This window comes from Gymnodraco acuticeps, unplaced genomic scaffold, assembly GCF_902827175.1.
Source record: "Gymnodraco acuticeps unplaced genomic scaffold, fGymAcu1.1, whole genome shotgun sequence".
In the NCBI taxonomy this organism is placed as follows: domain Eukaryota; kingdom Metazoa; phylum Chordata; class Actinopteri; order Perciformes; family Bathydraconidae; genus Gymnodraco; species Gymnodraco acuticeps.
In genome coordinates this window covers 2,252,591-2,396,769 of record NW_022989982.1, presented here as the reverse complement: position 1 = coordinate 2,396,769, position 144,179 = coordinate 2,252,591, and the positions used below count along the sequence as shown (strand labels likewise).

The window sequence follows — 144,179 nt, the reverse complement described above, 5'->3', positions numbered from 1 at the left end:
AATACGGAGCAAACCTCTGTATAAGCCAACCAAAAATAAATAACAAATCTTGTTTATGATTTATTTGGAAATTTGTACAAGGCTCAAACTTTGCAACGTGAAATGAAAATGGAATCTGGGTGCTGATATGAGGTTTCAATGACTTTTGTCTTGGCTAGGGGACAAAGGAATCACACATTGATACATTATCTCGTTTGGAAGCAGGAAAATAAAAAGGACGAGGCAAAAACATACCCGACCTTGTTCTTTATTTTGTTCAGTTTAAAAGAGTCGCTCCTTTCATTTATTATTTCAAAGGTTGTGCTTTGTCTAGGCTTTTTTAATGGCACTTTGCATCCAGAAGTAAATATTCCTGAAAGATTAATAACAATCAGCTAAACTTGGCTATTGTCGGTCAAAACAAGCGCGCTCATTTAATCTTCAGAGCGAAGGATAATAAAATAGGAGTCAACCAAATCATCTCCTGTAACCTTGAGGAGAAGCCAACTCTGGTTATTGGCAGCTCTATTCTGAGATACGTGAATTTAGAGACCGAAGCTTCCACAGCCACATGCATTCTGGGGGCCAGAGCGGGCGACGTTGAGGCGCATCTTAAACTGCTGGCTAAGAATAAACGTAAATACAGTAGGATTGTTATTCACGTCGGTGGTAATGATGTTCGTTTACGCCAATCAGAATGCACCAAAGTTAATGTGGCGTCGGTGTCTAGTTATGCTAAAACAATGTCGGACACCGTAATTTTCTCTGGTCCCCTACCCAATCTGATCAATGACGACATGTATAGCCGCATGTCATCATTTCAGCGCTGGTTGTCTTGGTGGTGCCCAGCAAATTATGTGGGCTTCGTAAATAATTGGACAGCCTTCTGGTCTGATTAAGAGAGACGGCATTCATCCTACTTTGGAAGGTGCAGATCTTATTTCGGCAAACATTTCAGGGCTTTGTGGACTTAATCCATGACAAACTGGAGTTGAGACCAGGAGGCGGAGTCGCAGTCTTACACACTTCTCTGCGCTCTCTCCTAGGCACTAGGCAGTCATCCATAGGAATCCCGAACCCAATAAAATACCCAATATTAGCGGTGTGTGTGTCTGCCCAAGGACAATTTAAGGTAAAACCTAATAGAGGTGTCATACATAATAACCTAATAAAAGTAAATGTAACAACTACTACAGTGCAACAAAACAGGAATATTAAATGTGGTCTCTTAAACATAAGATCTCTAGCATCTAAAGCAATATTGGTAAATAATTTAATATCAGATTATAATATTGATATATGCTGTCTCACTGAAACTTGGTTGAGACATGAAGAATATGTCAGCATAAATGAGGCCACTCCACCCAGCCATATCAATACTCATATTGCCCGAGGCACGGGCCGAGGAGGTGGAGTTGCAGCAATCTTTGACTCAAGTTTACTTATCAATACTAAACCGAATTTAAATTATACCTCCTTTGAAAGCCTTGTTTTTAGTCTTACGCATCCGACCTGGAAAACTATGCAGCCAATCTTATTTATTACAGTGTACCGTGCACCAGGTCCTTATTACAATTTTGTTTTGATCAACTTTGGTTCTTAAAACAGATAAAGTAATGTACACCACCCCAAATTGATCATGTTGTTGATAGTGCTACAGATGCCCTGCGAACAAAATTAGACTCTGTTGCTCCTTTGAAAAAGAAGAAAATAAAACAACATAGATTAGCTCCATGGCATAATGCCGAAACCCGCAAAATAAAGCAAAAGTCGAGACAACTTGAAAGGATATGGCGTTCCACTAAACTTGAAGAATCTCGTTTAATTTGGCATATTACTCTCAATGAATATAAGAAAGCACTGCGTAAAGCGAGAGCAGCTTACTATTGTAGAGTTATATTTGTATTTATTCATGTTAGCAAACTATGGATAAGCTTAAAATGGGAATAATTTGGGTAAAACTGTGAGCTGGATATGGGGCCTGTTGATATGTGTTTTTGAGGACAAAGGAAGATGGGGGAAGGTGAGAGCATGTCCTGATTTGCATTCAACTTAGAACGAGCTACAGTGGTTGTGATATTAAGAGAGGTCCCTTGGGTTTCTCTGGTGGTTATCAACAGTAGCAGTTAAGTGAATACTGTTCAAACAATACCTGTGTTTGTGTTTTATATTGATTTCTCTGTTTTATCCTTTCATAAATGTAAGGACTACAAATGGCTATAAACATTCTGGGCTGGTTGGAGTAAACAGGGTTTTATTGCTCTGTGGGGGAGGTGTAGGTATGCAGGCCTTGAGACCTTTTGTTGTAAAGTGAGCCTGTTTGGTTTCCTGCTGGCCAGCGTTGCGTCTCCCAATGAGATGACCTGAAAAGATGACCAGCTGACCTAAACCCTAACCCCTCCTTCTTACTCTGGTATATATCCGGTGGATCCCTGGCGTTCGGTCGCTCTTCACATGCTGCCTCGAGCGAAAGGACCTCCGCAGCACGCGAACCAGGGCAGGAGTAAGCCGGCATTACTCCTTAAGCATTACAATATAACTGTAATATATCATGTATTGTAATGATTGTATTGCATTGTCATATTGCCATTAAAGTAGATTATTGTTAACGGTTACTTTGTAGATATGGATTCCTTCCTGTATTATAACCAGCTTCATAGGAACGCGCGGAGATTTGAAAAGCGGACCAGTTATCCCTCCACATCTCCAACACTACTCTTCATTAATAGATGAGAATAAGAATAATGCAAGATTTCTTTTCAGCACTGTAGCCAGGCTGACAGAAAGCCACAGCTCGATTGAGCCTTCTATTCCCATAGCACTCAGTAGTAATGATTTTATGTGCTTTTTTAATGATAAAATTGTTACTCTTAGAAACAAAATTAATGACCTCTTGCCTTTGACCAGTATAGTGTTATCAACAGCTCTCGGAAACGTAAGTTCTAATATTACACTAGATATTAAATTATAATGCTTTTCAGCCATAAACCTTGAACAATTGAATTAAATTATTCTTTCATCTAAACCATCAACGTGTATGTTAGACCCAATTCCAACTAAGCTGTTAGAGGTTTTAGCCAACTATAGACCTATTTCTAATCTTCCGTTCCTCTCAAAAATTATTGAGAAACCAGTCGCAAAACAGCTGTGTGATTAATTAAAAAACAATGATTTATTTGAAGATTTTCAGTCTGGCTTTAGAACACATCATAGCACAGAGACAGCTCTGGTTAAAGTCACAAATGACCTTCTCATAGCCTCAGACAAAGGACTTGTCTCTATTCTTGTCTTGCTCGATCTCAGTGCTGCATTTTATACTATCGACCATGATATCCTATTGCAAAGACTAGAGCACTTAGTTGGCATGAAGGGAACTGCTTTAGGCTGGTTTAGGTCCTATATCTGAACGCTCTCAGTTTGTATGTGTCAACGATGAATCTTCCACGCAAACCAAAGTTAGCCATGGAGTGCCACAGGGCTCAGTGCTCGGACCTATTTTGTTCACACAATATATGCTTCCGTTAGGCAATATTATAAGGAATCATTCTGTACATTTTAATTGTTATGCAGATGATACTCAACTATATTTATCCTTCAAGCCTGATGAAACCAATCATCTAAATAAAATTCAAGACTGCCTCAAGGACTTAAAAACGGGGATGACCTTACATTTTTTTATGTTAAACACGGCCAAAACTGAAGTTATTGTACTTGGCCCGAAGAATCTACGAAACAAACTATCTAAAGATATATTAACTATGGATGGCATTAATTTGGCCTCCAGTGAGACTGTAAGGAATCTTGGTGTTATATTTGACGCCCACATAAAATCAATCACAAGGACCGCCTTCTTTCATCTCCGTAACATAGCAAAAATCAGGCATATCTTGCCTCAAAACAATGCAGAGAAACTAGTCCATGCATTTGTTACTTCAAGGCTGGATTATTGTAACTCTTTATTATCAGGGTGTACCAAAAAGTCAGTTAAATCGCCTCAGCTAATTAAAAATGCTGCAGCACGTGTACTGCAGAGTTAGGAAAAGGGACCACATTTCTCCTGTTCTGGCTGCCTTACACTGGCTCCCTATAGAACACAGGATAGAATTTAAAATTCTTCTTCTCGCCTACAAAGCCCTTAATGGGCAGGCACCATCTTACCTTAAAGAACTCATTATACCCTACTGTCCTACTAGGCCCTAGGGCATTGCGTTCCAAGAATGCACGATTGTTGGTTGTTCCTAGAGTCTCTAAGTACAATGGGAGCCAGAGCCTTTTCTTATCAAGCTCCACATTTGTGGAATGAGCTTCCAGTTTGTGTTCGGGCGGCAGACAGCCTATCCGTTTTTAAGAGTATGCTTAAGACCTTCCTTTTTGATAAAGCTTATAGTTGATAAAATAATCGAATAAGAGTGCATTGACGTAGATACGTTGTGCCTCTTCACCTATACATTTTAGTTCTTACTCTTTTTCCTTACTGATGGTATGTAATTTGGTTGTGTGTGTAGACCAGGGGTGCCCAACCAGTCGATCGCGGGGAGATTCCCAGTCGATCGCGAGATGTGTCTAAACATACAACAACAATATTCAGTTTTATCGTTAATGTCCTATAACATAATCTTCCTGTGCCAGAATAATACACTTGAACGCATCAAAGCTTTGTGATTGGCCGGCGTGACTCCATGTGTCGAGGCGTGGCTAGTGGGCAGTGCACTAATTCGCTAACGTTGTCCGTGTCAACAGGAGTGACAGTCCGCACACAAACAAGACCGCAATTATGGCAGAAGCAAAACATATATAATTTTAACTCCGAGTGGGAGGATGACTATTTTTGTATTTATTCCAATTCAAAGTCCATTTGTCTCATCTGCAATGCGAGCGTGGCTTTATCGAAGAAGGGTAATTTAGGAGCGGCATTTCAAAACAGTGCACAAACGCTACGAGACGGAATTCCCTCCTAATTCTGCCCTACGCTCCAAAAGGGGAGGGGCCTGAAAGCACAGCTAAATGCACAGCAGTCCATTTTCACCAGGCCCAACAACAAGAGCAAGGCTGCTACCAGAGCATCTTATCGTGGCAGTCACGTTCTTGAGAAACACATGAAGTCTTTCAAAGACGGCGAAGTTGTGAAAGAAGCTTTCCTGGAGGCTGCGACGCGCTTTTTGGGGACAGTAAAAAAACAGTAGCATTTCAACAGGTTTTTGATCAAAACTCAAGTTAGATACCGTTATTAATCAGCTGTAAGTTTTAGTTTGTTTGAACTTATTCATTATAATTATTGTACAACATGGTATAATAATGCAAACTTAAATTGATTATAGTCTATTATCAATTCAGGTTAAGAAACTAGTGTTGCTTGCATCCTATTTTAAAGGCATTTATTTTTATAATCTACTAAAATGCAACACATTTTTTTTTGATTTTATTAATTTGGTCTTTTTTATTGCACGTTGGCAGCAGATTCCTGAGTAGCTTCAGATCTGAGTTGTCTTATTAGTAAGCCTAATTTATACTTTTGTAGCAACACTATTTTATATAATGGCAAAGAAAGGGTTCAGAGTCTTTTCTTTTTTTCCTGTGTCACATGTGGCAGCACTGTTCAATGTTTCTTGAAAACATTACCCACTGTGTGACGTGTGAATAAACTCCAACTCTGTATCAACAACACTGTTGTGTAACTTCAGTTAAATACTTGTATGTGTGTAGATTAGAAAGAGGTAAGATAAAGGATCTGCAGTATTTTATGAAGTATTAATCGTACAAAGGTCAGTTTTATACAAGTAGAAGTGTGTATTTACCTGGTAGCAGGCTGTCAGTAATGGCTACGCCTCTCTATTTGGACTGGTAGATCTCGGCAGACTGGCAACTTTGAAAGTAGCTCTCGGTTCAAAAAAGGTTGGGCACCCCTGGTGTAGACGGTGGAAGCAGGGAGAGGCATATACGTGCCTTGATCCCTGCCGAGCCGACGCACAACTGTTGATTGGTGTCAGTGCCAAAACACTTTTTAGGAGCAATGCGCTCATGGTATAGATGTCGCGCATACATCTTAGTTCCTACTCTTTTCCCTCACCCTATCCTAAGGGAGTGCATGCACGTAGACACGTTGTGCCTCTCTACCTCTGTTCCTTACTTGCTACCCTTTTCCCTCAACCTATCCTAAGGGAGTGCATGTACGTATAGACACGTTGTGCCTCTCCACCTCTGTTCCTTACTTGCTACCCTTTTCCCTCAACCTATCCTAAGGGAGTGCATGTACGTATAGACACGTTGTGCCTCTCCACCTCTGTTCCTTACTTGCTACCCTTTTCCCTCAACCTATCCTAAGGGAGTGCATGTACGTATAGACAGACACGTTGTGCCTCTCCACCTCTGTTCCTTACTTCTTACTTGCTACCCCGTTCCCTCAACCTATCCTAAGGGAGTGCATGTGTGACCGGAGGTCTTCTCCCTCTGTGCCGCTGCTTGGCACCGGGCCAGTGCACTAATTGTGCGCACCGGCTATTTAAGCTGATGTGCCAAACTGGGTCCCTCCCATTTCCGCTTCTCCTGTGTTGGCTGCAGCTTGGCGTAGTAACGCAGATGGTTTGGCGTGGCAGCATTCATGTCCTACTCTCTACCAGACAGGTAAAGCACTGTGCAGTCTGTCATGTATTCATGGTTACAAGATGCACACGGCTGACACTTTCCCATTTTAGCGCAGCTGACGTCCGGGGCGTTAGAGGAGGCATTTGCTCCGTGATAGCGGCGTTGCACACTGTTGGTGAGTGCCGTTGTCTGCTCTCTTTAAATCTGCTGCGTAGTTCCCCTGCTTTATCAATTATTTATGTCACAGCGGGATTTGGCCGTGGGATTTGCGGGTCTCATTCCCTCCCTTGTCGGCTCGCTGCGCCTGGCTGCACGGGGTGGTACGTATGAGCCCCTCCCCCATATTATAAATTAAACCGTCACTTTCATACAGATTTTATAGTAATTCCAATCCCCTTTCCAGGGGTGTTATAACTATTCTCGCTCCCCACCTTTGGTCATCATTCCCGTCCCGTGCTGCTGTTTTGGCTCTGTGAGTTTTGGGCTCTCTGTGAGCTTCGCTCCTCGCTGTGGACAGGCCCAGACTGCTTGCTCTGGCCTGTTGCTGGAGACGTTCTTGGCGTTAGGGAATGGTCCTAATACACGACTATAAGGACATTTATTATTTAATTTGTGTATTCCTTGCTGTCCTTTACATTTACTTTGATTTAATTTGTGTATTCCTTGCTGTCCTTTACATTTACTTTAATTTGATTTAATTTGTTTATTCCTTGCAGTCCTTTTTAATTTTTTATTCAATTGTTTACATTCATTCAGATTTGGTGCATTTTGTTGTTTTTGTTTGTTTATCCTTTTGTCAGAATTATAACCTTTTATCCTGTGCCGGACAGGTGCTGTGGGCCTGAGGCGGCAGACTGGTGGCAGTGGTTTTCTTCACATATCTGTTTTGAGTGGTGTGCAGTGTCACGGGTGATTTATTTTGGACCCCTTTCTCCCCTTTTTGTTAACTGCCGCCGTGGTAAGCCAAGCCCTGTCCGTTTCCCCAAAGGGGGTATTTTATTCAAATATATCGTGTGTGGTGTTTTTAGATATTTTGTATGTTATAAATAAAACTGTATTCTGACCCTTAAAACTGTCTCTGCCCGTGGTGTAAAACGAACCTGATTGTCCTTAGCAGTATTAGACCTAGTCTTTATAATTTCCTGGGAGCGAAACTCCCCCAGGTGGCGTTGTCCGCAACCGACTTTAAACACCTACCCTCACCACCCCGCCACACATGTTCATAGATACATTAGTTTAGCTGCTATAGGCTTAGACTGTTGAGGGACACCTTACTTCTTCCTTCTGTCTGTCTGTACCTGTGTACTCTCCTGTTCCGAATAACCTAGCTTCCCCCAAATTTCTTTTTGTTGTCTATATCTACGCCGGGATCCTGAGTTGTGGCTGATCCTGTTGCTGTGGTCCTGTGTCCTGGATCCTCTATCCTGAGTTCTGGATTTGAGTCCTGGACTTCGAGTTGTGGCTGAACCTGTCTCTGCGGTCCTGCCTGACTCATCATACTACTTCCCTGATGGCTCCCACAGGATTGGTGACATCCTCGTGGATTCATCTTCTTATTATACACACATGCATTTCCAAACATTTGGACTACCTATGTTGCAAATGTATTATCTTTTCAATTTACACACGGCATCTATTGCACGTCTGTCCGTCCTGGGAGAGGGATGCCTCCTCTGTTGCTCTCCCTGAGGTTTCTCCCATTTTCCCTTTAAACTGTGGGTTTTCTCTGGAAGTTTTTCCTTGTACGATGTGAGGGTCTAAGGACAGAGGGTGTCGTACTGATACTCTGTACACACTGTGAAGTCCACTGAGACAAATGGACGTACTTTCAAGGCCAGAATCAACTTCTATGTGCCCTCTGAGACACAATGCATCATTCCCTAAGGCCTTGAGTCATTAGATCATTAAGGATCTTTTCATGCCCATAAACTTCTGTAAAGAAAAAGTGTCACCGCCAAGGTCGCGTTATATACATCCTCATGTATTATTCGCGAAACAAATTCAGACTCTTGAAAATAAACATGCATACATCACCACGGAACGAGGATTAACATAATGCTAAAAAACAGAAGAAAATAAACAATGCATTTTAAATGCAACTGCCTTGATCATTGTTGTTCTAGTCATATGGTGAATTTGACAGAATTGTCAATTTTGGTGAATCATCACTAATATTTCCTTTCATGATTTCATTATGTAAAGCTCTTGAGGGACGCCGAAGAAACTGCTTTTTAGCCTTATGTGTTAAACGTTCATGAGAAACTCCCTTTGGCATGGGCATTGGGATCTTAGCTTTTGCAGATAATTTACATGCACAAAAGCCTGAATAACAAACTGGAGGAAAGGGACAACCCCAAAAAAGCATTAAGAGGCTCCTTTATTAACACAGTGTTATCATGTTGAAAACATTTCCAGGCAGTTCATCTATTAATAGTTAGGAGAATGTAAGCAATATAATATGATAATTTGTTCTGTTTTGCCATTCAACCTGTGCCCCTCTTTCAGCAGCTGATAATAGCCTTGCTCCATTACAAGGCCTTTCAAGACAGTCACATTAAAGGGACACAACTTTTAGTCAGGGTGACATGATAATGATCTACTACAGCGGCTGACAGCGCTGTTAGGTCATAACTCCAATGGTAGGCAGTTGTCCAGTCTTTTCTCAAGGCTTCCACACTCAATATAAAAGATAGAAAGAAAGAGAAAGTGTTTCACAAGACAAAAGTTATAATCCGATTTGGATCATACCGTGGCACTTAAGCTCTTACAGAAGTGGCTGTGGATGCCTTTCATAAAACGAATATCACATTAGGGCTTTGGGGAAATGACGGGTGGGATTTCCCAATACAATTAGAATGTATCAATGAAACTTTAGTCTCTTTGTCGATGTGTTAGCCAAGTTAGAATGTGCGCATCGTGACGTGAACGTAATTCGTTCCGGCAGGTGCTTCCAGCTTTCTTTCTTTGACTTCAAGGAAATACAAAACCACAAAAGAGCAACACAAATTCACTTTGCAGCTTCTAAAGGGTACTGCAATATCTAGGGGCCCCTAGCAATCACATTTGAGCAGATGAGACAGACAAACAAAGTAATGCAGAAAAGTTAGTTTGAGCGGAAGCACTTCAAGTAAAATATGTACTGGGAAGTCAAGGTAGAAGTTTTAAAGGTACGCTGGTGTTTGGACCTAAACCTGGATGAGGTGAATTTGAAATCAATTATGAGCTCAGTAGGATTATTGACAGATACCACTACTCATTATAGCATGGGAACAAAATGCATTTTCCTCAGAACTTCAATTAATTTAGCAGAAATGGAACAGTGTGCTGCAGCCCTGCAAAGCCCCCCCCTGGATCAATGGGAAGGAACCACAGAACAACCCCATTGATCCCTCTGCTAAAGTACAGCAGAAGCCACTGTTATGGTACAGAGAATGTTTGATTGGATTCCACAAAGCCTTCAAAAAACTGTGTCGACAGAGAACACAGGTAATGCACACATTAATGCACTACTGGCATTTCTAGAACATCTAATTTATTGTGGACATATAGTATGTTTCAGGACATTTTGATATTTGTGCTGCAGGTGTTTTTTTCCGGTTTTACAGTGCACAACTAAACTAAGAAACAAAGCTGCAAAAACTAGACTACCTACCTGGTCCTCCGTACTTTTAAGAAACAAGGCAAATCGAGGAAAATATAAAGTGCAAAATGAGGGCAATCCAAAGCCAACCGAGGACTGCTCAGACAGGCTGCGAACAAGAGAAAGACACCTTTTCCTCCTTATGAGGGCAGACAAGGGCAGATCGGAACACCTGTTCAAAGGCGGTCTGAGATCAATCAATCAATCAATCAATGTTTATTTATATAGCCCAATATCACAAATGTTACATTTGTCTCAGTGGTCTTCACAGTTTGTACAGAGTATCAGTATGACAATACGACACCCTCTGTCCTTAGACCCTCACATCGTACAAGGAAACACTTCCGGAGAAAACCCACAGTTTAAAGGGGAACATGGGAGAAATCTCAGGGAGAGCAACAGAGGAGGGATCCCTCTCCCAGGACGGACAGACGTGCAATAGATGCCGTGTGGAAATTGAAAAGATAATACATTTACAACATAGGTAGTCCAAATGTTTGGAAATGCATGTGAGATCTGATCAGCATCACCTGAGCAAGAGCACAGGACAGGAAAGATAACCCAATAAGGGGTGAACACGGAAAACAATGTCCAATCAGAGGAAGACTCCATTCATCTTTGGCTTCAAATGATCTTCCTAGAACACACTTAGAAATACATGTGCCATTTCTTTGTATTAAAAAAAAGAGTGAACACCTATCACTGTTGTTTCTGTGTTTAAAGGTTTCTTGGCACTGCATTTTTCAGCTCTGGACTCTGAGAGAATCTGAATGAGCCCAATCAAAAACACATAACAGGTGAGGCCAATAGCCTAAAGCCACTTCACGTCTGATAGAGTCTGATATATTCTGATATAGCAACCACTGGAGCGTATCCAGCCTGTTCTGTGTATCTTGCGACAGTTTCTGAGCACAGATAAAGATGTGACTGTGGTCAAACATATAGATTTTGATCCGATTCTCCTATCTCTATGAGAAAGTGCCCAGCAAACCGAACAGCCAGTTCAGATGCAGTGTACAGGGGAGGAAGCAAGGAGGTAGAGTGGGAAGATCAATGCTAATCAGGCTCTCTGCTAAAGCCATTTAATAAAGATTTCCTGATGGGAAGGTTTTTTGTTGTTGGCGGTGCAGGTTGATACAGGGATGCATTTTACTGAGGGACACATGTAGCCTCAATCGCAAAATGGGGAATGAATAAATGAAGAAGAACATGTTAAAAACCCAATCACATAGTCAGGGGGTACTGTTAACCCACAGAAACAAAGAGGTCGTGCAGAGGAAGAAAAATATTCATTCTCAAACCAAACCAAAATATTATAAAGCTACTATGGTGATACATTCCCTTAAGTCTTTACACATTGATTTGAATCTCTTTTCTAATTAGTTCACTCGCTGCCTTTATTAATAAAAATCTATTTGTCTATATGAATTAAAGGCAGTTGTATTGATGAAAGTAACAGAATACAACCCATCGCAAAACAGTGTGTCAGTGTTTGTTCATGAGTGTGCATTCAAATGTACCTCAGGTGTGTTTTACTACATATACGTGACCGGGTTTACCCATAAAAAAATAAACACCACACTGTGGAGGGAAATTATAGTGATAGGTGTAACCTCAGTGGTTCATTGCCACTTCACGATTGAAATGTCAAAGGATGATCTCAATGCCACATGTTGAGGCTGTGGCTCAGTGGTTGGTGTGCTGGACTTCGAATCAGGGGATAGCAAGTTCGAGTCCCACTGCAGTCAGCATGTCGTTGTGTTCCAGGGCAAGGCACTTCACCCCAAATTGCTCCTGTGGAGACTGCCCACAGTACTGAATGTACAGTATGTAAGTCGCTTTGGATAAAAGCGTCTAACAAGTGACATGTAATGTAATGTTCACAGCAAAAAAGAGGTTCCGTCTTCAGCGTCATCAGTTACTCATCTGTACTAATCTTTGTCAAAATATGTAAAAAAAGATGAGTAGGAAACATGTCTTTTATAATTGGAATTCCTGATTGGAATGGGCTAATATCCTATAAATTGTTTAAGATCATGGCAACCAAAACCATTTGAATGAAATGTACAACATTTTTATTTTGAATGAAAATGCACAGATAGCCTCTATGGTTTTCTTTTATAAAAAATACAAATACTTTTCTTCCACAGATACATACATAACAGCAATATTTGACAGGCCCATCTTTAAAAGAACGGCTATTGTACATTATAATCAGCCACCTCAACATGGTAGCAAATATGCAGAAGAGATTGACTTAAAGGTTTAAATACTTTTAAATAGACTTTTTTTTTTTAAATAGACAAAAATGCAAACACTGTAAGCAAAACAGATTTGCAACAAAAACACAGCTATATCATAGGAAATCACTGCAGATCAATTTTTGGACATTCATGCAAAAGCTTTTGAGAGTTTTCAGCAGGCAGACCCAACACACACTGAATAATGCCTCATTCACTATGTGTTGGGTCTGCCAGCTGGATCAGCAGCAATGGAAACGTGTAAGCATTGGTTATAAGGTATCAAGTGATTGGTGTCCATGCTCAATTCAGCCAAAAGTCCAGAGCCACACATTAGAAGTGTTCACTTGGTGGCAAGGTAAGATACCATAGTCCATTTTTAGACAAAATAATACATGTAGGTCCTTGTATCACCAATGACGGTGCTTAAGTTGGAAAAGTGATACTTTAAGAGTCGTCATCAGTTTTTATGACATGAAAGAGAGTGACATTAAATATTACCTGGTGTCCGTTATTCCAGGCATACAGTGCTCTCTCTTTGGCGTTGTAGTCAAGCATGGAGATATGAAAGTACTGGTTGTGGAAAGGAATGTCTATGTATTCGTAGGTTGAAGTCTTGGTAGAGTAAGCGTAGTAAACCTTTGCTCCCGACAGGTGAGAGTTAGTGATATAGAGCGTCCCACAGATCATGAACGTCTCACCCGCGTTCCTCTTGGAGTATTCAGTGTTCCAAGTCTTCAGGACATGCAGGGTGTCGGGGTCGATCTGGGACACGACGACATTTCCAGCGTTTTTATTGGTTGCGTACACAACCCACATTCCCAGTTCATCAGCCATGACGTCGATGTCGGAGAACCCACCCCATGTATATGGGTACATGTTGTGGAAGCCGGCGAACTCCAGAGCTCTCTGGGCCAGAACGCTGCCCGTCTCAAAGCTGTACTTCACGATGATGTTGCTCTGGTACTTGTTGTAGTAGAGCGATCCATTGTAGACCATATGATTGGTTCCCTCCCATTTAAATGGGAGGCTGTATGTTCGAGAAACCACCCCCGCTACAAAGTCGTCCATTGTCTTGTACTCACGCACAATCTTGCTGTTGGTGTAACTGTCCATATACCAAACCTACAGCAGAGAGGATGAACAGGAAGGGTAATGAGAAGCAGCTGACCCCTGATAGATAAACATGTGAAACTGTCTGTTTCTGAGCTCATTTTTATATCATCATCTTTAAATAATTTATGTGGTTTTTTGAAGAAATGCAGTTCAGAGAAGATCACTACTATGGAGTCAGATTTGGGTCAATATTCTAGCGTGTAAAACAAGCTACTCACGAGCGTAAAATGTGCTTTTACACGTGCATGAAATGACCCTCGCGCGCAGATTAAACCCCCGCGAGCGGCTATGCGCTCGCTCGCGAGAGAGACAGCCCCCTTGCTCGCTCGCGGGAGTGTCAGCCTCACTCACTCGCGGAGTCTGTCTATATATATATCTGTCTATATTAGCTGTACACTTTACGAATATAATAGTTTTTTATGGACAACTTTACCATTCAATCTCGTCCAACTGATCTTGCAGCTGTCACTCCTTGGCTCTTGGTAGTTCAGGCATTTATCAAACCTGGCAACTCCGGGCTTCCTGGCAGCTGTCAATCAAAGTCCAGTTGCTCCGCCCCAAAGTGTCAGAAACTTTTCACGCGCGCGTAGACAAACTCCGCGAGTGAGTGAGGCTGACACTCCCGCGAGCGAGCAAGAGGGCTGTCTCTCTTGGGGGTTTAATCTGCGCGTGAGGGTCATTTCATGCGCGTGTAAAAGCACATTTTCCGCTCGTGAGTAGCTTGTTTTACGCGCTAGAATATTGACCCAAATCTGACTCCATAACTACTATAATGTTTATTTAATCCTCAAAATACCCTTCATGCAAACAGTCAGGCCCATCTTGTTGTGATATTTAGCTACTCTAAAAACACAGATATTGTACTGTACACACAACCATTTAGAAAGCAGAGCCCTGCTTTAATAACTCACCCTGTTGTTTCTGGTGGATGCCAGAGGGTCAGTCATCCATGCCCCAAACCGGGTTCCAGATGTCTTTATTGTAACAGGTCCAGTGATTTTCATTAATTTCCCACACGCTGTTAATAAAGAAATGCAGCGATAAGATGTGCTGTGGTGGTTTTCGTCTCTAACTAGATTTCTCAAGCCAATTTCATGCCTGTGCCACCAGAGAGTGTGCGCTCTGTGCATACTAAGATAGCATTGGCAGTGAGCTGCTTTATTTAACTGAAGGCTTAATGGTGCTTCTGCTGTTTGTATAGCTTGATTGTTTAAGACATTTCTCTTCCTTTTTTTCCTGCTTTATTTCATAGTGAGATAGCTTATGGAGAGACAGCAACGATTGCATGGCCATTCAAATATTGTTTTTAAAGGAAACACATAAGACCAACACAACAACAAAAACATTACGTTAAGTATACAACAAGGATACATACTCTTTCTATGACAGTGGATGTTATATAGCGAATAGCAAATCCAATTGTAATGCCAGTTGTGCAAGTACTATTTGTTCACTTGTACCACTGTTAGAACTATTCCTAATAACACTAAAGAAAAGTCTTGAACATGCAGTGTTTACTCACTTAGCTTGCCCATGCAGCTGCGCAGCCTGTTGTCCAGACGCAGGACTCGCTGATAGAGCTCGTCATAGTCGAAGGCCCCGAGCTCCTCCTGGATGCTCGTCAGCACTGCAGAGAGGTTCTTGATTTCATCTTTGAACAGGGAAATGACTGCAGCATCCATCTTGTACTGCTCCAGCACGGGGATCAGCGGCTTTAGCTCGTCCATCTTGTCGTTAAGCTCCTGCAGAAGTGACAGTAAAACAAAGAGGTGGAACATTGTTGGTAGGTAGGATGGTCATGGACAAACACATCTACAGTTTGTTGACAGAGAAGCAAGCCCTGCTTCAGGCAACGTTGACTTCTTGTTATCTGAACCACGGAAATATCTGAAATGATATACACATCCTTTGTTGTTTCAGAGCTCCATGCTAATATAATAGGATTATAGTCTCAAGTGACTTGCATTTTTTATCATTATTAAATATACTGATATTATGTTTACTGTAGGAGGCACCTAATGGAGCTATAAGCCAACAAGCCTTGATCCATTTATCATTCCATACATGTTCCTTTTCAGCTTGTTGGAAACCATACATTAATACACAGTAACAGATCAACGTGAGTTTGGAACTCTGATTTTCAGTCTTTCTGTATCGTCTTTCTTGAAGAACTCTAAAGAATACTAAGATGAAATAGGATTTAAAACCTGTATACAACCATCCCGGATGCACAAGAGCATCCGTGAATTGAATGCCACATTTAACATTTCAGTTCAGATTTGATTAAATGAAGCAGTGATTAAGCGATGGGGAAGACTACCTGAAAGTTTCTGGCTATGATGGATTTTCTGTCGTCCTCGATCTGTCTGAACTTGGTCCTCAGGCCCTTCATCTGGTTTTCCATCTTCATGACATATTGGAAATCCCTCTGGGTCCTGAGGTTCAGAACCTCAATGGACTGAGACATGTTATGCACCTGGAATGAAACAGTGATAAATAATCACCCCTAAAGTGTAACCACTCCCAAATTGGAAATGTAGCGGTGTAGTATAACATTTTATGATTAACTCAGCAGGTGACTTAAGGATGCCTTCCGGTTGCTGCTTCTTTCTTTTCACGGCGAATAATTGAAAAGCACTTTGATGGGTTTTCCCAGGTGAGCCTGCATGTGTACCTGAATGTGTGACAGGGTTATTTTGAAAAAGAACAAAGGTGGTAAAGCCTAGCAGCAGCGAACCTGTGTTTAATAAAACATATAAACTTGTTATTTCCTAATTCCCATATTAAACAGGAGAGTGTATCTGCCTGTGTCAGGGTGCTAAATACACCCTCTGCTCACCTTCTCCAGCAGTTGGCGGAGCTGTCTGCTCTTGGCATCTCTGGAGCACAGGTTCTGTTCAGGAGCCACCACGGTGCAGATACAGCGGCCATCAGCATCCTGAGCCGAGCTGTACACCTGCCAGCCCTCCTTTGGGCCGATAGTCTGCGAGCAAACAAATGTACATATCAAGATATCTAAGGAGCATATTGAATAAAATATGGTAATATAAAAAATAAAAATAAAAGGTTAAGAGCATAAAAGGTTTAAAATAAAATAAATAAAGTAAAGGACAGTCAGTAAAATGCGGTGCGGAACAGGTGGGTCTTCAGGCATTTCCTAAAAACTGAGAGTGATGCCGAGGTCCGTATGTTCTCTGGAAGCTGATTCCACAGACGTGGATCCAGGGAGGAGAAAGCACGGTCTCCCATGGTGACCAGTTTTGTCCGCTGAACAGCCAGGAGATTGGAGCTGACCTGAGTGTGCGTGAGGTATGGGAATGTTTTCTGGTTAGCAGTTCCTGTAGGTAGGTGGGGCCAGTGTAGGGCTGCTCGATTATGGCAAAAATCATAATCTCGATTATTTGGGTCAATAATTGATATCACGATTATTAAAAACGATTATCCATTTACTTTGAAAACATCCATTTATTGAAAAAAAATGTAACAGTGTGTTTTTAACAGTTGATTACCCTGAACTTTAAGTATAATTCAACTATTAACAATTAATTAATAAAAAAAGAAAATTATAGTAAAAAAAAAAGAAATCGTTTTTTTTTGGTTACGTTGTTTTCGTAATCGTTGCAAGCCAAAATCGTAATTGGGATTAAAATACGATTAATTGAGCAGCCCTAGGCCAGTGTGGTTGATGGCGTTGAAGACCATTATGAGGACTTTGTAGCTGATCCGGTGAGTTACAGGGAGCCAGTGGAGGATGGGGGTGATGTGCTCTGATTTGCGTGTTTTTGTGAGTATCCGGGTGGCACAGTTTTTTATCTTGCCATTCAGAATTGTTAATATTTTGTATTGCCATTACACATTGCACTCTAACCCAAAATAATTGTTGTCGAACTACAGCCTTTGAGTACTTACATTCATTTAATTTTCCAGCAAATGGAGAGATATGCTTCAATCAAGCAAAAACAGACAAACAAGCCTGAAGATTCTTTCGTATTCATATAAATATTTATGTACTTTGCCACAAAGGACTCTGCCTGTAAACCCTGTCATCCACTTTAATCCGGGTTACATATCTGAGCGAAAAGGAGGTACAATTGGAAGGAGAGGGGTTTATGAACAAACATAAGAACGGAAGAGATGTTTATGTAAGAAAACAATTCGTGAAAAAAACAATGAAAAGAGGACAATGCTGACAAAGAAATACAAAGACGACGACTGTCAATTAGGCAGGAAGAGATAGAGAAGGAGACTAGGTATTCCGGCACATATAGCAATTCAGAGAAAAACAAAGACAGCAAGTATAATATGATGAGGTGAGGGATACACAGGGAGGACACCGGCGTGCTCTGAGGAAACAATAAGGGAAGACAGAAAGAGAAGCAAAATAGAAATAGGCAGATTTACAGATATGTCTATATAGGCTGCATGGTATGTTCGAATACATATACCCAGTAGGATAGAAATGTGGTATTGCACTGCCTTCTCTATCAACTATTTCATAGTGTGGTATGTGAAAAAAACGAAAAGGCACACAAGGACTTGCCGTATGCAGTTTAATAGCATTGTGTTTTACTCCTAAAAAAGTGCTATTGATTAAGCGAAGGCTAACTTTCAATATTTGTTATCTCTCGCTACGTTATATAGCAGGCGAGCAGACTCCAAGGCCACAATGGTTTCACAGAGCTGCGCGACAAACTCCAGTCATTAATCATCCTCACAAAACAGCATCAAGCAGCTCAAAGTTTCCCCCAGACGTCCTGCAGCAGTGTGCACCACACACACACACACACAACACCACACCACACACCACACACACAACACACACACACACACACCACACACACCCATAACACACACACACACACACACACACACACACACACAACACACACACCACACACACACACACACACACACACACACACACCACACACAACACACACACACACACACACACACCCACCCACACACCCACCCACACACAGACAGACAGACAGACAGACAGACAGACAGACAGACAGACAGACAGACAGACAGACAGACAGACAGACAGACAGACAGACAGACAGACAGACAGACACACAACACACACACACATGGTGGTTATATACATGCATGTTACCGCGCACACAAACACATTACTAGTGGCAAAGGCACGGTCCATGCTCCCTCTGTAGTTTTCTTTTTTGATCTACTAGTTTGCAATGGCCAGGGTTTGACTTAAGCCTTTTGAAGGCTGCTATGCTCCAGCCATCAATACTTTTGGAGCCTAGTTGCCAACAGACAATATTGTGTGGGAGTATTCAACCGTAAAACAACAGCAAAAATGTATCACTTGGGTGCTACAAAAATCCACACTAACCCTCTCTAAACTTCTGACCAGTTTAATTATGTCAATCAAGAGTTTTCATTTAAATTAAAGTTATAAAACAGCATCACATATGGCATGTACAATTACCATATAATTGCCTCTGCATATTTGTGACTGTCTCACCAAATGAGATACAATCTGAACACAGGTCGCAGAGAAACAAGGCTTATCTTGTATTTACACATTTGTTCCCAACAGGCCTTATTATTAAATGAACCAAGGACAGTCCAGTTATCACTCAAATAAATGAACATGACTTTATATGTTTAGTGCTGAAGATGTATTATCCTGAGAGGTGCAATATTTAATACCTCCAAAGTAATGGGGGTCAGCATTTCACGTCTACTACTGTGTCCATATAATCTAAAAATCAACAGTCACATTTGTAAAATAATAAAAAGGCAACTTCTTACTAACAGCAGGACAAGAATGTGCAAAAGTGGACCAAACTCAGACTGGCAGTAAAAAAACAAAACATTGCTATTTTATAATCTTGACCTGCGGCGGAAGTAACACATAAGTGGCTCGCTCCAGGCATCTGTTTCAAAAAGCTGCAAGAAGCAAGGAGCTCTGCACTGGCAACTTCCTTAAGTGCCATGTTGATTTAAATATCCCACATGTACCAGATACACCAGCATCAGCTACAGTATGGGTCAAAAAAGATTTCAGATTCATGCCAATTTTCTGGCCTGTATCCAAAATAACCTGTTCTGTGCCCCAATAGGCTGCTACCAATTGTAGAAAATGTTGCTGCAATTGACAGCCAGGATAAAGAACTAACACTGGAGAAAGAAATCCTAGAATACCGAGAGAATGTAATATTAGCTGGATCTGACAGACACTGCAACAAAACCTTTGATTTAACCTACATTTATTTTATTTAGCCTTTATTTATACAGGTGTAGATCTCATTGAGACACAAGGTCTCATTTTCAAGAGAGACCTGTCAGTGGTAACACTACCACACAAAGTTACAGACAGACAGGACACTAAACACAGAGGCAACACTAAAATACAACATCGTAAATAATCCTACAATTGGCTGCATATGAAATACAAGACCTATAACACTGACCATCTACTGGTGGCCCGCCAAAGCTTCCTATCTCGTCCACAAAACATTAACGAATTCATACAATATAAATAGGATTGTTATCTACTGTTAAGCCAGTATACAACAGCTGATTTAATCCATATCACAGTGTGTTTCCAGAGACCACAAGAATCAATAACAGTTTATCGAACACTTATAGAAAGGGGTCAGGAGGATATAATGTAGGAATAGAACAATGTGATCCCCAATCAGTATAAATTCAACTAATTGCATATTGTCGAATGCAGCAACAACGTACGTTTGAAAGTCAATGCGTCATAATGTCTAGTGTCTCTGTACTTGGTTTAGCTGTGTCACACTTTTAACCTTATGATCCAGAACTTATTGTGCAAACTACAAATGATTGCCACCGTTGGTTTCATGGTTACACTGCAATGTACTGTGACCTTTATGTTGCTAAGACTCTGCACCTGAGCCCATTAAATAAACTGAAAACATGACATTCACATACTTCAAAGCACACATCAGCACCAGCTGCGCCAGACTCTGAACTACCTTTGTATCTGAATGTGCAAAAGATTAACAGCTCCATCTTGGGCATCTCCGGACAGAAACATGGCTCTAATTACTGCCTGGTGGATTCTATTCTTCTTAAAGGCCTCCTGTAATGTAGAGGATGCATTAAAGTTCATTTGAAGTGAAACAAAAAGCTTTTCTTTTCTGTGTCAGTTGCATGTTTGGCAGCTGGTATTCTATACAGCACACCCTTATCTGTTTGTTATTCTGCCATCAATATGTTTTTTACTTTGACAACATTATCTTTGTCCTCATCAACCTTTATATGTGATTGAGGGAAAGACGTAGGGGGCTGATGAGGGGATTGAAAGTGAATGGATGAGGTAATGCGGGTTAGATGTTTCAGATTGAAGATGGGAGGCATGACCGTGAGCAATTTAACATTACAGTTTTGAAAACAGTTTGGAAAGGGGAGGAATTTTGGGTTGTGCTCTCTGCTTTACTTTTTGTGCACAATGTTCAGTTTCAAATATATTTATGTTTTGGATATCTTTCACTCCAGTAAATGAAATGTCTGTGTTAACAGCACTTATCATTTAATAGCAGATCATGTGTTGCTCCTTGAAGCCCTGCATGCAACACTAGTTGGACTCTCGCAGAGGAGCGACTCTGTCTAGTGCTAAGTGAATCTGTTTTAGCCACTGCCAAGATTCACAGCAAGTCCATACTGTAACCGACTGTCTGCACCCTCAACTAATCTCCACACTGCTGAGTATAGCCTTGCAGTCTTGATCTAATTCCTGTTGCCAGTCTCATGATGGCTGATTTCATTTGTTATATGAGTCTGGCATTGTGAGGAACTCCCCAGAGGGATAGCACAGGTGAGAAAGTGAGGGTGAAACATGAAATGATTGTTGGTGGCAGTGGCAGAAATCAATTCGTTATAAACACAGTCTAGAGAGACAGCGGGAGCTAGCCAACTCCCTCTACCGCCTCAGCTGGAGCTGCAGAGAGGAACACAATTGACACTAATGTATTTCTAAGGAGCCATTATCATTGTTTTGTCACTGGAGGGTAACATATGGAAGGGGACTATATAGCTTACTCTCAGCTCCCATAAGTCACACATGCCTTTACATCTTAACTCATTATCTCTACTGATGCCACAAGTACAGATTTAGTAGAAAGATGTAGTACAGAAACACGTAACTCTGGATTTGTTTTAATGTTTGAGGTGCAATAAACAACACAGCAGCTTTTTGGCATGTTAAAACTATTATTTTCTGCCTCAATCATGAGAGTAACAGCCGGCGAAATTACAGCCTCGCCTACTGATTTTAATTGAACCATATATCGAGCCCGATTCTCGATTTCAAATGTGTGCTCTAAAATGATATTTATAAACGACTATTATCATTATTATAAGCAAGACAATAAATGGCAAAGATATGTAGAAAATAAAGGTATTTAAGATACGTTCATAACAAACGTAACGTGGGAGAAAATACGTTTCTAGCTAAACGTAATTGAGAATGCAGTTTAGTTCTGTGGGAATGTCATTTTTAGGACACAGGGTTGGACGATATACACACACAGATTGGCAATTCATTTATTGTCACTGCACTGATGTGGCACTTGGATAAAATATTCAGTTAACAGACATGTGTAAGGAAATGTTCTGTATCGACTTTGCTTTGCATGCTGTTACCAACCTTTAGAGGGCATATTTGACTCATTCTCAGTTTCATATTTGTACTTTGTGCCTCTGCTGTGACTTGCATTAATGTTGAAAAAGGTCTTACCTCTTTTCACCCTCTGTCTGAAACCAGAGCCCAGTCTGCTCTGATTGGTTAGCTTCAAGGCTCTGTTGTGATTTTCCAACTGCCTAGAGATGTCCCGCTCCATATCACGTACAATGTGTAGGAGCGCTAGTAGCATGAGTGTTACGTAATGATGTCACTACGTTACAGTAGTAAGCAAAGGAGTTCATTGGAGGAGTTTCATGCAACCTTACAGAAAAGGGAAAACCCCAAAAACACAATAGGGCACCTTTAAAATTAGTATTGTGTGGTATTAAAAAAAAATCCTTGTAACTACAGTAAATGTAGAAACAAATCGTGCATGCAGTGATGCCAATAAAACTAAATCTCATATCACAGTTCTGCTGCCTTCCTGTCTGCCACACGACAAAGACCTTAACAGATGCTATCTATTCAGTCATCTATCAACATGTCCAAACAAAATGCCGCCAGAGCATTGGAGGCAAGTCAAGTGGAATGTGCATGTCAGTACTATAACTGATGATCATACTGCCTAAATGAGTTAACATTTTAGGCTCTAATGGCAGAAGAAGATGAATTTGCACGTGCAGCCAGCTCGGAAGCAGCCTGATGCAGACATCTACAGACAGCTGTGACGAACGGTAACACCCCTAAACACAGCAGCAACAGCAATCCTGGCAACTATAATCCTGAGGCGGAGAACAAGTAAGTTACTGACAAAGGGAGGATGCATTCTAGGGAGGGTAAGGGAATTGAAAAAGACACAGCCCAAGAAAAGAAGATATTTGTCCTCAGATGTGACTTCGATGAAAGCCGTGCAAGGAGATTCATTTCCTAGAGGTGTGCCACCTTCTTGCCCATTTTGAACCCAAGGAAGATGCAAAGTAAAGATGGAATAGATCATTCTGCCCTAGACGGTCTCTGAATGAGCCGGAGCATTATCTTGTTCACCCTCATGCCTCCTCTCTGGGGTGTGCTTCAGTGAGTCTTCTGGCTGAACAAGTCATGTCAGTCATAAGCAAAACGGAGAGTGATAAGGAGACAGTCCTCAAACAATATCGGTGGAGGGAAGCAGGCAAACATCTCCGAGTGGCACATGTACACAGGCAGAATACCAAGCAGCTGTGACAGTGCTCTAACATAACATTTCATTTTCATTATGCTGAAATAACGTCAGGTTAAAGATTGAAATTACGATGGGTAGAATATATAGATAGTTAAGACTGGTGTATTTCATAAAAACGTAAACACCCTCATCTTAAGCCATGTAATTGGACTTTTACTTATGTAACGGAGGTGATCTCTGGGGCCATAGATCTTGGCCTCCGTTACGGATTGTGTAGCTTTGTTGGTGGCGAAATGTAGGTAGTGTGTGCATCTGTATGTGTTTTAGTTTGTCTGTCTCTGTTTCCTGGTTTCATGTTAAATGTGTTCCCTTTCCCCACGTCTGTGGCTGTTGATTGTGTGCACCTGGTGCCCTGTGTTGTCTCCTCCCCCCTCACCTGTGTCCTGTTGGTTTGATTAGTGTGTGTATTTAGGCTCTGTTGCCCTGTCTGTTTTGAGGCTGGTAGTGTGGGTGAGATCCTTGTGGCTGCTGACTGTGTTCAGGGGAACAGCAATTGAGGCTGTGAATCATGTGCTTATGATTTGAATAAATGCCCACACCAGGTTGTATTTTTGGACGTTCTGCCTCTGTCTCCTTGCTTGGTCGGGCCGCTCAATTGTCAGCTTCACAACGTATCATATTCTAGTTCTACACATATGCCGTGATACGAACCCTTTCTGAATTGATGCCCTGTGTCATCAACATGCACTCGTATTGTCCGCTTCTCAAAGTGTTTTTAAAGTAAGAGTATGCTCATTAGTCTCGAGACTCAGTTATCTTTGAGAAGGACATTCCTGCCAGATTCTGCAGGCTTTTGCAGCAAAGTTAGTCCACCTGATTATTCCTTGCTCTTTAACAACCTTTGAGTCTTCCCCTAATTATGCTCCACAGTGGCACCACTGTGTTGGTATTGAAGACTTCGGCCTACATTCTGATGTAGAAGCAGTGTGCAGAAGAAGATTATGCATCACTTAAGGATGTATGTGTTCACGCTGGTTAGGTATCAGCGGGATAATATGCAATAATTGCAATTTTGGATCTACAAGGATAAAACCATTTGAATACTGCTTTAATCTTTTAGATTACATTGATGTAGTATGTTCAGTGCACTCCAGGAAGTCCTTTGAACTGATACTGCAATATTTAAGCTGTAACGGCCCGTCCACACAGCGGCGTGCGTTGACGCTTGCCGGCGGGCGTGTCTGACACTCGACCAACAACCAATCACATGAATCTCCCGCCCCAGACACACAAGCACGCGGTTTGATTGGCTAGAGCTTGTACTGGCATATGATTCGATTGGATGACGCCTCCGTCGAGGCGTCAAAAGTTGAACATTGCTCAACTTTTGAAGCGAGCAACGCCAGCAACGCCAGCAACGCCAGCAACGCCAGCAACGCCAGCAACGCCAGCAACGCCAGCAACGCCAGCAACGCCAGCAACGCCAGCAACGCCAGCAACGCCAGCAACGCCAGCAACGCCAGCAACGCCAGCAACGCCAGCAACGCCAGCAACGCCAGCAACGCCAGCAACGCCAGCAACGCTCCACGTCGCTTCCCAAAATGCAGTTCGGCTAAAAGTGACGTCACCCCATTCAAAGTGAATGGGCAGAAGCGTTGGAAGCTTCAACGCACGCCGCTGTGTGGACGGGCCGTAAGTGTTTCCGTTTCTTAGAATGCTTTGTAGCAACTTTAAGAGACTGTGTCTAAACATGTTGCTCAAATTAAAGCAGCATGTATGAACGTGCACTGTACATTCACAGATGTAGGATTTGTTGTAGGATCTCCTCTTGTATATTGAAGAAAAGAGCGCATGTGCAATATTGTGACATAAGAATGAAGTGCTTTTCCTAATGTAGAATAATTAACATGAAAACTCATGTTTAGGTATTAGCAAGCTCCACGGCTAACCAGAGACTAACAAGCTGGAATTTGTAGTTTCTCTCTTACCATAAACTACATGACAGTTTTGTTAAAAGGCGCCGCTGGATGCAGGAAGTACATCAGATTTTGCAGCAGAAGACTCAACTTACTTTGGTTAACACTGAGAAATGTATATATTTTTTTACATGTTACTTGTTCGACGCTTTTATCCAAACTTACATACTCAATACAGTGGGCAATCCCCACAGGAGTGGTGAAGTGTCTTGCCCAGGGACACAACGACATGCTGACTGCAGTGGGGTTTGAACCTGTGACCATCTGATCCCCAGACCAAGCTCTATCCACTGCGCCACACGCCTCCATGTATTGCTTCAATTGATTTTATTTAACATCAACGCTGATCGGACATCCACACAACATTTCTCTTTTAGGTTTTAGGCCATGGAAATCTAATTAAACTCTGCTCTCGTGCCTGAAAATCAGTCCAGATTTTTGCCTTTGATTAGAGCTACTTAACGTTATTTTATCTTCACTAGTAAGAAATGAACAGGCATAGCCCATAATCATCTCTCTGGTTGACCACAATTGCCTTCCCTTCCTCTCAGGTCCAGCTCTCATTCAGTGATACGCATGTGATATGGAGCTCGGGCTGTAATTATAGTAATCACAGGGGCCCGAGGGTCCCTAACTATGCCTCTGGTAGTTTCAACATCATGTCCCAACTCCTGTAATTACGGCTCAGACTTTTATTAAGGGAAATGCATTTACGCAAAGGAGTGAAATAGTTAATCCAAGGGAGAGTCAATTTACAGACTGATTATCATAAAAGAGAGTGATTTTAAGCATTTCATTATAGATAATAGTAGTACCTATGTTGATAGAATAGTATGGACTAAAAGACAGAGGAGGGAATGGCACATTGCTTATATGTCACTGTCAGTAGTAGATGTTATATTACTAATCAAAAAGGTGAATTAGCATGTCTGACATAAACTCAATCCAATTATCCACAAAATGTCTCTGCCCCACATTCCTAACAACTGACACATCATTACAACCGCACACAAACATCTTTCTAAGTCCGAGCAGAAAGTGCCATATATTTTCCCTTCTGTTGGTATAAATATTTAAAATCTATCACAAGCAGGCTTCCTTTATTTCCAGTCCATCAGCTCCGAAGACCCCCTCCCTGCTTCAAACACGAAACACGCAGCGTCACAACTAATGACTTTGCTGGCAGTCTGGTGGCTGGCTGCTTGTTTGTGTAGACACAGACTGTTGATATTCAGAGGTCGTCAGCTTTGATTTGGTGAGAAAAATAAAATGGCTGTGTGCATTTGTAGGTGTGTGTCCACAGTCTCATTTTTTAATATGACTTTTGTGCCAGACAAATGTTTGTACAGAACATGTATAACTGCTGATTCTAAAGGATTTGAAAAGCTTCAAACAATTGCATGTTGTTACTATATTTCAAGTGTAGCTTGAATGAGCACTGTGTAACACAACAAATGAAAGTAGAAAAGAACAAAAACAGTTGAATGAAATATAATGTTGTAAAAACATGAAACATATGACATGAAACCAATTATTTTGAAATTCAAATCTCAAATTTGATTCCGAGCCATTAGGTGAAGGAAGATATGTTGTGTGCGTTTTAAGTGATCAATACATTTGGTCTGACATCAGACTCATGGACTCTATTAACTCTCTTTCTCTTTTAATCAATATGTCCCCCAGGTGCAGGATATAATGTGTAATCATAAAACACAAATCCCAGCCATTATTTTGATGCTGATGAGACTTACAAAGTGCCGTTAGCATTCACTGTGTAATTACCCGGCTGGCACAGACCATAAGGGAAAACAAACTATGCAAATATTTCCGTTACTCGCAAAGGCTCCTTGGGGACCCGTTGTGTACACTGCAGAGGTAATATCTGCCAAACCAAGAGAAAGGGGAATACATACCACTACCCCTAGCTTTAGTTTAAAGTCCTGGTTCTCAATAGGTTATTTCAAAGTGGCTAAACTGAACCGATGAGGAAACAAAACCCAGCCCTAACACATGAACGTGAAGGCCAGGAGGTAGAGGCTTCCGCCCCTTACTATAATGAATAAAGCCTTGTGTAAAATGTCTGACAGCCTGTGAGTGACAGCTTAATCATTTCCAGTGTAGTGTAATACCATAAAAGGTTTGCCTTTCAAACACTGAAGCAGAGAGGCCTTTTGGGCCGTGCAGCAATTTGCATGCAGCTCTTGCACCAGCAATATCTCATATTCTTCGATGGCAGCAGTGTATTCATCGATTTAATCAAATAGATGAAGGATAAGAACTGAGCTGAATGATGGTCATCCGAGGGAACCAGGGGCAGCACTGCACAAATATATTTCTAAACTAGAAAGAGAATGACAGAGTAGATAATATCTCAAGCTTTTTGTTAACGCAATAACAAAAACCTCCAGACCAGGGGTGCACAGGGCGGTGACGGTTATTTTAATAAATCAATTAATGTTTCATGGAATTGCTTAAAGGTCCCATGTCATGGCCATTTCTACTGATCATAATTCCATTGTTGAGGTAGAATATATATTGTGCAATTTTCCAAACTCACATTGGTTTCTCATCCAGCATCTCTGTATAGTATGTGTATTCACTCTCTGTCCTAAACGGCTTGTTGGAGCTCCTGCCCCCCCCTCGCTTTGAGCCCAGTGGCCGTCTGCGAGACAGCGAGACACGGCGAGACCCAGCCCGAACACACACACCCGCAGCCTGGCTGGGAGTCTGTGTGTGTGCTCACACACCGACTCACAGCCTCGCCACGTCCCGCCGTTTCAGGGAGGAGAAATCGGCGGAGCTGCAGCTGAGAAAAGATTGAGTGTGTGTGTATGAGGAAGTCAGCGGATTGGTCCATTTGGACCGATCCACGGACTTAACGTAACGGCTCCACAGACTTAACGTAACGGCTCCACGGATTGGTCCATTTGGACCAATGGGTCCATTTGGGTAACGGGCACGTCACTGTACCCAGGAAGAAAAAGAGAAATCTCCAACGAGGCGTTCTGGGGCATAGACAGGTATTTTCTGTGTTAGAGTTGTACTCGCTACAGGGTGTACTTTGAGGGTTTGTGACTTTGCAGACCGTTTACATGCAGAAAAAGCTATAACACACAAGGGGACGGGTAATAACCGGAAAAGCATGACTTGGGGCCTTTAACATATGAAAGCATCAAAGGCTGTTTCTGTATAACTACCACTCAAAGATAGGCATTTGAAATAAAAACTGGCGACAATGGAAGAGATTTAACTTGGAGATATTTGGTATTTCTACCTGATGACAATAAACGGATCAATTACATTTCTCTATGGACTATTTGATTAATCACCTCAATGTTTTAGGACTAGGAGAGGATCAAAGATCTCACTCCTTGTATAAAGCAGTATCTGCTCAAAAAGGTTTGGACAGCTGCATTTGGAATGATGGATAACGTTTCCTTTCCTCTGTGGGTTGCTGCACAGAAAGCGTGTGCGGTGAAGTTTCAGCACCAAAGGGTGGACAGCTCCCCACCCTCATCACCTGAAGACCCCGAGCAACATATAGATTTTTCAATTCATCATAAGGGACTTTGAGCAGCCTGGTCCACTGTACTCACTGTTATTCCAGCCTTCCCTTTGTAAACATCTACGGATCCTACATGCATGTGATTCCATTTCCCTGAGACATCTGTTCCTATCTGTATACATCACAGATGGAAGCATCTTTAGGTCTCGCTCAATGCACTTTCTCTCGTAACTGCATTATAAGCTAATCCATTAGTCTTACAAATAAGAAGATGCTCATTAGTTTAAAATGGGTGAATACTAATGAGTGTCACAAAGGGAACTGTGTTCCACAATAAACCAGATTTTTCCTTAGAAATAGGGTGTGCAAAACTGCATGTAAATGAGTCAGTTGTTCCGATAAAACAGCACCAACTAAATATACAAAAAAGGGTTAATTTGCTAATCCGTCACAGGTACAATACTTTATTACCCGTACTGGCTCTATATATTCTCAAAAGTTTTAGAATTGATTCATATGATGTGTTTAAGCCCATCTTTGTGCACGGGCGCTGCAGGCATACCGATTAGGCATAGTTATTATTTGTATGATAATTAGGGGGGAAAAGTCCACGTAGGCTTATAGGTGAAATCAACACACACCAAAGAGTGCTGCCTGCTGTGGATTTGTGACACTTAATGAGCAATGCCTTCAAATGTTAATATAAATGATGGAAAATAAAGGAACATTGCATTTTAGGACTTTTGAGTGAAGTTTGGCATTACAGCCTCCATCAAAGAAACTGCACGTATCGGGGCGAGGGTTGCTGTCCTCGTGCCCTGTTATAATATCACCGGTAAACAGTACTGCGCTGTGTCAGAAATAAGTGGCAACAAGTCATAAGAAATCAAATGAAAAAAGGCACTCACCATAGAGGGATATAATCCGAAGATGGTGAGGGAGAGCACGGGGTACAGGACGCTCAACAAGACCCTCATGGTGACGGGCTCCGGGCGGCCACTTGCCTCCAAGGCGCAGTCCTACAACATAGAGCCCGTGTCCGCTCCGTTACCTCAGCGCCTCTCTACTGCTGTGGATCCACACACAGCGCTCCGACGGCGGCACAGGGTCCACTCGTTCTCCGGCATCACACTCACCGCTCCCGGTGCTCCGACTGAAGGTAGTGCGGAGGGAAAAAGTTTTGAGCGAGTGGGAAATATTCAAATATCTCAGATCTAGCCAACTGCAGAGGGGGCGCGACGAGGATGTGACATCACTGAAGGGTTTTAAGGGGTTATGTCTATCTATCTATCTATCTATCTATCTATCTATCTATCTATCTATCTATCTATCTATCTATCTATCTATCTATCTATCTATCTATCTATCTATCTATCTATCTATCTATCTATCTATCTATCTATATATCTATCTATCTATCTATCTATCTATCTATCTATCTATCTATCTATCTATCTATCTATCTATCTATCTATGATTACAAAGATCGTGTGACCTTTATATTTAGTTCATTTGACTTAAATGAAAATGCTTTGCTCTTGTTGATTTCAGTGCCTGGCTCTTTGATTTTCCTAAACACAACATACCTAAGAGTGAGTGTGACGTGTGTGTGTGTGTGTGTGTGTGTGTGTGTGTGTGTGTGTGTGAGTGTGTTTGGGTGTGAACTGACTCCCTTTGCAATTAGTTAAGACTCAATTGCTATATGGATGATAATACCAGTAACATAAAAGAGGAATAAAGTGGATTGATTAAAACTGTCAATATGTAACAATGGGCATACATAACTGAATAAAATGATCGCTTTTTCATCGCGTAATATAACATTCTGTGTAAAACAAGGTACAAAGAAAAGTTCTAAAAATGTATGTATCGATGTGCAAATTAATTTCACAAGAAACTCACCTTTGGCATGTCATGGCTTTACAAAGAATTGTCAAGGTCATCAGCAACGAAAATATATTAAGAGCTACAGCACATTTCCATCACTGAAAAGACACCACGGTGCCTCAGATTTTTTTTTTAGAAGAGCGTAGCAACCTAGGGTGCCTGGTTCTTTATGACTCTCATTCAGAGCCAGTGCTGAAAGGCTTTTATTTACAGGGCCTGCGGGTGGGTTCTGCACATACCTGAATACAGTTTGTTTCATGAATATCTCATGCCAGACATATTCATGGAACTATTCATCAGTGGAGCGGCAGTGGGGAGATGAGATGCCGGCGCAGTGTGAAGATGCTGCTCCTGGAGAAGCAGCCGTATGGGGCCATGATCTGCTGTGCTGCCTGCAGTGGTAGACAGTTGAAGTCTCGATGATTTGGTCATCAGCAGGGTGACACTGGTGGAATTTGCTCTTCTGATCTTTTGTAATGAAAAACAATATCTCAAAGGCAACACCCTCCTTTTCTTGGACTTTGTAAAGGCTTTAAATGGTCTGCAACTCCTTTTTGTGTGGTTGCCAATCTTTAAAAACGTAGAGAAAATAAAATAAAATATAGCTTTATTTATACTATAGTAACGGAAACATTGAAGATTGTTATTGGTCACCCGGATCATCCGTCTTTTTAACTTGAATACTGTGAGAAATGTGGAGGGAGACAATTGTGAGATAATGATGAAAACAATTCTGCAATTTTTTGCTGGTCGAAGGGCTCTGGTGATTACGCCTTATCCTTCTTCTTAAGCCACCAGAAGGATGAGATGTTTAGGTTGTTATAAAATATAGTAGTAGTAGTAAAAAATCAGTCTTCTTTCTTTTAACTCAACTCAAGAACACAAATCAAAAAGGTTTGTTTTATTTGCCTAACATGATGCATCCGTGTACTGTAGAGGGGCAGAATAAGGATATAAAAAAAGTGCAATAATCGTAGTTACACGGAAGCACTCTACTGGAGATGTGTTGGAGGTCTTGTTGCTGTAGAAATACAGCAAAAGGTCAACTTGTGTAAAGGCAGTCTGATGTGGTAACAAAGCCTTCTTTCACTGAACACTAAACTTATAACCTTCATAACTTTGGTAAATCCTTAACATCGGAAAGATCCTCCTAACCGTCACATTTCCCATGCAGTAGGTTGTGGAAAATATTGTATCTAAATACTGGAATTATCGAGAATACATTGTGCATTTTCTGCTGCCCCCATGCAGTTCGTCTGGGATGTTTCTCCTTATTTAGGTGGCGTGCTGTGCTCAGACTGCAACACAGTGTTCCCTCTGTGGCATATAGAAAAATTCTCCTGTCATAGTATAAAGCAACAGGGAATGAAACCGCTTTTCATTACACCACTTAAAGCACTGCTTACCAATGAGCTGCACAGAGCCATCCGCAGCCCCATTTGTTTGAAGAGGAAACTTTGACACTGGATAAGAAAATAGGCTTACATCTGTGTTTGCATGATAATTAGCCAAGTGTGACCTCTGGTTTTTGAGTGATGTGATAAAATGATTCAATCCAATTTATAAAGTAGATTAGGGAAAAATAACAATCCAAGCTTAATGCAATGCCTGTTCACGCTCGTATAATTGCGTCTTCATAAAGCAGGTTTTAATAGAGCATGGTTCACACAGTTAAATTGGAGTAATTACAATTAAACAGACCTTATGCCGGAGGAGACCAACAGGCTTTTGGGGTGAATTCTCATTGTGAATTGCACGTTCTGCTGTTTGTTAAGTGTAATTCAGATTTATCTACATATATATTGTTAATTCCTCTGGACTTGTACAACTCCATTAGTGGCCATTTATTGGATGATGCTATTTATTCTACTAATTAAAAGCCATCTCATATCATCCTGCCTCTGAACAGGTCTCTTATTCCTTCTCATCTATTTATTTGTGTGTGTCCTTGAGAGCCATCCGTTTCTTTTGATGTATCAAAGAATGTGTGTAAAATACGAGCAGAAGTGCATGTAACACCAGATCCTGGGCACACATGTGAAAAATGTTAGCACGTGTGTGTCTAAATGTTGTATGTGCATGTCTATCTGCATTTATTTGTCCAGTCTAATGAACGGTCTGGGGAGCACTGTTGTCTTCAAATGACTTCGGTTCAAATTGTATTACTCTAGCTAACATGAAAAGCTGATGAACACACAAAGCTGTGAGCATGAGCAGCAGTCCAGATACTCTTGTATATCATCATAACCTTTGCCTCTCCTTCCTCCCCTACACTTACAAAAGTTTACACTCCAGGACTTGCCACTTATGTTGATGAGCTGATTGACACTTTAAAGCATATTTACAAATCCCTTGAGATAGCCAGTACGCGTGAAGAGACTTTAAATATAAATGTCCCCGCTGTGGGACGAATAAAGCCTTTCTGATTCTGATTCCGATCAAGCAGAAAAAGACAACATCCAATAAAGAAATGCCTTTTGTTCGCTGGTTTTTAATGGGTTTCACCAGAGGCACTAGCTTCAGATTTGATTAAAAGGAAAAACAAGGCACTGAAAAGTAACTTAAGCCATATAAACTGGGGTATTGACATACAGTATTGGTTCCTCCAAAAAAGATATCTAAAATGAACTTGTTATATCTATTGATTTAGATTTTCGGGGATGTATAACATATATAAATATGACCTAGTATACCACATGCTACAGTGAAGGCTGTGTGTGTTACACTGCCGCCTTGTCTGCAAAACCAAAACATGACAATCCAGAGGACAAGAGGAAGTGTTCACTTTTTAAATGTTGTTTTATCATTTTCTTCATTCAAAAATGCATAAATCTCAAGGAACACATACAAAACATCTTTGAGCTTTACCAAACTGTACTGCCACATCCTCAACAAAGCCAGGGAAGGAGGAAGAACTAAAACTCCAATTTCACGATCAAATCTCTTTTTTTATCCACACATTATGAAAATACAGCTCACAGTCACCAACAGGAAACCAGAACACTGCAGAAAACATTCTAACATATTAACTTAGCATCAAGTCTATATAAGGTAATGAGATGTCAGGGATGTTAACATTATGATATGTTTGAATGTGTATAATTGTTTATGAGGTGTTTATGTCAATCAACAAACAAACCTAATACACAGACAATAACATGAATGAAGCATGAGTTCAGAGTCCCATAGGATGCCTCTTCAGATGAGTAGGAGTCTCATGTGCCCCCCCCACCCCCCGCAGCACGGTAGCCTGGCAATTTGCCTGGTAGCAATTTGAGGCAACCAAAGAAGCACCTGGGGGGCACTTGGACTTTGTTTTTAGTATTGCACTGGAATGGGCCTAGTGCAGCTCTGCAGTGACATGAAGCATTGGCAATATTCCACTGGGGAACATACCCTGGTAAAATGAATGCTTTTGCATTTCAGCACTTAGAGCATAAAGTACCTCGGATTGCCGCAGCCAAAAAAGAGATACGTTCTAATGTTGTATGCAGAAGATTATTTCCATTTAGCAAAAGGTAAAGCGGATAACACTCTGCATCTCACAGTCCTTATACACCATTAGATAGTACCAAATAAAGCAATACAACTGGTGCACAGACTCCGGTTTAAACATGCAGTTATTACACCCATCACAATCGCAGCTGGGTCACAATACACCAGTATCAAGCACGAGCACTGGATAGCATCGAGGCAACAATGAACAATCATCCCTGCAGAAAAGCCTGAAAGAAGGACAATGACTGAATGACCACACACACACACACAATATATGTACTACTATTATAACATAAATAATACCTTATATAATTGTGTTTGTGAACACATGCATTGATTGTTAAATAGTTGTCTTGATATCTCACACACAGGTACAGTACATTGGGCCCCTATCTTCTTTTTCCTCTACCACAAAAGAAAAAGTCACAGTAAAAAACACCCTACAGTATGCACGTGTTCGCATTTTTCGTGTCAGAACATGACAAAATCAACAAACCAATATCCAATTTGTATCAAAAGTGTTCCATTACAGCTTACTCTACTTTCCCGTCCCCCTATCCTCTGTTCCAGAATTACTTTCATGCCCTTTCGCTCAATTCATCTAAAGAAACCCTATATGCTATTGCTGTATCGTCCTTCCTCTGTCATTCCCTCTGCTGTGTTATTCCTTTTTCATTCTCCCCTTGCTCTTTTCTGGCATTAGTTGCTCAGCAACATCAAGTGCTATTTGGTGGTGGAGAGAAATAGAGGGGAAAGAAACAGCACATTCAATGTGAGGGGTCTTTTGTCATTCTGCAGTAGATGGTGGGTCTAAAGAGCTTTGATGTTTGAGTCGACCTAAGGCTGTCATTTACTGATTAAACAATTGAGCAATAATTATAAAAAACACATTATATTTTCAAATGTAGCCAATTAATGGTCCCCTTTAGTCTTTTTGACCACACGTGGTGTTGTAGTGCTTATTTCTTTATTATTCTTATTCTATTGTGTAAGTACTTACACAAACCCTATGAGCACAGTTCTACATACTGTATGTACAGCTCGGGGCAGCAATAATTGATGTTGCTAGACACTAAGTAAAAAGAACAACAGTACATTTCTACCTCAAACCTTATTACACTGTCTCCGTCAACACTTGAAAGCTGTTGCAAGATCACACAGCATCTCTACCTGCAGATTCAACATCATCCTGAAATACCACTTGCTATTCACTTCTTATTGTCAGTCACAATCGCAGGGCCAAATGGAGGCTATGAAAAAAGCACCATTTGTTTTGCGTCCGTTTCAGGGTCTTCATATTTTGCATGCTGATAATAGTGAATCCTTCATTTTTCAATTCATTATTTCAATCCTATGTCGGGGGGGGTTAAGCAATGTTGAATACAAATTGTCTACTGAAAGATACGCATCATTAAAAAAAATAAGAAGTGTAGCTCTTCACCTTATATTTCGCAGGACCTTCACTTTCAGCAGACTTGCCTTTTTCACAGACGTTCCTTGCCAGAGGAAGGATTACTGGTATGATCACTTTAGGATATAATAAAGTGTCCTTGACGTGATGTTGCTTCTTCAAATGAAGCACAGCTAGTTGCATTGTACACAGCACCAATTAGCTCTTATATAATTGCCTCTTGAATTCTAGAAGTTGAGTGGTCTCTGGTGTATGACTCCTTCTTTGTTTGGACCAAATATAGATCTCTTTATTGTACACAACAACACTATATGCCTTTGCTTATTAGTCCCATTTGATATCCAAGAAAGTACTGCCCAAGTTCTGATCTGATTAAGGAGTCTAATGCACCCCGCACCCTTTGCAAGATTATGTTAATTTCGCCAATGGGTTATAGAGCAATTAACTGAAAACCAAACAATCTTTTCTCCTATCTATATTCGAGGAAATGCAAGAATCTCCCGGAGGATATCCTAGAAATAAAGCTGTGTAGTGCAATACAATGCACATGTTTAGCTATATGAAAATATATAGCCTACTGTACCTTGCACAATTAGAGTTAATCCGTTGTTCATTAAACCAGTTCATTCAGTTTGGTTTATTCGCTATTGAAAGATCTCAGGGCATCTGTTGAATCTCAACTGCATGGATAATTATATCATATTACAAGAAAATGACAGTAAAAGGATGGTTTTAAGGTGAAAAGAAAAGCACAAGGAACATTGCTGATAAACCTGTTCATCAATGTACTTTCTATTGGTGTAGAGTCCCAACCAGTCGATCGCGATTGATCGCGGGGAGATTCCCAGTCGATCGCGAGATGTGTCTAAAAATAGAACAACAATATTCTGTTTTATCGTTAATGTCCTATAACATAATCTTCCCGTGCCAGAATAATGCACTTGAACGCATCAAAGCTTTGTGACTGGCCGGCGTGACCCCATGTGTTGGGGCGTGGCTGGTGGGCAGTGGCACTATTTCGCTGACGTTGTCCGTAGAGGCTTCTCAATACTCAAATTTCCCCTCCTCTCTCCTCGGTTCCCTTCCTCGGTCCTCCGCTCGCTTCTCCTGTGGGCGGGTCTAAGTCTCGAGGAGGGGAGTCGAGGAGGGGAAATTTGAGTATTGAGAAGCCTCTCGTGTCAACAGGAGTGACAGTCCGCACACAGCCACAAACACAAGACCGCAATTATGGCAGAAGCAAAAAAGCCCAAAATATATAATTTTCACTCCGAGTGGGAGGATGATTATTTTTGTATCTACTCCAATTCAAAGTCCATCTGTCTCATCTGCAATGCGAGCGTGGCTTTATCGAAGAAGGGTAATTTAGGAGCGGCATTTCAAAACAGTGCACAAACGCTACGAGACGGAATTCCCTCCTAATTCTGCCCTACGCTCCCAAAAGGGGAGGGGCCTGAAAGGACAGCTAAATGCACAGCAGTCCATTTTCACCCGGCCCAACAACAAGAGCAAGGCTGTTACCAGAGCATCTTATCGTGGCAGTCACGTTCTTGAGAAACACATGAAGTCTTTCAAAGACGGCGAAGTTGTGAAAGAAGCATTCCTGGAGGCTGCCGACGCGCTTTTGGGGGACAGTAACAGGTTTTTGATATAATAAAAACTCAAGTTAGATACCGTTATTAATCAGCTGTAAGTTTTAGTTTGTTTGAACTTATTCATTATAATTATTGTACAAAATGGTATAAGAATGCAAACATTAAGATCTGTTCTGTTAATTGATTATAGTCTATTATCAATTCAGGTTAAGAAACTAGTTTTGCTTGCATCCTATTTTAAAGGCATTTCTTTTTATACTCTACTAAAATGCAACAAAAAAAGGGTTTGATTCTATTAATTTTGTCTTTTTTATTGCACGTTGGCAGCAGATTCCTGAGTAGCTTCAGATCTGAGTTGTCTTATTATTAAGCCTAATTTATACTTTTGTAGCAACACTATTTTTATATAATGTCAAAGAAAGGGTTCAGAGTCTTTTCTTTTTTCCCTGTGTCATATGTGGCAGCACTTCAATGTTTCTTGAAAACATTACCCACTGTAGTATGTGACGTGTGAATAAACTCCAACTCTGTATCAACAACACTGTTGTGTAACTTCAGTTAAATACTTGTATGTGTGTAGATTAGAAAGAGGTAAGATAAAGGATCTGCAGTATTTTATGAAGTATTAATCGTACAAAGGTCAGTTTTATACAAGTACAGTGTGTATTTACCTGTAGGCTGCCTCTCTATTTGGACTGGTAGATCTCGGCAGACTGGCAACTTTAAAAGTAGCTCTCGGTTCAAAAAAAGTTGGGCACCCCTGGTGTAGACCCATGCCTGGCTCTGCAATCTGCTGTCTAATGTTTCCTGCCGACCACTCACTAACATAATGCCTTACAGAAGAACACACTGACTACTGATGAGGATTTTCTCACTGATTGGCTCAACAGTAGTGCTGAATGAGTAATTATATACTGAATGCTTGCAGCAAATGTACACTTGTCTTCCTTCAATCTCACTCACTTCTACTCATGACACTTATCCCTCCATGATACTGTTTTGCTCCTGCGTTGGACATGATAGCTGTTATTCTGCAGAGCTGGGGGAAAACAATCTTTCTGCTTTCTTGCACGAGTACAAAGACTTGGGGAAATGTCAGCTTGCCCATGCTGAACCACGGCGGGACCACACTGCTCGTGCATGATCAGGTTCAGCAAAAGTTCATTTCTTTGGTCATTTTTTAATTGAAGCTACTTTTATCCATCTAAGACACTTCATGATGAATAACGGACTCACACACAACACTTAATGGTCTAATATTGGCGCTATACATTACTCTAAGTTTATTGAGCATCCAGTTCTCACCTCATATAACAAATCTCAAAGGCAGAGATAAGGATTGCTTGTTCCAAACCCAAAACATACTCATTTACTATTACCGCGACCTACACTCTGCTCTCTCCACCTACACTCTTCTATTGGGATTGTTGAGAGTCCTTTGGGAGACCAGTGGAAGTAATTAACTAAAGGAGATATGAAGTGGGTTCAACAGAGGGGGAAATTACAACATTTCATCACCTCTCCTGCTTTAGGGGAGATTGGGGTAAGTTGAGCCATTTTTTAGTTATGCTGTCCTCTAAGCAAGGAGAAATGACACATAGTAAAAATGAAAACACACACCTATAATTCAGGATGTCTCCTATCAATGGCAGTGATAATAATTAATGTTTGATCAAGGGCAGTGAAAATATTACTTCTAAAAAAGTATGGCTCAACTTGCCCCAGTGTAGGAGTAAGTTGATCCAGGTCAGGGGGTAAATTGAACCACTGTTCAAACCTGGGCATACAGTACCTGTTCAAACCTGGGCATACCTACAACAAATCTTAAAGGTAACTTTAAACAATAAATAAACCAAATACAAGCTTAGTTTTTCAAATATGTTTTATATCAATTTCGATTGAATTGATTGATTTTTTTTTAACATGTTAAAAGGAAAAGTAATCATACAGGTGATACAATTTCATAAATCTTACCAATACATCTTACCACAGGGTAAATTCAACTTTAAATGTAGCCTACAATGAGCTCTTATTATCAACTTGGCCTACTTTCATTAATTTCTCCATTGAAAAACTGGCTCAACTTATCCCAAGGCCCGTGGTTCACTTTACCCCATAGCCACCATTTTAGAAAAAATAGCCTAGCATTAAAATTCAGAGTCATCTTTAGCTTAATGATTCACATGGTTTAATACGCTGCCAACAATCAACATATACAATATATGTGTTTAAACCTGGATACTTTTTTTTGGACATGACAGCCGATATAGCTGACATCTAGAAAATGTACTTTGACAAGCAAAAAACGTTTTTTTGTAAAAATGTTTACTTACCAGACCACAATGAGTATCTCTCTTTCACAGGCAATGATAAATGGGTGGAGCTTGCATAATTTCTGGTCACTTGATTACAACTATCAGGCGTTGCCTGGTTACAGGGTGTGGTTCAATTTACCCACTGGCTCAATTTACCCCCTTCTCCCCTATATTGATTATCACATGCTGATCAAATCTCAACGCCTAAGGTTATTCGAGGGCCAGCTACTGGTTTCCATTAAGACTCAAGCATATTGATATTAGGGAATATATTAAAAGTGCTGTGGGAGCGGTTAACAAAGACAGCAAGCTGTTTCTCCAAGTTGAATCCAGTGATTTCAGTCTTCTCAAAACATACCCAAACTTTAGAAAACGTTCATATTCTTGGCAAGGAATAAAAGCCTCTGAAGAATTAGGGCATAACCCACTCACATTTTTAAATATTAGAAATGGAATCAAGTAAACAGTAACAAATATTAATGAGTTTATATTGTAGTCATGATTTTTCCGCACAGATGATAGAGGCAAAACCACAAATCCACTGAGCAAAAGCTGATACAGTATCCTATTATATCAGAGTTTATTGTGCTAATGTTAGCGCATAGCTTTATGTAGCCTGCTGCTATCATCAACTGGTGAGGATGCTGACTTTGTGCGTGTTCTGACGCAATGGCATGCAACAGATTTGCCATCGAACGCATATTTAGGACTACTTCTTGGTAAATTATTTAAACCAGCTCATGACGCTAACGCTAGTTTAATTCAGGGTTGCCAACTTTGGGTACCTGGCTGGAGTGAGATTTTGATATCATGGGTTTAATTACACATATGCGCACAAAATGACTGCTATCGTGTCAGTAGCGGGACCTTAGCATATATACAGGATATATATACAATATATACAAATACACAATCTTGGACACAGACTATAAAGGACACACAGTTTCATTCACTATTGAAAGTCAAACACATGTTTGTTTCCACTGTTTTATTGTGTGCCTGTCGCGATAAGCAATTAATTGACTTATCGTACGATAAATAAAAATGAACTCGATAAATTGCCATTTACATGAGGATGTGACTAGCAGTTTGAAAGGATGTACTTTATTATTATATATTATCATTATGTCAGTGTTCTAAAATGGTCATACAACGGTGCCGACAATAATTTCCGGGAAAATGTATCCAACAAAATTAATTGTCGTGAGAGGCCTATACATGAAGGACACACACAAACAAATCTACAGACTTACTCCAAACTGCCAAATATATTAATTAACACACTCTCACTCTCATATACTCTTTGATCTATTTTGGCCTGGAACAATAAGCAGCAGACTTTTACTTTTTTATAATTTCTACTAGATCTTAGATCTGCGCATGCGCAATACGGGGTAGGCAGTTGCGGCACAAGAGTATTTGTGTTGGGTAATCTATGGTAGGGCCCATACAGTGGTGGGGCTCAAGTCAGTATTTGCAATGTAATTACACGCTCCCCTTGACAGTGAAACGCCACGCGTGAGGGTTAGATTATTTCCCTGTCTCAATCCAAATTGAACTGTATGAAATAAAAAGGCACATTTGTCTTGTAGTAATTAAAAAGGGCGACCTGGAGCCAATCCTGCAATTTACCCACAGGTGAAAGAGTTAACATGCTGAAAACCCAACCCCTGCAGGGGGGTCTGGGGGGATTCGCCCCCAGGAGATTTTTTGAAATACTAACATAAAATACACATTCTGGTACTCTCTTGAGAAGAAAAATAAATAAATCTATTACTACCCGACATATTTAAAAAAAATGAATGCCATTTTAATTTTGTGTTACTTTGTTCTGAAAGCTGAACCTGCTGCTCCTCACAGAGAGAAGAGGGAAGAGGCTGTGTGAATTACTTTACATTGTGGATAAGGGTAGTGATGTTACGTATTGCGCCGAGGCTTCGGAGCGTGTGTCGAGTAATCCCCGAAGCTTTTTGTGAAGCATGTATCGAGGCTTGTATCGTTTTGGGCCAGTGACGTCATCGATGACAAACGAAGCCTCGCTGCCTGTCGATGCCACGTGACTGCTTCACGAAGCGATTCAGATCGGTTGAACCGTTGAACCACAACGCATGGATGTATAATAAGAACGATGTTACCCTTCCTGTACCTGGGCCCGGTGACACGATGGAATCAAGAGAGCTCAGACCCTCACTCATATAGAGGTCGGAACATGTCAGAAGTATACATAGATACAAGCATAAATAAATGTAGGAATAAAAACATGAATAAATAAATGAATAAATACAGGAATACATATGTTGCAGTGTTTTCAGGAAGCTTTAGCGTGTGTGCTGTGGCTCAGCTGGAAAGCAGTTGACTCATGATCGCAGGGTCCCTGGTTCAACGACTGAACAATACGTATTTTTTGTTGTTTATAAAAGCTACAGCTAAATGAGATAATGTAGTTAATAATGTATTCTTTGATATGGTTTAGCCTTTCTCAGGCTACAACATGGTTAAGTTTATGAATATTATTAAGGAATACAAATCCCTCTTTGCAATGTTTACCAGCCTCCTTAGGCTTTTCAATCACAATCATTAAACTGGAATAAATACAATATTGTTAACATGAAAATATGATTTTATGTTCGTTGTTTAGAGTTATTCTAAGGCTTTACTCAATGGGAACTCGGTATGAGATAAAGCAGTGGTTCCCAAACTTTTTGTGCCCAAGGCACACCAAAGGACAAGTAAAAATCTCAAGGCACACCTATTGTGCAAAATAGCCTTATAATACGTGTTATCACTCATATCATGTAAAATATCTGTAAATGTGCATAATTATTTACTAATGCCAAATAAAATGTGACAAAGACAACTATATTACTCATGAAATATTTATTAACGAAATATTTCAGAAATTCATTTGAAACTTTATCAAATTAGGCTTCATCAAAGCAGCAACACACTCATTTAAACCAGACAGGTCACAACATTAAAAATGAGGCAAAGGAAACTCAGCAGAAATTCAGCACAGAGAACTGTCAATGCAAGGAAGCTGCATTGTCCATGGTCCTGAACTACAAATTATACATGTAACATTTCAGCAATCAGCATTGAAACATGTGCTATTGGAAATATCTTGCCGATTTACAAATTAGTGAGATACATGTTCCCGTCGGGGCGCGCAGATTTTTTAAATCCTTGGTGGCACTGAGGAGAGGGCCACTCGCAAATCCTGTTCAGAGAGCCGTGACCTCCTGTTGTTCTTCATATAATAGAAGAGTTATGACATCTCCGTTCACTCCAATGGACCACTTTTTTACAGCAATGGCGGATCGTGGAGCCTCTCAATCGTTCCCCGGAAGTTAGCGCCAAGGCTAGCAGAGCTGTGGAGTTGCAGCATAATAGACCGTTCGTGACGGACTTTTAAAGGTAAGAAGAAGTTTAAAGATTTATATTGCGGATATTATCATTACATCTGATTCAAATTAACATGTGTATTAAAGGATGTCAGTGGATTATCCCTAAATCAGTAGATTTAGGGAACGTTTACAGATAACAGATCAAGCTAGGATACCGAAGCAAGTTAGCAACACACGTTGAACAGCCTTTTAATTGTAAATTCCGTTCTCTTAATGTCTATTTGGTCCAACGTTGTTGAATTAGAGAAGAGGGGCTTCTAAACGGGATTGTATGCGGGGGTGGAGGGAGTTAAATATTAGATAAATATAACTTTGGTGCGTGTAAGAGTGAGTGTTTTTAGCAGAGCCATATTGTGTCCTTGTGATTATGTTGATTATTACCTGTGTGTATAATGTTGCAGCTCAGCTGATTTTGGATTGATGGCAAAGGGAGAGGAACTTAAGTGAGAGTGAAAACACAAGGTAAGTTTAATACTACTGTTTTATATAAGTAAGCATACTAAACATGTATTATATCACTGTATTATATAAGTAATCTTGTTAGTAACCTACTGTATGGCAGGTGGAGGGGCAGTGATGTTACAGGTGGAGGAGCAAAACTGCAAGACTGCAAACTCACAAGACAGAGAAATCAAAGTTTGTTCTCCAGAGAAGAGGTTGATTTCACTTCAATTTTTTCATATTTTCTAAAGATGTGGAAATGGCACAAAAAAAAACTTGAGAGCTGTAACCAAGACAACTGTAACAACATGAGTAGACAGCCACCAAGGTTTTTCAAGTCCCTCTCTTACTCCATTTTGCCAACCCAAACTTCCAGGTACATGACGGGACACCTTGCTTGTTTTTGTTGTTTGCGCTCCTCTGGCAGGTGGAGGGCAGTGATCCCTTCCCTTCTTCCCTCAATCTTTGAGACTAATGTAAGTAGAAGACATGGCACTGTAAATGTTCGAACATTTAAAATATTATACCACTTAAAAATAAGAAATATTACTTTTGTTACTAAGAGTTCATACTTATTATACCTGTGTCACCGTTCACACTATCGCTGTGATCATGAGCTATGGGCTTTGTAGATACAGGTCCCGGGGTGAATCGTGGTGCAGGGGCCCTTCTCTTTTTGACCACAGGGCGATGCACGAAGATGGTGGGTAGAGCCTCTGCTCTCAGCCTAGTCTTGCCCTTTTTTGTCTTGACAAACTGGTCTGCATCAAAATGTGCCTGCGGAGTGACTTGAGGTTACTTCACACACAGAACAACTGTGTCTGAATCTTGTCTGCCCACATACATATTCCATAGTGGTTGAATACACAGTATTAGGAAACACTTTATACTTACTGGACATGTTATACTCATTACATACTGTATATACAATATGACCAAGAATGTGAGACAACTTTATAGAAATTCATATCACATCTGTTACTGATGCCATTTGTCATACTTTGTTAAACTCACAAATAATAAAGTTCCATAACTTCAGTTGGGAACAAAGACCACACCTTATCTCCCCAAGGCAATTTCCCATCCAATAGGTGTGCTATATAGGTGTGTATAACCCTTTACTTTAGCTTCAAAGCTTCATAAGGCTTCATCTCGCCATCACTAGATAAGGGTGGATAGCCCCCATTGTTCTGTGTGCCAAAATGAAAGACAGCGAACACACTTATCAATCACCAAACCGTGGGGTCTTATTTCATTACGTGTTGATTTCTATCAACACATAATGTGTATCGATGTATATATAGAGATGTACTACAGCAAAAGTATTCTCCGTCGGGACTTCCTGCAACAACACCACGCCGTTATCTTGATTCTGATTGGCCAGAAGACATTATCAAAGATGTTCTATTGAGAAGACGATCACTACGTGACAAAAGTTTTCAAAACCGTTTCTAGTCTTCGGTATTCTTGTTTTTGGCGTGAGAATAGTTTGGGCAGAGTGAGAGCGTGAGATTGAGAGTCAAAGCGTGTGTCACACGCCAGATGCGTGAGAGTTGGCAACCCTGGTTTAATTAGCTATAGCGATTCATTTGGGGACAGTTGTCAATTGTACCGACAACCTCTCCAGTTGCTAGTGAGAAATGAGAATTCTGAAAAAAATAGAATTATTTTTTATTTCTACTGTGTGAAAATGGAAAGTTTGCCAGGAAAAAGCAGCAGTAACTAAAAGGGATGGGAGTAGCAAACGGTCAATTGCATGTCTAATGCAGCAGAGGGAACATTGAATGAAACTCTTAGAGAATGTTTTGTATGTAGTCAGGGTCCGCTGGCCCGATTTCAGCCTTCACTGCAGCTTAATACTGCTCACTGACTCATCATCCTCCCTGTGTTTAACCCCCATGTCTCCCCTTTCTATCAGCCCAGCATGCATAGGATTTGGTTCTGAATGCAGCCATCTCTTCATTATCTCGTCGCTCTAAGCACACACATTCTCTCTGAGTCTGCGTGTCTGTATGATTAAGGTGAGGGTCAGTTCATTCTCTCAAAAGCCCCGCGAAGAGAAGTGCCGTAAATCCTCCTTCAACGTAGCCACACAGACGTAAAGTGACCCCTGAAACGTGTCATTAAAATGTCAGTCTGCCTGGCTCATGGTCAAATACTCAAAGTCAATTAACCCCTCTGCAGCTGAAGCTCTCAGCTAACCACCATCCCTGAGCATTTTCATTTCTGATGCGAAATTGCCTCTCTAATTTTTTTAATTGAAATGCAGGAATAGTCCTTGCTCCTCTCTTCATGTAAATAATGCAAATAAGTACAGTTACATTCAGAAATAAAAGCTTGTCTTTAATCAACATGCTCTGAAGTGATTAGGTCGTTATTAGAATCCAGAAAGCACCACGGCTTTCATTTTGAACTTTGAATATAAAGTGTGGTGGGATTTTTCAATCCCTTGAAGGCAGGAACAGAAATGATTCTATATTCCATAACATCATTAATTTCCTCTTAACTAAATATGACTTGTTATGGAGGTAGTGAGGCTGAATGGGCATAATAGCTTAGATCACATTATGTCATTTACTTAGGCAATGTGAGAATTTCAAATCGAGAAAAAACTTTTAAATCTCAGGGGGAAAAGGAGTTTTCCCGCAGACTGCATACACATGTCATAACACACATACATTAGGGCAGAATGTACAGGCAGATAGTGGTGCACTGCCTGGGAGGGCTGCTTCACCTCAAAGGATTAGACCACTGATGTGTGACATCATCGAATTTCAGCTCAAATAGGGTTTAGCTCACATAAATATTCAAGTGCACAACAATGGCCTGGCCCTTTAACTATGTCTGATGCCAGTGTTTTTTGGAAAATGAATGAATTGTATCCAATGAGTTAAAGCTTTTTGATGCTGCATGTAAAAAAGTATTTTGTATATATAGTGTATTTCAGAGTTTTATGCTAAGGTCATAAATTCTGCAAATCAACACAATTTCAATGAAAAGAAAAAAACAGTAATAGGAACCAGAAATGGTAATAATTTTCGGCTGAAGTGAAACATATCAATCAACAGCACTTTGGCGGGTGTACTGTATAGTTCCTTTCCAAATGAAAATGCCAATCTCCCAGGTAGAATATTTCCCCCTCCCCGAGTGTGACAAGACTTCAAATATCCGTGATGTGAATAAGGCTGTATAGGAGATGTGGGCTAAATATCAAATCCATCAGAGGCAGGTCGATAGGTGTGACCTTGTATGGAACATTCTTTCTAACTTGTGTCGGAGTGAACACACTTGACAATAGAAGAGCGTCCTTTGAGGAAGAAACAGTGAATGGGACATATTTCTGTTTCTTATTCTTTCTGTCAGCTATCCAGTGGAATCAAGAGATCAATACTTGAGTTAAAGCACCAATACTTCACTGCAAGAAATACTAAAATACAGGCATTATAACTGCACAAAACTGGGTTTGATAAAGTGAGATAGTCAAGTACAACCCTGAAGGTCACACGCTTTTATGCAAGTTGTCACAAGCCACAACATGGATCTTTTGATATTTGTTCTATGTAGCTTACTAACTGATTCGTGAATAGCAACTAACCCTGTCAAATAAAACACAAGTACCCCACATTGTACCCAAGAACAGTATGTGAGTTTCACAGAAAAGCGACAAAATATCAATTTACTTTCATGAAGTTAAATAAAACTACTTTTATGGAAATATAAAGACGACAAATGTTATACCGCAGCGAAGCGTTACCACTTTTTATGTCAACATTGAAAACTGCGGTATGATAATGTGATGGAAGAAAACATGTGATGGAAGAAAGTTGAAACAGATAACGTCATGCGTACAGTATGACAATGTCTAGCCCCAGTCAGGTTTTAAACAGTGGTGTTAAATGAGGTATAGAGTAGGAGAATGAGTAGCTGTGATATTAAATGTAGACCTTATTAATTAAATATGAACATAGAGATCCATCCCCTCCTTGACTTTCATTTTCTTGAGATCTACTCTTTCCCTTTCAAGTAGAAGAATGTCTTTTTGGAAAGTCTACCTATTAAATGTTTTAACAGGTGCTGCCAAGATCTATTGTACGCTGTCTTCCCTCGCCCCGTGAGATTTGCCTCCCTTGTCCTTGGCTGGTAAACACAATCTTCAAGCTTGTCCCATACCTGCTATTTAAGAGCTCGCCGGCTCACTACCTCCCGGGAGAAGCTCTAGAATGTATTGGCAGGGAGGTCAGAGCGCCTGCTGTCCTGCTCGGGATTCATTGCCATGCACGGATACAATTCCTCGTGTGCAGGATGGCAGAGTGCTCATCTGAACTTATTCAAATGAGAGGGTGTCTTTGAAGCGTTTCACGGGGTTGAGCTTTGTTATGTGTCCCAGTGGATCGGCTGTTGACAGTCTCTCAGGTTTTATAACGAGGGGAGCCTTGGCACCCGCCGAAGGGCTTGTTCACAACCACTTGCTGTGTCTCTCTGATCACTCCCCCCACTTCTATATCTCCTCTTTTAAATATGGCCTTGAAGACGTGAGGATTTTGAAAGGCAAACAGAACAAGAGCGTATTCAACCCAGGTACCGGTTCAGCTCTACAACAGGAGCGCCATTTAGTTCACTGAATCATTGATGGCAGTCCGAGGCTTTCCTGGGGTCCAGGCTCAAGGGCGTATGGCACTCTCAACTCTTTCCAGGACATGTCGGGGCCCTGCCTGCCAGTAGCTTTGCCGATATCTGTGTTGATAGGTAATAGATTAAGAGCGGTGAATCATCTTAGAAACAGGAAGCGCTCAAACGTTTGTGTGAGTTTATCTAATTTAGCAGTGATTCCATGTCAGCCACAGCTTGTTACAAAAAACATGACTGATAGTGTGTTTAACAAACTTAAACTAGCTTTATTAAATGTCAGGTCTTTGGCAGGAAAAACATTTTTAATCAATGATTTTATCACTGAGCACAATCTCGATTTTATGTTTTTAACAGAAACTTGGATTGAACAAAATCACAGTGCAGCTGTTCTTATCGAATCAACCCCTCCCAACTTTAGTTTTATGAGTCAGGAAAGAATGCATAAGAAAGGGGGTGGAGTTGCTATTCTGTTCAATGATTCCCTTCAATGCAGGAAGACATCTTATGGAAACTTTGATTCTTTTGAATATGTGGCCCTTCAGCTGAAATGCTCCTCTCGAGCTCTGTTCCTAAATATCTATAGACCACCCAAATACTGTGCAAGCTTTTTTGATGACTTTACTGAACTGCTGTCTATAGTGTGTATTGACTTTGACCGTCTAGTCATTGTTGGTGATTTTAACATCCATGTTGACAACCCCCAGGACAGAGGGGCTAAAGAACGGTTTTGTGTTCTTGATAGCTATGGACTGACTCAGCATGTGACGGAGCCCACGCACAATAAGGGGCACACTCTGGACTTAATTATCTCAAAGGGTGTGAATATCTCTAAGGTTATGGTGACTGATGTTGCACTCTCTGACCATTCCTGTGTTTTCTTTGAGAGCTCTATTTCTGTTCACAAAAATGTTCAAAAAGAGGTAACCACAAAGCGATATTTAACTGAAAATACTAGGGAAATGTTTACTCAGAATTTTTCTTCCACACTTGCCCCTGCTAACATCTCAGTAAATGAGCTAGTAGATCATTTTAATTCAAAAATTAAAAATGTTATAGATGCCATTGCTCCAACTAAGGTAAAGGAAGTGTCTGGCAAGAAAATATCTCCATGGAGAAAGGCCATGAGCGTGAAAACAGAAAAAAGAGAATGTCGAAAAGCTGAACGCAGGTGGCGAAAAACAAAACTCCAGGTTCACTTTGAAATCTATAAAGAGAGACTTGGCCTTTATAATTTGGAATTGAAAAACGCACGACAATCGTTCTTCTCTGACATCATTACCAAAAACAAAAACAACGCACGTGCCTTGTTTGCTATCGTCGACAGACTAACTAACCCCCCAGTGTCAGTAGCCTCTGAATTTCTATCCACCAAGGCGTGCAATGATTTTGCCTCCTTCTTCACTGACAACATTCAGAAAATCAGACAAGCAGTCAGTGCCTCTGCATCAGGAACAGCAAATGTGTTGTCCCTATCTCCACCTAATATCAATTCAAACACCATGACACAATTCCATCAGATTAATGATAAAAACCTAGAGGACATTATTCAACTTCTGAAATCCTCCTCCTGCTGCCTTGATATTATTCCAACAGGATTTTTTTAAGATGTTTTGCCTTGCATGGCCTCAGATCTACTTCACATAGTAAACAAGTCTCTTCACTCAGGTGTTTTTCCACAGGCCCTGAAAACTGCAGTCATTAAACCGCTCTTAAAAAAGAATAATCTAGATGCTTCAGTAATGAACAATTACAGGCCCATATCAAACCTCCCATTTCTAGGTAAAATCATTGAAAAAGTTGTTTTTCAACAGTTGAGTAATTTCTTGCATTTAAATAACTGTTTCGATGTGTTCCAGTCAGGCTTTCGTCCAAACCACAGCACTGAGACTGCTCTTGTAAAGGTCTTTAATTACATCCACTTAAACACAGATAGTGGCAGAACTTCAGTGTTAGTATTATTAGATCTCAGTGCTGCGTTTGACACTGTTGACCACAGCATATTACTAGACCGACTGGAAAACTGGGTGGGACTTTTGGAAACAGTTCTAAATTGGTTTGAATCCTACTTAAAGGACATAAACAACTTTGTTTCTACTGTATAGGTAAATACACATCTGAGTTGACAAATATGACATGTGGGGTTCCTCAAGGCTCCATCTTGGGGCCTCTTCTCTTTAACATCTACATGCTACCACTGGCTCAGATAATGAAAAACAACAAAATAAGTTACCATAGCTATGCAGATGACACACACATTTACGTAACAATTTCATCAGGAGACTATGCTCCAATTCAAACACTGAGTAAGTGCATTGAACAAATCAATGACTGGATGTGTCAGAACTTTCTCCAATTAAACAAAGATAAAACTGAGGTAATGGTTTTTGGAGCCAAGGCAGAACGTATGAAAGTTAGCGCTGAGCTTCAGTGTGCAATGTTCAAAACAACAGATAAAGCCAGAAATCTAGGTGTAGTCATGGACTCTGACCTGAGTTTCAACAGTCACATTAAAACAGTTACTAAATCAGCCTACTATAACCTAAAGAATATTTCTAGGATTAAAAGACTAATGTCACAGCAGGATTTGGAAAAACTTGTCCATGCTTTTATCTTCAGTAGACTCGACTACTGCAATAGTGTCTTCACAGGTCTCACTAAAAAATCTATTAGAAAGCTGAAGCTAATTCAGACCGCCGCTGCTCGAGTCCTCACTAACACTAAGAAAGTGGATCACATCACTCCTGTTCTGAAGTCTTTACACTGGCTTCCTGTGTGTCAAAGAATAGATTTCAAAATATTGCTACTGGTTTATAAAGCACTGAATGGTTTAGGCCCAAAATACATTTCTGACCTCCTGCTAAATTATGAACCATCCAGATCTCTCAGGTCTTCAGGGACTGGTCAGCTTTCTGTCCCCAGAGTCAGAACTAAACATGGTAAAGCAGCGTTCAGTTATTATGCTCCAAATATCTGGAACAAACTCCCAGAAACCTGCAGGTCCGCTACAACTCTGAATACTTTTAAATCCAGGTTGAAGACTTTTCTTTTTGTCGCTGCTTTTAATTGAACTATTCATATCTTAAACTGCACTGTAACTTTTCTCCATGTATTTTTTCTTTTAATGTTTATTTTATTAGCTTTTCTTTTTAATGACTGATTTTAAATGCCCTTTTCTTAATGTCTTTTATTTTGTGTAAAGCACTTTGAATTGCCTTGTGTTGAAAAGTGCTATATAAATAAACTTGCCTTGCCTTACAAGGATGTTCTGGGAGTGACTGATGCCTGGAGTCAACTCACACTGAAACAATGGATTCAGAAACTCATACATGTCTCTCCGCTGACACTCCCTATCTATTACAACCACTGCAGGGTCTGGGATAGTAGTATTACTCTTCATGACGTACTGCAGGAAGAGAGGATACCAGTGATCAACAAACAGGGAACCATTATTGTCAGTGTAATGGAAAACTTGTTTGCTTTCACTCCAGGAGTTAGAAGAGAAGATTGATACCACCCTGTCACCAGTTGTTTGTCCATTAAACACAAAGCTACGTAGGCGATTACATTTATGACTTCACTTCCTCATGGATAAAGATGGATAATCTGTCTTTAGCTGAAGCCTCATGTTGCTTTAGATCACAAGAATCCATTTAAAGCAAAAGCTGAGGTGGCTGATTTACCGAGAGGGAAATGGTTTGAGCAAAACGACTTTAATCCAAGAAATGCACCTTCTTGTTTGAGAGGCTTTCCCACACAATTTGCAGATGATGCCTCCAGAATGAGAAGGCTATTGTGAAATAATTGATGTCTTATAAACATCAACCTCACATATTTTCTCCAGGAGTTAAAAACTTCGTAAGGTCATAACGTAATTGTTGTCATTTTTTCTTAATTGCTCCTGACAGTGGTTAATCGTGCCTTTCATGTGCTCTGTAGAGAACACAGTAACATCAGGACACTGGAGTTGTAATGAACTTAGAGCATGTTACATCCATTCATTTCACTAAGAATGGATGTGATGGGAACAGAGTGGTAGGAGTCAAGAAGTAAGATCATTCCTCCCAGCCAGTCTGTGTAATGAGCACATTTCCCAGGATGCTTTCTGAGGACTGTGACGAGCTGAGAGCCATTGCCACTCGTTCCCTATCTGTGCTGACCGAGCACTCTGCCTGCATGTTTAATGCACTGCTTCGGGCTAGTGAGTAATATAGGAAAAATACAAATGAAGTGCACATGAGGCGATAACCCATCTGTCAAGTGGAGGTGCTATAAATGTTCTGCAGTAAATGAAAAGAAGAGGGAGGGGCATACTGAACATCAGCAGTTTTGAGACAGGAGAACATTAGGGGTCTATTAGAGAAGTTAAAATCCCACTCCCACACATGGCTTCTCTCTCTCCCCTCTCCCCCACAGGCCCACATTTACCATGCTGCTTTAAGTTTATTTTAATGACTTTTTGTTATGCACCTTAAACACACTTACACCACTGGTTATACAGACATTACATCCGAACCCCAGACTGAATTATCCTAAATTAGCACTTTATTTTACTTAATTTGTTGCTATTTGGTTAAGAATTTGTTTCTGTTTGTTGTTGCCACAGAAGTGGTTATCCTCCATCAGGGCTAGATCACTTAGTGTACATATTGTTAGGGTTAGGTTCAAGCTGCATTTTCTTGTGTTTGCACATATAATCTTCCAAAATGAACGACGAAAGGATTTACGAGTACATTGGTTCGTGGTGGATTCTTGTATTTCATAACAATTTGCCCCTGAGGAATTATAAATATTGCCTCAGCTTACTTTACCTTGGAAATAAACATTGTTTTGTATCAACAATTCCCCTATTTCCAAGACATGTATGCTGTGGTCAGCAGTATTAACCATTACGCATTGATCATGATTGCCTCTAGAGAATTTATTTTACATTAAAGTTGGAAAGCTTCCACTGAGCTGGTTTACCTCGTGTGACCCAGAGGAGCCGAGCAGAGCCCCCAGTGTGACTGTGACAACTCCTGCTCTTCGTAATATATTCAATTATAAGCCCTTTTAACTAAATTACATTTATTTGCGGAACATCAAAAAGCAAATGTTCTTGTTCTACGTCAAAATAAAGTTCTGATAATTGAGTAATACAACATTTAATTAGTGTTTTCAATATATTTGTTCTGGTGGGACTCAGAAAGCTATCAGCTCCAGGCTGGGTGTATTTGCCGCTGACATTAAGACGTTTTCCGCCCCTCTTTTTCACTAATTGCAAATATTAGAAGACAAAACATGTTGAGCTATGGTAGAAAGGCATTTTTTCAACAATCAGATAGTGATCTTAAGGAACCGTGGCTACAAATGTGAAATCTGAGAAAAGCCAACATTTACCTCTTGCTGCAGAATGTGAATTATTAGGTATTCAACACCAAAAACACAGACATTGCTCAAGAAAGACATTTTTGTCACCTCCGTCCCTCCATTTCTCTAGAGGCAGGTAAAATAACTACATCTGCACCATTATGTCAGTAACTAACACAACATATTATTCTTTGAATTTCTCACAAGTAGTTTTTGGCTATAGCTAGCACCATTGTTGGCAATGACAGCCAAAACTCATGAGATTTTGTACAGACGGTTGAATAATTGTTATCTTGGTTAGGATAAGTGGTTCAAGGATAAGAGATCTCCACTCAGTCAAGCTCCCCAAAGACTGTCTCCAAGTGGCTTTAGTGATCCCCTAACCTTTGCTATAGCACCACCAGCAGGTTGTCACGTTCTGTCTCTAATATATGATATTTACCCAACTTTTCAACTAGCGCCATTAACCAGTCAGAACTTAGATCTTTCCAATACTTTTTTTTTACCAAATACCCGCAGACATTTTCATCAGCATTACTTTGTGTGCAGTGCTGATTGGTATTGTTAGCACACATATATGCCAAACTTCACATGGTAAGCGTTACATCGATTTCCTGTTTGCATGCCAGGCACAATTTGCCCCACATCTGCTTTGACCTGAGACACTTCCTGTGAAAGAGTGCTCACGCTGTGTCTCAGGGTGGGGTGAGTTAGATTGTTCCCTGATGGGTCTTGATGTAGAATTGCTGCTCTTGTCTCAGATGAGTATCTCAGCTTCGCTTAAAGTGCACTGTCACCGTGCTCCCTCAGGCTGTGTAGTTTTTTCACATCCCCAGATCCGGTAAATGCTGCAATTTGGAGAGTCGCTAAAAGTTGGGGTAACTGGGAAGGTTGCTGAGGAAAAATTGGTCCCCAAGGGTAATGTCCTTTAATTATAGGCAAAGTGAACACTCACAAACAGGTTACAATTAATATAACAGAGCCTGAATATGTCAGTGTTTAATCATGGCTACTTCTTTCTCTTCTTCCTTCACAGAATGCCTCCTTAAGGGGGAAAAACGTCCAAAAAAGTGACATATGGTAATGAAGGAGAATAATACTGTGATCTTCCACAACAACTCAAAGAAGTTTGATAGCTTAATTTAAATAAATGTTACGTCCTGAATATGTAAAAGTATCGGTTGGGGATGCAAGTAATCTCCGGAGACAAACAAGCTGAAAGTAACATAAGTGTGGAGTGAATCCTCTTCTGAAGCCATTCGGAGGGTTTCTTTGTGTGTGTGCTGTTCCACATGAGTATTCTCTTTGGTCGTTTCTCCACAAAGACCCACATAAGATAAAAAGAAAATACAAAGTCCATTTATTTTGCTGCTCAGCACAGACTTGTTTGTTATTATGTGGATTTCGTTTGCACTCTTCAAGGAGAGCAGTGGCCAATCCTTTGAAGTGACACAGGCCACAGCTAACATTTGTTCAAGGAGTCTCAGGCAGACTGAATACTAATGAGGCCTGTTTTTTCCCCTCTGTGGTTAGTAATAGAATCATAATTAGAAATAGGCTACCCATAGACACTCGTGATACATTCAAGTGTTTTCAACACAAGGGGCAGAGAGATGAAAACGCAATAGTGTGACGTATTCAGAAATTAGCTTTCTTACTTTTTTGTAAAGAATAACATCTAAGGTTGATAGCACGTGTCCGTACAGTAAATATAAATATAAGACTTTGTTTGGCAAAAAGCATTATGATTCCATGTTCATTTTCCTTTGCTTCACTCCAAACTCTTTATCCCACCGTGCAATACCAAATTGAGGAAGAACATTTTCTCACTCAGACGTCAGACATGCAGTTCCTATTTGTATTCACAATCAAAGCACTCACAGGTAATTCCATTATGAGAAAAAACTATATCACATAGCTCGCAAAGTCCACATTGACATTCATAATCTGTATAAAGGGTTTTTGTCAGGGAAAATGATTTGCATTTGTCCCACATATGCTGAGATTACTGTGCTAAAAAACCCTCCCCACTCTATTGGAGCTTTCAAATCCTTTGTGTAAGATATGCCTTGATATTTCCCATCTGAATGATCAAAAAACTCTTCTCCTGTGAAGTGAAATGGCCGAATGTGTGTGCTTCTTGAATAGCCACTTATTACGCTGAGATACAAAGGGAAATCCATAGCTATTGCTTCCCGGTGACCATGAAAAAAGAAGCAAATATACAAAACTGTAAATTAGATTGAAGTTTAAAATATTGCCATGACAAACAAAATGAGACATTTTATGTACTCAGAATGAAAGGAACTTATTGTAAGATGTCTTTATTGGTTTCAAGAGAGATGGAATTGCACCAGCCCAGTCTTAGTTGAATTATCATTGATTTAAAGCATGTACAGTAGGTAGATCTTACACAAACCATTGAGACATTCAGTTCACTGTTGTTTAGAATCCAGTTTTTAATATTTAAATGAACTATAAAAAGCACATTAAAACATTTTCTCATTTTAGTTACAAAAATGGGTCACCTAAAGGGCTTCTCATTGCATTCACAGAAGGATTTGAACAGTGGATGTCTAACAGTTAAAGTATTTCTCTCTTAAAAAAAATCCCCACCCAAAATATATAAACTTAATTGCTTAACCAAGGTATATACAGGGCATATCATCCTTGCATCTTACAGGTTATCAAGAAAGTTTGAGGTATACAACCAAAATAAAAAGCCTGTCAGAAAACAAAACAGAAAAAAAACAACAAATGGAATTAAATAAAGGAAAAATGAATGCCATGATTGCTTCCTACAAGCACAGGATCACAACATTAGTGGGAGATGGTGTGATCCTGCCAGTTGTTTCACCTACGGTCACAAGGGCAAAATAGCGAATAACCTCAAGCTTTGGACTGTCAATATATACAAAGGGAATACAGTCAAATTTAGCGATAGAGAATTGTTTGAATGCTCAATTTATTTGCTTCATGACAAATACACAGTATGTGTTGAACAAAAAAATATCAGAATTATAAATGTATTCGATTGAATGATGTCTTTAACTTACACTGTATAACTTTGAACCAACATTGAAATCAAAGAGCCGGAAGCAGAATCAGATACACATGCAAGTTTTGAAAGTGGATTCAGAAATAACAGTATTGTACAAAATAATAATTACAGTTTTTTTTAATTATTATCAAAATACACCTTCTTTCTTAGCACCTCTTTATATTTTTTGTGTGTTTGAACAAGCACCATTGAAGTCGTTTTCATACAGCACCTGGAGAACCAGAGAGGAGGTCTGTGTCCCCCCCCATGTCTCCTGACCCCTCTGATGGTTACCTCCAATTCCCCCTCCTCTGCCACGCGTTCAAATGTCCTTCACCTTTGCTCCATAACGTGGTTAAGTCATGTGGTTCGAGCCCTACAAGGGCAACAAGTATTTTCCTGGGTTACAGGTACATACATGGAAAGACATGTTTGCTACACCATCTCTTATTCAAAACTTGCATGTGGCATAGAAAATGGTGGGGGGCTGGAAATGGGGTTTGGTGGTACCCAAAACGTCTCAACTTGACTTTCTTTGCTGGCCCCATCAAGTCCTTTTTTTTCTCTTTGTTTTTATTTAGCCAAGGAAGCAGACGGGCCCAACTTCAAACCCAAACTTCTGGTTGGCGTCCCCAAAGTCAGTCAACATGACATCGATGATTGGAACCTGATCGATTTTGGGAGTATTAATCTCCATCACAGTCTTTCCATAGCCCTTCCTCGTCTGCAACAGGAGAGACACACAAAACACAGAGAAAGCCATTAGACAAGCAGAAAGATACACACACATTGGGTTACATGTTCCTAACTGCACAAAACGTTTTACTGTGTGTTCAGGCTCATCATCAGGTCTCCAGACTTGAGCTACTAGGAAAACGTTGCTAATGTGTGTCTGAAAAGAGTTTCACAGTTATTAAATTGACATCAGCTCCAATGCTAGCCTTCCATTCTTCTTGTTTCACCGCTGATGTGATTTCATTTCAGGAATACATTAGTGCCAAATGCCAGAGACAGTGGACAGGGCTTACCGCACATCCGTCTGAGAGGGCCGTGATGTAAGGGTTGTTGTCGTAGGACATCTCCTCATCGTTGGCGCCCAGGAAGCGCAGCGACTTGTCGTAGCTGTCGCTGCTGGCCTCGTGCCACGCCACAGACTGGTGGCAGCTGTAGGTGAAGTTCTGCCTGGCAGAGGCTGTCAGTAGTCTGAGGAAGGTCATCTGGACCATGTTGATTGAGTTTCCATCTGCGTCAACGTAAGAAAGCTAATGGTGGAAAAACAGAGAGAGAAACACAGGTTGAAGGTAAGAACAATGACGAGTCTACACCGTCAGATGTATTATTCATCAACATTCAGCATTCACATCAGCATTTTCCATCATTCTGAATTTAAAAGCAATATGAATTTTCCTAAGAGTGAATAACTAACATTTATAAAACCCTAACCCTACCCCCAATAATACATACATACTATTATTGGACAGGGTTTTGATAAACATGAACCATTTCTGCCTCTCTTAACCCATTTAAAACCCAAAACAGCTTTGACAATAGTTGCATGGTAACATTAACCCTAGTTGCTTTCCTACTTTTAACATTACTAACTAGTACTTTCATCAAAAAACATCTCCTTAAGAGAGTGAATATGGCCACTAGAAGACATGTTACATTTTGCTCAGACAGACAGATGGATTCAGGCTTCTCGTCCCCCAACCCAAAAGAAAAACTACTTCACTGACTGACGATTTCTACACTCAAGCGTCAGTTATTATGGTGCTTAGATTGTAACATAAGCAACATTATCACATTACTTTATCAAAGCTGGAGGTTTCATTAGTTGGTTCATTTGCAGTGGAATATTTGGTCCCTTTCTAAATGGAGTAGGATAACAGGGTTTCCAAAAAGGCTGTGAGAGATGCATCAGTGTGTTCTATTGTGTGTGTGTAATGAAATGCATTAACAGTTTTTCTTTTAGTAGTATAAATGGTAGTTTAAAAGCACATGCTTGTTTGTCAGCAAAGGAAAATAAGTTAGTCTCACTTTATTACATTTCAACTTATTTCGACTTGACTTTTTGTCTCTCCAACCAAGTTTGAATCTAAATATCTTCAGGACACACGTGACCCTGACTGAGTCTTTCACTTTGTGTGAACCTTGTCTGAATATGTGCATTAAAAGCACCCCCGATACGTTACCAGGAGATGTACGGTTCTGTACAATGCTCTGTCAACGTCAGACTGTTAAAGTCTGTTTTATGTGGAAATACATCAGCTTGACAATGGTTTGATGGAACAGGACAAACTTGTTTCTCTCATTTCTGACTAGTTAATGTTTACTGTTCAAGGACAAAGTGGGGACTCCTGGAATAATAAAATACTGAGGCATAGAATCCTCTGTAATGATGTATTGATGCTCGTTCTATATTCAAATTGTTTTTTTCTTCATGATTATCTGGTTTTGCCTAAAGTATGAATTTACCTAAACCACTTCATATTTAGTTGTTTCTTTTTGGCGAGCATCTTTGGCTCTCTGCCTCACAATTTCAAGAGTAGTGCTGCTATTTGAATATATATGCAGCTCCTTGTCATTTGCAGTGTCCCTGCACAGGTACAAAGGGGAATGCAGGGGGAATAGGAGATGGAGCAATCCATTCAGTATAGCACTAAGTGAATGAGGCTGTGTTGTGCAGTAAACTGAAGGGGGGGATGAAAGAAGAGGAAAAAAGACTTACTATTTGACCACGCTTAAATTCACTGAACCATGTCCCAGGAAGTTCTTTGGGCCATGAAGATATTTTGACCTGTGAAAAGCAAATCACATTAATACCAGACAGTGTCATGGGTATAACACTTAGTGATGAGATCATGAACATGAGGCGAAACGTCTTGTTGAATGAAGTAAAGCATGAACGTTTATAATCCAGGAGCAGAAAATAAAAAGTTTACTATTTTAACATTTTTGGAATAGTGTTTTCAGAAACTTCCTAGAGTAAAGTCATTCTACAGTATTATAGTCACTTACTCCATCAGACTTCTTATCAGGATAGATGCAGCTTTCGCCTCCGGCGGTGAAGTTACAGTAGACTTTGAAGGAATCCCCGGAGCAGCCTTGGTTTGGATCAATCCAGTACTCGCCTGAGGAGAACCAGGCACACTCAAACATCCTGTTTCACTTGTGTCCACAGAAAATGGCTTAATGCTCCTTTTCAAATGAAGGCATGCTAGAAATCCTTAATTCGATGTAAAGTTCTGTTATCCAGTAATTTAATTATCTTTGTCATGGCTTATAAACTGCTCGATAATAAGATGCTTTTATAGGGATCAGGTCTACATTTTGAGCAGCAATTTTCTAAATATTCTCCTCAATTATGTAAACTGAGGGCTCAGAGGTAAAATTGCTTCAATAGAGTACAATTGGGACATATTTTTAAAGTTAGACGAACCAAAAGTAAAAAACTAAAATGTTCTAACATTGCTGAGCCCAATCTTCTCAGGGCAGTGTTTTCCATCTCTGTTTACAACAGAGTTGAACTTTGATTTTCTTTCACTTGAGTATAAGTTTGACAGATGAACAGGTGTATTGATGAAGAACAACATTTGAGAGAATCTCTACAGTCTCAACTACATTGGATTGAAAGAAGCTCTTCTCTGCTGCAGCCTGTCTTTGTGAAGTTGTTTTGTTGTTATATAAAATCTCTAGGAGCATTTATTTTCTCTTAACTCACACACTCCTGCTTTGGTTGAGCTTACCATCGGGGAACTCAGGTTGGCTGAGCTGCAGGTCCTTGCATGTCCTGGCAGGATTGTTCTGTGTGCCCATGGGGTATTTCATGCGCTCAATGTCTTGTTTGAGGTTGTTGAGTGAGCCGAAGATGTCCTCCATGCCCTCGCCGTAGTCCATGATGTTAGCAGCTGCGTCTGACTGCATGTCAATGGAGCGCTTGCTTCTCTTTGGAGACCGGATAGGCAGGGGCTGGATAACTTCACCAGGAGGGCCCTGTAGATAAGATTTAATGAAAGAAAACGGACCTTAATGGTTGAACAATTTTACAGTAGAGACACAATATTACATAATGGGAAAAGAGACAACAGTAGTAGTCTTAACTACTTACAGGAGCACCAGGAGGACCAATTGTACCGGTGTCTCCCTTTGTACCAGCCGGACCCTGAGAGAAAAGAAACATTTTATCCACGATAAATGAAATGTACTACTATGATTATTTATATAGCACATTTAAACACAAAAGGAGCTGCCTAAAAATGCTTTATAGTCTCGGCAGATGGGTTACCACATGTTTAAATACGGGTTTGAAAAACAATATGGGGGAGTCTCATACTGTGACGCACAGTGACAGTATGTCTTTCAAAACACAATTGTACTCACAGATGAACCCTTGGATCCCTTGGGACCTTGAGGACCCTGCACAACACAGGACATAAGCACAGCAATTTAAGAAATGCATTCCATCATCAGTGTAGATTCTTAATGAATGACTGAATCAGTAAAATACTTACAGGCAGACCAGGGGGACCTGGAGGACCAAGAGGACCAGAAGCTCCACTGATACCCTGGGAAAAGAAGAAAAGTCAGATATATGTTAAACAAACAAAAGGAATTATTGTGAGGCTTCAATAATGAGTGCAATACAAATATATAATATTGGCACATGATTTGGAAGTGAGATTTAGTTTGTGAGCTGAATAAAAGCAGCATATTAACCCATAGAGAATACATCTTTATTTCAGCCATCCGGCCAATCACTGCACTTGTAAGATTGTGTTTCTTTGAACCCAGCCAATCACAATCTTAAAGCTCAATTTTGTCAGGAAATAAAGCCAAACATTATGAGGCCTATTTTTTTTTGTTTAAAATATAAATGGTAAACTGAGTTAAAACTTTTCTGAAGCCTGTGTGCTCTGACAAAGGGGTCATTATGATTTCATTAGGCTTAATCTCCAGATACTTCATCCAACCCATCATCTTAAATCACTAAGCTAGGGCAGTCCAAGGGCCACAGCGGGACAGAATAGCATATTCAGTCATGCTGCAATGTTTATTTAAAAATGGATGAAGGCTGCAATCAGTCCTTTATCCAGACTGAGCCTTAACCTTCTTTCAGGACTGCTGCCTGTTTTTATGGAGGGCTCAGTGGCTGACCAAATTAATGGTGACTTTAATGCTTTAGTTCAGAAGGAAACTTTTTCAGTGTTTTCCACCATGCAGTTATATTATCAGAGCAGGCATCGCATACACACAAGTGATTACAATCCAAGCAAAAAACTGTTTTGCGTTTGCAGTGTTGAAGATGCTCATTGGTAAACAGTGGGAAATTAGGAAGAATAGCTGAATTCCTTCTAACATAGATAATTAACAAAGTGCTATCCTCCCCAAACATCTATTTGTTTACACATTCTTTGTAATCAAATCTGCCAAAAGCTAAAACCAACAGAATGTTTGCCCATTGTGGATATTGAGAGTAAAGGGATGCAGTGCATGCTGGGAAGCTGAGCCCGGGACTGCAATGTGTTTTAGTCAACAGAAAGGGGCTGTGGAAAGACCCATAAGCCACAGTGGAAAGACCCATGAGCCACAGTGGAAAGACCCATGAGCCACAGTGGAAAGACCCATGAGGTGAAGGGCAAATGGCTCGAGGACCATGTGGGAATGGAGTCATTATTACTTACACCGTCACCCTTGCCACCGGAAGAACCTTGGGGTCCGGGCAAACCTCGGTCTCCCTTCTCTCCTTGCTCACCAGGGGGTCCGATCAGACCAATCAAACCTGGATGACCCTGTAGGACGAACACAAATGTGAAAACACAAATAACAGTCAAGTATAACAGCAATGTCCCTTTGTGTCCTCAAACTTCAAAGTCTTTGCATTCATTTCTGACATGGGCAAAACTGTAATACCTCTCTTTCACAAAACTAAAACGCACATGGGAGGCTGTGAAGGGTGAAGTACCATTACCATACAAATCCTCAGGCATTATAATTGAAATGTCTCTCCAGCAAAAGACCCACGAAAAACACTCACAAAAAACACAAACAATCCACAACAAAGAGGATGACTTTGAAGTAGGCAAGCTCTAACCAGGCCCAATGATTTGACAGCATTATAAACGCACAACACGGTGCCACTTTTGTGTGCTTTAAACTGCCATCATGTCATTGTGTGGGAGGCAATAGATGTGTAGAGTAATGTGTGTTGTCTGAATGTCCTTTGCAGTTATATTTCACCAGCAAATATGACGGCGGTAGCGAAGAAAAATAGTGACGAAAAGATTAGACGGATTAGAGTGATACATCACATTCAGCTGCATATTTAATCCTGTTAAGAGTTTTTCTCTTAAAGTAAGGTAAAAACTCATTTTGTTTCCATAATGTTAACATAATAGCTATTATCAACGTTGCTTTGTAATACTAAAAGATATCTTGCATTGATCAATTGCAAATATTTGGAAGCTGTGTACAGCTGTGAATATAAATCTGAACCTAGATCACGGTCCTGCAGAGTCCTGTCACTGTTTCTGTGTTTATTGTCCAGCCTATTTGGAACCTGGGAACTCTAATCAGCTTGCAACCAGTGACAAGAAAATGGGGGTATGCTCACCTTTTCACCCTTAGACCCAGGGTCTCCTTTCAAACCAGGAAGGCCAGGAGGACCCTAAACAACAAAAGCAGAAGTAAAAACTCAATTTCACAGAGAAAGACGGAAAAGAGAGAGGATAGAATAAGTACTACTAGCTAAGACAGAACATTTCTGAAAATTAGGCAATAAGGACAAAAAAACATGAAATGACAAAATGTCACGTAGGAAACCATCAATGTTTTACAGATATAGGGACAGTTCTGTTTTTTATTAAACCTCTATAAACTATTCCAAATCAAGAGAGATTGTGAGGAAAAGAGAGAGAGATAGCAAGATGTTATGCATACTAACCATAGGACCAGGTGGACCATCTTGTCCTGGGGCTCCAGGCAGTCCTTGTTCACCCTGTGAAAAGGCATTAAATTGCAGTGAGCATTATAGCCTGCTGTATTTTCTCCGGCCTGCCATTGATTTGCTGTGCTCAGCACAATGATTAATAGCCCAAACTGGGGGACAAAGTGTGTGGAATAAACAAGCAAAACTAAAGTAAAAGCCAAATGGATGTATTGATTATTCCATGAAGTCTATCATCATGCCTAAGCAGTTCCTTTTTATGTGTACACTGTGTGTGTGTGTGTGTGTGTGTGTGTGTGTGTGTGTGTGTGTGTGTGTGTGTGTGTGTGTGTGTGTGTGTGTGTGTGTGTGTGTGTGTGTGTGTGTGTGTGTTTGTTTGAGAGTGGAGCTGGATGAACTATTGTATCACAGCGGAAGATCACTGTTGTAGTTGAGACTTACCACAGGGCCAGGGATTCCACGCAGACCCTCTGGACCGGGCTTTCCTGAGGGTCCCTGGGGTCCAACTGGTCCGGTTTTACCTGCTGGACCCTCAAGTCCTGCTTCACCCTGTATACAAATGTTGGAAAAGCATGATGAAAAATATATCACAGTTTTAAAGTAGACCACATCTGATGTATTGTTTTTTTATATTTTTGAGAATAATTAAAATTTCAATCAAATTCACGTCTATATTTATGTACATAAATTACAGATCCAATTGTGCAAAATGTTGTTTTCAGGTTTTCTTTGGAGCCTCTCTGTATCTCAGAGCATTTTATCAAAATGCAGCTGCAGGCTGCTCGTAGCTTTAAATGATGCTGAGACAGTATGCAGTGTGAAGATGGGGTGGATGGGGACAAGTATACAAGAGTCTAAGTTATCAAATGTGCAGAAGTGCTCCGGCTCCTCCAACTGAGGTTGTGAACAGGCACAACAATATATGATGCTACATCAAATTATGTTGTTATTTTAGCCTCAGCTGACTTTAATCTGAATACATCAATATGCACACAGACAAACAGAGCTCATGCAAATAAGATACCAAGCTGCAGCTGCAAGGTGTTTACAGATTACAGGCTTACTGCAAAATGTTCAAAGTAGTTTACTTAGTTTGTTACATATGTATATTGAGAGTTCAAAAATACTTACATAATATAGAAGCATAGCATACTAGAATGTTTTAAATCCATACCGATGTAACCAGACGGGCGTAGTAGAGAGGTATGTTTGTGTAGTCAGTTGAATATATTCAGCATGCACCAGCTGGGTATATCTGATTGAGCTTATGCACCAACCAACAGAACATATGTATAGATCGAGACTTTGAAACCAGTAAGTTATTTAAAACATGTGTTAACTCAGGAAAACCTTATTTAGGCTCTGATATAGACACAAATAAATATGATAACTCTGAATATCGGAGGGCCCCTTTTTGTTAGACTAGAACTAAAGTTACAGTACAATGGAAGAAACAAGGGTGTCTTAGTTTTATTTAAATAGGCTGGACCCATACATAACTGTCTAATGCGTGTGTGTGTGTGTGTGTGTCGGGGGGGCGATGTGGGGTTAAATGACTTTGACATTTTAGCACTTTTAATTCAAGAGAGGGAACACTGTGGGTACGGTGAGGGGGGTAGATGGGGGACTTGCTGAGAGGACTCTACTGTGCGGAGGATGAATTGATTTGGGTACCTTAGTGCCCTTCTCTCCTTGCCTGCCCTCTAAACCAGCAGCTCCCGGGGGTCCCTGAGGAGGAGAGGACACTGCATGTCAACACAGCATCAACACAAACTGACTGTACAAGACCGTACAACAAGTAAATGTTCATCATTGACCTTTCACAATATTTCAGAGAAGAAAACACAACTCTATTCATCTGTTAGTATTTTGTTTCATTATCCCTAACAAGGGATGATCATCACCAATAGATATTTTGTAAGGTCATCCGAGAGCCTCTTGCCATTTCAGTTTATTTTTTAAATATATAGCTTGCCTGGTAAATACTTGGTGGGTGCTGTTTTTGAACAGGGTAATGATCCAATGCCCTTGAATGTGCACCCCTTGAGTGATTTGAAGATCGATTTGAATGATTGGCCATGCCTTTGTCTGCCCTAAAAGACGTAGCCATGTGTGAAAACACACAGGAAACACACACAGCCTTCTCCAGCCATGCCATGGGTTGGCAGGTTGTCTTGTCTGTCTGGTGAGCTCCACCTCCAGTCCATCTTCAGAACCGCTCTTCATCCAGATTCCACTCTCATCTTTGGCCGACTGAAGCCTGAGTGCTACTGACTGAGAGTCTATAATGTAGGCTCGCCTCCTGTGTTAGAGCTCTCATCTTCTTCTGATGTGTGCCTCTTAGAGGTGGGGAAGAGGCAGGCTCTTGATCAGACAAAGAGCCATCTCAATGATATAATGCAGCTAAAGTCTTTGTGTAGGGGCATTCTCTTTTCGAGGTTGCGAGAGCGCCCTTTGGTCGACTCTGCAGCTGTGTGTCTTACTGTAAGTGCGTACAATTGCCATCAGTCCCGAGAATGGATAAAAGGTTAAACAATTAAGTAGTAGAATTAAAGCCAGATAAGACTAATTACTTTTTAATGAAGCAAAGTTTAATGCATTTTTAAGCATTAAGGCATTAGCAAATGAGATTGAATACTATTGGCTGTTATGCTAAATTGACTTATTCAGAATCATAGGCTGTGCTGGAGAGAGATTGTTGCATTTTATTCCTACAGGCCGAATGCTGAGAAGACAGATTCTGAGGTTGCCTAAACAACTCCTGCTGTAGAATTTTGTATTCTAGAGAACCACCTCTCGGGAGCAGCAGGATTCATCTTAGGTCCTATTTCCTTCTCTAAGCGATTAAAGACCTATGAGTGATACAAAAAAGCCCTATTCCTTCCCATAATCCCTTGGCCATTTAGCTGCAGCATGTGCTGATACCATGCTAAATACTCAGAATGAAAATGTCGTTGGGCACATTAGAAAAGCAATCAACCCCGGTTTTAAAATGCATGACATGTTTTTCTCCCATTAGACTGAGCCTTGGAGTCTTTCTTTGAAATGCAGTCAGTCATTTGAGATAGTGACTTTTCTTTCAAATTCCGGAGAATAGCAGCTCATTTTCATGTGGACTTGGAGCTTCACATCATATTGGAAATATGTTAATGTTCAACCTCAGATGTGTGCATTCAAAACGCAGCTTACTGGCTTTGATTTCAGTTATCTCAAACTCATAATGTAATATGAGATACAGAGAGAATAAACATCAAATAAACATACACTTTTAATGTTGTAAAATCTTAGTTTTTTCTCCTAACTTGCTTTTTATAACTTTGGAAATACTAACCTAATAACCTAGAAATAAAGTATAACCCACTTTCCTTTTAAAATCACATCAAAAGTGGATAATCCCAAAGTCCCCCCCTCTCCTGTCATAACCTCCTAACAACTTTAGCTGGTCTATGTAATGCCTTTGTTTTGCTCTGACTGTCAGTCCAGCAGCCACGGATCAATATTGTGTCAGACTTGCTGTATATCTCTCTCGCTTTCTTTCCACAGCCACAAGGGCGTAATGAGTTTGGACCCAGGGCTCTTTTGTTCCAGCTACTTTGGAAAGCCTTTTCAATTTCTTGCTAAAAAAAAGATTCATGAATTTCACATCCTGCCATTCATTTCTCAACAGGCTTTAAGGGGGATTTATTTTGCAGATAGCGCAACGCCTTGACCCCTGAAATCTTCCACTTTGTTTCCCCAACTCTACTTTTAATGAAAATGAATCTCTCCTGCTTTTCTGCCAAGATTGAGCTGTTGATGAGATGTTGTTATAAAGCAAAGTGGGATACCGGTCTGTTGGCTAAAGAGCCAGAGTACAATGCCAACAAATACACACAATAATGTTTACAACACTGTTGAAGGGAGATTTGACAGAATAAGACTGAGTAAGAGATTTGATATCAAAACAACACACTCATGCATTGACACAATGGTCTATCTTGGGATGTTTTGATGGCATCACACTTACTCTTTTGCCAGGTGGTCCAGGTGGGCCAGATTCTCCTGATGGACCTGGAGGTCCCTGAAAACATGAAAGCGAAAGGAGGATGCTATTACAGACACAGACACAAGTTGTGTTAGCAAATGAGTCAGTGCTGATATGAATTTTGATTGAGCAGCATGCTTCACTAAATCTCCCCTTTGTTCTGCCAAAAGGACAATAACAAAGAGAACATATTGACATTGGGGAATATTCAGCCAGGATCGTCCAGAAGAGTTGAGCCAAAACTCAAAGTTGGATGAGGCACTTAACTGCCTGAAATGATACATACTGTGCTTCCTGACACACTCTCTTCCAATTATGTGAGGTAATTGCAAGCAATCAAACCACTTTTTTATCATTCGCATTGGTAAATGTTTGGTAGGCAGCGTTATTTAGCTGCTTGATAGGACACAGTTACATGTTAATTACAAATAACTCAAGGATAGATATGGTTTCCTCTTAAATAGCACTGTGTCATTATACAAAAGTTTATCAGATTTTAATATACCTTTCTAAACACTGTTTTCCATTTCAGAATTCAATCAGAGTTCATGAACATTCATTCATTCAAAATTGAAATATGTAACAGTCATGTTCAATGGTTTATATTTTTTTGGCATTGATAAAGGCTCATTTATATTCATGAATGTTAATTGAGAGTTGTGAATCATAGGGCTTTGCACAGAGCCAGGACATCACTGGCTTTTATTTCTAATTACATTTCAAGAATCTGCAAAGCAGATAAGTCTATTTACCTTACTCCCCAGAGTATGGACTAAATATCATGAATTAAAACGCTGCAGTGTTCATTTTTTACTGACTAGATGTGATAACAGCTACTTTTGGTGGACTTCTTTAATATAAAAATAATGTCAAATCTAAATATTTATACACAGTGGTAAAGTAGCTGAATATTATGAAAGTTACATTATATAAGGTGTTTGTAAAGCGTCCCTTAACTGAACCATACAAGGTGCCAAATATTTGTGAAAAATCAACTTACCGCCTGTCCAGCCTCCCCATCATCTCCTTTCTCTCCTGATTCTCCATCAGTTCCCTGTAGAAGAGGGATGTGCTGGTTAGATACTGTATGCCAATCAAAATATTTATCTTATACCTTAGATATCATAATGCTCCAATAATGGAGTTAACATAATTTACAATACGAAAAATTGCATACATGAGCCTGTATGAAGTAAATATGGCTACAATATTTCATACTTACAGCGACACCGGCTTCTCCAGGAGGACCAGGGTCTCCTGGGAATCCAACAGGACCCTGCCAGAGAAAAGGAATGCATCAGAGTGGCACTAGTAACCTGAGGCGCTGCAATTGAGACCTCATTTCCCTGAACATTAGGATTAAGGAAATGTCAGTAATTAAGACAGTAATTTATTCTAGGTGCACCCGATGTCAACCATTGAAGGCACTTTGATGGACTTAACGATGATGTTGCAAACCCATGAGAAAAAGCCCCCCTCGCATCCATTACCGTGCGGCATAAAATATAAACTCAGTCAATTAAAAGGCTTTTTAGCTCTTGAATATGTTCTAGGATAACATTGCCGGATTCAAGGCTGGTGAGGGAGGTTTACTCTAAGCAGTGTATTTGAGCATGCTCGTCTGAGCGCTGGAAAACACTCTTTGCTGATTGTGAGAGTATTTGGCAGACTTACAGGGTTGCCCTTTGGACCGTCATCTCCAGGGGGTCCTTTGGCACCGGCAGGTCCAGCAGATCCAGAGGGGCCAGACTCTCCTTTCTCTCCTCTCTCGCCTTTAGGCCCCTACAGTAGCGGGGGGTAAAAGAGGACATTCATCAGTACAGTACCACAGGGGGCCGCAATAATAGTCTACACTGAACTGGATAAAAACGGATGTGTGGACACAGCCTGCTGAGAGAATGTTGGAGTGCCAGAGGACCGCAACACTGCTGATGTTGAATAAGGTAGAAAAGTCTACATGCGTTTTTCAGCTGCATGAGCAATGTATTGTTATATTGTGTCAAATCGTCAAATGAGTCATAACATTTCTTTTTGTGAGTAGTATTTAATGAACACACTAATGATGTCTACAGTAAATTGTATAGTTAGGAATGATTGAGTAATTACTATCCCAATGCCATTAGTACTTAATGAAACACTTCAATGTAGAATGACTTTAAGGATAACTGAAAGGCTATGGGTTGGGCTGTACTTTTGATTGAGACTCAAGCTGCACACTGACTTTGGCAATGTCAATGACACCAGCCGTTTGCTGGGGAAGTAGCAGGGGACATTATGAATGATTGTTATCATGCTCCACTCCCACTGGAGATAGGCCATATTTTCAATCTGCTGTTGTACCCCAATAATGATAAATGACACAGCCATCAATGATGGGTGATTGGTAAAAGTTAAAAAAGCTAATCGAATAATTACATAAGCAAGCACCTGGATATGGTAAATGAACATGCAATCTTTAGAATTGTTTACTTTGTTTGCAATCACCATAACAAACACTAATACAAACACGGTATTGATACACCTTTGTATATCCTTCACTTCTGCACCATTGTGGCTATCGAAATAGGGTATAACTTAAAGCTCTACAAATAGGGTGTGTTGTTTTAATGCCAACTTGCTTCATAGTCGCTGCAATCATTGTTCTTTAGGACAGAAGCACCACAGCGTATCCTCCTGGTAATTATGTCTTAAGAGTCTGGGAAGAGACTCAATTTGGCAGGCCATGTGGACATGGTGTGCAAAGCAGAAGAGCCATGCTGAGATGAGCTACCAGCCCCAATGTGAGGAGAAATTACTTTCAGTGTGATGAATACACAGTGCCACACCGAAGAAAAAAAGCCTTCTCGTCAGATTGGATTTTGCTCTATATTTGCCTTAAGCTATCCATTAAGCATCTGTTTTCCTGGTGATAAACTTCAAATGTATATTGCTGTTGTTGCTTATACTGTTGCAGCAACACAACATTTGACCAACCTTAGTAGGGTGTACTTTTAAGGATTGTAGAATAAAGACAAGGTACTTTTTTATAAAGAAAGGCTCTGTAAATAATCATGCTAGGGGTGATTGGTATGTTAAAGCCTAAAAAAAGTCATACGTGTTGATAAGCTACCCACACACACATAATCATGATGGCATAAACATACTTAAAGGAACACAAACATTAGTTACTCTTGTAACACATATCTAGATTGACAAACAATCTCACTCACCCCAGTTCCAGCCTCTCCGGGTTGTCCTGGGTTTCCGGCCTCACCTTGTTCGCCCTGTGGTTAGACACATGTCAGAGTCTGGACAAAGAAACCTTTACCCTCCACATGGAGAGTTGCAAATTCACATGAAGTATTTTTAAAAGTTACATTATTTACTGAAATAGTTCTCCATACAGTAATCCATATCAACAAAAGACAGTCATATAACTTTACAATTACAGCAGTTGATACAGGAACTGTATTCAAGCTGGCCCTTTTAAGAGTTGGTAGCCCTTCATTTTTCATATTCCAGACTCGTTTAAATTGACATAAGGCATTAAGCATTTATAGCCTGCAGTAAAATGGATGAATCTTGTGTTGTAAAACGGACATTACTAGGGTTAAGTCACTAAGTCAGACAGAAAGCCTGGGTTTATAAAGGGAAAAGACTGCTGGTAGTAACAAAGGGGGCTGGAATTAGTTGGCCAGCAGTATTTCAGTCTCATTGACAAACGTCACGTCAGGCAGGCTATAGTTGTGACTCTTACCTTCTCGCCAACTGATCCCATGGGGCCCACACCACCTGGAGGACCTTGGGGACCCTGCAGCAGGAAATGAAGAAAGAGATGAGTCATCCTCCATTTGGTAGTGGAGTACACTTGATGATATCCAGGCAAGACCAGTTAAGATAGGTGAGTTATTGCCACTAATGATGTGTTTAACATTATGTCACAGTCAGGTACATTACTATTATATCACTTTGTCTGCCATACGTACATCAGCTCCACTAGAACCCTGAGGACCTCTGGGACCAGGGGGACCGGGAGGGCCCTGTAGAAAAAAACAGTGTTTTTAAAGTGCATTAAACAATTAAAGTACATTAAAGTGTTTGCAAGAAGCAGAAGAGTGTCTTACCATGGGGCCAACATCACCGTTCTCTCCCTTCTCACCAGGAGGTCCAGGAAGCCCCTGAGGATAACAAAAACAAAGAAAGTTGTATTATCAGTAAAGAAAGTAATCATGATATGAGCACAAGATGCTGTTGGATGAATAAGCAATTGTTATCTTATTGATTCATAGTTGTTTTGCTGATGTTAAATGCATTAACATCAGCTGTAACGGCTTGATATTAATTTTTCTAATTTGATTTGACTGTGGGAATAAAGTGATGCACTGATATGTGTAATACCTTCGTGGGCCAGAACATGCATAAATGAATCATTTTGAATCCATGTTTTAGCTGCAGTCTAGTCCTATTATCTGTTCAATAACATATTCAATGAATATATCCTGAGCAAGGTCAAGAACAAGTCCTACTAGATTAACTAAACCAGAGACCTTAAAAAACAGACAATGTTGTGCAGACAATCTGAATAGAGGACTAACCTAATAAGGAGCAGTGCAATTCAGTGATGACACAAGGAGTCATCTCAATATGTATCCCTAGCACATATACTAAATATATCAACTAGCTATTTGAATGAGGTACAAGGCATAGAAGGGCAAGCATGCCATGCATTGACAAGCCAAACTTAACCAGACTTTCTGAAATATCTTTTGATAGTGAAGAACTCAGTTATGTATCTGAAATGTTCACATTTGGATGTCAGCAGGGTTTAAGCTTTGCGTACTCAGGCAAAGGGGGGATTGTTTTATTCTAAAATGCTCCGCTGACATGTAAGACAAGACTCCTCTTGTGTTTGCTTTTCCTTTCTAGTCAGTAAAGGTTTCATCTTCACACAAACGGTGCAGACATAGATGTAGCTCACTCATGCATGGGAAATGAGCCGTTTGGTCAAGACCTCATATGTGCGTTGGATCCCTAACCTTTCTTCCAGTAATTGCCATGATTAAATAGCTGTACCCTGTTTCGCCTTCTGTGTGCGTGTCTGTTTTTAATTCAGAAGCAATTTGTCATTAGTGTAAGGTGTATGATTGCTAGGGAGGATATCAGAAAATGCATTCCTTTACATGTGGTTGGACCATAAACGGACTATACGCTGGCAGTTTGTGTATATGTGCATTGCTATACATCAACGTTTTGTTTGACATGCCCCTGTTTGCAAGTATTTTCTGTGGGGACTAACAAGTGTAAGAAATCTCAACTGTGTAAAGGTCGCCCCAGTCTGAGATCATTAGCCGCACTACTAATTATGCAGCATGGTGAATGTGCTCGATGATGAACTGACTATTGGAGCAGGTCAATCCCCACAATTAATGGAATAGCTATGGGAAGTAAATGACTTCCAATTAAAAGTCCATTGAATACAATCCTGCTGAGATAGGATAGTACCTTAGAAGGATGAACAGTAGTTTATGTAATTTCATCAAGACCCCAATCTCTGCAGTAAACTCGTAAGGTTTTTAGCTAAAGGAGTTGATTTACTTTACTTTATTTGCTTTACTAAAGAGGGGAAAGACCTATCTCGTTAGATAATTATTACAATGATACAAAACATAATTAAGCCTAGTTGTAGCATGGATTGGTTGTGTGTACATTAAGTTGTTCTATTTCTTTTTAACCTTAGTTTTTTCAGTGGGGCTTAAACTAAATCCTTGGTTGCGTAGAGCCTACTTTACTTTACGCTTATAACATCAAAAAGCAAAATGTAGCACAGATTATCATGCCTTTTTCTCAAGTGGCATCAGTAGATGGTGTTGGCAGGAAATAAAGGCAGTAGATGGAATCTTTGAGGCTAATAGCTTGGTCAACATACAAAACGCACCAAAGATCTGATCAAAAAGTATACTACATCGGCGACTGTGTAGGTGTTAACCAGCTTAACCAGCTAGTGCTTTCATTGCAACGGGTGATTTTTGTAGAGCATGCTATTCCAAAGCAGTTAAATGACAAACATATCATCCATAGTAGATAACTGGAGTTTAATATATCAGCAAATGTTTGAATGGTACTGACCTGCAGACCAATGGGACCAGGAGGCCCAGGGAAACCTCTGGAACCTTCATCTCCCTTCTGTCCAAACATACCCTGCTGACCTCTGGGACCAGGCTCTCCATCACCTCCCTTAAAAAACACACACATTCACACACATTCACTGGGTCCATTCCTCTCAGGTTTAACAGTTAATGCATTTTCATGTGTCGTTAACAAAGATGTCCTTCTACAAGCTTTCAAAGCACTGTTGGCAAAGATGGTGTTGCATGCAATTACTCAAATAGTCATTACAATATGTGTGTACAATATAACACAGAAGACACATTCAAAAGTGTCTGGTCTCAATCAGGAATTTTTTTTTTCATTTTAGAGGTCTTTCTGTTTGTGATGCTGCAGACATCATACATTCAATCAGGTATTTCGGACAGTTGTACTTACAGCAGGACCTGGTGCACCTATGGGACCTTGGAGACCAGATGGGCCAGGAGGACCCTAAACACAAACAAGAAAAGTTTACACAAATGTAAAACAATTATGCATTGGGTTAAGTGTGTGGTTCTGTAACTAGGCATCTTTTAAGGAAATCTGTAACACCACAAACTACTTAATTGTTTGTGTGTTATCTATCAAGGAATAAATGTACTTCCGAAAACGCACCTGTTCTCCCTTGTCAGCTTTGCTTCCTTTCTGACCGGGCTCTCCAACCTCTCCCTGGAAAAGAGAAACACACTCAGCTCAGATTCACTTATTTTCCAAATGTCAACAGCTTATGAAAAAAAGACTGCAGCTTTACAAAAACAACCAATATCTGCAGCGATACCTGGTCGAAGGCACAAATATGGAAATGTGAGATTATTACTGTCCACTTTGTTGCATCGTTAAAGTCCTCAGAGACATATGTTTGGCAGCTCAGTAGAATGCCATAAAGTAACATTCAGGGGCATAATTATTACAGGAGATGGAACGAGCAACAATATTTCACTTTAACATCTCGTCTAATTGTGTTTGGTGGCACATTTGGTTATGAAGATGGATAGGCAAAAGTGAGAGAGACATATTTCCCATGCAGATGGAAAGTGTGAACGTGGGGATGAAGATTGATTGGCAATCTGGTTCCATCCTTAAACTAGTCTCAGTTTTGCAATGGAAAAGGAGTTGTAACTGGGCCAATAAGATGTGGTGGGTGAGTGTGGGGGACTGACCTTGTCACCATCTTCTCCAGGTGGACCCTGAGGTCCAGCAGGTCCGGGCAGACCAACAGGACCCTGGACACCATCACGACCAGCAGGACCTTGAGGCCCTTTCTCACCCTATGTGAACAAATACATTTGTTTTAATTATATCTTGAAACACCTAGCACAGCAGAACACAAACACGTTTTAGATAACAGAAAGATTTGTTGTTGGCCACTGTAGCAAAGAAATAAATCCTTACAGGTGCTCCCTTCTCTCCTGCAGGTCCGGGGGGACCCTGAGGGCCAGGTCTGCCAGACAGGCCAATTGGACCAGCCGTACCAGCAGGACCTCTTTCACCAGAAGAACCCTGTGAGTGTGAGAAAGAGAGGGATCTTGTTTTTATGTCGAGAGTTTGATACGTATCTTATATAGTTCTGTTAGCCTGAGTCTAAATATAACCTGAGTATTCTGAACAAAGCCACAACCCAGTGGTAATGGATCAACTCACACATACATGCTGAAAATGCATTTCTGGATGAAAGAGGCTGATGCCGTGTATCAGTACTCAGATACGCCTAAATCCATAAGACATGACGGTGAAAGACACTCTACATTTTTTTTGTATCTCTGATGCACTCCATTATCTCAATGTACATTTATACATGTACACATTTGTACAGTTATATCAAAGTATTTATTCAATGTATTTAGTTAATTTTCATAATAAATGCATTTTCCTCATGCAAAGGTAGCAAAGTGAATTACACTGCTATCGTGAAATAAAAAGTTGGGTGTCCCATTGAAATGTTGGAGGTTTTTCTTTTAAAATAAAAAAGCCTTGAGGAAACACAGCTTGACAACAATCTTCAAACTGGTGTAACCCTGTTATTTCTACTCTACAGTGTGAAGTAAGGCACCTGTGTAAGTCTGGTTTACATCATTATAATCTTCATTATGATCGCTGAAAATCTATGAACAATTGCTGATAACACCTGTATTCACTTATGTAGAAGAGTGAGGGAGGCGACGGTCATGATGTCTCAATGACAGATATATACAATTAAAGAACAAATATTTATCTACCGTTTGTGTGCAGGTTACTTATTTGTTTAGTTAGTTTAGTTTATTTTCTTTTTTTCGAGCGAGCAAAGAAAATACAAATGAAACAAAAGATGATACAGACATGATACAGTACTATACAAATGAATGCAATAACAAAGCGAAATACTTAATTAATAATTGAATAATCTCTATCATTGTCTGATATCAATAAACAACAAAGCTTTAGCTAATTACACGTCCGAAAAGGGGTCGGAAGAAGTTTACACTTATTTAATCCGACCCCTTCTCCCTTTTTCTTTCTTCTTTTTACATCTTAATATATGTTAACATACAATATCAATGTATACTTTAACCTTGAATAATGTATATAATCATTCATATAATATATACAGGCAAGTTAGGAGAATGGTCTCTATATATTTTTATATATATATATATATATATGTACATACACAAATTCATAAATAGAATACAAAACAAGAATATAAACAGTTGTGGTGAGAATGGTGTCTTTATGCCTCTTTTTGAATAGTGTGATGTTTGGACATCCCTTTAGCTCCTCACTCAAATTGTTCCAGATCTTCACCCCACAAACAGAAACACAAAAACTTCTCTTTCTAACATTAGTGAATATAAATGAACCACGTAAATAATAATTCCCTTGTCTTTCATTGAAAAATATCTGAATATTCCCCGGTAAGTTTTTTGCCTTCAACATGATTTGTGCAATTTGGAATTCAACAAGATCTGACAGTTTTAATAATTTGAGCTCTAAGAATAATGGGTTTGTATGATCCCTATAGCCGACATTTTTAATAAGTCTTATTGCTCTTTTTTGTAGAATAAATAGGGATTGTGTTGTAGTTTTATAATTACTGCCCCAAACCTCTGCACAGTAACTTAAATAAGGTAACACCAATGAACAGTAAAGAATGTAGAGGGAATTTTGATCAATTGTGTCGTAGTATTTTACGAGTCCAATAATAATTGATGCTAAATGAATCAACAAAATGTTCAATCAAGATATTGATGCATATCTAAGTGCTAGAGTATATCCTGAGCAGAACACTAAACACAATACACGCATCGTTTTCCATTAACACAATCCTATTATGTGGAAACCTGACTTAAATTAATAACATAACATTTGAAACTTCAATTAGGGCCGATTTGATGATATCATTTTTCATATTTTGTCATATGTGTAGCAGCTGGTGTTTTGTGATTTGACTGTTGTTATACAGATACATGGATAGGTGCGAAAAACAACAACAGCATGATTAAGAATGAAAAGAAAAACAATCTATTTTGACAGCAGCAACCCGTCACATTATGCTAACCATACCGATCGGTTTTGTGAAGAACCTCTAGAGACTCTGTGACAATCTGAGAAATATGAACACAGCAGGCGTAAAATGCCACGAGTCAGCCTTTGCGACGGGTGAGGCAGGTGTAGGAGCAACACTGGGGATGACTAGACACTGACTCACCGTGTGGCTGTGGGGGTGATGTTGTGTATGTTTGTGTATGTGTTTGTTTGGGTCTGTTTCTGTGTGCCAAAGTGCAATGGAGCAGACAGCATTGATACTCAGATTCTCTTTCGGATGATCGCTCCTACGACAAATCGCTGTGTGCATTGGGACAAGATGACATTTGGTGATGCTTTCATTGGAAAATGAATAATCAAACACTGATTACGTGACCATGATGGCTTAATGAGTTGATGTTTACTACACATGTACTTAGTTTACTAATTTACACAACTAAATGGATTTTCTTTGCCTTAAGTTTGATTTTCTCTCATGTCTGAAATGTCCTTGTCTGACTCTAATGCTAGTGTGGCTGCAGTTTTAACTGATCTTATTTACCTTCTAATACCTGCTGGATTTGAAAAGTCAGAGGCTCTCCTTTATCTACTTGAGTTTCAGCTGTGATGATCTTGGGCAAGGCATTTAACAGCTGCTACAGCGCATTTCCATAAAGGACAAGACAAGAATGTGTGAGTGTCTGAATTCATAAATGTGCAACACTGTCCAGCTAAGAAAGAGCATGCAGCTAACCAGACCTGGGGCAATTGAAGTTTAAGATTAATAAATAATCCAAAAAATATATATATAACTCTGTTCACAAGTTTTCCTAAAATATCCCGTGTGAAAAATTGTTTTTCTAATCTTAATGGGGCTTAGTCGATCAAATAAAGGTTTAATTAAATCATAAATGAAAAGCAAGTATAAAGATGGGCAGGCAGTTAGGCAAGGGAAATAAGAGGCAGCTTCAAAACTTTCGTCTGATGATGTTAACTGCCCTCTGGTGCTTGGCATATGCAGGCTGCACTGAAACATGAAATACACTGCACAAGCCTTCACGCTAAGCAATATCACAACAATACATATTATATGTCAGGAAAAAAACAAGACAGAGAGGAAAGAAGATACTTTGATCTCAGGTAAAAGTATACTTACAACAGGACCAGGTGGACCTTGGGGCCCCTCTCCTCCCTTCAGACCTGCAGGGCCCTGAGGAACAGAAGAGATAATCACATGAGATGTCTGTTGAAAACGGTGTTACATTCAGCCTGCGCATTCTTTCTACAGTGTTGCTCTGTACAGTATTTAAACATCTCTTAAACTAATCCAGTCTGGACTGTATGTCTTTGTTTACTACTTTGTTAAATTGGCCAGACAAAATAATTGTGAACATGCACATGTGTGTATAATTTGTGATTTCTGGAATGATTTGTAATGCCAATGTTTATGCCTGTGTGTATATATGTGTAGCTCCCAAGTGGACCACAAAAGAGCACATGGCAGTATGGGTAATGAGTCTCTGTTGGCTGTGGCTGGGTGCTGAAGTAAATTCCAATGGGAGGAAACAATCAGTAGTGCTGCTGGCCTGCAGAGTCTCCCTGACCTTGAGGATGCAGGCAGCAAAACCCTCCCTCTCCCCACAGTCTATCCATTTCCAAACACCTCAGTCTAATGCTAACATTTCCCACTTAATAATTTATTATGTAAATAATAACTTTGCCGTCCCCTAAAAAACGGTTGGCACTGAATTAAGAACAATTGAAGTTGTTGACCTAAACCAGCGACATTCTTTGCTAATGGATCTCTAACCGACAATTCCCTACTTCTATAATAGCGGCCCATGATGCATTGTGGTGGTATAAACAGTGGTGTCAGTGTTGGTGGAGCGATGCATAGCCTGTTCATTTGTAAGATGTCGCTTTGAGTTTCCTCTGAACCCGATTGATTGCTAGAAGTGAATTCCAGGGCTGGTGTTTCTAATGAAGTGAATGGCTCTAGATAGATGCTGGTTATTTGTTATGCAGCAATGTTCTGTCACTTTCTACTAGCAAACACATGTAGGGGGAAATAGGTTCAGGTGAAGTGTAGCTCTTACCGTGGCGCCAGGTAGACCTCTTTCTCCAGGGAAGCCTCGAAGGCCGGGAGGTCCGTCTTTACCAGCAGATCCCTGGGGTCCTGGGTCTCCCTTTACACAGAGACACACATGTTTGTGTTAGAATTTGTGTACTTAAATGTACTTGCTTTATTCCATGAGTGGAATTAATTGCTACAATATAAAGCTTGGAGATAGGCTAGAGGGAATTCAAAAAATAAAAAGATTATAGATTATAATATAATGTATACGAATGGCTTTATACATCCCAGCAGGAACAGAAGTATGTTTGTTTTGTAGCTGACATCCATCTCAATGGGCCATTAGCCGCAATTAGTTTGAGATATGTGTGTGTTCTGTGGATTCAATAACAGTCAGCATTCGGTCAACAAGTCTCAACCAAGCTGGTATTGCTTTTACAGAATCAGCTATAACATGAAAAGATTTTAGCCTCAAAACTCCAATCTAGAGACAGAATTGTGTTTAAAATGTTTCATAATATATATATAAAAAAATATGTATTGTTTAAAGGATAACAAAATCTAAACAAAAGTTTAATATATCAAGGGTGACTGACATCAAAAGCACAAAGATATTTTTTGACAGAAATGAGCAGACAGTGAGTTTGCTATAAGAAAACACAATAAAAGCATGTAAGCAAAACTTGGTTCAGATTCTACAACTGTACACATGATCTCAACCTTTCGTAACCCTCACCACAAACACTGAACTAACTTCTAGAGATAGCGCCGATAATTGCATGGGAACCTTGTTTACTTCTTGGTTGATTTTGAAAGACTCTGGCTTTGTTCGCTTTCTTTCTTTATTGGCAGGCAGACTTATCTGCAAACATGGAGGCAGAGTAGAGTGGGCTTGAGAGGTAAAAGAGGATTTGGGGCTCTGCTGCCTCCACAAAGTGTCCCTGGCATACAGATGCACAGGACTGAGTGGAGAGGGGAGGAAAGTGGGACTGTGAGTGGCAGAGGGTTTGAAGTTTGCCGACGGACTTGATTAAACTGTCTGCTTGGCGAAGACGGGAAGAAAATGAAAGCAGAAGACAGGGTGTTTGAGGGAGGGGATGATCAGGACAGGCTGAGTGCTTCTGGGAGTTATTTCGGAGCAGCCCATATTTTTACATAATGCCTACTGTCTGCTAATAATGGGCTCTCGATTGCTGGCCAGGGAGGGCCAGGAAGAGAATGCCCCAACTCTTAGCAACTGTATCCTCAGCAGTTGTTTCCAGAGTCTAATAATGTACAATGTATTGGTGGGACTCTGGTGTTTGCTGATGTGTACTTCTGGGTTGAATTTAGAATTGCATCTTGCAGTCAACCTCCGCACTGTTTGTCTGAAAAATCTGATACAGATAATAACTACATCTGAACCCACTCTACTATTAAGACCGCAAATGAGCATTCATTTAAGAACAATAATTGTTTGGAATACTTTTCTGCTCTAAGTACTGAACATACCTTTGCTCCCTCCTTGCCAGCAGATCCTGGAAGACCCTGCTCTCCGGGCGGGCCGGGGGGTCCAGGGTGTCCTCTCTCACCAACGGGACCTGTCTCTCCGGTTGGACCCTAAGATGCCATAACACAGTAGATTTGCAGTTCAAAATATCAAAACGAGAGCTGTTATAGCTGCATTGAGGCCATTGCTACACAATACCACTAACACAATACAATACACTGCTTGCTCTACATGTACATACATTTAAAATGTTTGCAATGCCCTGAAAAGCTGTTACAGTTTTAATACACAGAAAAATGTGTCTGAGCCACTTTAGTACTGCTGCAGTGATTTTCCAAAAGAATAAGCAGTTGTTTAAGATGATAACAATGTCAGATGATAAGATGTTGATTCAATGTATTCATTAAATAATAAAGGTCTCTTACCTGGGGCCCGACGACACCTCCTGGACCTGGTGGACCAGTTTTTCCTTGGAAACCCTGGAGAGAAACATTACAAAGGGTTAGTTAAAGGGTTTATACTATCAAAGGGAAGCACATTGTTAATCTACTAAAACCCAAGGAAAGACACCGAAGGGATTCCACTGGAATTTGTTTCATAATCAGGGAAATATGTCTTGGCTTTGTATTACTATAGCTTAATGAAGTAAAAATACGTTCTAAGGGTATATTAAACAAACAAGGATTCATTTAATAACACTACATTGCTGGCCGGTAATTACCTTAAGGCAAACATACAGTATTGTGATATATTGTAAACAGAGATCTTTTAATTGATTAGACATTAGGGGGAGATGGGCATATGTCAGAGGGTGTACATAGGTATGTATAGTAGGCTGTATACACATGGGTGAATATAGATGTGTATGTGTGTAGATATTGTATGTTCAACTTTTATATCAGGGAGTGTATATACAGTATGGATATATATTCTACTCAAGTAAAGATGTGGGATTCAAAGTTTTCCTGAGAACTGAATAATGGCTTGCATGCACTGCAGCTTGTAAACCCTTCTTATGCATAAACATATACAACTGGATAAGGGTTTTATGTAAAACAGTTAAAAAAGTGAACTTAAATTCAGAAATCCCATTAAAATGTTTGCCTTGACATGATTATTAAATGTAACATAACACTAGTGGTCAGAAATCTTCTCTTTGATATAACCAAATCCGCTTCAAAGAGCAATACAATAAATAAAACCTGAAGCACATCGTGCACAGTTCTCTGTTTCAAACCCTAATATGATATCTAGAGAATCAAGCTCCAGTGAAGGCACAGAAACAAAGGGAAACAACGGTGTCTCGCTACAATGAAACCAAGCTTTCAGGATGCCCATTCATGAAGTTCATGACCTGAGACGAAAGTGCAATATTTGACACAAACAATGAAGCACAACTGACAGGATGTGGACTAAATACAATTGACAGGAGCCATTACTTGTCTGGCCACTGGACCAAGGGGCTGGCAATAAGATCACCAACCAATTCAGGAAAACAATGTTGATCTCCCTCACCAATGGGGACAAGAGGGCTCCCTACACTGCTAATAACAAAGAGCCATCTCTTGCTCTGCTCTAGGCCACAGACCTGTGATCGGGTTGCCATACCTGCACAAATCCAGACAACTATGCCATTTGCATGTTGTCTGTTGCACTAGTTTACATTCAAAGCCCATAGTTGATGTGCTTTGTGTACACATGTAAACAGCAGAATCGGACCAATCCAGAACGATACAAGTTCAACATCTGAAGTATCGACTCAAACACTGCAGCAAAAATAAAATGAATTTATGTCTGTTGGGTGAAAAACAATCCAATCTCCATTGGATTGAGATAAGGAAAGACTGGTATCTTTACCACGCATTTAGTCGTCTAATAGAGACCTATCTGCCATATGTAAGTTGCTAAATGCTGGAGTAATGCCAGGCATGTAAACATGTAGATATCCATGAGTGAAACCGTAAATGGGAAGGGATTAGCATAAAGCAAACACATCAAACTCCAAGGTCAGAGTTGTGGGTGCACACTGACACAGTTTGACTTTGCCACTTGATTTTTTTCATTCATCACACTTTACACAAAACCACTTTTTAACTGAGGCATTTCTATATCATTTAAAATCATAGTTTATTACCCTAAAACCAAGCAAGAAAGTTTTCAAGCTTAGAAGGCAAATCCTGGCTGACTTATGACTTCTGTCTTATTGATCATTGTGTTGTGATTTGTGGAAATGTTTTATTCAACGGCAACCCTCAAGCCAGGCTGCTCAGCCACAGCCCTGATTCATAGACACCAATTCAAATCTTTATTTGCCCTTCCTTAAATGCAAGTTGTGTTGCCGGGAATGTGTGCCTTTGATCGTCTTTATTGCTGTGATCTATTCTCATATTGGATACTTGTGGAGCATGTTCATAAGCGCATAAATCTACAGCCATTACAGTAACACCTTAATGAAGACTCTATCGTTATCGCTTGAATAGCAGCAAAGGCAGGGAAGCAGCCATGTGTGGGGTATTCAGTATCTATAGGAAAGAGGCAGGCGGAAAGGGGAGCTTTAATGATAGAGGCGATGACCTGTCAAGCTTTCAGTAGAATGTATTGCTTCTGAGTCTCGTCAAACCAAGGTTCACTGACGCATACAAAGTACAGAGGTGTGGCAGTTGAAACAGGGGATTGCAACTAGATGTGATCACAGACTCAAATTTGGACTTGATTCTGTTTTTTTATGTCCCATGGGAAATGCCATCTTTGCACCGATACATCTTCATGAACAGCTTTGAAACTTTAAAGGTTAAAAGCCTATTCTCATTAAGCTCATAACTGTAGTCTTTAAACTGCTGAACCACCGTGTTGTGCAGCTGCAACAAATGTGTCTACTGCCATTGTTTACCTCGGTTACAGTATTATTGCTCAATTATTTTAGAGCAATGAAACCTTGTTGCAACTGGACAATCTTAGTTTAGCATCATTCTATTATTTGGAAACTTGCCAATGTAATAAGAAGGAAAAGCTGCACTTGAAAATGATCATTTCCCAGCTCCCTGGTGTCCATCTCTATGAGATAGGAGTCTGAGCCATATGGATTTACTCAGAGAGAATGCGTGTGTGTTTGTGTGTGTGTGTGCGTGCAAATAGAGACAAGACAAGCAGATAGACTTAGACAATGTTCACAAGGGCTTTGTCTTTAGAGTTCTGCTTAAAGAGGAAGGCCTGCCCCTTTGGCATCACTCTGAGATGATGCATCAGTGATTGTAATCCCCTGCATGTAAGAGCAACAGAGATACAATGTGGGAGAGGGAGAGTGGGAGATTGAATTGCAGTGCAGCCCACTGATTGGAAGGATCAGGTCTGTCCTGCAATCGAAAGGCAATTTGAATAATGAGAGCTAAAAATGGTCTTGTTGGAAACGTTTACATAAATAGCAGTGGGTACCAGCCATTAACAAAACCAACCCAATATATGTGGGATTAAGATTAGAGCAATGTGAGGAGATTCATAATTCAACATTTCAAAACATTTAAAATGACATGACCCACTCTTGTACTATTTGTTTCAGTGGAAATCTGTCTAGGTGTGATAAATGGTGTTTGATTGAGTTTCTAGCTGAATTGTAGTTCTTCTCTTTCTACACTCAGCAGGAAGTCTCAGAGATAACTGACATCTCAAACAGGGGAATGCATCTTTAGGACTCACCGTCTCTCCACGCTGACCGGGGTGTCCAGGCAGTCCATCCTTTCCAGATGGGCCCTGTCAGGTTGAATTCACAACACACACACAAGTTACAAAGTGCATTTATTTTAAATACATGCATATCAGCAGTATGAAATTGGCTTTATTGCTTGAATTTTTCCAAGCATTCATATTTATTATAGCAGTATATTGCAAATGTTTTGTAGGCACAGAACAAGTTACAAACATAATTTTCAGATTGGCAAAGTCATAGTTAGACAACTGGAAGACTCTAGTGAAGAAATAACAGGTTCTGTTGAAAGGAACAACATCAGTAGCTAAGGGCTAAGAGCCAGCTATGAATCTAACCTGAATCAATATGTGGAAATTATCACTTGTCTCCTGCCTAGACTGGGGAGTGAGAACATTGGTTCTGCTTCAGTAAAAGTTGAACTAATGATCCCATCACAGAATTAGGGTTATTGCCATATTACTGCACTCCATGAACTTCTCAAATGTAATAATGTAGCAAACTAAGCTAATCCGCAGCTGGAACAGTAGGAAGAGCAGACAGTAGACGGTCATACAGCCGTACTAGTGGTTTTACACTTCGAGTAAAGTGTGAATGCAGGAGGAATACTTACAGGGGGGCCCTTTGGTCCAGAGAAGCCCACTGGTCCCTGAGGTCCTTGAGGCCCCTATTGAACAAAAAAAAGAGTCAGATGAATATGAGGTGCACAAAGAATAAAGTTATGCAAAAGATAACATAGCAAAACACTGCTAAATGTTCACTGAAAACCTTAGCTCAAATCATTAGAGAACTCCTCATATTGTATCGCCTACTGTACAAAGTGAGGTTTGATCAACTAACAAAACTGGTTGCGACAGAAGGGTTGCGATAGACACATGGATGTCAAATGAATGAGTAAATATGAATTGTTTTTAATGTATGTATCCCCACAATTGAAGTGCTATTTATTTAATTTGTGCATTTAATAATCTAATGATGGTTGAGAGCAGCTGAAATAAAGAATGCCAGTGAGAAATGGTAGAAGAGATAGAAGTTGGATCCCCATCAGCACACACACACATGCTGATGTCTGGAATGTGTAACTGACAGAGATGTTCAAATCAATTTATATTACGCTTTAAAGTTTATAATATGTTGAAGTCTAAAAACCATCATCATGTCATTAATATGGGGATATTAGGGAAATATTTAAGATAGACACTGAATGGCCTAAACAGAATAATAGACTTACTCTCTCTCCAGGTCCACCCGGGGGGCCGTCGTTGCCTGATGTACCCTGAAACACACAAAAACAACCATCATCATCTAATAATGTGTTTTCACAGTACACGTATTAAGCATGGAGTATAATAGGAGCAGTAGAAGCATTGTTTATAAATGGTTTAATTTCTGCTTGAAGGAATATTTAAAAATATGTGTGAGTTGTGTTTTGTTGTGAGTGGTATAACTCTTGTACCTTGGCGCCAGGTTTCCCTGTTGGACCTCTGGCTCCTCGACCCCCACGAGGACCCTACAGCGAGAGAACAAGAGTCAAAAGAAAATCCCGAAAACAAAAAAAGTTATATTAACTAATCATAACATAATCCAAGAGTGAGATATACATACCGTTGGCCCTCTTTGGCCTCTTGGACCAGCTTTGCCTGCAGTGCCCTGTTAGAGAACCAACAGAAAAACACCTTTAGATATTCATTTGAAAAGGATCCTTTTTTTCACTATCTCCATGAATTAACAGTTTTCCGAATCAAGATAGGCAATGTCATAGTTTACTGTTGAATGCAAAACCAACATCTTAAACATTTTCTCGTGCATTTTTTAAATCGTGTTGAAGCAACAAGTTTTACAAGTCTAGACATAAGGGAGAGGGACTCAGTGAGAGCACATTCTTTCCACAGCTTTTGTTCCCTCCCCAACATTGATTTTGTTTTTGTTATTTTCTGTGCCAAGACACAATACAGGTGCCTTTATTATAGCAATCCATTTTCTTTTGTGCAGGGATATCATTGCGTGGTGAATTTGAAACTGAAACAGGTAAAGTGTGTATTTTCAGTGAGCGTGTGTGAGCGTGTGTGTGTGTGTGTGTGTGTGTGTGTGTGTGTGTGTGTGTGTGTGTGTGTGTGTTTTCTTACCCTTGCTCCTTTCTCGCCATTGGCTCCAGGGAACCCAGGGAAACCGCTTGAGCCCTGTCAATAACAGAGGGAGTTATCATGGAGGGGTAACAAGAGATTCTGGATCGGTCAAGGCATGATGAAGTTTCATACTGTAATTGTCGGCGCTATTGTTAGGTATCGTCCTCGGTTATCCGCGATTGTTTGACACGGTAACTTCCAAGGCCCTTGATTTTTCAGATTTCTTAATTTTGTTTTATAAAAAATATCTTCATGTACTTTTTTAAATTGTTAAACCCATCCTAAATATTCCTGTTAAGTGAAAGTTTTGCATCAAAATCACATTCCCAGCTTTTTCTACAATGTTTATCAAGTTGGCATAATAGAGGAAGTTTGCCATGCAAATTCTCTAAAGTAATATGAGCACACGAACACATACTCAAAGAGTGGAGAACTTAAAAACAAAAGGCTTAGCGTAAGACCATTGTAAACACAAGCCAAGGTGACATGTTTTTGCCTTTAGATAAACTTTGTGAGCAGGGGATTAAAAAGCAGCTTACCCCTTGTGCAGCACCTCACCACAGGTTGCATTTGGGACATTCAATAAAAAGTCAATCAATGACAAACCATGACTTCCTCCAAATGTAATAATTCCACAAATCCCTACTTCCAAATAATGTTGAGAGCATTATGTTTAATGAGTTATTGTCTATAAAATGTTGCTCTGTCAAACGTTGATTTGATAATGGCCTTTAATATGTGATCTAAAGAAACACTTTGGAAATTGTGCATCATTAGAAAGTGGTACCAATATTCACTAAAGGCACCATCTTTCAAAGGTATGCTTCATTTAAAAAACTGTCATGTTTGAGTATTGCCATATCAAAGCATGATGTGAAATATGTATTTCACAAAAGATCAGCACCATCCCGTCGTTCTCTCCGGGATTGCATGTAACGTTTGTCTGCTTTGACTGTCACTCTGTACTCAATGGTTTATTTTTCATGACAAGGTGCAAGTGCAGATTTAGTTAAAAAAACATCCCCTATTGTTGTGAGAGTGTAGTAAGTTACCTTAGATCCTTGTCTTCCGGGATAACCTGGCAATCCTGGAACACCCAGTTTACCCTGAGAGACATTAACAACACGAGACATCAGCCCAGCAACACAACTTAATCACAATGAGAGCAACAACATCAACTCAGAAGAAAACACATGATTCTTGTAACGGCTTTCCATCATCCCTGGTCATTGAGCCATATTACCTTTTCTCCAGCAGGACCGAGGGGACCTGACTCTCCGTTGGGGCCAGATCGGCCTTTAGGACCCTCAGGACCATCCTCTCCACGGGACCCAAGCATGCCAAGCTCACCCTATGACACAAACACAAAGAGTATGAGGTGTGTATGTGTCAGAACTGACTGGACACGTGGAAAGAGATTTGTATGACAGACGATCTTCCTTACCCGGTCTCCTTTGATTCCCATATCTCCCTTGAAACCTGGGAAACCATCCTCGCCCTAAAACAAGACAAAAATAAGTTATTGCATATGCCGTAATTGTTTGGCTATTTCCTTTTATTTGCTGTGAGGCATTTGCTTATTTCCCACCAAGAGACTTAGCATGGACTGTTTTGTAATATTTACTAATTGCAGGAACTACTGAAGTGTTCTGATATGTTGTATTAAATGAACATCTGTTAAGAATTCAGCCTGCTCATGTTCACTCTGTGGAGGTTTGGTGCTGCCCTCTGCTGGCCAGAGAGTTGAACAGCATGTGCAGGGACTTAGGTTCAGCTGTTGGGCTGTGCTTTATGTACATATTCTCCAGCACCTGCACCAACTGATTAAAGGCATGTGGAATAGTTTGATGTTATACTAATATCTCATACTCAGATATGACCATTTTAAAGTATTTTAGCAGTACATTAAAAATATCTTTTATGCAATAAAACCTTAAACCTTTTTGTGAATCTTAAAATTGAATCAAAAGTGTCTGAATCAAATCAAATAGATTGTGAAGAACACTATTTACTTTAGCCAGAGTCCTTTCTTTTTTTAATTCTGTCGCCTGTCCATGTTTTCATCCTTATCTGATGCATAATGCAGCAAGGAGCATGTTTGTTGCCATCAACTCCCGTCACAAAGACCACACACACACCGACAGGTACACTCACACCTGAGGTAGAGCGCATGCTTAATTCATAGAAAACCCTTTCTCCTCAAGGTTTAACTTTTGAATCTCTTTCTTAAGTATAAATAATGTAACAATAATGTTCAGCTGCATCGTTTTATTGATCTCAAATAAATGTCATGAATATTAAGGGGCAGCTTGCTTACTTTAAATTCTGCATGTTGGCACACACAGGCACACTTCAAAAAGGCTTGAGATGGATTACAGTGTTCTTTAAAACCAAAAACCTCAAGCATGACAGCTTTACATTCAACAACTGATTGAGGGTCACTCCAAGAAAGTCTCTGTTTGCTCTGAAGATATCCAGCCATCCACTCCAGCTCAAAAGAGCCAAAACACAGTTGGGAGGGAAGGTGGACAGCCATAGCTACAGACAGAATATCTGTGACATGAATATATTTACAGGCTGCTGTCTTCACCTTTATCACAGAGTGAGGAAAGTTTAGACAAACCCTGACATAGTGCATGTGGATTTGGATGTGTATTAAACTTTAAAGTCTCAACTTGTCCAAGCAATTTTTGCTGGATCAACTTAAAGTTTCTGCTGTCATCAGTGGTAAACATATTTAAATAATCTGCCTTTACAAAGCTGCAAAAATCTTTCTGGAATTAGTTTTTGTATTTAGATTCAAATAAACAATGTCAATTATAACCTTTGTTGCTGCTCAGTGGCTATAATCAATTGAGAAAAGATGGGAAAAAACGTGGCATTTTAAAAGGTTTATACCTTCGCTCCCTTTCCCCCCTTAAGACCACGGACACCATCAGCACCCTATTGGACAGAAAAGATGGATTAATTAGCATCAAAATCACAACAGAATTCAATACAAGTAATTACAAATAATCCAATCCAATGCCCACATAATCAAAGTGAAACCGTACCTTGACACCACGAGATCCAGGATAACCAATAGGACCCTGTGGACCTGATGGACCCTGTAGAGTAGAAATCATTGCATGGTCATGATAGTCAATGCTTTACTGTGGTAATACGACAGGTCTTTAGAGATGTAGGGGTGTGCCACTGCATGTCTTCATAAGCATAATGCAACTTTGAGGACTTTGTATGAAATAACTTTAGGTTTTCAGTTGTTCTGAGTTTATATTATATTTCCTAATACGTCATGACGAGTTTAACATTATATCCACATTTGTTATGAAAATGTTGATTATACTAACTGTACTATAAAATATTAATATTCATCCATGAAAAAACTCCTGAAGAAGTATTACCTGATCTAAATGTAAACAAAAAACGAAATTAAATTTACAATATCGCCTCGTAACCCTAACTATTTTTGAATTAACATTAATTCATTAGAAACAATACAATTTGAATTGACAAAAAACATGTTATTCCTTTCTTGAAACCTAATCTCAATCGCGTTATTTTTCCTAATGCAAGAAATGTTGGTAAACGCTAAAGTGACACACATGGTACATTATCCTGTAAACACTACTGTCAGTACTTCAACTGCACTAAGACATCTTGGTAATCTTCCCGATGTAGCACACACACATGCATATACATATCTTACCAAATTATTTCTAAAATATTAAATACACTTACCAGGGCTCCTTTCTCTCCAGGTGGTCCCTCTTTACCAGGATGACCCTGTAAAATAAGCAGTCACAAAGTTGTTAAAAGTGCTCGTTACAATGATGTGTTGGTCGTAAAAGCTAATCTCGATTGCATAGCAAATCTGAGAATGACAGCAAACACCATGCAAGGAGCTCACTAACCAATGAACTGTGTTTATGAAACTCACACAGAGGAATCTATGTATACCTTCTCTGGTTGAAAACCATTTAAAAAGGACTTGGTCTGATTCACACCAACAACACAGGTGTTTTTCTCTTTTCTGCTGCACAAATGTGATTGTTTGTGTGGTGGCCACTGGTGGTGTCAAAGTGATGGGACAGGTAGGCATGCCCATTCTGCACACACACATGGAGTCCTTCAGCTGTGAACACCTGGCACCTCCAATTTGAGGCGCGAGGTTGAAGCAGAAGGCTGTAAATCACGAGGCTTTGGGGCCTGAGGGAAACTAAGGGCTGCCTGCATCTTGAACTTAGACTCCTCTCCCAGCGAGGGGAGAGAGGGAGGAATGACATGAGCTGCAACAGGTCGAGAATAACTAAACTCAAAAGGCACATTTCTTATATATTTGCCTTGAGAGATTTCTGGGGGCATAGAAGTATTTGACAAGAAGGCTCTGTGTGTGTGTCATACACCAAAAGGGTAAACCCATCAAAACGAGTGTCCATAGTCTATATATCATACATAATTGTATTTTGTTAGATAAAACAGTTTGCAAACCTTCTTAAGACATATAGTCTAAATGCATTGTTATACTGTATATCTGAATACATTTCTAGATGGGGATTTGTTTTAATGTCAAGATCTTTAAAATAAATACATACTATAAATTAAGATGAATAATGTCAATTTTGTTTATAAACTGGCTGTTATCTTTAGGAGAGCCACTTACACCATGTTACACTATAAGCTAGGGTATCCAGCAACTTGTAAATTAAAATAGTTTTAAAAAGGCAGGACTGTCTATGGAGTACACAATGTCACAAACTACCTGACCTGCACTCCATGCTTATATATTGTGCAATCGTTTGATAAGCATATTACAGGTTATCAAATGTGCTTTGAAGAGGTCATACACAGGTCAGCTCTGTGTTGGGAACCGTAGGTTGAACTTGAGCTGAACCTCTACATCCATCACTTAGCTTGCTGATTTAAAAGGGATTATTGTATCCATTGCATGTATACTGTATGCGAGAGTAGTGTCTGAGGTTTGGGTTGATTTAATGGGACTTAACGGTGACATATTTCTATTTGTGTGTGTGTAATACTGATATACTAAGAGCACGCACAGGAGGTCCATCAGCTCCAGGTAATCCAGCCAATCCCGACCTGCCGTGAGGTCCCTGTATGGAGAAAAGAAAAATACATATAAGTTCAAAGGTCAGAGGTTACTAGTTTCAGAACACTATATTACCTAGGTCTATTGAGGTTTAATTAAGAGTATCTCAGACTTACAAAAAAGCAAAACATAAAACATTTTAGCGTTAATTTCCTTTGTTACCTGGAGTTGGCTTTAAGAGAGCAGACTGTCACTGATTAAACGTAGCTAATGAAATGTGTTTTGCTTAACATAAAAAGCAGGAAACGTAATGCCAAGTTGTACTAACAATAACTTTGATCTTTTAAAATGCTAATAATTATCCGCATACAGTATGATATATGGTGTAAATTAAACAACGTTAACTCATTGTGACACATATATTGTGCTCGGATTTTATTTGTACTTTTTCACATACTATAACAAGAAATAAAGGTTACATACTTTTTCCCCAGGTGGTCCAATAGGGCCTTGGGGGCCAGGAAGACCCTATAAGAAAGAGTCAATAAGAAATGAGTCTGTTGCTATAGTTACGACACACATACAAAGTATTCTCAAACACACATACAAGTTAGATAAACAGAGGAGTTTGTTGGAGCTGTAAATAGTTGAGCTAGTAAATGTTTTGTGAGGCTTGTACCTTTGTGTGTGTGTGTGTGTGTGTGTGTGTGTGTGTGTGTGTGTGTGTGTGTGTGTGTGTGTGTGTGTGTGTGTGTGTGTGTGTGTGTGTGTACGTGTGTATGTGTGTGTGTGTGTGTGTGTGTGTGTGTAATAAGGGGGGTATGTAGGCACATTAGCATCTAGCATGCTTGTGATACTGCATACACAGCATTTCTGCATGTTTTTTTTCAAATATGTGTTCCTATGTTGCTACCTTGTGTGTGTGTGTGTGTGTGTGTGTGTGTATGTGTATGTGTGTGTGTGTGTGTGTGTGTGTGTGTGTGTGTGTGTGTGTGTGTGTGTGTGTGTGTGTGTGTGTGTCGCAGGGGTAATTTGAGGCACTGAAGCTTGCCCCAACAGGTGTGGCAGCTTTGCAGGAATTCCACCAACATGAATACGATGCTTTCAACTGGATCAACCCCAAAACATTCCCCTTTCCAAGATGAACCCCTGAAAAATATTTGACTAAATGTGTTTGGGGGGTGCGTGCATGTGTGTGTGCATAAATCTAAAGCAAATCTTATTTGCTCTGTGTGCGGAGTTAGTGGAGCACGATATAAACACTCATGAGGCACACAACATAATGTATCTGTGGCCACTCCACTGTATAAAGAGATTATGATGCATTTACAGGCAGTGCAGTTTGTATATATTCCTTTGTCATGTATGATTGATTTGTTCACCTGTGTTCCAGGGATTCCTTGCTGCCCGGGTGGGCCTGGCTCGCCTTGTGGTCCCTGAAAAAAAATGGAAAATGTCAAACACAACAGTAGGCCCAGACTAATCTGGTTCCCAAAAACTGCCACATGAATAACTCACTAATTAAAGTCATTGTTAGCGACCTGATGGGTACCATAATGTTTGAGGATCAACCTATTCCACAAATGATTTGACGACATAGTTTAAACAAGTGTTTTGGTGTATACTACTATCACTGCCTCATTTACTCCAACATGAATGCCTGTCAGTTTGCCTCTTAACTAACTGGGGCTGTGAACCTATTCTATTGTGTCCTGATGTGATCACTTTGTTAAATGCTTTCAAAGGCTTGTTTATTTATTAGCTGTTGCACATTTCAAACCTGGCCAGTTAAACTTGCCACACTACTTTACTCCTCTAAGATCTGACCTTTGAACTCCAGCTAACTAAGACAGTGCAAAAACAGTCATGTACAGCTCACACATCCCCCTGAAACTCTGCCTAGTGAGTTTATCAAGCAACATATTTATCAGTTTAGTAAGTTGTGTTTGTACCATGTTTCCTTTTGGACCTGGAGGTCCGTCAACTCCAGCAACACCCTGCGAAGGACAGGTGAGAAGAGACTCGTGAATATCTTATATATACAGTATATATTGTATCCATTCATAAAATGATACCAGGGATAGGTATGTTAAAGGGAATGGTACGTACAGGAGATCCAGGGGGTCCGGGAGAACCGCGAGGTCCCAGCAAACCTCTAGGACCCTATGAAAAATCAGAAGCAATGTCTTGTATGAATGAATACATTTTATCAGGGCAATTGTGTCCTCTGGTGGATACTTTTATCAATGAGAGATCAGACATCATTGTGATGTTAGGATTGAAGACGATTTTGTTCCAACACATTATAATCACATGTTTTGGATAGCCTGATAAAACCAAACCAACAGCAGCCTTACACTCTCGCCAGCTAATCCTCGTGGCCCAATCTCTCCATCCTCGCCCTAAGGGTAGAAAAAGGTCAAAGGTAAAAGATTACATGTATTGAATTGGTCTTTATCACACAGGGTTATTGTTTCATTTAAACAAATACAATCTGAACAGTAAATATCTATCACCATATTTAGTCCTCAAAGGCCTGTATTAGGTAAGGCTTATTCTCAACCTAACCAATATTATTGAATGCAGTAACTGCCTGGGGGTGGAGGTGGAGGTTATTGTGGGGTAGTTAGTTTCATAGGGAGGAAAGGTTAAACACAAACCCTCCTCCTTCCAAGTTAATAGTCTCCGCCCAGCTGCCGCTGCCTGAGGGCTGAGCTGGCGGACCACAGCTAAAGGAGCTGACTGTAGTGGTTCCTCTAAGTTGAGGGCAATTTGCTTATAATTTATCAGGGTTTTAGTAAAACAAAAAGTACTTACTCTCTGTCCATCCTCTCCAGGGGATCCTGTGGGTCCCATTGGTCCTAGCTCCCCCTGAATAGAGACAGATAAATAATAACAGAGATGAGAAAAAGAGACAGATTTAGTTTAGTTTATCATTTTATGATATGGGAATAAATCAACTCTGGGCTTGTTACCACTTACCGGTGTAATACTTTTTTCTTTCCATTTCTTACATATTACTTTACATATTCTGCCTAATACATTGTTTTCATTTTTAAAACTCAATAATAATGATGCTGTATCTCATTCAATATACTTTCTAATCATACTGTTTTACTCATGGGCCCTGCCGTGGTGCCCTTGAGCAAGGCACCGGGCAACCCCCTTCCCCCCACACTCCCATTGCTCCCCGGGCGCTGTACAATAGCTGCTCCTAGTACTAGACTCCTGGTACTAGGATGCGTTAAAAGCAGAGGTCAAATGTCGCTGTGTGCTCTGCATGTGTGACCATTAAAGAGGGTTCCATCCCTCCCTTTCTATTCTATACGTTAATTGTAGGTTACTTAAAAACCTTCATCATTCTTGTGTAACGCTTGTGTTTTGTTGTTCATATATGTTGCTATTGCATCTCCCTAATGTAGGATTTGTAAATATCAGTAGATTTGATCAGGCTCAGTCATAAAACATACTTGATTTATATGATTTATATGTATCCGCCCTCCACAGTGAAGTCCTCCCTGCATCCAACTTTATAAACTACAGCTTATTTTACAAACTTGGAATACATTAAATATGGCTAACCGGCTTTGATACAAAACTGTCATCACATTCTTCCATGTAACAGTTAATAATGTAGGCATATTAGTGGAATGAAACAAATTACAACTTCTCGTTCCATACTTTCCCCCATGTCATTGCAGTGTTCCCTCATCACACTGAAATGTATGCAACTCACTCAACATGATCTCTGACTAGTGACCGCAGCCAGATATATTTCATTTCATATATTTCATCTAAAATGCTTGCCCTCTTAAAGCTACCCAACCCTCCAGTAAATCATAGTAATCTAAGAATACAAATCCCCAATAACTAAAGGATTTCATTTTAAGGCCAATTTTGCGTCTTATCAAATGAAGAAAAATGTTTTTGCTCATAAGCTTTCATAAGCCTAAAAACATCTACAGGAGTAATTTGTCAGGCGAACACTACTCTGTTGTTCATGAGGATTCCACAAAACAAATCTGGTGTATTATTACTTTCAATGGACATATTTCACAGGTATCCTATTTCAGTGGAATCAGTAAAGGACTTCAAAAACAGTTCAGTTTGATCACAACTGGTCACAACTACCATGCTTTACTTACCCTGTGTCCCTTTTCACCAGGCAGTCCGGGAAGACCATCAAAGCCTCTGTCACCCTGTAAGGAAACACAGCAGAGGATGTTACCAGACGCACAGCACCATCACACATCAAAGTCATCATGCACTGCACAATGCAGGGAGCAATGCTGTATGACAGTAATACACTATTTCTTATTAGTGACATAAACATGAACAGTTGTGTGTTGTCATGGGTTACCTTGGATCCTGACTCTCCAGGCATTCCACGGGATCCGTCAGCTCCGGCACGACCCTGGAAACATTAGCAGAATAATTACACATCTAGATAAAGTCTTACATTTGTTAGTGGTGAGTTGAAGGGAAAAGCTTTTAAGATGATAAGAAGTCGTTTTATGGTGTTATTGTTGTGTTATCTGTTTGGCCATTTCCTGATGGTTGGTTGGGTTGTGCAGGTCTTGCCAGAAATATGAAAAATGAAATCTGTCTAAAGCATTAGATAATGTTGGCACTAAAAGTGCAGGTAATAGAGAAAAGTAATGCTGACTGACACATAATGGTGTTAAACGACGTATTAAACTCAATATACAAATCAATGAATCAATCAAGAGGTGTTACTAAGGAAGAGTGGTCATCTGAAGCCTGCTGCCATTATAACTGCTGATAAGAACAGTAAGCACGCAAAAAAAAGACAGACGAAATATATTTCTCCTTATATTACTCGGATTTTCTGTTGCATCTGTTTATACAATCCTTTGAAACAATAACCTTTTCCATTTGTATTCTTTAATAAAAGAAGTAAGAACAACTGTACCAATAAAGAAGGAGATGAACAAGTAATTAATGAAAATTCACATAGGAAATACTTGCCATCATATTTAATGTCGTCAAAATCAGCGGCTTTGTGAATAATACTTAACAGTCATATAAACATTCAAAAAAACTCCTTTATGGTTATGAAATTGTCATTTATATTTGTAACTGTTCAAATAAAGTGTTTCCTAATGTTTATTAGTAATCAATTTGGTCAAAAGTTTAGCCATGCAGAGGGGCTGCACTATGCACTATCTTTGTCCCAAATCCAAAGCCAGTTTTCACATTTTGGCATTTTCAGACAGATTTGCTGCCTGGCCATTGATCCGAGGATTGGAGTGCAGGCCTTTAAGCATATATCAAGCAATTATTTGTTGGATTGGAAATAAGCCTCTCAGCGTTTGAGCAGTGACCACAAGTACAAACAACCACGCAACAACAAACACAGAGACATGTGAGCACACACACACAGAACCGTGAGAGTTGAGCAGGTCAGCGAGTACACTCACCCTCTTGCCAGCTTTGCCAGGTTGTCCTGCAGGCCCTTGGATGCCACGGGGGCCCTGTACAGACACATGAGGACCACTTAGTGACAGAGAACTAATAACCTGGGAAGTTGCCTTCAATCGCTAGTGAGGGATTTAATGTTTGCATTATTAGATAGATCAACTCTTCACCTGAGGACCATGGTCTCCACCTTCACCTTTAAGTCCATGAGAACCAGGAAGACCCTAAGAAGAGGAAACACAAACCAAACATTAATACTTTGTATTTAAATTGGGAATGTGCAGTTTGCTACAGGGACGAGAAAATAAAAATTGCGCAAATTAAACAGCAGATGGCGATGTTTAGCTCATTCTGTTCTGAAAAATGAATCCACACATTCCTGTTACTACAGAAGCATGAAGTACCTGAAAAAAGTGATGACATTCAAAGACAAAAGGATACTTGAAAGTCTTATAAAGCACTCTTCGATGAAAAGTTTCTAAAATAATGGATTATTTGCCGCTGGCACAAGCATTGATGTTATTTGGATGTAGAACTGAGTGTTTCAAGTTAAAAGACAAGCATCAACAAAACAGGGTTTCTCTTAGCATATGTTATACTTAGGTCTATAATGCAGTGCTACGTTTAAGTTATGGGAAGAGAATTGGGGAATATACAATAATCTGTCTGCGGACAAGTGTGGATTCAAAGCTGGTGTTTTGGCAATTACAGACAGAAGTTTTAAAATCATAAATAGATTGAATGTCTGAAAATGTGGGTTTTAAACATGTTATCAATCAAAAAGGAAAACTTTTTGGAGATGTACGGTACGGTACATTTCAGCAGCCACATATTCCTTATCTCATCCACTTTGCTTTGTATCTATTTATTGCCATATCATTTCGGATCATTTTTCTCGGCCTTGAGTCTGAGGAGAGCAGATTTAACAGAGGGTAATTCTTGTGTCTTTTGTATGGGACTTTTCCTGCAGATAAATAGTGGATCTTGTATCAACAAGCCCAGGAGAAAGGAGGAGTGATTTTCTTGGCAGCTGCTTGCCCCGGCACACAGGCAGTGTGGCCACTGAGCCACCAACCATTAATACGACAACACTTCTCAACTGGTTTCTGGACTCTTCCAATACATTGTCCTGAAAATGCTAGGATGGTCATTCTTAGACAATGCAGAACTGTCGACAGCGCGTTTGAATAAACATAATTTTTTTCAGAAATATTGGTTTGTGTTTGATAAAATGATAATACCTATCACATGCACCTATCACAGCATGAATAATAAACAACTGGTGGAGAACAACAATTGTGTATTTCTAAATTCCTACAAACAAAAGAAAAAGCAGACTTACCACTGGTCCTGATCTTCCTGTCAAACCCATCGGCCCTGAGGGTCCCCTCATGGCCAGCTGTAGGTCAGAGGCACAGACAAGAACAATGTCAAAGGTCCACTAAACCTCATCAAAAAAGTAATTGTATATCCATTTTTAGAAGGAAACTCCACTTTCCAAATTGATCACATAATATGTGTTTTCACCAGTTTGTATAATTGTTCTCACTTTTATAGTTTTGTTCCCTTGTACGGCTTGAATTTTATACACAATAACTTGTTCATCTTAAAACGATATTAATAATTTCGATGAACTCTTCTTGCATGTTGGTGTTACGTGCCTAATTGATTCTGTCATTACTTCCTTTTTACTTTGAGTTATTGTTGTTGATAAGTATTTACTGTTTTATAACAGAATCCAATCAAGGAAAATAAATATATGATGGCTAATATAAAATGTGTTTAATGTGGTGGTGTCCAAAATATATGTTATTGTTGGCATATTAGCAATTACATATTCCAATTGGACATTTACCTTTAAGCAAAACTTTTATTTTTTTTACAAAGATATATCTTTTATTTTGTAAATCTTGCTTATTCTGCTTGCATAGTGTTTAAAAAAGGTTCTTCAGTGCAAAACATGCACAACAATCATTTCTTAATTGATCTATATTTTATAACAAGGTAGCCTATGCAATTACTTTTGGTCTATGTCGTATTGTATTCATTCTGGATCATTCTTTAATTGCTTTCTAATGATGTTGATTTAAGGTAAAGCAAACTCAGTGATTTATTTTCACAATGAATCTTTTTGTTTACTGTGGTCTTTGACTGTGTAATTAATGTGGGATATTTCACATTAATCCAACAGCTCTCCTAAATACCAACACCAGATGTTCTCCCTTTCTCTTGACCGCCCACCTCCTCTCCCACATATGCACAAAGACATTTTCTACACCTGTTGGTTTAGCCCACCCGCAGGTTGAGAGACCCTAAAGTATTTTTAACAGTCTCTCCTGTCCATCTGTTCAAAGTGGCCTTTTTATGCTCTTCAGCCTGCTTGGCATGTCTCCTTTTAGCCTTGCAAGGCCAACTAAATGCAGTTTTCTCCCCTCCCCTCGCCACCAAAATACTGTCTCCTTCATCCTTTCCCCCTACAGCTGTGTGTAAGGAGTGAGCGGGGGTGGAGGTTTGCCCACAGCCCCTTGGCTTCGCAGTGGCTTTTTAAATGTCCTTTTCTACTCACTCTGGCCTGGGACAGGATGGCCTGGGCCTGGGCTTCTTGGGCTGACACAACTGGACCCTTCTCACCATCCCCGCCAAAACGGAACTGTTAAACACACACAGACATCAAACTGTTTATCATGCTGTTTATATGAATAATTCAGGAACCCAGTAATGCAACTTATTATGGAATTACTGTATATTGGTAACATATTTAGGTAGCTGGCATGTTTTCGTTTGCATTATTCTGAACACGTACTGGCAGCATTAGCATGGTACCAGGGGGTCCTGGCACGCCATCAGCACCAGGCAGACCAGCACGACCAGTAGGACCCTGTAATACACAGGAGACAGACAGTTTATACAACTTTCTTTAGATTAACTGTAAGATTTGTGTAGGAAATATAATATAAATACAATTATATTTTTTTTAAAAGGACAACATGATGATGTGGAATTGGGTTTCCTCTTCTTGATTGTCAGTGATTTGAAAATTTAAAATGACACATCTGCTTGCATGTATAATGTACCCGTTTTCTTTCTGAAATAGCTGGATACAAAAACTGACATGTTTTAAATTAAAGCCGTCTTACTTTCTACCCTGCACTGTTCTACATATGCACTTTTTATTTTTAATTGTTATTAATACCGATTATTAAAAAACACTCTTGATTGCTGTTAGACGGTTCAACAACAAAGACTAGTCAAAATGAAATAATACAACAACAAATTCTTAGAAATGCTGTGTTGTTTTGTTTTTTTAAATGTCCCTGATCCGATGTTGTTTTCGTTTTAAATTGTGTTGTGGAAGGAATATCTAATATATAATGGAAACACAAACATGAGGAGACACACAGATGAAGCTGTAAAGGCTGGAGGTGTGCTGTTTGTACATTTGATTAACATATGCTCCTCCTCCATCACACAGACTGGGCCTGTGTATCTGTAAACCACGCTATGTCTACAGTCAAAAAACAACATCCTTTTCCACTAAATCTGGTGCGCATGTTTGTGTTTGAGTGTGTGTTGCATGTTTGTGTTTGAGTGTGTGTTGCATGTTTGTGTTTGAGTGTGTGTTGCATGTTTGTGGAGCGTAAAATATGGATACCTCTTACTAAAGGAAAACCAGCCAAATATCTTTACTTATCTTCTAATCCTCCAGAGGCCAAAGTAACTGGTGTGTAAAGGGTTCAAACTCACCCACATATTTTAGGACTCGATTTCTCGGGAATTATGTGCAACCATATTACGTTTTAGTATGAGCAGTAACAATTGTGAAAACAAAGGATGTAGTGGAGCTTGTGAATACCAAATCAATTAAATCAATTCTGTTTTAATAAGAGACACATTGGAGTGCTTTGTTGAGCATAATGGGGGATTGCAACGCTTGTTTGTGTCAAATTTGACATACATTTAAGCCAAGGTATGGTGATTGTCGAACTGTTGAGCAATATTCACTGCTCCTAGTACTAGGATGGGTTAAATGCAGAGACCAAATGTCACTGTGTGTGCCGTGTGCATGAACATGTGTGACCTTTAAAGAGGGTTTCATCCTCCAATTCTATCTATCTATTCTTAACTGCTGTCCGGCAATCAAAAAACATGTTCTACGGCCATTTGGAGTCAATAGTTGTATTGATCTTTATTTTAATGCAGCACATACAGCACTTGGTTACTTATCTTTTGTTTATCAAATTCATTTCTGATAAGAATGTCTGACAGGTGACGTTTTGAAGGGATGAAAAATGATAAATTGAATAGATTATTGTCTGCAGTGTTAAATGCTAACACATGGAAAGTAACTAGCATGATTTCAATAGATAATATCAATTAACTTTAGCAGCACTAGAAGGACATTTATTTAAACAATACGCAGCTGAGTAAGAACATTTTATGCAATTATTAAACATATATATATACTACTTACACAAATGTAATTTGACATATGAGTCCTAGCATGGATTAGCCATGTGAATGATCTTCCAGTTTGACCTTGGTTGGATTATTTTCGAACACAATAAAAATAAAAATAAATAAAAAGACCACTCACCCTGTCACCAGAATCTCCAGAAGGACCTGGGGGTCCCTGAAGGCCTGAGGGACCTGGAAGACCCTAAAAAGACAACGCTCAGTTAGCACACCACTAGCATGCGATCTTAATCAATTCTGACAGCAATGGTGTATAATTACGCCCCGGCGAAGAACACTGACTGATATTGATGTTTAAACAGTATACTCACATATGGGCCTGGGGGTCCAGGGGGCCCTTCAATCAGCATGCCCTTTAAAAACAAACATTGTGTTTCTCATCACAAACACTGTCCTGTGTAACATCAGGCAAACTGCATGTTTTGGGAGTTTCAAATGATTATATTTATCATTACTTACTTATTTTTTTGCAATTTCCAATAAAAGTGTAAGAAAAGCTCAAAGTAAATAATAAATTGGCCAAAAATGATACGATCACATCACTTACAGGCTCAATGACAGCCGGCTCGCCCTTGTCTCCCTTCTGGCCGAAGGCTCCTTCAGCTCCAGCAACCTGTAGCAACAAAGCAAGCACAGAGGTGACATTCTTCACACACCACAGGTGAATGAATAGCAAGGATGAACAAGGAGGAGGCTGTTTAGCCATCAACAAGAAGGGTTAGTGCCTGAACAATCAATAATGTCATCACTACTGCAGCTATGTCAAAGGGAGAGAGGGAATCAAATAATGTTAGTTGTGATGAGCAAGAATAAACCTCTATGTGCCCAAAATGGAGCAATGCAATCATTGCAGTCCATTGTGCAGTGTGGCTATTGGTGATCAAATACAATTTTGCTCAACACCAACAGGTTATTTTTGTCATGCAAACCTCACGGAATAATAGAAAGAGAGACACTGCCTTACAAAACACCTGTATTTCATTAGTGGTAGAATACGTTCAGCTGTTGTGTGTTTATGTCTGTTTTGGGTGTAAAATGGGAAGGATTAAGAGGTTCTTGTCCAAGAGTGGGGGGGTGGGGTCAGTGGTAATAAAAACCATGCAAGACCATTTAACGTCTTGTCTATGCAACATTAACAATACTGAGGCCAAAATCGCAATAACAAATACAAATAAAAGTAGAAAAAGAAGCATGTACGACATGAAGTAGGAGGTCTAATGTTTGACACGGGAGTGAAAGGACTCTATACCATATGGTTTACAATATGTGTGAGAGTGAGAGTGCATTCTGAAGACAGATGCCTTTGAGTTATGGGCTAATTGAAGTGCATACAGGGAGGGATATGTCAAAGACGGGCGGCTTGTTAAAATGGCAGAGGAGAAGAGGGAGGGATCAAATCCGACTGTTGAGATAAGGGGTGTGGAGGGGGCGGTGTGGCTCGTTGGGAATGTATTGGTGGTGCACAGGTTGGGTCCACATACAATGACAGAATGCTATGAGTGGAGAAAGATGAATTTGGAAGAAAGAAGACAATAATATGTGAGTGTATATAACTTTTCTAAGCATACACTGTACAGTATGCTATAATGCGATATACTAAATTAAGATGTAATCAGTTACACCCATTCAAGGTAAACACAGGATCATGCATTGTCTCTTAAAAAAATAAATCACCAAACACACGTAAGATAGAAGAAAGACCCCACACTCAACATGTCAATGACACATTGCCAAGCAACCAACTAGAAAGGCGTGCACTTGAAGACAGAGTGAGTCCATAACACAAACAAAGTCGCGTGCCGTTCATGCTCACACCCCTCAGTCGCCAGGTTAGGGTGTGGTACTTACGGCGCTCTCAGAAACGTCAGTTTCAGCAGCGACCCCAGGCCCCACCTCATCATGGTAGGTCCCCGTGGGTTTGGGCCCCGCCCTGCCGTACTCATCATATGCCCCGTAATCATACAACCTGCTGTCAACCTCGCCCAAGTCATACTCCTTTAGGTCATAATCCTTTAAGTCATATGCTTCCGCACCAGTGTCCATGTTGTCCACTGTTTCTGGGACAATGGGCTCCGGTGCAATGGGTGTGGCCTCGGTGACATATGCACCGACAACATCCTCCTCCACAGCCTTCCAGGTGTTAACCAGGCGGAGAGGGGGGAAGTAATGGTGACCAACCAAGGAAATAGAGATGTTAGTTAAGCAATCAAGGCAAATTGTCTACTTTAAGATGTTATTAAAGCAAATTCAAACTTCAGCATGATATGCAAAATAAGGAATTTAAAATAGCAATGGTAACACATTATTTATACCAAGAAGAACATTTTGCTTTTTTGGATTGTAATTATGTGATTGTAATTTGAATATAACCAAAGGGCCAAACTATAAACTGTTAAGTACTGAAGCATACTAATAAAAAGTACCAATAAGGATCATTAATTATGTACAACCCTTTCAAGATAGATGTTACCAACACTGTATGCTCTCTTAAATCGCGTACTCAAGGAATACATTATTGCAGTATTTCCTACAGCAATACTTAAGTTCAGTAAAAGGTATGTTATAACTCAAAGGAATAAATAAAGTGTTACCAAAATGACTAAATGAGATAATGATAAGATGATCAAAATGTTGTTTACTACACATATCAAAACATATGGGATGTTATTTCAGCCTTCTTTTCTTTCTTATCATACACATGATACATCATACATGATAAACTGCTACAGACAGTATCAGAAAGAAAGGCTGAAATGGATGTTTGAAATGACACAAGCAGCAATTAGCAAAGGACAATTTATCAATCATCAGATTGTAGGAGCTGTGCAGATATATAGAGTGCATAAAAAAACATGTTTGCTACTTTGTTGATTTGTCATCAAATCTATTTTGATAGAATTTGTTTTAAGCAGCTTGTAATATTACCCTGGTACACTCACACACTGTATTCGGCACAACCAGTACAATCACCTGGCAATTTGTGTTGTTTGATTCTAAACTGATCACTGCTTAGCGTTAGCTTTGAAGAACAGCAAATTGGATGCAATTACACAATATTGCCAGTACTCCATCTCGCTGAATTAGTTATATTTAAATTGCCTGTAGAATGACATCCACTTGTCAAACACATTGGTAGATATTGCACATTCATAGCCGGCTGTGAGCAGTTTTAAGCCTTGGTGATCACAGCTCACGGAGGTAATTAGCAGAACTAGAGATCAAAACCAAGCCGAAAATGTGATGGACAGGGCAGATGTTGTCAAACAGATAATCTCCACTATCAATGACTTTAACTAGTATTAGCTAATTGAGGCTCTGTCTTTGTCAACCATTTTATGCCTGGATTAGGCTGCAAATCTTGTCAGATCTTTTCTCACATGTATCTTGCTGAGAACTGAACAACATCTGCAGCTTTATCCAGATATATATGACATGACCTGACAGGAAGCTACACGTAATCGCCACATTGTCCACTGCATTATGTAGCATTGCATCCTTAAATCCGTAAATGCACATGGTGTATGCAGAAGACAATGTTTGTTGCAGCTTTTTAACATAAAAAAATATCTGCCCACTGTCCATCAGTTCTGTCAAGCACAAAATTAAGTCAAAAGACACATCGATTCATTAGAATGGTTGTGTCTTAGTCATTTCATACCAGATACTTCCTTGGGTCAAAACTTCCTGGCTCACATTTCCCAAAACATCTAACACTGGCTTTTAGAAGCAGATGAGAATGAAGATAAAAATTACCTCATGTGGTCCGCTCGTGGCAAAGGGTGACTGAGTATGAGTATCATCTACAGTTCCGTAGTCAAAGTCTGTATTGTAATCCACTACATTGTTTGGCTGAGTCATGTTGAAAAAAGGAAAGAAATATAAAGCGAGGGTTAACAAAAAGGCTCAGACCAGAGGTTATTTGCTAGGGGCCCTTTCAAGCTACAGACTCTGCTACTTCTACACAAGAGAGGTTAGGGAGCTTTAAGTCTGCCATCATAGATTTTACCTTCAAGGCAGGAAGATCTTGATGGCATTTAGCCTTTACTTTACATGAACCTTTACCCTAAAATTGCCTCTGTGTCGTGCTGGCGCTGTGGCCTGGTAGCCAGGCATCTGTTGTTTCTTCTTAGCGGCCAACTTTTTAGCTGATGATTTTTTGGCAGCAAAGAACTTTAAGGGCTTGGCCTTAGTTTTACTGAGGGACTTTCTGGTCCTCTTCTTTTTCATGGAGACACTACGTTTCATTCTCTGGAAGAGGTAGCGGCGACAAAGACACCAAGACAAACATGGAATATTTAAAAGTGGAAATGATTTAAAGGCACAATCCGGACTGTAGTTCAACATATGTTCCAACCCAACTGTTAGTACCCATGTGCTCCACTTTCCAAGAGCAGCCCATGTACAGTAGTTGGCCTTCATGGTATTCCCTAAAACGTTGACCATGAACATCAACTACAAGGGCTGCGTTTGGAATGCCGGCCAGGTTAACATTAGCTTTATAGGATTTAGTTATAGTTGGGTGAAGAGCATGCTGAACAACAATGGAGGACTCAACCTTTCATATAACACACAGGAAAATGTTTGGACACATGAGTTTCCATCTGGGACAAATGCACATATAAAAACACACAGGATTTGCCTTTCAGCAACTCTTTGGAGCTATTGCAGTAATAAAATAGCCAAAGTGCTTTTGCTTTTACACAATAGTTATAAAGACTTGCTGGAATGCAAAATACAACAATCAAAGCAGATGGCAATTACCAGTGAGAGAATAAAACCGATGCAAGGAGGACTGGCACACTGAGTCTGTTTACTTGCACACTTAAAATGATACCTCGGCTAACCTATTGACCAGGTCAGAATTAGAGTAGGTATAACTATGTTAAGACACCTAGAATATGGCTCATTATTTAAAAGTTGTTTGCCAAATCAACACTTTTGGCTGAAATATTCTTATAACAATATTATTATTAAACTGATTACACCAATTACTTGAGTATTGGTGTGCAAGTAAACATAATCTTGAGACACACAGACAACACACAAGACACACGGAGGGATGGGATAGAGTGACAGAAAGAGACATTATAGGAGAAACATATTTTTTCTTTTCCTTTTTTCATTTACCTGTGGTTCAGAATACTCATCGGTTGGAATGGTGTCTGTAGCTCCCTCAGAGTAATCATAGAACTGAGAGTAATCTAAATCATCAGTAGTGTACTAGATAGGTTGAGAGAGAGGGAGAGGAGAGAGAGAGGAATGAAGGGAGGTCTTAGTGTTAGCATTAGTGCTCTTTCAGCAAGAAGATGATACATATGGTACATATCATCCTGGGCATGCATCCTGTTCACAGAGTTAAAGCATTATTGTGATGCTATGGTGCATCATAAAGCATAACTTATAACATATTAAGATTCAGGTCCAAAAATATGTAAAAAGCTTTAGTTAAACAAATCCAAGTGTTTCTAAATCAAATAATGGCCTTATTATGGTGAACAAACAAATAAACAAATGCTGAAACTAGCCATGTGGGTTTAAGCCTTCAGACATGTTAGCAGGTGGGATGTTTAAAAGGCTCATAAAACACAGGAACACAACCGGGAAACCTCAAAGACACAAATACCAGCTGCTTTTCAGGGATACGGCAATGAGACTTTCTCACTGAAAGCATATGAATTGTAGACTTTAGGCCCTTTAAATTCAGCAAAATTAAAGGTGTGCGATTTAAGGAAAGTGGTTCATCTACCTCTGTTATATAGCTCGCTTGCAGTTTTTTTATCAAAGACGAAAAAAATTAACATCAAAATTCTCAGATAAAGTACATGTGGGAAACCCCAGCTTGTAGTCGTAAAGGTTTATCATGTTATGCTGCAACTTAGAAGTGAAGTCTGAACATGATAGCATGTGCATTTACAATTGTTAGATTATTGAAATATAGATTGATATCTGGAGATAATCTGGCACTGACTTCGGTTCAGGCTCCATATTGTTATGTTATAGCTGGTCAGTGTCTGATTGTTTCATCATGCCCCTACAAATTATTAATAAGCACATTTACAATAAGTGTTAAGCTGTTGCACTAATGCAGTTTTAAGGGTGTGAATGGTTACATTGGCTAAAGCATCTTTGAAATGACAAAGAGTTCAACATAGTGCCCTGTGACCTTGGTGATCTCTTATTCACAGGAATAAGAATTATAAATATACAGTTTGTGTTAATAAGCTTTTGTAAATTGCAGAAAAAGATCAGAGAAATAGAATTGATAGCCCTATTGGATGCTTTCATTATAACTTCAAACTTAACATGTTACTCTTCATGTTGATCAGTGCTGATGGAAAACCTCATCTTGGTACTGCTACACAGTTTACCATATGCTACATTTTGTGTGCAAGGTGCACATCTTGTCAAACCTCCAATTTGACCCTTGACAGCTGATGGAAGACACCTGCTGTGCAATATACAGTATGTCTGCCAATGTGTGAACATGCTGTTATTTGTGCAGGGTGTTTCGGGTGAACACATTTCTATTCCACCAAGGATGAGGCGTTTGTAATTAGATCAAATTCAAACATTAATATTCATATTACGCTTGTCACAGTAATTGCCTTGCCATTACTAGTGTAAGCAGCCGATTAACGAATTGAAGTGTTAGCTTACATGATCTCATGATTCTCTTTTGTATTATAATTATCCTTATTTATATTATAACTGTATAATATCATTTCCAAATATATAGAAAAACCTTATCAAAACACGAAAAATATGTGTTAATCAGTTACATTCATTGACAAACTAAGAACATTAAACAAAAGCAATACACGGTTTAAAGTGAAAGTCTTCGACATCTCCTAGTTAGAAAATAGAAATGATCATTTGGGGCACTCAATTAGTTCATTTTTGAATGTCCCCCGCCCTCCCTGGTTGGCTGACCTCATCCTCTGGCTGCTGGGCCTGCAGAGATTCACCGTGGGGGGTTTCACAGTCGGGGCTGTAATGCTCACAGTAGTCATATGCTGCCTTGGGATCAGCCACAATCAGAAGTTGCTGGATGTCACCCTGCAGGAAAGAGAAGAATAAACATGTATCACCTATCTTCACATAGGAACACACGGATAGTCCACATCTACAATGACAGTTTAAAAAAACATACAGTTGGGATTAGAAATAGCTATTTTAAATTAGATCTATTTACAAAGGTTGATGAAAACAGATCACTAGCCATCTGACGAGACAAGGCTACAAGGCTACACACACACACACACACACACACACACACACACACACACCACACACACACACACACACACACACACACACACACACACACACACACACACACACACACACACACACACACACACACACACACACACACACACACCACACACACACACACACACCACACACACACACACACACACACACACACACACACACACACACACACACACACACACACAGCACACACACCCACACACACACACACACACACACACACACACACACACACACACACACACACACACACACACACACACACACACATCACACACACACACACACACACACACACACACACACACACACACACACACCACACACACACACACACACACACACACACACACACACACACACACACACACACACACACACACACACAACACACACACACACACACACACACACACACACACACACACACACACACACAACACACCACACACACACCACACACACCACACACACACACACACACACACACACACACACACACACACACACACGTCTCATCCTGCTCAAACATACTTAAGTGGCATAAATGTCAATCTTAAATTGTATTGAGCCTGGCAGGCCCCCCCTCCCCCCCTCCCCCCTGTATGATTAAACAGCTTGTACACACCCCACAGAGTCCACACTCACATAGTCCAACCATAGGAGGGAGGGAACTAAGTTCAGACACTGGAAAGATTATTATTATCAGCGCCAGGGTTTACCTCAGGATATCAAATAAACATGTATCATCAAGACACAAGCAACACCTGGCATGGCCCTGTGCGCTAAAGGAAAATACTTTTTAAGTGAGGTTTAATCTTCAGCATTCATGTTTGTTTTATTAGAAATATAAATAATGATGTCAAAATGCATGACTTTGTTGTAACAGATGTTTTAAATCATTGCCCTAAATGTTGTGCAAAAAAACTATTTACATGTTTTCTTTCACACTTAATTAACAATATTGCTACAAGCCACAAAATCCATCATGATCAAAATCCAAACCATTTGTCAACAGCTCCTCATTTTAAGTTTGAAGTATCTCACAAGACCCGAGGATAACTGATGGTACAATTAGTGTCAAAAGGTATTTTGCTAAAAATGAAGCCTCTACAACTGTCGCTTGAAATAAAGTAAATATATAAAGAAACAATGCACAATGGCTTTGTCTGAAAACTATTAAAATAGCACACAGGAATGAGTAAAACCCTGGAAATACATGGTTTGGGAACATTACTGAAGCCACAATGTTCTCTCAATGGTCAGGACACAACAATGTCCTGACACCATTCCAGCACTGCCTCGCTTTGTTATCAGTCCTACAGCTCACTGCATGAGAGCAAACATATTGGTGACAGCATCTGGATTTTTCTTTGGTGTCTATAATTGCTTGAACAAGTTCCTTGAGGCTGGTTTTTGAGCTTTAATTCACATTGTAAAGACAACTGGGGGGGGGGGGGGGGGGTTCTTCTTTGAGAGGTGGAAGAAGGGGCATGTCTTTGGTTAGGAAAGTTTGGCAGACGAGCACACGGAGATACCTGAGCCCAGAGGTAAAACCCTGATGCACTTGTGTGAGCAGGGACATTATGTTGAAAAGCAGAATAGACATGAGGCAGAAAAACATGAGAGAAATGAAGCAGGCTGCAACATGTCAAGAGAATGTGCGTGTGTGTATCTTCCATGAGTTAAAACTAGATCTATGGATCCTTAACATGCACCTTAGTATAAACATCCATCTGCTAAGGCTTGTCCCATTGGAAAACAAGCAGTGCTCCTTGAAACTTTCTCTCTGCAGCCATCCATCAACATCTCATTACACAGCTCCAGTCTGACAGTGGAGAGACTCCTCACTGTGTGCTCAGGAGGGTGGAATTCTACTTTAACTTGAATGCAACTCTAACAATTTAAGTATATATATTTTATATATATTAACATAACAAATATGAAACTATAAGCAACCCATCCAGTCATTCTCCAGTCTGAAAGATCAGCTGAGAGTGCAAAAGAACAAATAAATATCACTGTTAAATATAAGTTAAAACCAGCAGCTGTTTAGCTTGAAATCAATAAGCCTGGCTCTGTCTTAACGTAACAAAGTAACTTCCAGCATCTCAAAGTTCACTAATCTAGTCTGATTTATCTGTACAATGAATGGCTCTAGCTTCCAATTCGATGGACACATGTACGAGTGTGAGAATTGTGCGCCATTTTTAAAAGATATGATAAAACGTAACATCTCTGTTAGCCTTTAAAATATTTACTATTCTGAGTGACCATGAAAAGACAAAGTTGACCTGCCAAATGGGCACGAAACAGCAGGAAACCTAGGTGCCAAGTCTGGAAAGGCCTCAGCTGAGTGTGTGTCGGTGTGTATGCGTGTTTGGGAAGGCTCGACAGAGGAAGAGAGATCCAGCTTTGCTCTGAGTCAGGTTGACATGTATTACCTCATGTGTCACCCTAAGACCAACAGTGAATGCTTGAACCCTGCCTACAGTCAGCTCTAATTAGTCCAAGTCTGAGAGCCACCCGTCTGCACACAAATAGTCTGTGGAGACATGGTGTTCCACCGCTGGACCAGATCAGGACAACTGGCACACTTTTGACCGTGTCATGGGAGGATAAGAGCAACATGAAAGACACATTAATGTACGCGGAAACAGGAAGAGACATAACCATAAACTGTAGGTGTGAGCAAAAACTCAAGTCTACGGTTTAGAAATAAACAAATAAACGAATAAGATACCCATCTTTACTTGCCTACTTAACTTGCAGTATAAAAAGTAATACACATAATGTGACAGAAATGGCACTGAACAGGTTTATCCCTCAAGTGTGCATTAAACTTCCAGCTGAAAATAAGAGCCAAGTTACCTAACAAACAAGAGCAAACTCACAAAGCCAAAATGAAGCAAGTAAGAAACCGGTGTGAACTCGGGGGGCAACCCAAGAGGGATCCAGAGACAGACGGGCAGGGATTTAGAGAGAGCAGCTGGGATGGTAAAATGTGTTTTGTGCTGGGAAACACCTGGGGATAGTTATGCTGAGGCTCTGAGTCGGTTTTCCATTGTGAACTGCTGAGATAAAAGCCCATGGCAACTTGGAGCAAAGCCAGCGTTCCCCTCCTGGCTACAGCATAGCATAGTACAGCAGAAACAGACCCACGAGGCTGTGTTAATGACCGCTGTGTCAGAGGTCAACAAGAAAAGAGAGAAGCTAAAACAGGGAAGCAGGTTCAAGATCAATAGGTGAGACTAGTGAATACTTGTGAAAATCCATTTGCTAACATTACTGTTACATCCTTTGTTTTGTTTAGCATTTTTGCCTGAATTCACCTCCATTGAAGCTCATCATGTATTTAAATACATCATTAACTTTTGAAAAACTTTTAAGGGCATGACAATTCTTACTATCAGAGCAGACATTACATTTGAAAGTTTAAATTATTGCATTATAATACACTGTAGGATTTTTATTGAGATAAGTGCAGCATTCAGTTTTCAAATGGAGGACTCAAAGAGCTGTCTTGACTGTGCTGTCTGTTTTAGAACGATCTGTAGTGACCTCATCTTGGGATACCATTGGATATAAATACTCAAAGGGGGGGTCAAAGGTTACAGCAGTGCACGGGGTAACCACAGAGGAGCTGCATGAAGACCACCTCCATGTCTTGAATGGTCATGACACAGCACTGTTTAGTTTTGTTGTGACAGATAGCTCTTTTGTTTTTTCCTCGACTAAAATCCAACCACATGTTGTAATTACAGGGCGAGGGCAGGGCATCACACTGGCCAAATCAAAACACAAGTGGTCGTCACCATTGGTCCTTTGACGTACCTTTGCCCAGGGCAACAAACCTATAGTCCAACCATAGCTAACTGTAATTAGACCTTAGCCCTATACAACAATTAGTCACTTCCCCAAAGCCTATACAGTAGAGTGTCTCTGGCAAGAGAGGAGAACTGAGAGAGCAAGAAAAGGCAAAAAGGGAGTTTCCACACCAGACAATTGCAAGATCAACTCTGTAAAACATGAGATCAGAAGATAGACAGAGAAGAGCTCATTTAAAATATAACATTTTAGAAGGCTATATAGTCGTTCGACTGTTTTATGGTATTATAATCCATTCACATTTTTATTTTGCTTCCGGCTATCCAGGCTAGTAGACAAATCAGTATCTTGTTTTTAAAGGCATCTTCTGGCAATACTGGTGGTGTGGGACTGAGACATAGACCACCTCAGCCCAATATAGTCCTTAAGGTAAGACACTTGAATGTGTGGAGGAGTGCACGGATGAGTTTGTGCTTCCTAGAAATAGAGGGAATAGGTATGTAAACTAGTGTGCTCAATTCAGACAGGTAATGTCAGCGAGGCATGAATAGACGGTCTCATGGCTTTGGCACGGTAGGGAGGCCTCAAGGTGGAGGGGGTGGAGAGGGAGGAGGAGGTGGTGAGCAGGGGTGACTATGCGGGGGGAAATGAAAGACTCCCATTCATCTAAACCAGATACCTTTGCGACGGTGGTCTACTCAAACGTGGGGCAGGTATGGCATGAATAGACGTTTATGAAGAATGTGGGTCAGCTTGTGAAAGCGAAAGTTAGTGTTTGAATAAGGGAGCAAATGTTTTATTAACACTGAAGTGAATTTATTAGAAAATCTACCACTTGAAGAATACATAAAAAAGTCACTGCCATAAACTTAATCCATGCATTTTGTGCATTCCTACAATTTTGCTATACATAAATTGCATTGTAATCTAATCATGTTTCGTGACAGACTGAAACAAAAAAATAGATGTGAGAAAGAGAATCAGAAAGCCAAGGTATTTCCTTCCTTGGTATATCCCAGCATGCATCAGGCCCTGTGGATCTCTGAGGAGAGCAGGGACAGAGAACAGACAGGAGACCTGTTCGAGGAACCACACAGAGAAGACCCTGTTAACTGACTTATGGCTCCTATTTTCAGCCCTTCCACTGGCCTACCTCTGACTGGACACACAGTTTCATACAAATGTTGGTCTCACTGCCCTTTCATAAATCTAATCCAAACTGACAGGAGATATGAAAGCAAATCTGCTCATAAAACTTGCACCTAAATAGTCTCTAGCTCTAACTTGATGAATATTATGACACAGCAACGTCAGTCTCCAATAAGATATAAACTGATTAGAAAATGTCTTCCTAATAAAAGGTCAATTTTAAGTCGAAAAAACATACTTTTTAACTTTATATGCATCATTATACGAATCATAAAACCTTTATAATGTTTATATACAGTATGATGAAAATATATTTTCAAACAAATACCATACAACACTTTCCTATAAAGTAAATTGATATTTCTTTCATTATCGCATCTGACGAAGGATATTAACAAATGTATCTCTGAACTCCTGCATGATCCAAATAACCTCACTAGGTGAAACATTTAAAGTATGATATAATGAGCAACACAGAGATTATACAAAAAAAGATTGTGGACACAAACAATGGCTTTAAATATACCGGACCCTCTGTTCCCATGAGGATGACAAAGAATGCCAAAAAAAAGGCTTTAAAACAAGAGCAGCAGCGTTAATCATTCAAATGTGGCATTTCAATGCAGAGTCTTTACAGCGGACAATAAAGAAACCAGCACCCTCTCAAGCAAACACAATCCTCATACAGCCTTAGTGACGTTTACTTCCCACCAAAGGAGACTATGAGCGTCGAGACAATTCAGCCATTGTCTGTCATTATTTACATCTGCCTGACCCCACGCCAGGCTCCACCTCTGGATAAACTGTGCCTCAACTTTATGTTGAGACACAGTTTAGGCAACTTATGTATACCATTAATGGCTTAAAGTCAATAACTGCCTACTGCCTATTTTTCAAATCTATTACTTTTGAAAATTATTTTTTAACAAAGCCGGTAGAGATAGAATAGTAGAAAAACCTTTTGACATTAATTTCCGGGCTCAGAAAAAGATTTACTTCAGTGTTCAACACACACTATATGGGAGAGCTAATGTATAGTTGGTACCAGTTCTCTACAAGTCCAACAAGACCCCCCACCATGATTGCTTGTGGCACAGTGACACCCTTAAGCTTACAACTGACTCAAACGTACAACTGACTCATTGTAAAAGCAGCACTCATTCTTCTCTAGAGACAAGAAACATGTTCTAATTGACAGAATCATAACATGTTTTTTAAATGTATATCTTTGAAATAACATTTGACATAACTGCAGTTGCACTTGATAGTAAAAGGACAACTTTTTCCATAGCAGAGATACAAAAATGACACCACTTTACTCCATCTCAATTCAAACGATAATATTAAACCATTCCAAGAAAACAGTTTAACAAGGCCACATATTTTTGGTAAACCTATTACATGTGAAACTCCCATAGCACTAAGTGTCTCTAATTACAAGGTAAGAAGAAGCTTTAACAACGGATCTGTGAAGTCTGAGAAGTTGACTGATAGCCAATGTGTGTTTTGCAGAAAAACACATTAGACATGGCTGAGGTCGCAATATCACCACGTCCATGTGTTAAAGTTTCCACAACCAACAACTAAGTCCTCTTACCTGGAAAACGTCCTCATCCATGATCCTGGTGCCAAACACGGTGATGCCATTGGTGTTGATGGTGCCATAGTCACTCCTGAGAAGAGGCTTGGTGATCTTCTTCTTACAGTCTACAATGATGGTGACCGTCTGCTTCTCCACACTGATGGCCACACGATGCCACCTGGTCAAGGACACAAAAGGATCCAAGGTCAATAATTGTAGATTCATTATTTACGAAAGAGTTACTAGGAGCACATAGGGCATTGTAAAACATTTTAGGCATGGTAATTACTTAAATCAGAGGTTGCAACATAAACAACACGGTAAAATGAGGACAATATATTTCTGTGTGGGACAGGTGTTAAGGTAGAAACATGAAAACCCTCACGGACAATACTGTGGTGGTTGATTACATTCTTAGGTAATGTTATCATTACTTTGAATAGGATTATAGTCTGCCTTTGATATATCACAACACACAAGTCCAGGAGAGATGAACTCTGGTGTATCATGTGATTCATCACAGAGGTAAATGCTCTAAGGAACCTCAGAGTTATTTATGTAGGATATATTCTGATAAACACCACCCATAGATGCAAAGGGTTAACCGGGGTCACACGTGAGTCTGACACCTCCGTTGCCTCTGGACCATTTGCCACTGCACTTAAGGGCTATTGCATACCAGGCAGCGGTGGACCACATTCTTGCCCCCACACTCTGGCCCTGTTTAACACAGGATTACACTCATTAAACTCCAAACTTAATCCTCCTTCTGGATTACTCGGCATGACAGACATGGTGAACATTGTGGAAAGTGTGTCTCAGGATCCAGGAAGGCCTGCCTTGCCAGAGCAGGAGACACACAGTCAAAACATTGTTCTGAGGTGGAAGATGAGACCTGGCACCACTGTAGCTCAAGATACAATATAAGAAGCGTTTATAGCTTAACTGTAACTCTGACATCATATATATATATATCTGTATGGGAAATCTTGGAAAAATGTCCAATTCTTTTGAACACGGCTTGATTAGGCAATAGAGCTTGGAGGAAAATAAACATGCAATGCTCTCTGGCCTCAGCAGTACAGCAGGACGGATTACTTGTCACCTTATATGGCAGCAAAGCAAAGGTTGACAGATTTAAGACATTTCTCAAACATTTGAAGTGCATTATGTTAAAAAGAAGAATAGTAACATTTCATTTGGAAAAGTATATTTAAATGCAATCTTTTGAAACCCATATGTGAACAGCTTGAATTAGAAACCTCTGAGGGTATACATTGTACTGTAACAGCTCATTAGAAATCCTCCTTTTCACCTACCCTTCCCTCTAAAGAAAGGATAATGCTCTTTTTAACCTCATCAATTCCATTATTGTGCCTCTCTTTTCAGGCTTTGCAGATGACTCTTAGTACCAATGAATACATCTCCAAGGGTTGTAGTCTGTACACAGCCTGAGCTGTAGTCAATGAAGATTTAGAGAAGGCATGGAGCTGGAATGCATCCAGATCAAGAAGTGTTAAAATCCTCTACAGAGAACACTGCTCCTTAGGCCCCGTCCACACAGAGACAAAACGGGTGTTATCCGCTATAGTTCTTTATCGTATGGACGGTTCGTCCACACGAGGCCGTAACAGAACCGCGGAAACGGAGCCCTCAAACGATAACGCATCCCAAAGTGGGAAGGTCTGGTAACGTAACACTTGCGGCACCGTGTATACGCCCTAAACAATCATAGCACCGCCTCTCCCCACCTCTCCTGCTCACCCCCGCGACACCCGCGTCATTGCTGATGCTTTCGCCAACAACAACTACACAGAGTATCGTTCGTGCTCCAGACGCTACTGACCATGCTACAGATGTTAGTGCAACATCTACAGCTCCTCTACCACAACCATCAGTAACAAGTGGACATGGAGAACTACATGAACTACATGGTGCTAAATCCACCGCTGGGAATAACCAGAAGGGCAACCAGGCAACCATGGCAACCATGCTCGGGGGGTCTTCTTGGAGCTTTTTTGATATCGACATCGGTTCGTTATCATTTTCGTCTCCGTGTGGACGGGGGACTGGGTCACCAAAACTACACATGGGACATAACAGCTCTACAAGATGAACACAATATTGTCTGACTTTCTCTTTGTTGCAATCTGCACATTTCTTCTGATAACTGCGTACACATCAAGTCTCATTGAAAGTTAATTTGGGTCACACAACTATTGTGAGGGTTATGACTACCTTCAAAAGCTGAACTGTCCTCACATACCCTGTTCGGCAAGTGAAACAATGTGTAGAATAACACTGAAAGACATTATAAAATACATTTCAAGTGATGCACTATTTCCCAGCAGCCAATCTGTTTTTGTATCCCCTCTTGCCGCTGCACACAGGCTCAGCTAAGCCGAAGCTCTGAGCGAGAGTTCTGGGATTTCTGAACCTGGGAGCAGATAATCAGGTTTATGCTAAAAGGTTTGGAGCGCTGTTTCTGGTTGGGTAAGGTAATCCAAAGGGGTAAAAAAGGAAGTTTGAGACTGCCCCTTTCCCTCCTTCCTTTCCCCCCCCTCTCTAAAATAACAGAGGCAGTGAGTTCATGGATGAGGTCAGGTTGCCCATAGCAGTCCCTGCTGTGCCCCAATAATCCAGTGTCTTCCTGTCTCTGACCTGTCTCTTTGCCCATGGACCCATGATGGGATGGATTATCCGGTCATGAGCACCTGTGGCGCAAAAATGGGAAGATGTTGTTTTCTTACTTCTTTCAAGAAGAACAAGTCAGGGAAAGTGTGTTCTTAGCTGATAAATAAAATCAAGTTTTGAGATGATCAAAATGACTCCACCGACAATAACAATGTGAAATCCATTTTGATCTCAGACAACAACTGTACCCCCCTCCCTGCAAGCTGCAACACCCATTCCTTCTGAATCAGCTTAAACGATGAGTCGGAGGGTGTGTGGGTTAGTTTGAGTGTTATATTACATGAGTGGATGTTTGAGCTTTGACTTACTTTCCATCAGCGAGGTTGAGAGTACGGAACAGAGGGTAGTCCTCCGGCGCTGGCTTGCCGGTCTGATCCTCATACAGGAAGACAGGAGAACGTCCCACCTCCACACCCAGCTGCTGGACTCCCTGCTCATTGTAAATGGACAGCAAGAAGGACTGGAGGCCGGATTTGGGGCGCACTGTGGTCAGGATGGAGAAGTCCTCGGGAAAAACACCTCCTGCACGGCCAGAAGGGGAAGGGCGGCAAAGAAGGTGAATGGGTTAGAGGTATTTAGAGGACACTTCAGTTAAAAAGTATAAATCTATTATAACAATACTATTGTGGTTACATAACATTGAATTCAATGCAACAAGACAACTACTTTTTTTTTTTTGTAATAACTTGTTTTATTACACTGTACGGTAACACTTATCTTTAAGATTATAATGATGTGACCTACAGCTTTCACACATCTTCAATTCATTCTTTATAGATGTCTCGTATGACACTTTATTAAAACACAACTCATTATTTTGCGCCGTCGTACAGCTCTGTTGGTAGCAAGATTTGCTCAGCCTTGAGTCTTACTTAACAAGACACGATCAAAAGAAGAATCCACTGTCAAAAGACACCTTTGAAACACACTTACTAGTAAACACATAGTGGATGAGAGATGTTAATGGATGAAAAGTTGATCTTACCAGGGAACAACTGTGTGGTGGGGGCACTGATCTGGACCTGCTTGGCAACTCTGTAAGCTGAGTCCGGCTTTGATGCTCTTCGGTTTGTGCAAAGTCCTGATGTTTTCGTCACTCCTTCGGGGTAATTTTGAAATTCTAATACATTTAGCACGTCCACTGGCTCCGCTGATGGGGGGACACATAAAAAAAGAGTTAGGTCATAGCAATGGTTGATGGGTAACAATATTGAAAATAACATGCATACTGTATCAAAGTATGTTATCGTAAGTTGGTTATATGGTATATTGTTATACTGTTAAAGGGCAGTGATAGTGTCAATGCATTATTCATGTAAAAAAGGGAAGACTAACCCATCTAAGCTGTGGAACATTTGACAGTTACCTCCTTCACTATGTCCCTCCTATACCAGTCCATCGATCATTAAAATTGCACTATAGCGCAGTATCATGGACACGGTATACCCAATTAATGATAAGAACAATATACCCCCCCATTGAGCATTACATGTTTAAAGAGTTTTTGGGGGGGGGATGATCCTTATCTTCCTGTGGTTCTACGGGCTCATTTAACGGGACATTTCTCAGTCAATGCCAACCAAAGAGCACAAGGAGCAATGTGCCAACATATATCTAGTTTACAGTAAAACACCTGGATAGGTTTACCTTGATAAGGCTCTCTGGGTTTTCCATTCTTTTAAATCTGATTCACTTTGTATAAAAGAGCTTGTGTGGTGATGGTGCCCATAGAGACCCCTGGGAAAGGATTATAATCATGCCTCTTCATCGAAACACCCTCACAGTATCAACCGTTAGCTTGGTTAATATGACAAGGGAGAAACCAAAGTGCTGCAGTATATGCACTACTGTAATGTAGGCTATTTGTAGCTGGAAGAACATTATCGATGCAAGGTTGAGACAAGGTTGATACTTGACAATGTGTTCGGTTAGTGGGAGACCACATTTTGATACTAAGGACATACTGTGTGCACTATGAATGAAGCCCCACATAAAAACTTCAAAGCCATATGTTAAAATCAAATAGGCACTCAATTCAGTCCACAGAGCAGCTTTATCCCACCAAAGCCAGGTAATACAATGGCATACTGTTACATGGAATTGCCCTAATCTGTTTGTGTGGGGCAAATTAGCATGCAGAGGTGTCTGAAAGCATCAGAAACTATTTTCCTACAGCTCTAAAACCACTGTTTTGGTTGGCATGTGGAGGTAAAATCCTTCAGAACATTTTTTTAACTTCTTGATACAAGGGGGATATTTAAAAAAATGTGTGATGTTGCTCTCAACACTCTGGTCAACATTCCATCTGTGGCATGGAAAAGCTCATTAAGAGCCTGTTCCAGTCTCTTTGGAGAAGCATGTGCTTTGGGGACAAGTCTCTTTTTCAACATGAATATATTCCTGCTAAATATAAGCTTTTAATATCACTTAATGATCCTGAAGGAATTGTCAAATAAAAGGGCTTGTCCTACATCTGGTCTCCTTATCTTCAAGTACCTTATACACCTTCAATGGACCAGATGTATATCATGAATTAAGCAAACCAATCACACCTATACTCGTAAAAGCAATCTTAACCTGTTGGTAAAAAATGTATGACCTTCTAAGGGAAATCTGTGACATGGTTAAGCTCCTCACTGTGGCAACACAAAAGCTTATAAAAGAACATTTATGTAAAAACATTGAAGAAAAGTTCAAGTTGAGAGCTAAATCAGCAAACTGTTGCTCCATATGAGGGCCATCACTAAGAAAACTTTTTTGAAGCTTGTAAGGATGAACCAGCTACTTACTTTGGAGAGTGAACTGAGGACCTCATTGTGAGTTCCTGCAGAGTTGCTTTCAGTTCAAACTCCAGGACTCATATGTTCCAGATGTGGCAATTTGGCCAGGCTACGACCCTCACACAGAGGTGCTGAGAAAACGTCAATACTGACCAATCCATTAAGGTTGCCAAATGAGTGTGCACAGGTTTTAAAAAAGTGCATCTGATGAGCTGGTGTGAGTTTGCCCTCAGGGCTGAGCAAACAGGCCATATGGAAACAGGCCAGCAGAAACCAGGTGGCACGAAGGGATGGACCTATACGTCTGGAAAAGAGTGATCATTCTATCCAACCCTAAGTTCAGTCAAGCCAGCCTCTATTGTTCAGTTGTTAGAGCATCTGAACATCATTAGGCAAATGGCATGCTGAGAGGGAAGGTGCAGTGTCAGACATTACCATAAGACATACATCTACTAATCTGCATCATGTTCACAGGTGTACATTGATGTAAACAGTGTTCCAAGAGATAACAACACCTGCTCTAGGACAGAGGCCAACAAAAGTCTCTGTCTCAGCTCATGCTTTATCACCTAGTATGTTAGACTTGAGCAAACTGATACCATAAATACCCCTCCTGTTGTGTCATTTTCAGCTCTCACATTTTAACAGAAAGGTACAATTGGCAGATAAACAGAGGACCTTTTCACCTGCAGCTCCCTTAGACTCTAATAATATATTCAGCCAGAATGTCTCTCGATATATCCCCCCCTCCTCGCTCTCCCTCTCTCCTTCCTTTAACTTCCACTATGCTGCCGGCTAAAACAAGACAGCTTTATGCTGGTGTCATACCAAAGAAACTTTACAGAGACCAACCCAGTTTTTCAAAGCATTTCCCCCCCTTGCTTTTCCTCTCATTTACTCCTTTTACTGTATGCCTCTATATAACTAACAGGGCATGTTAGTGTTTCTTTTTTTTCCCACCAATCAGGCCATGTTGCAGAAATAGATCTACAGTAAATGTAATCCTACACATTTCAGAGTTTAAGTGATGATTTGCAGTTTTTGTACAACTTCCAGCTGTGGTTTTTTGGTGGAGGAAAAAGGGCTTGTTCATTTGATTCATGATTTACAAATGAATATGGATATGTGACAGCTACACAGGACAAAGGTCCAGCAAGGAGCTGATTAGCTGATGTTCCCGGGTGAGCACGTTAGGGAGAAGGCTCTGAAAATGCTAGCTTTGTCTCCTGGAATGTACATGCCTGCGCCCCAGGGGCTGCGAAAACGTGTCTGTACATTGCTAGATGGAGTGGGCACCCTGCAGAAATGGTTTTGGTTGACTGAGACCCTTGAACACAGAGCCTGCAGCAGAATGTTTAGGATAAAAATATGCAGTAGTTGATGTGTTGTAGAGGTGACATTTTCAATCATTGGAGGCCAGTATCTTCTGAGTTAAAGCCGGAAGCAAATGACTGTAAAAAGAATGTTGTCAAATTAATCAAATCAACAAAACTTGATTTGTGCTGTACAAATTCAAATAGCAATAACACTGCATTAAATCAAATTGTGGCCATTACTTGCTTTAACTAAATATTTGGTTGAAAGGTTGAGATATCTGACTACTTATGTGCTTATCAAACCTTCCCAAGTGGACATAAAAAGGTAAATGAAGTCTCTAATTCTGTATCTAAATCTGTTTTCAACAATACATCCTTGCAGAATTGTCTATAAATGAGGTGTGAGGCCTATGTAATCCTGAACCCTGTGACTTGCAGCTATTATAGCTGTAGGCTAGGCCCATACGCAGGCCTGCTCTTTGAAGGCTCTGAAATCATAGGGAAGTGCAACAAGGACCATCATCAAATAACTGCTCAGTACTTAGAGGGGAAGCATTCCCACCACTCACACAACACAGCCTTGTCCAGCAGCAGACAAAACATCTAAGTGCAAAGTTGAGGGGAAGAGCTGGGCACTGGGGGGGTTGCACAAGCCAGCTTTTGGGCTTCAGTGTGGACCAGGGCAGTGTGGAGATAGGGTGAACCTGCCTGACCACTTAGCCCCCTGCAGACACCCAGGGGCTTTGTGATATACTTTATTAATCCCTTACAGGGACATTTATTTGAGGGATCTATGGTTTCAGCTCAATTCCACATATGTAAGTAGCATGTTATCAAAGTTCAGGTTCTGTCCATTGTCGCCTGGCTATGAAATCCACCCAAATAACCATGTCCACATCCACCTAGCGGACCATAGTGCAAACAAAGAGCTTTCTTTCAGCCTAAGTGAATCTTAAAAAGTAGAGTACACTGCTCTGCTCTCCATAAACACATACCAGAGGCTTAGGATGAAATTAATTGGACGAGGTGTTTCATCTTCTGAGAGGATGCTTTCCATTCATGCGTAAAAGTAGCCCGCTGTCAAATCTGTGATAATGATTATTGTGTTCAAGCCACAACATATTTGCACCTTATGCAAGTATCCCCTGATAACATGTATACGTTGGCTACCGTTTTACTGTACGTTACTGAAGTTTTTTGTTTGTTGTATTCCACATAACGCTCAATCATACAGGTGGCAATAAGGGGTATTCTCGCTTTAAAGTTTATACTCTGGTTGTGGAACGGTGAAAATACACGAATGTAAATGACCACGAAGCTACCGTGACGCCGCTGTGTCCAGGTAAATCTCCATCACAGTTACCGAGTTATCCCAGCCGGTCGCCCTCCGTCCGCTTTCAGCCAGATAAAGTTCGAGGCGTTTAATCCTAATAATCTTACCTGCTCTGACATGGGTAGCTTGTAGAACCAGGGTTAACGTGATGAAAGCGGTTACAGTGGAATCCATAAGCCACCTTTTCGTTTTCCACCTTGTGGACCACCTTTGCATCTCCATGGTCGCGCCGACAATTAAATAAAACTTTTGAGCGACTTCAGGTGATTTTTAGTGACGTCCCTTCCACAATTCCAAATGACGATGAAAACTGTCCTACAAAAAAGCCATATGTGAGAAGTTTCAGCCTCTTCTCTCAGCCACACCGAGGCCCCCGATCCTCCTTTCCAGTGCCCAGCCTTCAGAGTGAAGGAAGTCGGGCTTTAACCATAACGTGCAGAGTGCAATCGGTACACTTGGTGCGTCCACGGGCAGGAGGGCTGGGCAAGCTCCACAAACCGGAGCCACGGTTAGAGGGAAGTGACAAGGGAGCCAGCCCCCGATTAGCAAATCACGGGGCTGGAAATTCTCCTTCAGGTCCTCCCATTAGCTTTGTGTGTGCCCCCAAGTCTCTCCCGAGAGCACGGAGTAAAGAGATGAACAATAAAACCGTGACAAAGTTGGTAACGACCTGAGAGTGATGAAAAAGCAGGATTGTTCATCAAGAAAAGCCTAAAATATTAGGCTACTGATTACATCCTTGGTCCACTAATCTTACACCTCCTAAACTGGCACATATAACTGCAGTTATTTGCAGCATAAATACAATATTAAGTGAGTAAGTATGCATAGATTTTTACATGGTATGCACAACCTTTTCACATGGTGACATTGTATATAGTACCCCTACACCACACAAAACCACAACCCCACATAAAGGCTACATCAACTAAAATGCAACAATCATGTTAAATCTTCTCCATAATGAGCTCAATTTGATTAGCATTTGTATGTGGTATGAGAGGAAATCATTGCAGTCAGTACCACTCTGCAGACACTGCATCAGATAACCCTGCTGATGCTTTTCAATTATGAAAGGACATTGGCCAAATGGTGCAACTCATTTTGATATTTGATATACTTTATTAATCCCCGTGGGGAAATTGTTTCTCTGCATTTGACCCATCCTAGTGTTAGGAGCAGTGTGCTGCCATTTTGAACGGCGCCCGGGGAGCAGCGTAGGGAACGGTGCCTTGCTCAGGGACACCTCGGTAGCACTTGGTCTTGCCGGGACTTGAACTGGTGACCTTCCAGTTGCCAAGCCAAGTCCCTATCGACTTCGCCACCACCGCCACTTAATCTATAAAATGGTGCTTCTTCTTTGATGTTCTTCAATTTAGTCGTCTTACTATAAAAACAATTCTGTGCACATTTTATATTGCAAAAGAATAGCTGTAGGGAAACATCATGATCATAAAACACCTCAATGCACATGCCACAGTAAACTAATGGAATTCCTAAAGACCTCTCAATTTTTCTCTTGTAGACGAGCATGGATTAGGCAACTTGTTTTGTTTCAATTGGCAAACTTCCTTTACTGTCTTTAGTGGTCTATAAAAGACAGCCAGACATATAGCCTATACTATAACTTTTGATCAAACTACATTTATCGAAGCTCCAAACCAATTGTTGTAAATGTGCCTAATTCCACTTTCTCTTTTGCAGCCTTCAAAAGCTTGCTTCATATTCACTTGCCAGCTCAAAGGAAACATGACTATTGACAGGCCTGATATACAATTGGTAGTTTAAGGGCATTTCCAAAACCTATGTTGTCTGGGGTTGTGGAAATGAGGATTGTGCACCCTGACAATGACAGTGACACAAAGAAGCAGGAAAAACAAATGCACTAATCTTCCAGCCGTGTGAGATGAATCAAACTATTCCCAGACCGACTTTTGGACAACCCTAAAGACGATGAAGGATTCAAGGATTCCTCATCTAATATGACCTTTTAGAAACAGGGGTCACTACAGAAGACAATCAGCTACTTGTATCTCTTGGCTTCCACCGGTAAAAGCATGGATCCTGACCAGGTTCTGTCTGTCAGCTCGCTCGTCCTTCCCAGCCAGCCAGACTGTTTCCTGCCAAGCTTTATCAGATGCTCCTCCTGGATGGCCAGTGGCAAAACACAGAGCAATTTCTCTGGGAACAGTTGGTGGCTGGGCAGGAAACGTTTTCATGCTACATCCCATCTTCTCATGGTTCAGAGAGCAGGGGGAGTCATTTCCAGTGCTTGCTCCAGTGTGTTTTGTGGCTTCTCGTCGAGGTCCAAGTATTATCGAGTAGAATATCTTTACAATTTGGCGCAGAAGATGATTATTAAAAAAAAATGAAGAAGTGCTTGGCATTGGGCTGACTTTTCTAGTTTAACTTTCTTTACTATTTCCTCAGACAGTTAGATGTGCACTTCAAAAGAGATTTGAGTTCTGACAAGGCACTCAGCATTTGGTGATGCAACTGAAAGATGCTGCAGTGACAGCAGCAGATGGTAGCCTCAGGGATTTACTGGTTTGATTTTCCTGTTGGATGATATCTGGACAAAGAGCAAGTCAAATTCCCCTTCATTCTAGAGACGCCGTCAGTACACTTGCCACTAAATAAACCACTGTTTTTCTGTTAGATGCACATTGTGACCAGCTGTTGAAACTTGAATATATAATGTTAGTAGTTGTTAGTTATTTTATATGTTGGGTGTTAGACAAATAACAAGAAGTTAGATTGAAAAGTTTTAGAACGTCAGCTTTGTGCCTATCAATCAGGTTGGAACAGCAATAATGTATTATTCTTAAACAAAGAGCATAGCATTTTTTTCCCATGATTACCACCAGCATGTGCATGAAATTATAATCAGCCGCAACTATAATAGCAATCTCCCTTTGTCCAAAATTGTTACTGTCCACACTAATGAGATGACCCTTAAACCAACAGATAACCAACCCGAATAAAAGCTACCAGACAAGTGATACATAATCTCTCTAGCTTTCTTTTGTAGTAGTTATAAGGAAGGATTATGTAAAGGAACGTGTTGTTGTAATGCTATGGTAAGAAGTAAGTTGCTGTGCAATAGCTGCGACTGCCGGTGAGAAAAAAACAAAGCTATGTGAGGATTATTTGTTATTCTTATAAATGTATCAGAAACTAGTCACAGGACCAGATATAGCCATCACTGAGTCCAGGTACATTCTGCAATGTAAGCACTGAGTATAAGAAGTAGACCTTTACCCTCTTCAAACTTTGTTTCTGTTATTATTCCACCCGCCCCATGTCCTCCTTTGCTCTAGACAGACAAGAGTCGTAATCACTACAAACACTAGCCTTTGTTACAACATTCATTTCCTTAAGACAACATATACTCTACAAACACAACTGAATGTAGCTCTTTTTCTGAATGAAAAATGAAGAAAAGCAACTTTTACTGAGGAATGCAAAACCTCAAAGAGATTAGGAGGGATTTGCTGCTTCAATGTTTTGACAGTGAGCAGTTTTAGCTTCATGTTGTCTATACATATGGCCATATCAGGAAGGAGACCAGGTAAATAAAGATCAAGAGCCTGGGAGCAGCCACACATGTTACACATATGTAATACTACATTTGTAGAACTAATCATCCAAAATGGACCTTATAAGAGGTTGACTAAATAATCAGATTACATATTTATTTAACACATTGAAAAGTACAATCATAATATCTTGGAAGTACACATGTGTACGAGAGGTTGTATCAATAGCCTTATGCAACGACATACTCAAAACCAGTAAAAGGATCACTTTATAAAATGCTAAAATAATCCCACTGCTGCCCTTTATAATGCACCAAAGTAGCAACAAACCACAGCTTGGCCTCCTTCAGCACAGTGGCTGATAACTATTTAGTATAACAACACATGATTTACAGAGGCCAGTAACATTTGTAGAAGAAAACATAAGACCTTGTTGGTAGAAAGAGACATGGATTTAACATCTGATATTTATATCAAATACATCCTGTTAGTGAATGAGTACTGCATGGTCAAATGAGAATAGTTCTTGTACTTGCCATGAGTTTTACCTGACATGGTATTGAAACAGAAGCACTTTTCACAGGCACACTCAAGGCAACCACCCGCCACTGTCTGTCACTGTTTACACACTGCATAGAGGAGAGTATAAAGAGCTCTTTCTCCAGCTCACTCTAGTCCTCTGTCACACAAGCAAGAAAACGTTCCCTAAATTCACTAACATTATTTTTTGCTACCATAGTATTTCATTGAAAATAATACATTTTATAATCTTGTACGAATTGGTAAGATTAGTCATCATAGGACCAAAACACTTTTTTAGAACTCTAACCAGGTATTGGGTAGTTTGAGGTCACCTGTGGAAAGCCAGGCCTTTATATTTAAGGAGGTTTCTTTGCCATGGGTTTTGGTGGCTTCCAGAATTATCTTTGCTCTTGAAATGACTCTTCGTTGATATATAATTCAACGGAACAGTATCAAATGTGTATTTTGATACTGTGGTCTACCATATAGCACACCAGAATTAACAAAGATTAAGAATATATAAAAAGAGTAGTATTGCTTGAGCTACATAGTGATATGATGAAAAAACTGCGCTACAGGTGTTTGTAATAGGAAGCAGCCTGATTCTGAAACACATCAGAGAAAGGAAGGAGAAATCTTGCAGCCAGACATGCAACCCTTTATATGTCTCAGAAAGCCAGGAATGTTATACACATTGTGGCTGAGGTATCTACATTGATAGCTTTAGCTAAAAAAAGAAATAAATGTAATTTAAGGACTGCTGTGCTGTTCCTGTGTGAGATCACTTGATATGGACCAGAATGGATTAAAATTCATTCCCAGACATGGACAATGGTTAACCATTAGACATCCGTGGCAACATATGTTATTAGACTTGGAATGTGGGTATATTAAATAATAATATAATGAAGTGACACTTCTCGATAGGAACACAGCAAGTGCAGAGCCTCTCATGAAAAGGCAGTTTATCTTGCTGTTATTAATGAAATAATAATGTATATAATAACGGCTGAATGTCTGAAATAATAATTTAACATAAACGGAAATGTGGACTTTAATTGAGATAGCGCATGATCATTTTATGATGCAATAGAGCCTCATAATGTGCCTTGGCAGCACTAGTTGGTAATATAGAGCCCAGGTTTGCTTTACTTAGTCGGCAGTGGCTAAAATGAGTTTTCCTGGTTTGCTCTGTGTGCAAGTCAGCCTCGATCACAGAGCTCCTTTCATATGTCTCAGTGTCTCCCTCCCACCCTGTAACTGAGTTGTTGAAAATGCCCTGTAACAGCATGCAGTGTGCACCGACAGGGGCGGAACTGAAATACTGTGGGTCCTAAATGGCCGCCAATGGGACAGGGTGTGCAGACTGTGATGCATTTGAGGAGGTGTACTGTTCAATGTGTCTATTCATATTACAAAATTACAGGCTGTGTTTGCTATAGTAGACATTTGATGTGGTGGAGTACATGTTTGATGCAAGACTGTCTGTCTGTCACTACTATATAGCCTTTGATTGTACCGGAGCACAGGAGCACAACCAGGTTTTTTAAATTATCTCATTTAAGTGAAATCAAAATCAAACTGTCAAACTAGGCAGAGCTGTTTTTGAGTTTAATTTAATTTGGTAGTTCATTAACCCACTGTCTGAGGACTGATTGAAAAACATAAAAAAGGTATGCAGTTGTCCTGTTAGAACTTTTGACCACTAAGGGGGTCCAGTGAAGAGGTCACAACCCAGCCCAAGACCGAGTCAAGTAACATTAACCTTTGGACAAACCTGCCTGTCCTGTGCTGCTTGTGCCATCATTTATTCGGTCAGGCTCTAATTAATTATCCAACGAAGCCCCTCAAGCCAAGGTTCAAGTACAGGCCCTTGGAGTTCAGGTATGCTGCAGACAAATGTTAGAAAAAAGGTCAGGGTGGGTGAGTTCAGTGATGGGACAAAATAGTTCAGCTGTGTTTTAAAAATGTTACCTAGGGTTAGGCAAGTATACAAAATAATGTTAACATTATTTTCTTCACTGTTTCATGATATTTTAGCATCATCTAAATTACTTGTCTCCTCATATCACGTTAGGTCTTTGCACATTTAATTGAATAAAGAACTGCATGGTTAATGCAAACCAAAAATTACTTTTAATTGAATTTTAAGAATAAAAATGTAAGGACTAAAACTAAAATCCTTAAGGCATTTCTATGGTTCAAAACTTTTATGTCGTTATTTTCAAAAAGAACAGGTGTATCAGGGCCTGGGACACATACATGGAATACAGGCATCGTTAATCAGCATCATGGTTATATTTCACACAGGCTCCGCCCTCTACTGGACTATATGGGTACTACCCTTAACCATGCTATGCGAGCATTCACATACTGAGTTGCATAAACGTAGCCGGCCAATCGGGGCGAGCCTACCTGAATGCGCGCGCAGGCCCACAGTATATAAGGTCGCTACGCCTCCTGCCTGCAGTGTTGCCAACTTGGCGATTTTCTCGTTAAATTTGGCGGCTTTCTAAACCCTCCGGCTAATTATTTGTGTCAAAAGCAACTAACGACTGATTTAACGATTTATAATGGTGTTATTAGGGACTTTTCTGGTGTTTGGAGACTCACGTATTGTTCTGCAGTTAACGAGCCGCGGGTGCTGCCGTGAGCCCCGCCTCCCTCCCATAGTACTCACAGGCGCTCAGACTGACAGTTGCCTGGCCGCAGCAGAGCTGCTGCTGCAGTCAGAGCAGAGAGGAGACAACCACACTCCGCCGCGTCGAGACTGCAAATGAATTGCGCATGCGCCAACTGCCAAGCCGTCCTGGTTTTGAGCGGGATTTAAATGTAAATGTTTCTTCACTCACTTTCACACTATAATAAAGTTATGTTCTGCTTAAGACGGGGAAGCAACAAAGTAATGTTACCTTGCAGAATAGAGACATTTCTGATCTACTGTCGTCTGGATTTAACTCCGGTGGTTTCAAGTGTTGATCCTTGAAGGGTTGGGAACGTTTTTTGTACTCCCCTCTACCATGGATGTATAATAAGCCCTCTACCATGCTCTCTCCTACAGCCGCCATTACATGAAATGCAAATTAGCGATGACGTCATTTAGCGACTTCTGGCGACTTTTCGGACAGCCAATAGCTACTTTCCTTACTATGGCGTTGGCAACACTGCCTGCCTGTCCTCTTCAGCGAGCAGCAAACAACTGATGAGAAGTTAAGCGTGAGAAGAGGAAAAAATAAAAGATTACCGTAACCCCTAGATTCCACCGGGTCCGTCTGCGTCGCGTTACGGCTGTGCCGCGGCGTTCGCAAAGATTGCGGCCACTCTAGTCAATGGGTGCTATTCCACCAGACGCGCCACGTTACTGTTCAGAAGCGTCCCAGAAGCGTCCCGGCGCTGGGCTCCGCTCAAAATAGGATTCAAGTCTATTTTTCGACGCGAGGCGTTGCAGACGAGCCGGGCAGGAAATGGACCGGTCAGAGCATCAGGCCCTTCCCCAAAATAAACAAATGTTGCAGACCCTAGCCCTCCATAGTCTTTCAAGTAGGAGGAGAAATGCCAGCGTTCTCCTCCGGTTTACAAGCACTGTGTAAATTATATTTATAGAATAATTATGATGATGAATGCATTTTGTTACCACTAAAATACAGCAACACATCTTTGATTCATGTCGTTTATAACTGGAATATTACAATTATTATTAACTTTGTCTGTACAAAGTAGCCTGTCCAGGAAATATGCCCAAATCAACAAAAACTGCGAGCCGGCAGGCAAGACGCACCGCTTCTGAAATGCTTCTGAAACGCGCCCGGTAGGGTATGACGATGGTGGAGTCCGGACCAAAACCGCGGCGCAGCCGTGACGCGACACAAACGGACCTGGTGGAATCTAGGGGTAGTAAGCGAAGATGGATTCACCACTCCTCGAGACCCGGCCCTGTTCTGCATGCCCTGGCTTGATTGCGGGCGCCGATCCCCACCGCTTATGTTTCGAGTGTTTGGGGCCTGACCACGCCGTGGATGGCGTGAACCATTCCCCGGCCTGCAATGCCTGCCGAATGCTCCTGCGGCTCAGACGTCAGCACCGCCTGGAACATTTCCAGGCACATTATGTCTCGCCGGGTGAGGCGGAGGACCGGCTGGAACTCGACGTGGTGGAGATGGTGGAAGAGGATGTGGTCGGAGAGGTTCCATTTACATTCGCCATTCCGGCAAATCGGCCCCCCGTCTGTCGAGGAGGAAGACGACGAGGACTTCTCGGTGTCGGACGCTTCTGGGTCCGACACCGACCCACTTCGCAGCCGGCCTTCGTTTCGTCCCGGTTACCAGATATCTGGCTATGTGTGAAGGCGACGTGGCGGCTCCAGTGGCTAGTATTGCAGGAATCCTCAGGGTCCAGGGCCGCACGGACACAGCGTGTCCCGGTGTGCCCCCCCCCCTTGATGAGAGCCTGGCGGTCCATCTGCTCCCACAGGCAGCAGGTTGGGCCTCTGCCCCCGCTGCTTCGTGACCGGGAGACGCTGGAATATCTGGATAAGATACTCCGGCTCGGAGCTCAGATGGCGGCAGCGGGCAATAATCTGGGTGTGTTGGGCGTCTCGTTGATCACTCCTCAGCAGGACGCCCCTGCCTCCCCGTCTCAGGACCGGGGTGATTATGCGGACCGCTGCATTGGACAGATGAACAATCTGATCCATGGCGCAGCCACCGCAGCTGGCCGTGTGATGTCCCTGGCCACAGTCGGGTCATGTCACGTGTGGTTGGGACTCACGGCACTTTCTAAGAAAGATCGTGAGGATCTCCTTGGGGCCCCGTATCCACGGACGGGCTCTTTGGATCGATTACCTCTGTCACACAGCGCTTTAGTCGCTTGGAGGAGGAGAAGGCGCAGCTCAGCCTCATGTTGCCTCTGGTTCCTCCTCAAAGGGAGCGCGGCGCCACGATAAGAAGGAGAGTGCATTCAAGGAGAAAAGTAGAAAATCCGCCCTTCTGTGTCAGTCCCCCTTGGGCCAAACTTCCTTGTATGGAGGGTTTGGCCGTGGAGTGGGCTACCAGGGAGTACCACAGCTTCCTAGCTATGGCTCCACAGCTGTCTGCTTGTCCCCTAACACAGTGTTATGGGGAATGGAAGCTCAACTGTGTACTGACAGAGTGGATGGACAGGACACTGAAACTGGGTTTTTAGGCGCATTCACACCGCAGTACTTTTCCCACAAAGGTTCATGAGAACTTAGTTCATGAGAGCTCTTTAGTTCTCATGAACTAAGTACAGATCGCATTCACACCGGAATAAGTTCCTGGGGAAGGATTAGGCAAATGAAGCCGCTGACGTAACTTCTTCTTCTTCTGCTTTGGGTTTACTGGCAGACCGCAAACAACTTCACGGCGTATACTGCCACCCGAAGTCCCCGGCCAGAAGTGCCCGGAGTTGGGGACTGGCTTCTATAGAAGCTGCTGGGACTCCCAGCAGCTTCTACAGAAGCCTTCCGAGTAAATCGCCAGAACGCCGACACCTCCTCATCTCCACCGCTCCCATGTTTTCTTTTGTGTTGCCATAAGTTAGTCTCTCTGCGTTTCTGCGCTGGGCTAATGTTAATGCTAATGCGAGGATAATAAAATGGCAGCTTCACAAAACTTTTTGGGAGTTTTACGGGGCGTGGTTTGCATTCCGCCCAGCCAATCAGACATAGGAACCTTTTTCTCCCACGAAAGTACCTGCTCTCTAGCAGGGACGGAAAAGGGGGTAAAAAAGGTTCTGATTAACTCATTTTAGTTCCGGCTCTTTTTGGTGTGAACGCAACATTTCGGAACTATATCGGAACTAAAGTGGGAAAAGTACTGCGGTGTGAACGCGGCTATTCACTCCAGTTTTGCAGCATCCCTCCTCCATTCAGGGGCATAAGAGAGGCAAATCTATCGTCCCAGGAGGAGACAGATTTCCTTGCCACAGAGATTCAGGCCCTGTTGCAAAAACAGGCGGTCTCTGTTGTGTACTCTCAGAACAGAGAAAAGGGGCTTTATTCCATGTACTTCCTGGTTCCCAAGAAGACAGGAGAATTCAGGCCCATTCTGGATCTTCGCAGCCTGAATCAGCACATTGCCTGCAAAAAGTTCCATATGTTAACTATAAAACAGTTACTGGGGCTAGTGCAGCCAGGCGACCTGAAGGACGCTTACTTTCATATAGAAATTGCTCCAAAGCACAGAAAGTATTTGCGTTTTGCCTTCCAAGGGATAGCCTACGAGTACAACAGACTACCGTTGGGCTACTCCCTATCCCCACGCACGTTCAGCAAATGTGTGGCCAAAACGCTTCAGCCGCTTCGCGACCATGGCATCAGGGTTTTCTTTTATCTGGACGACCTCATAGTCATGGCCAGGTGGCGATGTTTCACACAGCACAATTGATCCTACACCTAACCAAGTTGGGTGTTGCGGTCAATTGGAAGAAGAGCAGCCCCATACCTCACCAGCAGGTGCAGTATCTGGGGGTTCTGCTCGATGCACGCAGACTACGGGCCACCCTGTCAGAGAGCAGACAGGCATCCCTGCTTCGGGCAGTTTGCAGACTGTTACAGGGGGCAACAGTGACAGCTTTGACCATTATGCAGACTCTGGGTCTCATGGCGGCTGCGCACTTTGTGGTACCACTGGGATTACTGCATATGTGTCGCCTGCAGAGGTGGTTTGTCGGTCTTCGTTTAGATCCCAAGAGGCACAAACGACGTCTGGTGACCATTCCCCCCTCAATGGAGGGCAACCTTCGATACTGGGGGTCCCCAAAGCATCTGGGGAGGGGAACTCCACTGGGGCAAGTGACCTCTTACATCACGGTGTTCACGGACACATCCGTGACAGGATGGGGGAGGACCTGCCTAGGGAAAGCTATAGGTGGTGGCTGGCAGTTACTGGTGGACAGGTGGCTTGCTTATTCCACAATTAAAGTGTTACATTTGGCGGCAGGTCAGCCTTCAGTCAGCCGCTTATGGCGTGGTTTTTGCAGGGGGTCAGGAGACAGCGCCCAGTGGTGCACGCCTCCTCCCCGCAATGGGACCTGCCGTTGGTGCTCGAGGCTCTGGTCACAGAACCATTTGAGCCTCTGGAGCGCTGCTCCCTGAAGGCTCTGTCATTGAAAGCAGCTTTGCTGCTTGCCTTGACTTTGGCCAAAAGAGTATCCGAGCTGGCCGCTCTGTCGGTGCACCCGAGTTGCCTTTTGATCCGGGGTGACCATAGCAGGGCGTACCCCTCCTTTGTTCCCAAGAACCTAAGAAGTTTGTTCAAGTCGAGGGTTATACAGTTAAACGGCTTTAGTCTTCCACCCCATATTGGGGCCAGGGAGGCTAAATTACACCTCCTCTGCCCGGTGCGTGCGCTGGCATGTTGTGTAGAGCGCACGGCTGCCATTAGGCGCACTGAACAGCTGTTTGTGTGCTTTGGGGAGGGTGTGGCCGGTAAAGCTCTGTCCACGAAACGCCTGACAGGATGGCTCTGCGAGTGCATTTCAAATGCCTACGGACAGACAGGAAGGGCCTTCCCCACTGGGCTCCGTGCACACTCTACACGGGGTATGGCTGTGTCAACAGCCTTGTTCAACGGTGTGAGTGTGGAGGACATATGCACGGCGGTGGTTATATAAGCACAGGCGGAGCCCTCTACCTAGGGGCCCTGTCATGCCGCTCGCTGAAGAGGGTGTAGGATGACAGGCAGGAGGCGTAGCCACCATATATACTGTGGGCCTGCACGCGCATTCAGGTAGGCTCGCCCCGATTGGCCGGCTACCTTTATGCAACTCAGTATGTGAATGCTCGCATAGCATGGTTAAGGGTAGTACCCATAGAGTCCAGTAGAGGGCTCCGGCCTGTGCTTATATAACCAGGGTTACAATATGTAACCCCCTGTTATTGGTTACACCTGCATTTAAAGAGCTAAAATGAACCACATTGAAAAAGTCTACTGTACATGCTAGCTTAGCTGTAGAGCTAGCTTCCTAATTAACACACCTTACATTAAATGCAGTGGAGACATGGTTAATCATACCTATATGAGTACCCTTTTGAAACAAGCTAGAGACCAAATAAAGTTATCTTGGAAAGGAACTTACCCAGTGTAGTATCTTTAGCTGTATTTATTTATTAAGTACTTTTCATATCAAGCCCCCCTGTCACACAGCTGCACTCAATTTCTTGATTGTGTCTTCAAACTGTCAATGCTGCATGCTGGGTAAAATATAAACTAATGAGAGCAGCTAATAACCAGTTTAGGATATTGTATTACATGTTTGCTACTGTTCTGACAGTTATCTAATTGAGCAAAATAATCATCATCGGATTGATCAGTTATGACTTGATGAGAAAGTATATAAAAATGCTTGTAAACGCATAATATGATTTTGACTTTCTTACGGTAAGTTATGTACAGTCATTGAGCAAATATATCCTACTAAGTGAAATTCCCCCGCTGGCCACTTAACAGTATCATCAACGACTAACAGGAGAACAATGTTTTTTTAATTAATAACACATAATACTGGCTAAATAATTTCACCAGTCTGGTTTTGAAGACACCATGACGCCCATGGAGGCAGGCAGGCCTTCTATAATTAAATAATTGCAGCCAGCCTTGGGAGGTTGTGGAGACAAGCAGTCGAGACATGGAACAAGTGGGAATCCTAATGTCAGATTCTTAAATCCTCCCTACATTTGAATTATAGGTCTGTGCTTTAATGGCCATTTGACTTTTTAGCTTGGTTGACAACATATCACTTAACACTTTGTGGAGTGTTGTTGTCATTTTAGATTGCAGGAGGCTAAAATAAAAGGATCTATTAAGACAAAAGTTGATTATGAAAGACCATTGGTTCATGATACAGACTCTATAAGCAGTGGCTTGGACCTGGGCTGCGGCTGGAATCACTTAAAATTGTGAATGATCTCCGTATGTGCATTATTTCGTAACCAATGCCAATGCACTCTCAGTGGATATACTTTGTTGCCTGCTCAGATGATGTCAGAGCAATGGGGAGTTTGTATTTAACAGAGATCTTTCTTACTTGATACAAGATTAAAATTGAAGCAGCCAAGAGAAATAGTTTGCATTGGCTGGGAATTGCTGTGAACAGTTTAAAGTTGGCTGGTTTTAGATCTGTGAAGCATGTTTTAGAGAAGGTATTTTGGAAATGTAACAATGCACTGGAGATAAACAGGATTATACATAATTGTTGTGTTACATGTAACGTTCCCTCATTAGAGTCAAACAGCTGCAGCATCATCACCTATAATCAAAACTGGGTTGGTGCATTCATACAGTGACTGCTGTTTAGTTATCTCTTAGTAAAACCGACGTGATAGGATCTATAATGTCCCCAGATTCTCTTAATAAGTGGAGTTGCTGTAGTCCAGCTGTGTGCCTCCATTCAGCATGTTGAACTGTCAAGCTCATGGAAGTGCCCGGGCATTGAAGACATCATTAACTGTTTGGAGAGGGCAGTGTGGCTGGACCAGTGGATTAGGGTGATGTGGAGAAACCAAACATAAAACAGGATGGCAAAGTAGAACAAAGGGTACGAGACTCTATGGTAAAATTGTGATTATGGGATTTGTGCACTGAAATAGAACAGCTGGGTCACAGCATATATTTTGGTTTCTAGAAGCTGAAGTTTCAAGGATAGGTATGGTTGGTCCTTATTTTCATGACAGGAGGCAACAAATAACTGGACACAAGCTGACTGTACATCAACAAAGCAGGCAATCATGTATGATGTTGTATAACTACTTCTATTCTGAGAAGGGTTGCATAAAGGTCACACTAACAATGTTCTCTGGGGAAGGCAAAGTCGAACACCTCTTTCATTCACAATTAAATATCCCAGCTGTTGGATAACCATGAAATGTGATGCAGTGATGTGTGGTCTCCAGGTCATTAACCTCAGTCTTTTTAATGAGCACAAACAATAAATCAAAGTCTTTAGTTATTCGGTGAAATATCGTAATATCTATTGGATGTGTGGGCCACTTGGAAGCAGCAGTTGATAGCATTTACTTGTTAGCACACAACTGCCTATTTAGGCCATATCAAGCAGTTACAGAGGAACATTATCACGCATTTTGAGCCATGTTGTGTCCATCTGGCATATGTTAGCCTAGATCACTTTTTTTTAGCCTTGTTTTTGGAATCTACAAACTGAAAAAGGGAATAGCTTTCAAGCTGTTAAATGCTCCACTGTGTTCAATCACTAATGTGTCTTTCTTTATGTTTACCTACGAAAAAGCAACATGACATATGTGATAATATGTGTAATACATTGATTTTGTCTTTACATTTACTCGGTTATGAGTTTTGACATGTTCCAAAATATGCAAGTGAGTAAATCACAATGGAAAGGATTGAATAGTGTTATTGTAAAACCACACGCCATAGGTCTCATGCCAGCGCCCTCTGTGGTCTCACCAAACCTCAGAATACATTGAGAACATGTAATAGTATCAAAGCAAACTATTGGAGTAGGAAGGAAATTGACATAACTGTACATGTGTATCTAGTAACTTGCATACATTTATAATGTGGAATAATACATTTCAGCAGTTTCCGTTTTTTATATAATTTGCTGGATGAAATTCAAAATGCACTCATTCAAACAACTTCATGCTTTTGGTGGGAATTTACTTTTTGACCCCGACTCTTGCAAATATCACTCATCGTGATAACTTTGACCCTGAGCCATTACTCTGCAAATCTCTGAATTGTATCTCTGTGTGGATGCTGGTTATTAGTGTTCAGGTCTGCAGGCAACATTTCTGGCATTCTGCCTTTACCCTGGATTCCTGACCTGCATTCACCCTCGGTAGGTGACACGGTGTTTTATCCCAGCTCACCTTTCTACCTTTCCCCACAGAGCCTTCTCATACTTGGACAGGAAGAGAACACATAAGTAGGATGGTTTAAAAGTGCAAGTTGCATTAACAGAAGGCCCTCATTATTATCATCAATCACAGAGAGCAGTTAAGAGCAGAAGTGTGCACTGACAGACTTATGTTCCCACACCAGTAAGAGGTCTAGAGGAGTAGGTGTTCTACAGAGGATTGACATCTTTCTCTTGAGTGCTGTGTCTTTACTCTGCCTTTCATCCTGACACTGACCATGGTAAAACTCGGACTAACCACACAACGAAACTTGGGCCATATCAACTGTAACTACTGCTTGTATCTTTTGGGATGTCTGATGTCAAGTCCAATTTCACAAGCTGTTTTACCACATCAAGTTGTATATTCTGTGTGTTTTTCCTGCACATTTGGTTATTTCTGGACCTACCATATACAACTAGAAAGGCAGAACTTACCATTTGCCATTTCCTCTACCATCACCATCAATCACCATCCATCACCATGCTTGCTGGGAGTGCTGATTAAACAGAGACAACCCAAGATCCATATTATTTCTGTCTCTGCCTGGACTCACTATGCCATGATTACCCACATCCATCCACATCCACACCAAATCTCCCTTTTCTAAGCATTGTTTAGGTTTAAGGGCAAAACAGAAATTATCTCTTATTCCATCCAAGGAGTTCTTTTATTTAACAAAGAGTGAGGAAGTGTAAAGGGGGAATGTTAAATATGATCAGTACACTTGTTTTACCTTATAAACAAAATAATACAATAACAACTACTGCAGCTGTTCAAATGATAAGAAACATATTCTTCTTAATATCATTTGCATGGCACACATGAGTCTTTAATACTCTTGCTTAAGAGTGTACATCTGTCTGGAGGATGGCTGTGTCATCCATTCTGACATTAACAAGTTGTTAGGCAAGCATTTAATAGTCTTATATCAACAGCATGTTGTGTGTTGTGGTTGGTTGAAATATCACTCATATGCAGTCAGCTTTGGACATTGATAATTGTGCTTTAGTACGCATATGGGACATTGACTTTAAAGACAAAGTTGTTGTAATCAGCTTGAGGCACTTTAATTTAGTTGAAGCACTACAAGTGACTTCTTTGTTGCATTTTATATAGATTGTAAACATTATAACCAATAATTTGAATAGTAAACTAGACCATGCTGAAATGGGCCAGAGGCATTAAGTTGGGGGCCCAAAGGGGGACATGTCCCCACTTCCTTGCCCTGTATCTTTGGTTTATCTCAACTTCAAACCTGTAAAGTTATTGAACGTTTCATGTTGACAGAATTGCCCAAAGACAGTGGGAGAAATTACTCAAAATTGCTTCTGTGGAACTTTCTGTAACGGGAAACAATATCAACCGAACCCTGTCATGGGTGGGTCAAAGATAATGAAAATCAACTCATCGCTGCTGGATGAAAGGAGCCCTGTTTTTTTTTAGAAGTCACAGTTAACGAAGGTTTACTTTGAGTCTACACATTTAAATGGACAATTCAAACAATTAGCTTGGCTTATGCTTCTGTAATCATGAATGCCTGGACTGAAGGATCACTGGCTCTAAAGTGCAGACTGGAAACCAGTCTCTACGTTCAGGCATTCCACACCAATCTGAGAGATAGGCTTTGTCAAACAAACACACACATGCACAGTGTGCAACAGACTGACTGAAAAGGAATTCTGGGCATTTTGAGAAACGTGATAATTTCTTTACTTTCTCAGAGTTGGATGAGAAGATTGATACCTCCCTCACGTCTGTCTGTTCATTGTAGCCAACAGACAGAAAACAGTCTGGATTTATCCAAAGGAGACAAAATGCTACTACAAGCACCTCAAAAGCTCCCTTATAAGCCACTTTGTTTGTTAACGGTACATAAACAACAATTTTCGGTTTCCCTAGGGGTTGTGTAGGGCTATTTCTGGGTCGGCTTTCGGATGCAGTTGTTAAGAAAATATGGCATACTTGAGATGCAAATGTTAAAACTTTAAGATCCCAGCACACCAAGACCACTTTCCAGTGAAATAAACCAAGTCTTGTCTGTGACATATTTGGAGGCACAATGGAGGCATGATATGCTCAGGACCTGATTTTTTCAATGCAGTTTCCATGCACGCTGCTGAAAATACACACTATCCCACCACAGAGGCCCCTGCTGCCCCATTCATTGCTCCAACCATGAAAGGGTCCATTTAAAGCCTCAGAGGCTGGACATGACCTGAGTTTACTGTCTGGGTGTATTCGCCTTCCCTCTATGCACACTCAGGGAATACACAGGCCATATGGACCTGATGAGGACTGTAGGACCCTGTTGAAGGCGCAGAGCATATTTGTGACCTACACTCCCAGTATTATTTAATGTATATTATTTGTATCCAAATAAGTCACAGGCTTAAGACAATTATGATCTTCATGAAGTATTTATGTTATTATTTTTATTTTGTATTTGTTAGTTCAAAATGCAGAATATTTAATTAGGCATTGTATACAGTTTTCTATTAGTTCAGTAAATGCAATTCCTAAAACGCAGTAATAGTAATGGATGGTTGTAGATGAAAAGTGTTTGCATCCTTTCATCTGAGGGTAGAACCTTATTCAAAAAGTATTTTTGGGGCCAACCCCAGAGAAGAGAGGACATACTGGAGAGACATGAGAAGAATGTTGAATGTTGACCTTATTTCTAATGTAGCCCTGCTGAACAAACAGGTGGGAAACTTTGTTTAGAACCTTACCACACATATTTAAATAGTGTTACTCAAACATATACCTAAGCCAGGTTCATTTCTAAAAAAGATATAATATTCATATTTAACTGGTTTGAGTAACACAACAGGGTTATTATTGCTAAAACAGTCTCATCTCCAGCCATAGTTCTACAACCGAACAACCAGCAACAGTAGCATAACGTTTTGGGCCCACTTGTCTGCTGTCATTAGCTTAATTTCCAGCACCAGGCAATTTATTTCTCAGTAAAATAGAGAGTCTTTATCTCTCCAACTAAATAAATGAAGTCTGTGTCTCTAATGAAATATCATGCAAGAAGCTCCTGAGCTTTAGTATTAGCCCACTGCATGAAAGAAAGACATGACTATAAACAACTAACGTTCTCTCTGGATGAGAGCCTCAGCTAAATGACTACAAATACCAATATTCATCCCAGTGACTGCTTTGTACTTCATAATGTCTTGTACGATGTGAGGGTCTAAGGACAGAGGGTGTCGTATTGTCATACTGATATTCTGTACAAACTGTGAAGTCGACTGAGACAAATGTAACATTTGTGATATTGGGCTATATAAATAAACATCGATTGATTGATTGATTGACAGGATCATTACCTCAGGTTGCCAACAGAGGCAGTAATAGTCCTTCTCTGTCTTTTTTGCCACCCGAAACTTCACTTTTGCAGTTTCTACCCTTCCTCCTGTACTCCACACTCACACACCTTTCACTTAAAGTATTTTATTAGACTGATATGCAGACTTGAATTAGCATTTTATTAAGAAAAAGTTGTAGAGCTTTTTGTCAACCTAATCTGATATGAAAAACATCCTGTAGTCATGAAAGTTGTCAAATTGTAATATTTTATTTGTACAAAATACATAGTAATGTACAGTTATATCAGCAATGTTGATCTCTTCAAATATGTTTATAAGCTAAATCAACAGCAACTAAGTCAGATTTGCTTTTCTTTCTATTTTCTCGGCCGAATCATTCCCAATGAGAATCTCTCTCCTCCTCAGGCTGATGCGTTACGTCGGAGGGAGGAAGGAGGATCGAGTGTCTGCCGTTCCTCCCATCACCTGTGAAATTTCAGAGCCAGGCCACGGTGAAAGGGGGTATTGTGTCCCCCTGATGAGGAATGCCCTTGCGTCGCTCCTCAAAGAAAAGGCTTCATTTGGCCAGGAATTTGGAGGCATCTCGAGAAGTGTAGGGGAGATTTTCTCTAGGGGTGGGGATGAGAAGCTGAAGGTCTTCACAAGCCTGGACAGCAGAAGGTCAAGCCTCCCTTAACTGATACCCAATCTCTGTAGTTATGATAGTTTTGCATTGATCCAACAAAAACCTCAGAGCTATGGGTGGTAGGCCTACATTTTTTTCTTTGTGACCCCCTTAAATCTTTATTGAACAAATGAACCATTTTCATGAAAGTTAAAATGCACAAAATGCATAATACAATGTAAGAATATTAGTTGAAGAAGGAAAGCAAGTTATGTTATCCTTCATAGAGTAGTTGGAAATGTCACATTCATTACTGCTGCAGCAGCTGTTATTTCACATGGCAAGGCTGACACCTGCTGGTGAAAGACAACAACTACACTTTAAATATGTAGGGCTGTTAATTTTCCTCTGTTTATTAACTTTACAAACACAACAGTATTTTTGACACCTGTACAACATATAAATAATTAGCATTAATATCTTTATAGTTTGCTTGCTTTTGGATTTGTGCTCAGTGACAACTGGAGAACATTAGATATGATACATAAATAGATTTCTTCAGTCAGGTCACTGTCAAATCTCACCTGAAGTGTTACAGAACCGACCTCTCTGCATTTCACTGAAAAGGTTTAACTTGTTGATTGTCATTGTGGCCACTAGACGACAGCATGAAAACACAAATGTAAATACACTCAGCTCAACTTGTATGTACAAATAAACAAAGTACCTTGTCTAAGTAAAATTTTGGATATACTGTCCTTAACCCTAATTTTGAGTCTTCTCATCGTGGACCACAATCCCCTGCCTCTATACCGTACAATTGAGCCTTTTGGAGGACAGGTCGGGCCGGGGCTAGCTGGTTAGCATGTTAATTGCAGCAGATAACTCAACAAAAATAATACATAGTGATCTTTGAAATAACATCAACACTGTTACCTCTTGACATTATGTTGACTTTGCCCCTTTAACACCATTTGAGAATATACTGTGCAGTTCCTCACTTTGACCACTGATGGACAGAGAACATTTAACACTTTAACTACAAGAGTTGGACTATTCAAATGCACTTTAGTTAATTACCCCAAGAGTTTATATTATTAAAAATAATAGAACAATAGAAAATAATTCAAACAAAAGTATAACCTTTCTATACAAGACCCTTACAAATGAAACCTCTACATGTAAGAATACTGTTTTTTGTTTGTTGTATTAATCTATCTTTAAATTAAAAGATACTGCTACTAAACAACTGCGCTACACCAATATCAACACTTTCGGTAAGAGACGTATTTGAAAAGTAACTTATAAAATATATTTGCCATAGTTATAGATCATCTTATAAAAAAAATACAAACATGGGTACTTCACATCAACACACATTACACATTTAGAAGTACACTTTCTTATAATGGAATTTACCAATCTCATGTAATAGTTGCACTAGAGTGATTTGATTAGAGCGCCATTTTAACTATCCCCAAACATTCTCTGTGCTTTCAAAACTGTCTCTGCTGTTAACATGTTAAGCACATTTGGTTGAATGTGTGTTGGGATCTTATACAGTCTATGGTTGGGATTCAGAAAGACTCGTTAGTTCTCCTAATCCCTTGTCAAACTTGAATGTTACTACTCCAGTCCGAAAGGTGGCTCTGTTAGTTGTCTTCCGCCAGAAATCCGCAATAGAAGAAGAAGAGCCTGGCGGAAGTGGGTATGTTTACTGGCTGCAGCGGCAGGCGGGTATTTAATGTAATATTTCACTTCAGCTTTTAATTATTTGTTCAAACATTGTACTAATGGCTGCATTTAATGTCCTAGAGTCATACGATATGTTATAGTCAGCAACAAAAGGTAATAAGGAAAAATACATGCATGTGATATGAGCTTCGTTCACATAGCACGGGGCTAGGTCTGAGCTAGCCCAGTGTAGATGCAGCATTCAGTCTCTATTAAATACAAGGCAGTTTATATGATACAACAACACTTCGGCTTTGTAA

General features: G+C 40.5%; 3 protein-coding genes across 13 annotated transcripts in view; 1 reads left to right on the top strand and 2 right to left on the bottom strand.

Annotated features, from left to right (window-relative positions):
• Positions 1 to 12,888: 12,888 nt before the first annotated feature.
• On the bottom strand, positions 12,889 to 30,866 carry olfm3a (olfactomedin 3a). Of its 2 annotated transcripts, XM_034212036.1 has the most exons (7): positions 30,726 to 30,866; positions 29,732 to 29,976; positions 16,397 to 16,540; positions 15,878 to 16,033; positions 15,080 to 15,299; positions 14,469 to 14,575; positions 12,889 to 13,566 (listed from the first exon to the last, which is right to left on the bottom strand). In XM_034212036.1, exons 2-7 carry the CDS (start codon positions 29,798 to 29,800, stop codon positions 12,889 to 12,891), a joined length of 1,374 nt encoding a protein of 457 aa, XP_034067927.1. In that variant the 5' UTR covers positions 29,801 to 29,976; positions 30,726 to 30,866. The 2 variants fall into 2 exon arrangements, with proteins under 2 accessions (XP_034067927.1, XP_034067926.1); XM_034212035.1 differs by lacking the exon at positions 30,726 to 30,866 and having other exon boundaries at positions 29,732 to 29,987.
• A 24,788-nt stretch (positions 30,867 to 55,654) lies between these two features.
• col11a1a (collagen, type XI, alpha 1a) lies at positions 55,655 to 123,795 on the bottom strand. 3 transcript variants are annotated; one of them, XM_034211953.1, is made up of 67 exons: positions 123,396 to 123,795; positions 118,845 to 119,009; positions 118,168 to 118,381; positions 115,181 to 115,343; positions 108,262 to 108,387; positions 106,459 to 106,551; positions 105,085 to 105,180; positions 103,180 to 103,461; positions 101,879 to 101,944; positions 101,643 to 101,684; positions 101,453 to 101,515; positions 99,662 to 99,736; positions 99,425 to 99,508; positions 98,201 to 98,257; positions 97,029 to 97,082; positions 96,861 to 96,914; positions 95,780 to 95,833; positions 95,565 to 95,618; positions 94,237 to 94,290; positions 93,777 to 93,821; positions 93,529 to 93,582; positions 93,372 to 93,416; positions 92,802 to 92,855; positions 91,903 to 91,947; positions 91,430 to 91,483; positions 90,111 to 90,155; positions 89,423 to 89,476; positions 89,268 to 89,312; positions 87,814 to 87,867; positions 87,613 to 87,720; positions 87,422 to 87,475; positions 86,370 to 86,423; positions 85,849 to 85,893; positions 85,700 to 85,753; positions 85,475 to 85,519; positions 84,857 to 84,910; positions 84,237 to 84,290; positions 80,969 to 81,022; positions 80,546 to 80,653; positions 79,077 to 79,166; positions 78,137 to 78,190; positions 74,872 to 74,979; positions 74,640 to 74,747; positions 74,095 to 74,148; positions 73,876 to 73,929; positions 73,459 to 73,566; positions 71,457 to 71,510; positions 71,319 to 71,372; positions 71,090 to 71,143; positions 70,563 to 70,616; positions 69,028 to 69,135; positions 68,576 to 68,629; positions 68,354 to 68,407; positions 67,336 to 67,389; positions 65,004 to 65,057; positions 63,771 to 63,878; positions 63,327 to 63,380; positions 62,997 to 63,050; positions 62,068 to 62,175; positions 60,898 to 60,951; positions 60,767 to 60,802; positions 60,495 to 60,548; positions 60,133 to 60,379; positions 59,405 to 59,517; positions 59,115 to 59,183; positions 57,415 to 57,648; positions 55,655 to 57,110 (listed from the first exon to the last, which is right to left on the bottom strand). In XM_034211953.1, the coding sequence occupies exons 1-67, from the start codon at positions 123,508 to 123,510 to the stop codon at positions 56,964 to 56,966; spliced, it is 5,430 nt and encodes a 1,809-aa protein (XP_034067844.1). In that variant the 5' UTR covers positions 123,511 to 123,795; the 3' UTR covers positions 55,655 to 56,963. The 3 variants fall into 3 exon arrangements, with proteins under 3 accessions (XP_034067844.1, XP_034067845.1, XP_034067846.1); XM_034211954.1 differs by lacking the exon at positions 106,459 to 106,551; XM_034211955.1 differs by lacking the exons at positions 103,180 to 103,461; positions 105,085 to 105,180; positions 106,459 to 106,551.
• A 20,066-nt stretch (positions 123,796 to 143,861) lies between these two features.
• The window catches only part of rnpc3 (RNA-binding region (RNP1, RRM) containing 3), a 13,697-nt gene continuing 13,379 nt past the window's right edge, over positions 143,862 to 144,179 (top strand). For 4 of the 8 annotated variants that reach the window (XR_004568585.1, XR_004568584.1, XM_034212118.1 and 1 more), the window contains exon 1: positions 143,881 to 143,931. Coding sequence is in view for 3 of the 8 variants with exons in the window: in XM_034212118.1 (XP_034068009.1) it covers positions 143,930 to 143,931 (2 nt within the window). In the remaining 5 variants the exon portion in view is untranslated. Of the gene's footprint in view, positions 144,034 to 144,179 lie in introns of all 8 variants that reach the window. The other 4 variants (XM_034212122.1, XM_034212121.1, XM_034212120.1 and 1 more) reach the window with 4 other exon arrangements.

What these genes read in the sequence shown, in the direction of transcription:
- olfm3a (XM_034212036.1), bottom strand. Translation starts at nt 29,800, where the DNA reads ATGAGGGTCTTGTTGAGCGTCCTGTACCCCGTGCTCTCCCTCACCATC. An exon ending in TCATAGCCAGAAACTTTCAG is followed by an intron (nt 15,300 to 15,877) that starts GTAGTCTTCCCC and finishes TCACTTCTGCAG; the next exon opens with GAGCTTAACGACAAGATGGA. An exon ending in CATCCACCAGAAACAACAGG is followed by an intron (nt 13,567 to 14,468) that starts GTGAGTTATTAA and finishes TCTCTGCTGTAG; the next exon opens with GTTTGGTATATGGACAGTTA.
- col11a1a (XM_034211953.1), bottom strand. Translation starts at nt 123,510, where the DNA reads ATGGAGATGCAAAGGTGGTCCACAAGGTGGAAAACGAAAAGGTGGCTT. An exon ending in GTACCATGCTAATGCTGCCA is followed by an intron (nt 99,509 to 99,661) that starts GTACGTGTTCAG and finishes TGTGTTTAACAG; the next exon opens with TTCCGTTTTGGCGGGGATGG. An exon ending in AATTTAAGCGTGGTCAAATA is followed by an intron (nt 57,649 to 59,114) that starts GTAAGTCTTTTT and finishes TTCCACCATTAG; the next exon opens with CTTTCTTACGTTGACGCAGA.